The sequence below is a fragment of the Brienomyrus brachyistius genome, unplaced genomic scaffold (genome assembly GCF_023856365.1).
Source record: "Brienomyrus brachyistius isolate T26 unplaced genomic scaffold, BBRACH_0.4 scaffold35, whole genome shotgun sequence".
Lineage (NCBI taxonomy): Eukaryota > Metazoa > Chordata > Actinopteri > Osteoglossiformes > Mormyridae > Brienomyrus > Brienomyrus brachyistius.
In genome coordinates, this window is record NW_026042310.1 from 2,556,806 (window position 1) to 2,666,744 (window position 109,939).

At 47.6% G+C, this 109,939-nt stretch overlaps 1 protein-coding gene and 2 long non-coding RNA genes across 3 annotated transcripts; 2 read left to right on the top strand and 1 right to left on the bottom strand.

Moving 5' to 3' along the window:
- Window positions 1-15,090: 15,090 nt before the first annotated feature.
- LOC125721872 (uncharacterized) lies at window positions 15,091-21,116 on the bottom strand. Its single transcript, XR_007385991.1, has 3 exons — window positions 20,978-21,116; window positions 15,265-15,344; window positions 15,091-15,176 (listed from the first exon to the last, which is right to left on the bottom strand). It is a non-coding gene; the product is annotated as an uncharacterized LOC125721872 (long non-coding RNA).
- gabra3 (gamma-aminobutyric acid type A receptor subunit alpha3) lies at window positions 19,332-86,480 on the top strand. Its single transcript, XM_048998018.1, has 10 exons — window positions 19,332-19,496; window positions 29,020-29,121; window positions 40,993-41,114; window positions 45,195-45,262; window positions 64,193-64,413; window positions 75,311-75,393; window positions 77,214-77,357; window positions 78,479-78,631; window positions 80,781-80,986; window positions 83,970-86,480. The coding sequence occupies exons 2-10, from the start codon at window positions 29,039-29,041 to the stop codon at window positions 84,279-84,281; spliced, it is 1,392 nt and encodes a 463-aa protein (XP_048853975.1). The 5' UTR covers window positions 19,332-19,496; window positions 29,020-29,038; the 3' UTR covers window positions 84,282-86,480.
- A 17,577-nt stretch (window positions 86,481-104,057) lies between these two features.
- On the top strand, window positions 104,058-105,701 carry LOC125721819 (uncharacterized). The gene is made up of 3 exons (XR_007385976.1): window positions 104,058-104,155; window positions 104,580-104,654; window positions 104,739-105,701. It is a non-coding gene; the product is annotated as an uncharacterized LOC125721819 (long non-coding RNA).
- Window positions 105,702-109,939: the final 4,238 nt, after the last annotated feature.

Genomic DNA, 109,939 nt, shown 5'->3' on the forward strand with positions numbered 1-109,939 from the left:
CTCTATTTTCCCTTTAGATGGAGGACATCAGAAGGCAGTGAATCGGCGCGGGGGCACCAGGCCCGGCGCAGGTGGCAGTGTCCCACTTGACACTTCCCCTGTAATAAAAGTTCTGCGTTTCACTTGGTCTTAATACGGATAATAACAGTGGCTCGGACCTCCTGCCGGAACCGGCGATTGTGTCGTTTCGGATCCCCTGACGAGGGTCTGCGTGCAGGCAGGGAGGGGACATCATCTGTGTCTCCGAGAGGAAATTCGTTAAAGTACTTTATTAGTGGGAGATGAGGAGCTACATTGGGTTTTGTGGAGCGGGGGGGAGGGGCGGGGGTAGGCATCAGAACATGTGTGTGGGGGCGGGAGTGGGTCGGGGGGGGGGGGGGGGGTGTTCTGCTGGGGTTATTGATAGCCCAGTAAGTCACACTGCCTGTCATTGCCACTATTGATTAGGGGATGTTCCGGGATGGGGTCATGGTGACCCCAGGATGCTGTCCCAGCGGCCGGGGGAGCTGGGGACACAGTCACTTACGCGGTATCGGGAGGACGCATAAAGAGGCGCACACACTCATACACATATGTGCGCACAAACAGACACGCGCGCACACACACCCCCCACACACACACAGATACGCACAGACACACTCGTTCCAGGCTCTCCTTGACAGCAGAGCAAACCAGCCAACAGAAGCACGTCATTCCAAATCAAGGCTTTTCCTGCAGCTAGCAGAAAACGCAGGGGAAGACAGATATCAACAGAAAACGGTTCATTTGTAAAAAAAAAAAAAAAAAAAGGAAAAAAACAATAAAAAAAAAATAGACAAACAGACCTGCTGTACGGTGACAGTTATCTAGTCACTGTGAACCATGTGCATTTATGGGCTGATATTCAGTGGGGACACCATGTAAACCAGTGAATCCGGAACTGCCTATAATTACCTCCCATCTGTCTAACCCCGTGACAACAATATGACATTGATTACGAAATCGCACTTGCGCAAAGGCGAGATTCGTAGCTTATCAAAGGTGTTTGGCCATTTGCCTCAGCGGCAGCCATTTCTAATGGGTTAAATGACAGAAAACAACAGATAAAATACGTAAATTCTAAAAAATGTAGGATTGATAGAAGATATAATGTGTATGATGTAGATCAGATGTTTTTGCTGTACAGTGCCGGCCAAAAGTTTGGACGCACCTACCCATAGAACGGTCTATTTGTACTATTCTCTACATTTTAGAATAATTATAGACATAAAAACTATAAAATAATTTATATGGAATTATGTGCTGACCCAAAAAATGTATTACACAAAAATACAAGTTGTTTTTGGGAGGGGGGCACCTTTGTGGGCTGGGACTCAGAAGGTTGCTGGTTCAAATCCCATGGTCAGCAGTGATGCCACCATTGGGCCCTTAACCCCTATTGCTTAAGTTTCATGAGGTGGCCTCCTGGGATGCTTTCCCAGCTCTCCTGAAGGGGGCCCCACATATATGCTGAGCTCTCATTGGCCGCTTTTCCTTCACTGTCTTGTCAAACTCCTCCAAAACCATCTCTACTGGGTTTAGGTCAGGTGACCAGGTCATGTGATATAACACTACCGCTCTCCTTTCTAGGCAGCTTGGCGCGACCAGACTTGGTACTGTACATTTATCAATGTCTTCTAAGAGCACTCTTAAGCAAAGCAATTATACGATAAATAAGAACTATTAACTATTTCATTATATTTAGGGGATTTTCTGCAAAATCATTGCTTAGATTATAGACTAAAAATGACCTCAGAAGATGACATTGAATGTTTTAATTTTGGTGACGATAGCAGGACAAATGCTATAGGAATATCTGGCTGGCGTTTTGGATTCTCACGGGATAATTACGCCCTTGCTGACCAACCAGCCAGGCTGACTCTCCTTCAGGATCAGGATCGCTGATACTGCTTTCTGCAAAAAACCTGAGTGCACAGTAACGTACATACAGGGTCTTCATTTGTGTAATATCCTTATTGCTGCAGGTAAATCGCCAGAAATACACTGGTGGTATGTAAATATGGACTGAGAGTCTGTCTGCGCTGGTAAATCGGGCAAAATTAGTGGCTTCCCTCCTTGTCCAATTGGGCGAGGGGGGCGGGGCCAGCCCATATACCATGTGTGCTCCCTGCTGGAAGTGGCCTTCTGGATGCCTGACAGGTACAGCAGGTGCGCCCATTACCCTCCCAGCCGGCCCCGCTGGGTCCACCTGCTCCCTCCGCGGAGCCGGCGTCGACCCACCTGACCACCCCCGCAAGAGGCAGCCGTCAGGGAGCCACGGTGGGAGGCGTTTAGCATCCAACGGGCACCGAGTGTCGGGCTGGCGCGGGAAACAGCGTGGCTGATTGCCCTGGTTACGAGCCGGCTGGGAGGAGGGGGAGATGCTGATTCGCTGGGGCATGGAGGAGGAGGTGTAGGAGGAGGCAGAGTGTGGCACAGGGAAGTACGGCTTGCGGATGCTCGCACAAATTCTCTCAGGCACACGCACACGTGCACAAACACTGATGCATGGACCACAACACAGAGAACCAAACAATAGCAGTATATAGATATAACAAATATACCCAGAGTATATAAGCTCACACACACCCAGAGTATATAAGCTCACACACACACACCCAGAGTATATACGCTCACACACACACCCAGAGTATATAAGCTCACACACACACACCCAGAGTATATACGCTCACACACACACCCAGAGTATATAAGCTCACACACACACACCCAGAGTATATACGCTCACACACACACCCAGAGTATATAAGCTCACACACACACCCAGAGTACATAAGCTCACACACACACACCCAGAGTATATACGCTCATACACACACCCAGAGTATATAAGCTCACACACACACACCCCGAGTATATAAGCTCACACACACATCCAGAGTACATAAGCTCAAACACACACCCAGAGTATATAAGCTCACACACACACACACACCCAGAATATATAAGCTCACACACACACCCAGAGTATATAAGCTCACACACATACCCAGAGTATATAAGCTCTCACACACACACACACACACACACACACACACCCAGAGTATATAAGCTCACACACACACACACACACACACACCCAGAGTACATAAGCTCACACACACACCCAGAGTATATAAGCTCACACACACACCCAGAGTACATAAGCTCACACACACACACCCAGAGTATATAAGCTTACACACACACCCAGAGTACATAAGCTCACACACACACACCCAGAGTATATACGCTCACACACACACCCAGAGTATATAAGCTCATACACACACCCAGATTATATACTGTAAGCTCACACACATACCTAGAGTATATAAGCTCACACACATACCCAGAGTATATAAGCTCTCACACACACACACACACACACACACACACACCCAGAGTATATAAGCTCACACACACACACACACACACACACACCCAGAGTACATAAGCTCACACACACACCCAGAGTATATAAGCTCACACACACACCCAGAGTACATAAGCTCACACACACACACCCAGAGTATATAAGCTTACACACACACCCAGAGTACATAAGCTCACACACACACACCCAGAGTATATAAGCTCACACACACACCCAGAGTACATAAGCTCACACACACACACCCAGAGTATATAAGCTTACACACACACCCAGAGTACATAAGCTCACACACACACACCCAGAGTATATACGCTCACACACACACCCAGAGTATATAAGCTCATACACACACCCAGATTATATACTGTAAGCTCACACACATACCTAGAGTATATAAGCTCACACACACACCCAGAGTATATAAGCTCACACACACGTACCCAGAGTATATAAGCTCACACGCACACACACACACACACAAAGAGTATATAAGCTCACACACACGCACCCAGAGTATATAGAGTATATAAGCTCACACGCACACACACACAGAGTATATAAGCTCACACACACACACACAGAGTATATAAGCTCACACACACACACACAGAGTTTATAAGCTCACACACACACACACACACACACACAGTATATAAGCTCACACACACACACACACACAGAGTATATAAGCTCACACACACACACACATACCTGGATCTTGCTGAATCCACCATATTTGATTTGAACTTCTTGCCCTTCTTAAAAACACGTACAGGTTTGTCCTGTAATTTAAGCAACCTTGTATTCAAACCACATTTCAAAAATCAGTTTCAAACAGGTTTTTTGCTGGGGTCCTCAGCCGAATCGCGAGCGACGTGACCTCATCAGTTTTAAAAGCCGTTCACGGAAACATCTGCTGTTTCCCATCACGGCCCGGTCCATATCGGTTGCTGTGTGCTGAACGTGCGCGTGGGGGTGGGGGGTGGGATTACACAGCCTCACCGTGGCTCTGAACACCCTGCGAGAGCGACAGCAGGGGCTTCGCCCGGCGACGCCCCGCGAAACGGCACGCGACATCACACTCATTAGTCTACTCGCGGACGTGGGAATGCACCTCGCCGCCGCGGCTGGCTGGGCAGGGTGATCAATGGCTGTGATTAATTAGTGTGATCAGTCACATCTGTATTGGATACATCAAAGATAAAGAGCCTCAGTGTGACCCCCCCCCCCCCCCCCCAGCAGCTGTCCCCATGGTGACATCCAGCCCCCCCCCCCATGTCCCCTGCTGAACAGTTTCCAGGAAGCTTAAGTCGACCTCCAACCACTAGGGGGAACTATTTTTTCAATCACATTTCATTTTCTTGTTCTCTGGAAAAATCTCTTGGATTTCCTGAGATTTGTGTCATAATTGTCCCGGAGGTGAATGTTTCAGAGAAAGGCTTTGGGGTCGTCTTGCAAACTGTTCATTGTTGTGCAGAACTTTACACTTTACACTTTGTCCGTTTAGCAGACTTTTTTTTTTCTAAAGCGACGCACATTTCTGAGAAAGCAGGGTCAGCTGGTCTATAAAGGGCTGTGACCTCGGGATGGAAACCTTCCTGTACCTTCACATGCCTTAAATGGTCATATCTGCTCATATCCGCTCATATCTGCTCATATCCAGTCATATCCGGTCCTATTTGGTCATAAAAATGTTGGGCGTGTTGTTCTGCCTCCCCTCCCCACACACACATTGAGAACACCGTGGCCCCCCCCACCCCCACAGGACCCCAACCATGTCACCAGAGACCTTCAGAGGGGACTCATCGGACAGGCCTTAAATTCCGCCGTCAATCGAACAGCAGCCCCAAATGCATCGGCACCAAAAAAAATCATTAACTATAACTCTGATCGCCCCAGCGAATGACCCCAGAAAGCTGACTAAGACACAATGAAACGATAAAAACGTCTCGTAATGAGGGTGGAGGGAGTGTACGGGCATTTGGGAGGTGTTATTCAAAACGAAATTCGTAAAAAAAACTCCAGGCCTGTTTTTCAGCTTTTTCTGGAAAAAAAAAAATAAAAGAATAATCAGCCGTGGAGACAGACACCGCTTCCGGCGCGTTCCGGCATTTTCCTTCTCCGAGTCCTGCCGCACGCCGTCCGCTACGGAAAAAAGGCGGCGAGGGACTCCGGTCTCACGCACGCTCACGGAAACTCCACAAAAGCACCTCGGAAGCGCCGCTCGTCCTGCTTCTGTCATTCTTCCAGCTCCGTTCTTGTCTCTCCATCGGCTGAGCGCCGCAGTCCGTGTCCCGCGGAGATAAAGGGGCTTTGAGCCACACCGGGACGGCCGGGCAGGGAGCGAGGGCCCGGCAAAATGTACAGCAGCGATGTCATTTCCTGAAGTGGTGCCGGGTGTGTCGGAGTGGCCCAGCGGGACACATGACTAGGGGAGGGGAGGGGGGGGTCTCGTGTCCTTTATCACCTGGAATGGGGGTGTCGTTCATTTCAAATACAGGAAATAAATAAATAACTGGAAACAGAAATGTAAGGAGATCCTGCAGCTGACATTGAGACAGGGAAACCCCCCCCCCCAACTATACTGCTGATCCGACCGGCACACGGGGGCCCTCCTGTCACCGGGGGCGTAACGCATGGCAGCCAATCACGCCCCCCTGCCTCCACACTACTGTTATGGGGTAGATTAATTCTGAAGGGTTAGGGTTGAGAAAATTTGGGATAGTGGGGCACAGAGATAGAGGGTTGATTCCCTTAGGTGGTGAAATACTACGTCGAACTGTAGGATGGAAGACATAAAGGAACGAATGTGGGGGGGGGGGGGGGGGGGAGAGTGGAGCCCGGAAGCGGGCGGGACGGAGCGAGACCGGGGGGGCGCCGTGTGACGGGCACGTCCGCTCGACTTCGCGCTTCGGATGCAGTTGCCATGGCGACCAGCAAATCTCCCGGGCGCCGTCATCGCTCCTCCCATGAATGCCGGGGATAAAAATAGATGCAGCGGAGAACAAAGAGCTATTTAAGACGAAGAAAACAGGGAGGAAAAAGGAGAGGAAAGAGGAGATGTGGCAGCGAGGCCAGCATCTCCATGTCGGTAAGATGGAGGCAGGCCGGCACGGGTCAGTGCTGGCTGGGCCAGGAAATCCCTCGATTAGCATCGCAGGGTTCCGAGACGACATAACAGTGGTGGGAATTTAAACCGATTTAAAGTTTCACGTCCATCCCCTCGACCCTCCCTGGATCCATGGCTTGACAATGGCGGTGGAATGAAGGACCCCACGCAGTCAGCAGGTTTCGCCGGGGAGGGTCGTTAATCAGCCGCAAAGGTGAACGGGACGTCCTCTTTGACGGCTCCCCCCAGTGGATGGTGGGTGCACGTTTCGTGCTGTGTAGGGCATACTTTTTTTGAGGTTGGGGCGGTGGGGGGTGGGGGGGGGGGTGGTTGAGGTGTCTGTTCTTCCTGGGCTTCACAGTATTCCAAGAACCCCCTCCCCGGAGACCGTTACTGTCCATCATCCCGGAGACGCTACAGAATCTGAGCGTTTCCCCCAGAATGCCCCTGGGTGCACTGGGAGTGAGCGAACGTCTCTTTGGCCAGAAGAAAAAAAACATAATATGGTGTGAACCACAGGGAAACATATAAAACAGACAGGCGGCAAATAAGCGATGAACTCACACGAATGTGGAAGCGTCGTGATGCAAAAACGTGGCCACGTTTTCACAAGATACACAACATTATTCATTTCCTCCTCCACAGACCAATTTCCTCACTGACCTCTGTACAGGTAATGACTGGTAACGGGCAGGCCGGTGGTACAGAAAGTCAAGAGAGGATCTTGTACCCTGGAGGGGGGGTTTTGAAGGCAGATATTGAATGGGGGGGGGCGGTAATTTGGGATCTCCATTGTGAGGGTTCCACTTGGGCTATTCAATCTGGATCTGGTACTGCTCAGACTCAGAGGAATTGTGGGTAATTTATTGTATTTTCGCTTGTGAATGGGAGGGGGTGAAGGGGGTGGGGGGGCTTCTGTAAGTCATCCCTGAACACTTCACAGGTATCTGCAGGACAGGTGGCCATTAGAAGGTGTGAGGAATGTTGGAAGTTTCATTAATGGACCTGAACTTCATTCATATACAGCGCTTCCAAGACACCCACCTCCCGCCTCTCACAGAGCCAACGACTAGGATGTCACTATGCCGTAAACACAAAGCACAGACGTTAATTCAGTGTAATTGCCATTTTTGCTGAGTGCTCACTAGGAACTCTATGTAGGCTACTGCAACTAAACCAAAATGAGGACGTGAGCAGCAACAAATGCGAAGACATAATTTTAGAGCAAGGGTGGCCGATCTTATCTGCAGAGGGCCGGTGTGTATGCAAGTTTTCAGGAAAACCTTTAAGTCAGCTGTTCAAACCCAGGTGTGAGGACTCTTCTACCAATCAGCACTCTAATTATTAATCTAATTAGGGAGTTGCATGGAAGTTTCAGAGAATCTGTGAGAAGAAGTGGTATGAAATTAATGCAACTATAGCAACTGCTGTTTTGGAGGAGAAAGCCAATGGATCCAAAAATCAAATCCCTCGATAACTCAGTGACTGGGTGATTGACCGGCAAAATTGATTAATTGATTGATTCATTCATTCATTTAGCAGCTTTACAACGTGCGGCGTTGAATAACAGCCGGCAACACTTCTCATGCGATCGTTTTTATCGCCCGAAGGAAATGAGAAAGACATCTGGTACTAACAGTGTGATGCAGAAAGTTTCACGACAAGGTAAAAACCGTGCCTTTCGATGTGTGGCGTCGATTAGCTTCACCTTTGCAAAAGAGATAATTTTCAATGCCCATTTTCACATGATGTTCTCCCTCACAATCTCGAAAGGGCTCTCATTTAATACTAAAACTAGTACGAAAATGAAAGCTGACAGTTATCTACTATGAACCCCAAGCCCCACGTTTCTTCCTGATCTGATCTGTAAGAAAAAAAATCACACGCATTATAATGGCGAGCCTTCATTATAAGCCAAATTTAGTATATATAAGATGCAAATGGATTTAATTTCCTGGGTCATGTCATGTTGTGATTTATAAGCTACATCACATACTGTGCTTGTTAGAAGGAGATCCCGAAATCTGGCGATGATTGAGGAGCAGAGTACCGGCTCGCAGCGTGGGGTTCTTAACCGCCTGAATAGCCCCACCTGCTGGCCGATCTTTAGTTATGCAGGCTGGTCCAAAAATTACCAGCGCATATTGCACAGCGTGGGCTCCGCCAGACGTTATTCTCCCTCAGTTGTGATTTCATGAGAAGGAAACGCATTGTTTTTCCTGCCAGTTTTGTTTCTCAAAAGCACATACAAATGTTATTTTTGGCAGAACGCTACCGGATTAATAAAGAGCACTCGGGGATTGGTTTGGGAAGTGGCTGTAGAAATGCGGAACGGTCTACCTGTCCTGTACATAACGTTTGTTACAGTCCGCATAAAACTACCGACATATGAAATTTATACAGGTGGTAATTATAACCCCAGTGGTTTCCGTGTAGGAGAGATTCTCTCTGTTTACGTCACACATTGCAAACGTAGGTTGAACACGTGGACGCATGCTGAGGTGTTGTTGTGGTGTGTATGTTAAGGGTATGAGATGATTCCGTGTCGTACAACTTTTCTCTTAAATGTAGGCTATTTTTCAAAACTACAAGTAAAATATTACAAAAGATTAAAATATTACAAGCGGATTAAGTCAAATTAGGCTATATACAAAAATTAAACTAAATTTATACTGCGCCAATAATAGAGAAAACTAAATAAAAGTGTACCAAATGGGAAGTTAAAGCTCGATTGTGTTGTGCCCCCTCCAGGCCTGCAGGGGGAGCCAGGTTTGTGTGGTTATGATCACTGTAGATACCCGCAGAAACATGTGAGTCTACCTGGAAGTGCTGCTGTTTTGCTGGTTACATAAACTGCTTGTTCACAGAGCAAGAGGCTTAGTCATGATGCTCCCCAGATTCAATTCTCAAGCTTTAGTTTGATTGATGCTCAGTCGTTTTGGTTCACAATTTACGGTACTAGATTTCCTTTTCTTTCTTTGATCTGAACGTTTGCCGGTTTAATGAGTTTTCAATATGAAAACAGAGCTTTAGCCAAACTGAGCTTCGCCATCAAACACCAATGTGGTTAGTTAAAACGGGGCTTTCAGGCAAGCTTTTGACCCATGTTTTCTTGAGAGGAATGGAGAAGATCCACTAAGAATGGGTGTGAGAGTTTAAACCAACCAGTTGAGTACTCTGTGGCTATGACACTTAATACTGAACTGGTTGGTCGAATCAAAACCTCGGTCTGGATTTGTACTTTCTGGACCGGAACTTTCTCCCTCTCTCTGTAATGGGGAAGCTGCTCACAAGCGAAACCCAACACAGATATTTTAATACAGTGAGGGATACATTGGAACAATGATTCTAATGCTATCCAGTACAGACATAAGTACAGCAAATAAGTCAGTGCAGCTTTTCCAGCCGTACATGCCGTCCGCATACCGAATATACAGCATAAGTACAGTATTGGCCTTGGTTTTGCTCCAGGGAATTTTCACGCGGCTGTGCGGAAGCGAGCGTGAGGCTCTATGCACGTCGCTGCCGATGATGCCATTAAACTGGCGTGATAAACATGGCAAACGGAATAGGATGGCAAAACGGGCGCCGTGGGGCTTTTTCACGGCCCGCCGCGCTCTTTGCCGCGCGCCTTTCCGATGGTGATTCGGTTCCAGGCCCCGCTGGGGTGGAGGAGCCTGTGTGTGTGTGTGTTTGTCGGAAAACGTCACAGAGGCCCCGTGAAATAGAAACGGAATGGAATAGAAATGGAATAGAAATGTGATCCTTCATTCATCCCCATGGGGAAATTGCCTTTTCGCTTACCCCATCTTACACTCCATAAGACCCAGACACAAAAACAGGTGAGAGTGAGCTTGGGGGGGGGGGGGGGGGTCATAGCACAGGGTCAGCCAGCAAGCATTATTATCATTATTATTATTTATTATTAGTTTCAAGTTTTATTTGTTATGTGTGCAGTTATACACATACAATTTACAGTGAAATGTAAGCCTGAATCACTCCTGAGACTTTGTGTTGGTTTAAATAGGAACACAGACAACTAAAAATATAAGGGCTTAATCTAACAAATGTATAACAACTAAACAATATGTACTACAAATGAACAACATGTCCTTGTTTTTGTTATCATTGTTAAGTTTATTATTAATAATAATAATAAGTTCAATTCATTTTTATTCGTATACTGCATTTTCACAACGTTAGATTTTACGTTGTAGGTTTACATTATCCCAGCCCAAAGCCCCCAGTGAGCAAGTCAGAGGGGACAGTGGCAAGGAAATACTTCCTAGAAGGAAGAAACCTTGGGAGGAACCAGACTGAAAGGGGGAGCCCATCCTCCAGGGGGCAGCAGAGGAATCCCTAACCCTAACCAGACTGAAAGGGGGAGCCCATCCTCCTGGGGGCATCAGAGGAAGTCCTAACCCTAACCAGACTGAAAGGGGGAGCCCATCCTCCAGGGGGCAGCAGAGGAAACCCTAACCCTAACCAGACTGAAAGGGGGAGCCCATCCTCCAGGGGGCAGCAGAGGAAGCCCTAACCCTAACCAGACCCAGAGGGGGAGCCCATCCTCCAGGGAGAGGCAGAGGAAGTCAAATGAGCAAGACATCAATGTCCCAATTCACACGGACAATCAAAGTCAATAAAAACCCTGGTGGAGAGCACAGGATTTTCTGACTTGCTACTGTAAAGGAGGTTTCTCGAGAGCAGGGTGAATGTTCTTGATGTGGGTGTGGAGCTCATGGTGGAGTGTATCAGCACTCTGCGGTGGAGGCTGATGATTAGGGGTTTGATTCGGTCAGAGGCAGGTGGAGATGTGTTGCCTGTGGAATGTGGATGCTACACCATGGTGCTTCATGACTTTTAAAGGGCTTAATCCATATAAGAGGTTCCGAGTAGCAGCTTTAATCACTTTCCCTCCAGATTGTCGCCGGTCAGTTTCGATAATCAACGGAATGGAAAAGAAATGGCTCCATCTATAAGGAAAAGTCCAGATATGTTTCCCCAAGGAGGGTTTATGAGACAGTCTTCAGCTTCACACTGCTGAGTAAAGGCCTAGGGGAATGAGAGAGACTCCCATCTCTGTTCGTAATGGGACAGGATGCCGTGGCGTTCGGTGCTAACTCAGGCCGGGGAGACAGCGACATATATGAAACGGAGACGATTTAATGCTTACAGGCGGCCTCCAGTCACCGCGCTGCCTCCGAACGGAGCAGCGGGTTCAGCGGAAGATCTGGATTCAATTACCTCAAACAAGTAGAAAGACAAATTGACTCTCCGTGCAAAGACCTGCTGAGTAACACCTCGAGCCCCGGAGATTAACCTTGCGGTTATTGTAGCTGCCTGGAATACCCCTTTGTCCTTAGAAAAGTTTCAGTTTTACGCCTTAACAAATGAAACGGAATAGTGCCCAGAAACCGTTAAGCTTGTACGGTGCGATGGCAGGAGAGGCGCGGGGATTCCAACGGGCAACAGCTGTCTGTGTGCAAGGTCGCCTCTCTGTGAGCAGTTGGAGGCCATGCCTTGCAGGCCTAAGGGTCAACGTGTGATTGGTCCTTGGGTTTAGGGGTGGGCCCGTCTTTGTTCCACGAATCACACGCCAAAGAAGAGGACTGCCAGATTCAAGCCGCTTCTACCGGCAGCTCCCAGGGTTTTCACCTAATTTTAAAGCATACACAGATACATGTCCCATATCTCTGATATGTCATCTAGGGTATCCCTAACCCTTCTGGCATAGGCTCCAAGTGGGATCATGTATGGATGTATAATATCTGGTTGAATTTTTATATTGCGTTTGAAAGAGCATAATGTCCCCTTTCCTGGATTTAACACTCAGGGGAGTTTTACTTACACAGAAATGTGCCGAGAGCAGCACGAAAAATGATTGGTTCAGAAATATAACCAATGGGATCGTAGAGGAGGCCAGTCCAAGCAACTAGAGGAGGTGGAACCAAGACATCTGATTGGTTGGTCCTGCCCCCTCTAGTTGCTTGGACCCACCTCCTTTACGATCTGATTGGTTCATAGAGATTTTATTTTATTTTTTTTTGTTCTGCCCTCGGAATATTTTTGTGTGAGCGAATTTAACTCCCATAAGAAGAAGCATGAAATATTCGATATTTATGGTTTTAAAATGCTGTGCTCATATCAGAAACGACAAGTTCCTCCTGCTGAAATCGGTCGCGACCCTTTAGCCTTTTTTCGGTGTTTGCAGGGCATCGTGGGGGGAAAAAAGCGTGACGACTCCCGGCTAGCACTCATTTGCCCGGGAGCTGTTTGCAGTGCAGACCGAACATGCACACAGTGTGTGTGAGCGTGTGACTACACAATTGTGCATTGGGCTCCAGTGTGGGGGGGGGGGGCACACTTGTATGGAGGTCAAGGGACTAGCTGGTGGGGGGAGGAGTCAAGAAACAGTCAGGAAATCTATCAGCAGCCTTCAAAATGCATCATACGCCAACCTAGCAGCAACGAAAACATGGAGGTGGATGATTAAAAGAAAAAAAAATGGGAACATGGAAATAGGTGGGGTTTCCACGTCGAATTGCCGAGTGTGGGGGAGTCCCACGATAAAATCTGGGGTGAGATCCGGATGACAGACTGGGTTTAAAATCAAATATGTAATCAAAGAACCAACCCTGAACAACAATAAAGAGAAAAATTATCAAAATGTGACTGAATGCTGCAATGAAGGTGCCATTAACTTCCGCTTCCCCACCTATTTAGTGGCCTCCTCATCCATTTCTGATGCCGGCGTAACTGGCCAGCATCAGGCCCACAGGGAAGCCATTTCGATCACATCACATCAGACTCATCGTGACAAAAACTGTTGAAGACAAAGGCCGGCTTGCATTCCTGGCCTTAATGAACGACGGCCGCCCCCATCGCATCCACGGTCGGCAGCGTATCTGGCACGATATGCGGCGCTCGACTGCGCTTTCTCATCACGCACCGCCTGCCGTTACTGCCTCCGGCTCCACCCGGCCAGGGCTGAGCCGAACCGGACTCCTGTTCGGCCCCGGTTCTGTGCTGACTCATCGGCTCTCCGCAACCTCCCGTCTGCCTGAGGAACGAGCGATCTTTCTTTTTTTTATTCTGTTCACCAGCTCTGATGTTTCTGTGCGCAAGACTCACCTGCAGGGGGAGTTAGCCCCTTCGGACTCTCTTACCGACGTGCCATTTTCTAGCTGCTGCCGACAAGTCATTCCCAGTGTGTTTGTCTTCCCTCCATTCCCTCCCAAAGAATCTTTGATGGTAGACGTTCCGACCTGCTATTTCCGGGCACTGATTTGAAAGCATCCGGTGAAATCTGCAGGGTTCCATCCAACGACGACCAGGGTTGCATCCTCGGCGTTCCTGCCAGATACTGCCCACCTCCGGTCTGGGTGCTGCCACCCAAAGACTCCCCTGAGCGTGGTGGTGCTCTGCAGGTGTCCAGGAGGTGGCGTATGGTACATAGACACCCCCCACCCCCCCCCGGGCTCCTGAGCTGCCACTTTAATGATGACATGTGGGACCTGTGGAGGACTTGCGATCCAGACTGTGCGGAAGCTCGTTCTGGGCTGGCGTCAAACGAATGAGGCCGCAGAAGGATGATGTCGCTTTACACAGAATCCCAAAAAAGAGAATAAATGTTTTTGGAGAATGATGACGGGAAATGAGGTGGGGGCCGCTTTTCATGCACCCGTCCGCACAGGCCGACAGACTGCAGCCTACCCTTGAAATGGGCTTTTGATTCGATTGTGATCTATTAACATCTCTGACAGTCTTCCATTCCCCTCGGAGACACATTGATAACGTGACAGCGCTTTGTTACAGATGCATTTTGACAACTTCTTTGTCGAGTAGACTTGGTGCGTACCACCCTCCGGAAGCCTGGGACTCTGTTTGTGCGTCTTGTGAATCCATCCACATCCCGCAGATGCAAAGCGGAAGGAAACCAGCTTGGTGTCAAAAGAGACTCTTAAAAAAAGAAAAAAAAAAACTATAACAAGTCATTTAAAAGTAGATGAAGAAATACGACAAGTCGTCAAAACCCGTGAATCTTCGCCCAGATGCTGCTGACTGGGTGTTGCTTGACTAGCTCATTTGCTGAATTGGTTACGGTGTCTCCCAGCGGTCTCAACAGCATACAGCCACATTTGGTGCGCAAAAAATAATAATAATAATAATAATTTAAAAAAAATCATCAAATAACAGCTGATATCCTGACCATCCTTGGTTTTCAGGTTGTCAAAGATATTTACGAGACGGCCGGCTCCTTCGATTGTGGATTACCAGGGATGCCCTGGATGATAAACAATTGAACATAAATACCTCTCTTAATAATTCATGGACAGCTGTGAGGCACTTGCAAGGATGCATTATTAAATAAGGCACATTAGATTAAAGAGAAGCCCAGAAAGGGAGAGATTTAGAGAACACACAGATCTCACAGACTTCTTCCTAAATTATGTTGAACTTAATGCCGTTTATTTTCTGAATACACTAGAGTCACCGTGGCCAATTAAAGCTTTTGTGTTGCTCTTAAACATTTGAATAACCTCACATTTTGGGGCTCACAGGTCTTGTGCACTGTATTGCCAAAGATAAATCACTGGGAGTGAGCACCAGCGCTTCTGCATGGAACCATTCCTCCAGCCGAGCAGAACCGTCCTGAAAAAAATCACAGGTTATATGAACGTGATTCAATTGGCAGGACACATGGACACGTGGTTGCTGTTCCATGAGGAAGGAGACTCACTGGTTAGCTGGTGAAACATTCCATGTCTTTTCCTCAAGCCCCCAATATCATCCATCACCCATCTGACTCCCATCTTTGATCTGAAATACAAAAATTAAACGTTAATTATGTTTTAACTCAGAGAACCAACTAATAATTAGAGACACTTGCAGCAAGCAGCGAGAAAACTTTGGAGGACGCGTGAGAAAGGACTGGGAACGCCGGACCGCTCAGCGGCTTTTCCGGATAGTGCAGCGAGATAACAGATGCCGATCTCCAAGCCCCGGAGCGAGCGCCAAGTGTAATCAGGGCCATGGCGATTAATTTTCCAAAGGGCACTCATCACACTGTAGCAAATTGTAGTGGACCTGGGTTCGAGGACCAGAGAGGACACATGTTCCAGTGTGACTGGAAGTCATGCATGCACTGATCACGTACTAATCTTCTGTTCTTTTGTTTGTTTTTTTTGTTTTTTTTTTTTGGTGGTGGTATCCAATTTCCCATCACCACCACAGACCACACTCACTCCTTTCTCCCGGAAGGCAACTGGAGCGTGCAGATGCTGCGTTTGCAGTTTACATCCTCTTAAGTTAGAGATGGCATCTCTCCAGAAGGAGATCAGCTCCAATGTCATGGGGGCAGCGAACCTATAACCACCTGGCTTATGTTCCGGTAGGCACCTTGCTGCGTTATCCTTCAGTGAGGTGCCCGGCATGAATCCCTCCAGGAAAACGTCCAACTTCAGTCAGCTTTGATGATAAAGGGGTCTTTGCAAGAAAGTTCTACACCAACAAAACACAAAACGTCGAGGGTGGACAGGCTTAATCTTTTTTTTTTGTTTGTTTGTTAAGATGGATGCGTTTAAAAGGCTCTGGAAAAAAAACACACTCTTCCCTGTCCAAGTTCCGCCATTAGCATCCTGTAAAAAAAAATCCTTTTATGTGCGCATACTTACCACTAATAAAAAAACTGCAGCAGGTCCTCATAAACAGTAAAAATTCAAGTTAATAAAAACTATATGTCACCAGTCATCTTCCGCCAGAAAATACAAAGGTGAGTAATTAAAACCAAACGCAGATGGCTCGACGGCCCACTGCTGGTGGAAAAATTCGCCCTCCTAAGTTTGTTGGCCAGATTGCTTTGGCTGTCCCCGTGTCCCCCTCCCCCCTCCTCTCTCAACCCCCCCCCCCCCCCCCCCCCCGTTTACTCAGCCGTATTGATGGTGAATGTTCCCGTTCTCCTACAGTTAAGTAGAAGGTGATTTTTGTGGGGAACCAGCAGTAATCAGGCACTCTGCCGGTCAGCCCTACATCGTGCCATCGGAGCATGGAGGTGGAGAAGCCATGAGCTTCAGCTGCTGCTGGGAACTGGAACGTTCGCCCTCCTTCAGCTCCTAATTGCCTTATTAAACTCATTAGTAGATATTAAGTCACCTCGCCCCGGTGTTCTGAGTGCGAAGCAGGTGATAAGTCGCTCTAAGCTCGACGGAGCTCAGACTCTCGGGAGCAGGGACTGCCTGGTTCTGGTGGGGCGGGGAGAAGGAAGCAAGGAGCCAGGGGGCGGGAAGCTCTGGCTGCAGGGAGAAGGGAGTTTGACAGACGGCGACGTGTCGCCCGGAAGTGGGGCAGCGAGTGGTGGGTTCGCTTGGCACAGGCCGGCGTAGTAATTTCCCATTTTCCGTTCTGTTTCTGCTAATTCTTGGCCTGCCTTTGTGGTCATGTGACTACAGCCTCCAATCACAGTCATATAGCTCTTGGCTGGGCTGGGAGCACTGTGGATACCCCTGGGGAGGAGCTGGAGGTTGCGGTTGGGGAGGGGGAGATCTGGGAGTCTATGCCGAGACTGCTGTGACCCAGACAAGCGGTAAACCATGGATGGACGGATTTTTCAGAATTAATACAAAATAGATTGCGCGTAGTAAAAAGTCTGCTCGGCCCTCGCATACTGTATTCAACCCAAATTAGGATCATCCCGCAAAAGAATTGAACTGCTGCCCCGCATGCACAAAAAGATTAATCAGATGTCGAAAACCCCAGAGACACTCTTGATACTTTATGTCAGACCAAGCTCGATATTCCGCCAGGAATCCTGATGTATCAATCATACTTCTCATAGAAATCTATTTCTTGCTTTTTTTTCCAGCATTAAATCTCTGACCATCGACCTGAACATTGATAATTATTTTCCGAGCGAGTGAGAAGGTACGTATTTAAGGAGAGCTCCAGCAGCAACCCGCAAGTCATCAGTTACGTCGTCCTCCGAGCTCAGCGTTATCTAGACGAGTCAAGGATACCGTCACGTAGCGGCGTGTTATAGAGGCAGACTGCCTCAGAAGAGCGATGTCTATCTATCACGCACATATCTTAAACACTGGAAGAGTGGGCAATATCGAACAATTGAACACTTTTTTTAAAAAAAAACAGTAGCCTAAGTAAAGATTAAAAATAAGGAAGCCTAATTAAAATATATTGGTAGTTTGGGACAGGGCATTTGCCGGAGATTTTGGTCCCCTCAATCCAGACTCCAGACCAATCCCGTTAACTTTTATGGGGCCCCTTGGAGTCGTACTAACCACGCCCCTGGTTATGGTACTCCTGGTTAGGAACCGGAATCGATTTCAGAGACAGGATCTGAAAAGTAATTGTGATAGTTTGAGCTTAAAAAGTGACAAAGTCTTTGTAAAGAGCAGCATGGCCGGTCCTCAGGCGCAGGATAAACTGCAGACAGAGATAAACTGCAGAGATCTCAGACAGAGGAAGACACGCTGTCATTCCATCAGAGTGAGGTGACTGGCTCAGTATGTCTTCCGCAACAGATTCCCGCCCTCAGCCAGGGTCCAGCTCGGCCTCAGCTCGTCACTTACAGCGGTGCCTCTCGCGGACCCAGAGGTGCCCCGTAGCGAGTTCATTTTGAAGGTACGGGGTGCCGAGCCGCCCTAGAGGAAACGGAAGGCCATCAATCCCAATTCGAGACCTCAGCAGGCGGGACCAGGCCAGCTCATGGATCGGAAAGTCTCTGCGTAAATCCGTAAAAACTATTATAAGTCACTTGGAAACGGAGCGTCACAAAAACGTTATTACAGACCGTGGTATGCCTGCCCTACAGGAACGAGAAGTCCCCATGGAAGGGTCCAGAAAGGGGCCCAGAGCAAGACGTCTTAATCCATTACCTGCCTGACTGATGCATTTATCCATAGTGACACAGGCACGCAACCCTTCCTTACAGCGGGATGTACAGAGCAGCTCAGGTTAAATCTCGGCCAAGTTTCCTTGAAATTTTAACCACTTTCTAATCCAGTGTATTACTCTGCCCACCAATGACATTTAAGTGTAATAAGATCCGGAATGAAATATTGGTGACACTCCAGCACCTGAAATTGTTGCCGAATGACCGTTTTTGGGCTGAAATGGGAGTTCCTCTTCTTCCTAAATAAATCACTGGTAAACAGCCATAGCTGTTTATTATCATGCTTTATACTGCCTGTCAAAATACAGTGTAAACTAATCTTTCGTTTTTATAGCCTTCTGCGGGAATTGTTGTGGTTTTGTTATTTGTGGTTTCTTGTTTTATCGATTCCCCCCCCCCTTTCTTTGGCTTTCTTATTACTTTTTTGGGCCTTTGATAAGTTACTTCTAATTGCCATTTATAAATGTGGTAACTAAAGGACAAAGACGAGCACACTCTATTCTGCTTTAACGCGTTAAATATGCTAGCTGAAGCGCCAATCGAGGGTGTGATAAGTGTCCTCGCTTGTTCATTAAATAAATCCGTTGTCTAATACGTTGACACTTGCTGCGCTATTTATTCATGAAAAACACGTGTTAAACGCCCCCCCCCCCCAACTCAGCGCTCCCAGAGAACAGGGATAAACACACCAGGGACAAATGTAAGAGCGGCGGGACTCTGAGGACGCGTCTCCGCCGCTCCCCTAGCGACTGCGGTCCCGGGCGGCGGGGTTTTAAACCCTCCTCCAGTCACGGGAGGGAGGGATGGATGGAGGGAGGTTGGGAGGGGGGCGGGAGGGTTACTTCGAAGGGGGCAGGCTCTCCGCGATAACGGCGCGTTCTCCCTCCCCCCCCCTCATTTCAGCATCTTTAGCAAACACTTCAAAATCCTCCGGACAAATAAGAATTGCTGGGAAAACTAGTTGGACGCGACAGGAAAACACGCTGCGCCAGACAGGCACTGAAGCAAGAGATCCCGGGAAGAATAAAACGGCAAAATCCGGGGGGGGGTTCTGGTTTTTATACCTGGTGAGAATATATGTTTTTTATACCTTCTTGCATGATTGCTATAGATATGAGCGGCAATTTGTCGTGTCGTGCTCTGTCACAAAAACACATAGTGATAACGCTAGTTATACGGGCAGGTTTTTTCTCCCCCCCCCCCCCCCCAGGTAAAGTAATGGTGATGAAGTACATGCTTTCACTGAGCAGCAGCCTGCCGTCTGTTTCCATGCTGCTTGTGAAATGTTTGCAGGTTTAACAGGTTTCTCCGCTACAGAAGCGCAGGGGCGGATGGTCGGGGCTTGTGCTGGGTGATGCTAGTGGGACACGTAGTGCTATCCGGTGGGGATGCGTGTAAAAAGGCTCCGGATCTGTGCAATCGCGGCCGCTTTGTAGTATTTTGCAGTCGGGGATCGGGAGTCACCTGTCCGATATGACCGTTTTTAGGACGCGTCCTTTCATGCGTTTGGCAATGCGACACTAGCCGGTGGATTTTAGGAGCAAACGTGAAACGAACGTGCCTGTTTCTGTTCACTTTTCGGCAGTACAGAGCCGGGCGACACTTTACCTGTCACCGACAAGAAATGATTAAAGTGTGCTTTGAACGCTTTGAATACTGCAACAAGATTACCTTGGCAGAAACCCTGCAAACTTGCTCATCTCGTTTGTTATCAGTGCAAATTGTGTACTTTTGGGCGGTCTGAGAGATGCAGTAAATCCGCAATATGTTGAATGTCACGAAATGAACTTCGGATCCCATAGGACACCGTGCAGGAATTGGTTAATATTTATGCTATACGACTGATGCAGATGTAAAGGGATTTTATGACGACCGTATGTTCGAAAGAGACACAATACAGCGAAAATGCCCAGCTGTGATTCAGGGAGATGAGCAGCTGCGCTTACATGTGCACATACAGTATATCTATACCTTTCTCATGTGCTGCGTTGCCGTTTCATGTTATATGCTGTTTGAATGCACCCCCCCTTCTTTTACTGATGCTCAAAAACGCACAATTTCCTTCACATCGTAAGGCTTTGTCACGCTGTCTTACTGTGGGTGTTGTATACATACAGCGGCGTAAGCAGGCATGTATGTTAGTTCGCATGCAAACGCCGTTCAAATCAACAGCTTTCATCGCACGGGAATCCTTCCTCATAGTCCCTTTATTTATATACCTAAGGAAAGAAAGGGGGAAAAATACCCCCCGGCTGTATTTGCCTGCTTACTTATTAAGATGGCAATAAAAGTTTTCAATATTTAAGAAATGCATGGATATGTGGGGTTTGCAATGAAAAGGTGGGGCACGTGAATTTAATGCAGCTCTTTTAAAGCGTGTGAGGTATTTATCTGCGTGTAAACATCCCAAGTGGGTGGAAACTGGAAGACAACATGCCGAATATGATTGTAAACGTCTGTGAGTGTACTTGCGAGTGCAAGACTGTGAAGCAATTTCCCGGAAAAGCAAAACTGAAATGCAGCCTGGAGGTAATTAAGCGGGAGATACCTGTGAATAATTCACCGAAAATCAGCCCGACGAGATCTCCTCCATTCGCCCGAAGCCCAACCGAGGTATGGGAGGTCTCATTTCCCGCAGGGAGGGTGGCAAGAGCTCGCGAGTGGTCCCCTGTCACCTGTAACCCGCAGATAAGGCAAACAAGGCGTGGACTCGCTGTTAACGCCCCCGGGCTGGCTGTGCCCGCGGGATGAGATGCAGATCTCGCGTGTGAGCGTCGCAGCCGAAAAAGGGCAAACTATTGTCTTTTATTCCCAAGTACAGGAGACGTTAATGCGATTAACTTATTTATTGCTGTAGCTCTTGTCGTTGGAGATGAAGTCCAGAAGCCTGTTAGGGCTCCCAAGTCTGACACGTGTCGACGGGATGGGGCTCACGTTAGTCATACCCGATTTTAATATCTCTCTTTTTTTGACATCCCTGGGCACATCAGCTCTCTGGGCGCAGCTTTGTGATTGGGGTGTGGGTCTCTCGCTGTGGATGTACAGAGCCCCTGCCTCCCCCCCCCCCCCCCAAATGCATGTCTCTGGCCCACGCGGGTGACTCGCTGACCACATCGTCCACTCACTCTGCTGACAGGATGCCCTTTTGGTTGACGACGCCCTTTTTTTTTTCATGCTCCGCCGCCGCGGCATCAGGGATGGGGGGGGGACGGGGGGGGGGGGGGGGGGGGGACGATTCTGGCTCTGTGGAAACTGTGTCCTTTAAGGGCGTGTCTCTGAAAATCGCCTCGGTCCAGCACGGCTTTATGACTCAGCAGGTCCTGGTGACTCAGAAAGGGACACTGTGGCCCTTTGGGGCCATTCCTGTTAAATACAGCCTCTTAGGCTGGCTTATGTGGAGTGTTAACCCAGGGGGGGGGCAAATTTGCCGATTGACAATTCGAGGGAGAAACGGAGGCTTCGTTCTGTACCCTGGGCCGGCCACGCCCACTGGCGTCCGTCTGTGCCGTAAGAGCTCTGGCCGCCTCTGAGGCGGGTGAACCCGTGGGTCATGATTAGAGAGACGTCTGTTGGACATAAACTTGGGAGGGGGGGTATTTGAATGGAAGTGGGGAGGTGGCCTCAAGCTTGTCGCTCAGGAGCTGGACTCCAGGCAGAGGGGGGAGGGGTACTGTCTGCCCCTCTCAGTTTTCCTGATTGGGAATGTCACTCTGAAATACATTCCCATCCTGGGGGGCTGAGTTGAGTCCGCGTGTTTGCCGGTAGAGCCCCCTCCAGCGGAATCTGTGCCGACACGACTCTGTGGTGGGGAACGGCTGACAGATCCCATCCCCGCGACTCAAAAGCTCGTCTTTTCCGCCATTTCTGCTCCGGAAAGAAACGGCTCAATCCGTGTGCCTCTGCGTCTTCTAAGATCTGCAATTATCTTCCCCGGCGCAGACTGACGGAGCGCATCCTCGGGGACGGGGGCGCCCGCCGGGGTCGCTGATGACTCAGGGCTGGAACAGAGCTGCGGCCAGGGGTGCAGGAGCATCCGGACGATGGCCGTCGCGGACGACGGGGGGAAAGCGTCCTGCGGCGACGGCCGCGCGTCTGCAAGGCGCCTGCAGCGACGGCCGCGCGTCTGCAAGGCGCCTGCAGCGACGGCCGCGCGTCTGCAAGGCGCCTACGCTGAGCAGCACCCGCGATATTTAGTGTCGCGCCAACGCAAAGTGACACGTGTAGCAGATGACTGATTCCATCACCCCACCCCCCAAGACTGTGATTCTTGTGTCTCTCGCTCAAGCACCCTCCCCCCCCTTGTGGTGACAAGGCATTGGCGAGGTGCGTTGATGGCGCTTTTATAAAAAAAAAAAAAAAAAAAACGGGGGTGGGATGGAACCCGTGACAGACGTCGGAAGCGGCTGTACCAACATCACACAACCTGCCGCTTTGTCGCTTCCAGATTAAGCATCGCGGTCAAGGGCCCAACAGTTGGCCCCGCCGATTGTTGATCGTGGCTTCAGCCCCCTGTGGGACCCTCTTCCCGGAAGCGTATGGCACCATCATGGCCGTCATTGTCCATCAGCTTGAGCTCACCTGAGAGGCATCTAGCATTTAACCTGTCGCCTACACCTGCAGGGCCCCCCGTTCAGCAGTGACTGGCCTGGCCCCCTCATCCCACCACACAGAAGCCATATCCCATCCCATTCTAGCCTCCGCCCATCCCCCGTTAAAAACCCCCGCACACTTATTCAGAGAGACCAGGTCGCATTTGGGGGAGGGGGGGGGGCGGCAGATTCAATCTGTGGGCGTTCAGGTCGTGTTCAGAATGTAAAATGTTGCACCTGAACGCTTTTAAATGGGATTGTCGTCCCCCCCCCCCCCTCCACCTTCATCACCGACGAGTCACGCAATCCGCCCTCGTTTATCCAAAGCATTCCGGCTTCGCCATAGGAGGGCCGGAAATTCTGCATGGTGTGACATCATCGCGTTCTTCTCTGGGGGCGTTTTCTCTCTGTCTGCTGCTCCTCATGGTTCCTGCTTCTGCCGGGCCTCCCGTGTGCGGAGCGCGGATGGGTCTGAACCGCTTTAATTTATTAACATCCCCCGCGGGTGCTCTGGAATGCAGGGGGGCTGCTCCTCTCTCCACTTGCGGGAAATGACGGGAAAGACACAGGCGAGGCACTGGCGGGTGGAAGTGGATGAGAGGAAGCGGGTGGAACGAGGAGCCAGTTGGAGTCAGGACCCCAATCGGGCTGCGGCGGGCGTCCGCGTATCTGCCTGAAGAGAGGCTGATTCGGAGAGGCGATTTCGTAAAGGTGATTTCACAAATCTGATTTCACAAAGCTGATTTCGTAAGGAACTGAGCGCAGCCCGCGAGACACGACCATGGCAGCTTTGGGCTTCGACTGATGGCGTGAGGCTTAGGTGAGGCAGGCAGACATGTACAGTGAGGTGGCACGTACATGAGGTACGTGTGCGCAGACACACTCGCACAAACACACACAAACAAACACACATGCATACATACAACCAGATACACAGCAGTACACTGGAGAATGTGGTGTCTTCTCTCCAGTCAATCCATACACACATGTCCCCCCTCCCTCCCTATTACTGGAGCATCTGAATACCTGTCTCGATGACGGTCCCTATTCCGAGTATCCACAGGGGAGCCAATACCCCCCCCCCCCTCAGAAGGCCACCTCTGCGCTATCATGCCGTCGCCACAGCGACGCAAACTAAATATCCCATAAGCCGCAAGGCCGCCTGGCCCCCCAGGTCAGGCTAATGGCTGCCCCCGCTCTCAGGGCGTCAACGTGCGTGTCGTTACCCTAGCGGGGTCTGGAGCAGTCGCAGAGGCGTGGCCATGTTCTCGTCGCCAGGAAATCAGAGTGTTGGGGGGGGGGGGGGGGGCAGCTCTGTTCGCTGTCCCAAGGTCTCGCTGTCCCGGTTCTGTACGTCACAACTGCTCAAGTTTCCAAGCGTTCAGGTCAACTCGCCCCGGAGTAACATGGTTATAATTGATTGTGCTTGAGACGATGTTTTATTCACACGCCGCATGATCGGATCCTGAATGGAAAAGAAAAAAAAACATTCTAGGATGCGCAGCTCGACTGCGCAGGCTGTGTAACCACAGAGCAGTGTAAAAATACCTCGCATCCACTCAGAAATCGCCGCCCCTGGGGGAGGGGGGCAGGGCGGCTATTAATGATATTTATTAGCTTATTAATGTTTGCAGATTTCCTGAGTCACACACAGACTACTCACCGAAATTCAAACAATCGAGTGTTGCAGCAATACGGGATTTGTCTGTAATGGAGACCCTGCTTTGCCCTGGAGGTACAGGGAGGTAACGTCCACGCAACCGTTGGCGACACCAGATTCCGCACGCTCGGCTGCCTTCGGCGACAGAAGCTTGTTAGCGGAAGGCGTGTTAATTGGAAATTAATTTCTCGCCGGGACGTTGCATCGCAGGGCACGTGCTCGCTAAGCCGAACACGCCGTGCGGAGCTGCTTGGCCTCACGGCTGCGGCCGGCGGCTGGACTGGCGTGTTCTGTGAGCCGTACGCTTTTAGTCTGATCTCAAACGTGCAAATCGCCTTTCGGGGAAAGATTTTTCAGCTAGTAGGAGGCAGCCACACACGCTTACACGCCTCGGAAACATGCCCTGAGAGACATTAGAGATAATAATTGTGTGCCGTGCGTGTTGCGTGTTGCGTGTTGCGTGTGCTTACATTCATGAAGAGTCAGGGAAGTCAGTCTGTTGTTATTTCTGCTCTTACCGCAAAGATTAGCTTCACTGCTTCAACGCTCTGGAACAAACATCGTTTTTGTGAAATATACTCTTCGGTGAAATGAAAGAGAAAACAGGTAAATGGAAGGATGCAGACAGTGTTTAGGTGGGGGGGGGGGGAGTGGGGGTGGGATAAGTCACTGCAGGAAATGTATTACAAATCTGTGTGTGTGTGTGTGTGGATCCGCACCTGCCATCTGCATGTCAGAAAATAGTTCTCAGAAAAGCCTCTTTACATTTACGCTCCATTTTGTTTAAGTCCCGTCTTTTGTCCTGGAGATGGTGAGTCTCTAAACAGAGCCGAGTGCGTCTGTGAAGATTCTCAGGGCATCCAGGCATGCTGCATGCCCCGGCTTATCGGGGAAGTGTGTGTGTGTGTGTGTGTGTGTAGGGGGGGGAATCCTGACATTTGAGATGCTGATCTCCAATCGGATATTACGGCGTAGGAGAAATTGTTTCTTTTCTCTCTTTCCGCCTCCTGGCGGGGCTGGCGATTCACAGGTTTTATTGCCAGCATAAAGACTCGCCCGGTTAACGATCCAGAATTAGTCTTTATATCGGCTCATTAATAAAATGAAAGCCGTTAAAGCGAATCGTTAAAAGGTGGAAGCCAGAGCAGACCGGAAGGGGGGCTTCGTGACGGGTCACACACAACCCCCCCCCCCCCCAAACCCATTCCCAAGAGCCTGGAGACTCTGGATCTGTTCGCTAGCCATGCACCTTGGTCCCTAATTACTTCTCCGTGAGATGCACTGTGATGCAATGCTTCGCCATGGTAACCAAATGCCAATTGTGACATCAGCAGCAAGTTACCGCGGCATGCGGGGTGTGGCGTGGGCGTGTCTAACATCCCTCCTCCTGGGAGAATGTGAGATGGTCTGGTGCGAGCGCTCTCAAACTCTCCCCCGTGACCAAACAGATTTGCTGGCCCTTTATATGAGCCGTGTAACTTCCCAGGTCACATGACCATGTTTCACCCAGAATGTCATCCAGTTGACACCTGGAAGATAGGATTTGTTAAGGTGCGATTTGGTGGTACCCCTCCCTCAAATAAGTCCAAAATATTACCCCCCCAGCAGGAGAGTGAGGCCATTCCTGGTCACATGATGTGAAAGACGGTGATGTGTTACTTGCTCCTGGGTAGAAACATGTGACACGGGAATGAGAGAGGAGGACAGAGTTTTCCCCCTGTGGTGGGGTGCAGATGAACTGTTTGGGGGAGAATTAAAAACATGCCAGCAGGGGGCGCTGGTACTGTAATGGCACCAGGATTAAAACATATACAACCGAAATGGGCAGCATGGAATGCATAAAATTTAATTCCGGGTTTTATAATGACCAAGAACAAGGGTCAGGTGTGCATCCCCCCCCCCCTCCCCCACCAGCCACACACAGCCCAAAGGTAAATAAGGTATATGGCGGATAGTACATCAAGCTGCCAGAGTGAGACGTTCATCTCCCTCCCTGTCCTCGCAGAAATGGACTCGGGCCCTGCACTGTCTGCTGGCTGACAGCTTCTCCGCAGAGATGGAAAGGGCCCGGCGAGTTCTACGATCTGCACGAGCACTGGGGGGAAAAAAAAAAAACAAAAAAGATTGAAAAATAGAGAAAGTCGGGCTGCGGATTGCGCCGGGATTTGTGGCGGCCCACGGTGCCGGCCGTCAAGGGGGACAGTGTGCTGTGACGTGGGCTGAAGCGTCGCCCTCCCCTCTCTCGGTTTCTCGCTCTGTCTTGACGCTGCTCTAAGCACGTTATTTATTTACCGAGAAGATGATGCTAACAGGGGCGCTGTGGCCTGTTTCCAGTCTCGCTCGTGGCCTGTTTAAGTGTGTGTCTCACCCACGTGGACGGACAGACACAGCCTGGGAGGGAAGGGAGTCGGCTTTCCAATAGATCTCGGCTGTTGAACCATTAATCCATGGTCAAATTCCATCTCTTTCTTCGTCCGTAGTTCATCTTGTATGAGGTAGCGGTCGATTAGGAGTCTGTCCCAAGAATGATATCACAGGACACGTACAAGGGCAGTTTAAATACACCAAGCCACCCACCCGTAGCGTGACCCCACTAGAAGAAAGCCACACATGCATGGGTACAGCATACAAACTCCCCACACACAGATTCAAACCCCTGACTCTGGTATATGATCTGAATCACTGCGATAGCGTAGCTGGACTAGTAATCTGGTAAACCAGACATTTCTGCGGTTGGTCAATGGGTGTGCGGGCTGCCCCCTTCTCGCTGGCGAAATGTATCAGCAGGCGAAAGGTATCATAGGGGATTACCCCCCCCCTCAGCAAAATTTACTGTGGGGCCCTAAGGAACCCCAAAGTCCAGGACCAACGTTTAATCCAGTAGTCTAGCCATCTATCGAGCTGCATTTACAGGTAAATTTACAAGTCGTATAATAAGTCAGAAATCTTCCAATCAGACATATAGATTCTCTCGTCCATATTATGCACAACTGTGGCAGGATTATCGCGAGGCTGACGCGATGGGGTTCACAGGCGTTTCGCGGCGTGCCAGACGCGGTCTCCCCGAGCTTTTCAGGTTAGCACCAGCCAAATTATCACGCTTCTTAAGCTCACATTATGTCAGCATTCCTCCGCCTCCCACCCCTACACCAAACTCCCCAGTCCCACGGGGGAACAGCACAACTGCCCAAGAAGGATTTAATTTCGCAGTAGGAACGACTCGGCAGTGAACCGCGGCTTTTATTTTTAATCTTATGACCTTTAACGGCAAAACGGAGAGAGCTGGCAGAGATATTATCTGATTTTGTTTAGCCTTCATCAGCAGGGTTTCATCAGCAGTGTTTTACTCTCTGTACACTGCGGCATGACCGTGTATTTTTTTTGGCCCCTATGAAATTAGCCGCAACCAGTCAAAGGTGTTTTGTTTAAGAGGTTTTTGCCGGAGTAGTATTGGAAGAGTCTCTCCCGGTGTAATACCATTCTGTCTGTGGCTGAGGTTTTTTCTGTAAGCCGGAAGACAAAGGCTTGCGGTTTGGCTCTGACTCATCTGGGGCACCGCAAGCGACCGGCTTTATTTCGTATGGGTTCAAGGAGATGTAACCTGACGGAGCTCCCTCCGTGAACTGCGACCGTGCCCTGAAACTACTCCTCTGGTTTCACCCGGTCGAAGCCGCGACCTTTCCGAGCTTCCAGTCCGCCGTAAGCTTTCACCGGAAGAGGCTGTTTTTTAAATATTCCGCTATCTGCCGCTGTTTGCCTTAAACCGGTCGCAGCCTTTCAAGGCCGAAACTGAGGAGCCGGCACATTTTAAGCTTTCGGCTGGTCGATATAACTTCTAATGCACGGCTCTTCCGCGTGTCACTTCCTGTCACATGACGCTGGGTGATTCCTAATCAACAACTTCGCTCATGTTGCCCATTTGGGTTCAAAGTCACCTGGAGCAGGACAGGCTGAGCTGAGTTTCCTGATATTTGCAGCACCGGAGTGCAAAACGTTGCCCATTCAGACGTCGCATCTGCATCTGCTATTTGAAAAAGGCTGACTCTCTGTCCCTGGGGATATGCAGGGGCGGAGCCGCAGAGGCACTGGCCCCAGCTGAACACTGATTGGCCCCTGGAGTTCCCCTCCCCTGTCACTCACTGATTCAAAACATACCATTAGCTAATGATAAGGTCAATCCCTCCATCTGAATTATGATTGCCTTAAAAAAATCCTAAATTCACCCCAGCTCTGTCCTGCTACTTACAGAAAATCTACCAATAAAACACGCACTAATTAGGCATCAGAATGTTTACCTGTATATGTTTACCTCTATGCCCCCTACCCCCCACCCTATTACAGGAGCGGGAGCAGACTCGCCATGGCCGGGCCGCTTCAGAAGCTCATCTCAGTCGTCCCCGGGGTCTGGATCTTGCTGATGCTCAGTCGATGCGCCCAGACCGGGTACGATGACTCACCGGCATCCACTATGCTCTTTATCCTTGTGGACAGCAGACGGGCTCTGTGCGGCTAACGCCTTCATTAAAATCTGTGTTTTTACTGTAACGGTCTGTAGCATTTCATCCAAGGCGGAGGCCGTCGGATGAACGGCGGAGGCCGGGGCTTTGGCCCAGATGGGGCCCCAGTGCCGCCAGTCGACTCTCACTGCCCAGTTTCCTAATTGCGAAAGACCAATTCCAGCTACCGTCTGCCAGTATGTGGGAGGAAAAACATTAGCATTAGCACAAAGACCCTAACGAGAGTGATGTTGGCTAATTTGGCACCAGAGGATGGGTTCAGGTGTGGACTGACCAAGGGAGTCACTGGCCGTTTTGCCCAACCGAAGTGCTGTTGATGTTCTATTGGCGCTACAGCCTCTGTTATCCTAGCTTTTGAATGCTAAATGTTATGAAGTGTAGCTGATTTTAAACACGTTGGAAAGCTAGCAATGATAACTCTTCTGAGGTTTTGGTGAAGAGGTGGGTTTGTTGCTACTGGGGTCCCACGCAAAATCACCCCCCCCCACCACCACCACAATGTCTAAAAAACGAAATAAAGCATAGAGTTGGAAAAATTGCAACTAACTACCTGGTTAGCGGAACATGCTACTCCGGGGTCTCCTCAAATAATCGCCGAATGCTTATTATTTAGTGTTGTGACTCTTTGTGGCCCTCAAGACATCAGAGGCCCCATGCAAACACATGGTTTGAAGGGTGGTTAGGTATCAAAAGGGACGCGGGATGAGGACAGAGCACGGAGCCTCGTTTTAGGGAGGTGTGTAAGGCATCTTCTGATGCTGGTAAAAATAAAAGAGGCACGGAGTGAAAACAGTAGCTACTTTCTAACCAGGAGCACTTCTGTTTACTTTCGTAGAATGTTCTTCGAATCAAATTTGAGGTGTCTGATTGGCAGTAAGATTGCATTCTGTGCACCTTTCACTGTTTCTCTTCCCAGTCTCAGCGTGTTACTCTTCCTATATGAAAGGACACCTGCAACCCAGCAAATGCTGGACATTTATCACATGGGCTTTAGTTCTGAGGTCACTCGGGCAGCAAAGCCGCCATCCCCCCGCACCCATTTATCAAGGACCTATGTGATTACTTGAATGAGACATGTGACCACAGAATGATTTTCAGTTGATTGGAGTCTTGGGTGGAATGGGGGAATGGCGATTATGGAGATGCGACTACGGACAATGGGGTCTTATGATAGGCGTGACGCGCTTTCATGTAAGTCACCCCTCCATCCATCCATCCATCCATCCATCCATCTTTCATCTCCTTGTCCAGAAGAGGGTGGGCCCAGGGGAACTTAGTGGGTGAGATGCAGTGGTTGACTGAAGGATTTCTGGAGGGCATAAGAGGGGCCACAAATCTAAGAGGGAGGCTAACCTCATCATTAGACTTATCACTGGTTTTGAATCGGCTGAATTCAACCTGACTGACGGCTGAATCGGAACTATGGGAGCCCATCAGCTTTCAGCTTGTGGTCCCGCCCCTGTATACACCCCTAACAGGATGTCAGTCCATCGCAGGGCTCACACTTACACAGTGAATCACATGCACACAGTTATTTAGAGACAGCACCTAACTGCAGAAGTGGAGATTTCAGGTCCAGAGAGTACAAATCCAGACCAGGATTTTATTTCAACCGACCAGGTGAGTACTCCTTGACTGTGACTCTTTATACTCAACTGGTTGGTTGAAACAAAATCCTGGTCTGGATTGTTGTTCTCCACACACACAAAGAAGGCCCTTTACCTCCATTTTAAAACACTGATTTTTCAAACCACTCCCCGCGTTCACGTTCTAGCTAGGGAGCGCTACGTTATATGTTTCAGTTCGGCATTTGACTCGGTCCCCGTCTGCCGGCGTGTACTTGATTTATTCATCATCTCTCCAGCGCCGTGATGGATTTAACGGTGGCGGCGGATGAAGAAGCGACGTCCCCGCAAGGGTGACGGGCTCCGCCGTGCACCACGCTCCGAGGGACCGATACCTCACCGCAGCCAAACATCATCACAGAGAGGAGGCGCCTTTACTATGCAAATGAGGCATAACGGAAGGGAGGCGAAACGAGCAAGACGAATCCCCCACGAATGGACACATCCAGGCTGGGGTCTGTCTCTCGGCAGCGCTTACGTTTCCCGTTACTGAAGTCGGAGGCCAGGATAGTCCCATTCGCTCGTCTAACCCACTTCCCGCGTGATTTCGAAACACTTCCCGCCGCCTTCCAAATTCGCCACCCCCATTTCGCTCAAATAATACCCCCTCTTTCAACATTTCCCCCAAAACGGTTCAGCAGCACCTGCAAATAAAAGAAGAAAAAATGCAAAATGATGGCGCGCTAATTATAACCGGGTGGTAGCCCTGTGTCGTTAGCGGCAAGACTTCGTTTAAGGTCTATTATATCTCAGCGGAAATCTAATTTAACGATATTTAGGCTCCATCCGCTTTTCTCAAGAGCTGGATTAAATCTTTTAAATTAATAATTAGCAGAAGACACCTCCGCTTCCCCCCTTGTTGATAAAGCTGGCAAAGGGAAGTGATTCCAGATTTAGTTACGCCCCCCTCCCTCACCCCACCCCGGACCCACAGCTCCGCGCTCGGTTAAAGTTTTGTTTTTTTTTATGATTTTTCTTTTTTTTAAACCTGTCTTGTGTCTATAAACAGAGTCGTCTGTCAGCACCCCAGAGGTGCCACCAAGGCTGCCAAATCAGTCTTATTCTTGGGACAGGTGGTAGCAGGGCGACTCCCGGCGGAGGCGCGTGGTAAATGGGCGCCCCCTGTTGGTGGGAGGATGGTGCCGTCACCCACAGGACCTTCTGCGGCTCTCCTCCATCCTGTCTTCTCCGTTTCCCGGCTGATTATCATGCCCCCCCCAGGTAGTTCCAGCAGCATTCCCAGCCCAGCTTCACCTGCATGGCCTCGCTTGTTACCCCCGTGGCACTGGGGCCCCCCGGTGCTCGTGGCTTTGTTGATACAGTAGGGAGGGTAGTGGTTGGTTAATGGATAAAGTCACGGACAATTCTCACAAAAACAGCTCTGGGGACCCCTGCAAAACGATCCCTGTCCCACTGCTGCCAGATGCCCCCCCACTCTCTTACCACGCCCTTTGTCATGTGACTGCCGCTTAGAAATGCCCTGAATTAATTTCGAGCGTAGTGCAGCCTGACTGTCCCTCCCCCCACCTGCTGTCCCCAGCCGCCCCATCCTGCCTTCCATCTCATACGGCCCTTTTGTGATGCATTTGCTTCTTTGCTGCGACCTTCTGCAGTGCCATGCATTACCGACCGTGCAGCTGAATGTCTGAATTCGCCTTGGAATCTCACTGGGACTTGAACCAACAGCCTATTGGGGGTGCAGTCAGTTCTTTTACATAATGCCAGCAGCTGCCTGGTCTGATGAGTATGAGGAACAAATGCAATCAAAATAGTGTTTAATATGTGGCCAGCAGCGGTGTTTACCACCACTTCAACTGTGCGTTTGTGTGGGCCCCCCCTTTGGTGAAAAACAGTCGCTACACTGGGAGGTGGTGCTGGGGTCTATTCCAAGCATCACAAGACACAAATTTGGGCTACACCCTGGATGGGATTCCAGTGCATCGCAGGGGCATCTGAAGACATTAAAGAGTTTTTTCTCTGTGGTCTGTGTTTGGAAACAACAGACGGGGGGGCTGCTCACACAGGCCTGTGGCCTCGGCTTTCGTAAGAAAGCTCCCCGGTGGAGAGCTGATCCATTATTTATCCTTTGTGTTTGATTCACATTCACGCTTGGAGTTTTCCCATATTTTTCATAATTAGCTTGCCATTTAAATATTGATGACCCAGAAGGCAAGCGGCCCGTCTGAAAGACCAGAGCAGCTTTCCAGCTCCTTTCATGGCCAGTCAGGTGACCTCTCTCTCAACCTTCTCTGGGCTTTATGATATTGTCCTTCAAATCCGATGGGTCACGTGTGCTGCTGCATTCCTGTGCTTCTACATCCCCGTTCCTCAGACTCCTTCCTGTTTCTGCTCAACTCTTTTCCTGCCGTCTAGGTCCAGCCTGCTGCTGCAGGGCTTCTCTTTTTTTTGTTTGGTGCGTCACACCTACACCACACGCCATGCCTGACTTCATCACGTTTATTGGTTTTATTTATTTGCCAGATGCTTTTATCTAAAGTGAGAGCGACCGAGAAGACAAGGTCGGACAGTGCCAGAAGCAATTGGGGTTAAGGGCCTCGTTCAGGGGCCCGAGTGGTGAATCACCAATCGTGGGATTTGACCCAACAACCTACCGATCACAGGCACAGAGACATAACCTGCTGAGCCACACACCACCCTACTGCTAGTATCGGGAACCCGATGCTGACATCCCTGATTTGTTCATAACCTAGAGTAAATTCCGGGAAGAAATCCAGGCTGCCGACCCTGGCGTGAGGCTCCCTGCCACCCCCAGCCCGCCCACTCCTGTCCCCCTACACCACAGACAGGTGTCTGGGAAGCCTTCGGCTGATCAGTCATCGTAATTACTGCCCCATCTTTATTTGGGATGCTCTCGCTGGCCTTGTTTTTTGTTTTTTGTTTTTTTGCAACAGGTGATTTATTAAGTGTGAAGATGTACTGCTTTAAATTACTGCTCTCAGGCTGTTCCAACTGGGTCCTGGTATAATTTGTTCCCACGAGATGGCTGGAGCGGGCAAATTTTTAATCATTAATGTTTTCTCACATTCCTCGTTCAGGAGGCGTTCGGGTGGAAAAAGCATATTTTTCTGCTTAAAAAAAAAAAAAAACGTTATGAAAAAACAAAGCGAGGGGCTCCTTGGTTGTATCTCGCCACTCGTTGCTGGGTGAATACCACGTAAATGGAGCAGTGCAGGGGTGATTGGAGGATATCTGGGGGTGGGGGAGGGTCATAATACTTACAACCTTATCATTAGCCAATTATATGTTTCGAATCAGTGAGTGACAGGGGGGGTGCACTTCGGGGGCCAATCAGCCAATGGCCCCGCCTCCCCCCCTGTGTTTGTCCTTTGCATCGTATGAGGGTCTCTTTTACTCTGTCAGGCACCCAACACTAAAGCTAAGGTCCTAATCTTCTGCTACTTCTCTTCTAAATTGTGTCATTATTTTTCCTTTCTTTTTTGCCCCTCCGAGCCAAAGCAGCCACACTTACTGTGTCCAAGTGTCCCCCCCCCCTCTGTTTGGATCAGCGAAATGTCACCTGTGCTTTGCTTGGTCAAGCACTGGAGCCGAACGCGTCCCTGATTTATTAGCTATTAGCCGACGTCCTCGGTCCTTATCGGAAGGACGAGGACATATTGGATTGAGTTTCGAGATCTATGCTAATGGTGATAAACCACATATTGGCTAGCTAAGCACACTCTGTACTAATCACCACTGCATAATAACCATTAGTAACCTACCTGGATAAATAAACATCCATCACTATAACTGTATGTCCACAGTGCTGGGGAAGTTACTCATTTCGACCAACCAGTTGACTTATGCAGAGTCACAGTCACAGAGAACTCAACTGGTTGATTGAAACAAAATCATTGTCTCGATTTGTACTTTCTGGACCAGAACTTTTCTGGATAGCTTCCCCATCACTGCTTATCCAGTGCAAGGTCACTGCGACCCATCCCAGGAAGGGGGTTGAGAGCTGTGCCGGCTGCACAGTGAGCGTGTAAATCCCACAAACAAGGCTGAAGACTCGAACCCCCAGCCTCTTAGGTGTCAGGTGCCAGTGCTGCCCACCTACTGTAGTCATGCTGGTAAAACTTGCACTTACATGAACTTAAAACATAGCTGCTTCTATAAAATGCAACAACCGCGGATTAATAATACGCCAATTAATGTGATTTTCCTGCCAATGGCCATCCTACGCTTTTTTAACAAGCCCCAAGTCTATTTCCCAACGACCGATCTGTGTTTCTCATGTGTTTACGCCCATCACCCAAGCTTAAGAGTGTCAGCTGACGTTTTGGTATTATATACACGACGTGAAGACGCTAACGAGTGCAGTGAAGACGAAAACGATGGTGCTCCCTCCCGTCCCACCAGGGGAGGGGTGTAGAGCCCCCCCCCCCCAAAACGGTGTTTCTCACCGTTCCGGTTGACATTAGAAATGACAGCTTGAGGCTGCTCTCTTCCCCAGATTATAGCATATTAAACACAGGAGGGGAAAATGGATGAGAGGACAACTGTACTTAAGGGTCTGGAACGATGTTTCTAGGTAAATATTCTCTTATTCTCGTATTCTACGTCTGCAATCAGAAAGCAGCATTTAAAGGACTGCTTGTCTTCCCTCGAAGATGGCCGTAGCTGTTATTTAAAAAAAAATAATAAAAATCGAATAACATTTCAGGGTTCTGGTGACCCGTGAGGTACCAGCGTTAATTTTTAATGACAATTTATTGGTATATCTGTGTTTAATAAGCAGCCCCTCCCAGCCCACGGGAAGTTCGGCACTGAAGGAATGGAAAATCGCTCGAAAATTCTGCTGAGACAGACACTCTGGATATTGCAGGTAGAGCGGCGTGATCTGAGAGCGCCCCCCCCCCCACCTCCTCCACCTTCTCCACCTCCTTCTTAGTGCTTCATATCTGCTCGGGAACACTTAGGGAAAAATGGAGCCCAACAAATGTAAAAAGCTGAATGTATTCTAATGCGGACTCGTTAATGATTAATCAACAGGTATGACTAAGAACAGGCAGCCCCCTGGGGCAGGCACCTCGGGGGAGGAGGGGGGCTTCAAGGTTTTAAAGTGGTGCTTCTTAGGCATTTAGAGGGAAGAAAAAAAACTGCAGGTGGGTGGAACTGTAGCAGTATAAAGACCTTAGGCGAGTATAAGGATTTTTTTTTTACATTTTACCTATTCATACAACTGGATATTTTATTAAAATGATTCAAAAACCTTTCTCAAGGGTACAACAGGAAGCTCCAGGCCTCAGAATGGAAATGTCGGCATCATGGTGAGACGGGTGTGCCCAGACTTCCCTGTTCAGGGCCCTGGCTGTTTCACGTGGCGGATTAAGACAAGCAAGAACTGTCAACAGGAGAGGAGTCATGGCTGTAGCAGTGACTCCCGCCTGAGTCCGAGAGGGCAGTGGAGACGCGGTAGATGTGGTCTGCCTGCGGTGTAGCCACCGTGCAGATTGGGGAGAGGTCTGTGCTGTCTGGGTCTCGCGGGAAGGTCTGAGATGGAGAGACAGGCAGACAGATGACAGACAGGAGACGTAGAGATCTAGGAGAGACACAAATAGAGAGACCAACAGAGAGAGGCTGGAGATAGATAGACAGAGACAGACAGACTGGACAAAGACTGAAAGAGATTGACAGACAGACAGAGAGACAAGCAGACTGGAGATTGAGGGACAAACAGGAGACAAACACGCAGAGAAATAGACAGAAAAACAGACGGAGAGACAGACTGGAAACACGAGATAGACAGAAAAGAGACCAACAGATAGAGACAGACAGGCTAGAGACAGACAGTAGACAGACAGAGACAGAGAGACAGACCGACTGGACACAGACTGACAGACAGAGAGACAGGCAGACTAGAGATAGAGAGACAGACAGTAGACAGACAGAGACAGACCGACTGGACACAGACTGACAGACAGAGGGACAGGCAGACTAGAGATAGAGAGACAGATGGGAGACAAACACAGAGAGACAGACAGAAAGACATTTAGAGAAATAGACTGGTGTCAGGAAGAATGACAGTGAGAGAGACAGACCAAAATATAGACATACAGATCAACTAAATAATACCAACCAGAAGCCCACATGCCCTTACTGAGTGACAGGGTAGCATTACCATAATCTAACCAAAAGGTCACTATTAGCAGTTCCTGGGAGTGTCACACCAAGGCCGGTCACCCATTAGATGACTGAGGTGGCCGTCTACGCACTGTTTGAGGGGGGGTGCCCACTTAGCAAGCCAATTTCCCTTTGTCTCGGACGAGGGGTATCGATGGTGAAGCTTGCCTTGGGCGCCACTTGGACTTTGACCTCTACTGACTGTACCGTCCAATCAGGAAAAGGCATGGAAGCTGTAGGATCTGTGAATGACTATGGATAAGAGCATCTACAGACACCAGGAAGAATCACCATTCATGTTATTCGAATGACTGGCCTCCAGCACGGGACTCCACTGCCTTGTACCTGATGCCGCGTTGAACAAGCTCAGGGTCCAGGACAGTTTTTCCCGATCCCATCCTTGGGGATCCACAGGCAGTCCATGTTTTTGCCTGGCTGGGAGCTCGGAGGGAACAAAAACGTGGACCGGCTGTTGATCCCCGAGGACCGGATTGGGAGACACTGGTCCGGGGCAATCACTTTGCGAGGCGTCAACATTAGACCGGCATTAGACACAGATTTAAATATCCTCAGTAACGTGTGATCACGCATTATGCATCCATATAGTGAAATGCTCTTAATGAAGGTGATCATGACAGGTGACTGATGCGTAACGCGATTCCAACTGCATTTCGTCTTCGTGTTAAATCGACGGGCTCTTCTTGATGTGTTTCGGAGCATTAAAAATAGTGCGTTAGCGTCATTTAGGTAAATGATTACTTTGCTGATTCTGATAATGAGGCTCTTTGCCAGGCAGTCCCGTGGACACGGTTGCCAAGTCACGCCTTCTGATTCTCACGCCCATGCAAGAAATCTTACGGCAAACCCTAGAGACCATTTGCAAGGTAATAAAACTCGTACATACATCTGAATGCGTGTGTAGACTGAATTGAAAATCTCAGTCCAGCCAGCTGACCGAAGGTGGCAGGCCGGCCCGTGGATGTTTACAGCGTGTGTGTTTGTCACGCTTGCATTATCCGTCGGAGCGGACCCTTGTTAGCGAAATGAGGGATGATGGAGAGGTGGAGGGGGGAGACATCCACAGCATGAAAACAGTCGTTTTCCTCCAGTCACCCCCCCCACCTTACGGCTCCCTCTCAGCTCTGTTAACGACTTGCAAATTGTGTTTTAATACCCGTCGTCTCTGCGTCGGGAAGCCGACCTGACGGGGGATCCTGTCGTGAGCCGTGATGCGAGCTGTTCGATTCCTGCTAATAAATGTCCCATTTGGGCTGCGGGAGCATTGGGGAAAGGGGCACTGGGGTGGGAGGGGGGGTCGTGCTGGTCTGAGGTCGATCGTGACCGCTGGGGACAAGGCTGCTTGTTACGCGGCGGCCGTTGCATGTCAGAGCTGCGTTCCAGAGGCTCCTGTCGGTCCCAATCACATCTCCTGTGAAGCTGGGAAGGTATCTTTATACATAGCTGGAGGATCTTTATTGTGTGTGTGTGTGTGTGTGTGTGTGTGTGAGGCTGATTCAGAATTGGGCCACAGATTAAATCACGGCGTAATCGATATTTTAAGTAGTGGTTGTAGCAGAGCAATATCGGAGTTTCCCATGATTCTCGTTCGAATCTTTGCACATTGATCGTCTGGAAATGTAGCAAAATTAGCTGCCGCCCAGCTAAATGCTAATGCCGGGCTCGTCGGTTGCAGCCCCCCTCCCCAGCTGGCCGGTGTCACATCTCCAGAGAGCTCAGGCACCCGATCATCTCGCCAGTTTTATCACTTCAGCTCTGAGCGGAGCGGGGGGGGGGGGAAGCGAAATTCCAAAACTCAGAGCGAATAAATTAAATTTTGCCACATGAGGGCACACAATCATCAGCATCAATAAAAGCAGGAAGCTAATTAAAACTGACAGGCCTGACTGATAGCAAACAGTCATGACGGCAGCTCGGGAGGTTTTGGGAAACGCTGGCCCTCGGAAAGGCGGCGGCGGTGGGGGGGGGGGGGGGGGGGTGGGCATTGAAATTTGCTACTATTCGCTGAAATTTATTTCTCACATAGACGGCAGCGATTAGCACGGCCTTGGGGAGAAGGCTGTCTGTCTTAGCATTAGCGGTGAGACGCATTTCCTTAATAAAGTCACAATATAAAATAACTATGATATTTGAATGAATACCATTAGCAGGCATAACTAACAGAGTCACGATTGTTGCATCATGCGAGCTACGCGATGCTAATTAGCGCCTACGTTTCAGGGCTGGGTCAAACAGCCGATGCATATTTATAGGAATTAGTGCCGCTACAGGTTCGTGTGCTTCGGTCTGTCCTCCTGCCCACCAAACTGGAAAGATCGGAGTGAGCAGGTCAGACCTTTTGCAATTGGGGTCACACTGCATTTAAGATGCGACTAAGTGGAAATCCATACACATTAATGCAGATCGGAGCAGAATGCGTCCCGTATCGACGTGCCGGTCTCACCTGCGACTTCCTGACATGGGCTCCTCAGCAGGATGATGTCATCCTCAATCTCGTGAACACTATTTTTTTTTGGGAGGGGGGGTTGGCAGCATAATTTTCTTTTTTTAGACCATAGGAGAAGCTCTCTGACTAATTTTTTTGTTTACGCCTGCGCCCCCATTTGTTTACTTTCATGGTTACTGTGAGGAACACTAGGATTCAAAACAACCCCCCCGACAAACAGCAGCCCTGGGTACCTGGGGGAGGGTAACCACTTATCAGTCAGTGAGTGGCCGGTTTCTACAGGAGCCCTGAGAACGCCCAGCCCCACCCCTTTTCCAGAGAGTTCCATCTCACAGGTATGGGAAATGGGGGGGGGGCACATTCACTGGTCAAAATCCGAGAGGCTCTGCGTGCTCCACTTAGCTGCCTTTGGTTTGTTCTGGTCATGTTGACTTGCAAAGCGAATGACGCCTCCTTGCTGTGTGACTGGCGGCCGTGTGGGGTGCGTGTGAGGGTCTGGCAGGTGACGGGAGCTGCTGTCTTGGTGTGTGTGTGGTGGAGGGGGGTGGGGGGGGTCCTGAAGCCCACCGAGCTCTCGCCCCGCACCCTCCTCGTCAGACTCTCAAATTCGTCCGCCTGGGAATAAAAGCTCAAGAATAATGATTGCACTGCACATTTAAGGCAATTAAGAAAGCGGAGATTGGATGCATATTGAAGACCTCATTTACGGCTCGCTCGCGGAATATTATGCAAAGCGGAGGCGCGGGTTTCTGATTCGGGCTCCCCGGCAACCTCCTGCTAATCCTTTCCGACTTGGACCCATTGTTTTCTCCTTGTTCCGAGGCTCCGTGCGGCAGGCCGCCACGTTCCGCGTCAAATTAAACCTTGACGCGCTTAGGTCTTAATTAACATGGCTCCCCGGGGGCCAATCAGAATCCCCGGAAACCCTCCCGGCCAGTCAGAAGCCCCAGAAACCCCCCTCAACCTATCAGAAACCCTCTGGGCCAGGATCTTCTGACCGTCGGCTGTAATGGGGGCTGGTTTGGTCCCATCTCGATCTTGTGCTCACGATCATGATTTGTGCTGTGGTCTCGCACAAAGGGCCATGAGGCTCCTCCCCTTCAGTGGGGTTTGTGGTTCATGTTGGGTTTTCTGCCAAAGCTCAAAGGCATGTGGATTGGCTTCTCTAAATTGACTTACATGTTTGACTGTGCGCCCCGCCTTGGGCTGGCATCCTGTCCAGGGTTTCCCCTGCCCTGTTCTACCTAGGATAGGTACCAGACCCATCTGCAAAACCCATACGGAAGAAGCAGTACTGGGAAACGCATGAGTGCCTGCTCCTCTTCCTGCTTTAAACATTTATATGGCTAGTTATTACGATGCAGCAACTCACTCTATTGCTCAAGGGTACATCAACTGCAGGGACTCAAACCTGTCACCTTTGGGATTCTCACCAGTGTGTCACCAGCTGCTTACATTCCTGCTTTCGGATCTACTGTTGCTCCTTCCTTCAACCAGCCCGAATAAGTAAAGTTGTCAGCGGGGTATAACTCAGCCCCCCCCCTCCCCACCTCTCCCCCCACAGGTCGGTGGTTGGGCACAAGGAGCCAATTCCCGATGACAGCAAGGACAACATTACAATCTTCACCAGGATTCTGGACAGGCTGCTGGATGGCTACGATAACCGGCTGCGACCCGGTTTGGGAGGTGAGCCTCATCTCAGGCATTTAGAGACAGCCTCCCCCCCCCCTCCCCCCATGACAGCCTTGCAGGGGTTGGCTGCTGGATCCAAGGCCCTCTAACAGACTGTTAGACCCCCAGCTCAGACATTACAGCCTTGCAGCTCCATAAACGCACATTTCAAGATTCACGATTCTTTAATCGTCACATACATAGTTATACAAAGTACAACACGTAGTGAAATGCATCCCGAACCACTCTTTTGTAGACTGTGCAAATTAAAAATCCAGTTATGGTCAAATTAAAGTGCAAAAAGCTGAAATGCAAGCAGAGAAGTATGTTCAAGATGAATGGTAACACAGATATAACAAAGTGACCAGTGTAACAGTGTGGATATGGTGAGGAGTACAAGAGCCCGATGTACCGTGGTGTGAGGTGCAGTGGCATGTTCAGGTTCAGAAGATTTACAACCTGGGGGTCGAAACTCCTCCTGAGCCTCTCAGTTCTGGTCATGATGTTCCTGGGTCTCTCTCCTGATTTCAGAAGCTTAAACAGGCTGTTGTTGGGGTGGGATGTGTCCTTCATGATCCTGAAGGTCCTGCTCCTACATCTCTTGATGTAAATGTCCTGGAGAGATGGAAGGGCCGACCTGCAGCAACACTCTGCAGCACGGATCACCCTCTGGAGGGCTTTGTGATCCTGAACACAGCTATTCCTGAACCAGGAAGTAATGTTCTGAGTCAGGATGCTCTCCACGGCACCTGAGTAGAAAGTCCCTAGGATCGTTGGAGAGACCCTGAACTTCCTCAGCTGTCGCAGGTGGTACAGGCACTGCTTAGTCCTTTTGGACTGGACTTGGATGTGAACAGCCCATGTCAGATCCTCAGAAATGTGGACAGTCAGATATTTAAAACTCCTCACCCTCTCCACAGGAGATGCGTTGATGTTGAGGGGAGTGTAGGCTCTCTGCTGCCTCCTGCTGAAGTCCACCACCAGCTCCTTTGTCTTGTCGACATTCAGCTGGAGACTGTTGTCGTGGCACCACACTGCTGGGTTCTCCACCTCCGCCATGTAGGCCGACTCATCGCTGTCGGTGATGAGCCCCAGGACCACTGTGTCGGCTGCAAGTTTAACAATGGTGTTGGAGCTATGAGTGGCCTTAGAGTCATGGGTGTAGAGTGCGTACAGTAATGGACTGAGTACGCACCCTCGTGGAGATCCTGTGTTGATGCTGATGCTGTTGGAGATACAGCTCCCAACCCTCACCACCTGTGACGTACCCGTGAGAAGGTCCAACACCCATGCAAACAATCGGTTATTTACTCCTAAGCTCCTCAGTTTAGTGAACAGTTTGCTGGGCACGATTGTGTTAAATGCTGAACTGTAATCAATGAACAGCAATTGCACATAGTTGCCCAGTTTCTTGTCCACATGGCTGAGGGTCGTGTGCAGGACGTGGGAGATGGTGTCCTCCGTTGATCTGTTGGAGCGGTAGGCGAACTGCAGGGGGTCAGTGTTGCTGGGGATGGAGGAGGAGATGGTGTCCTTCAGGAGCCTCTCAGACACTTCCATGACCACTGGTGTTAATGCAACAGGCCGGCAGTCATTCAGGCGTGTGGGCTTACTGTTCTTGGGTATGGGGACCATGGAGGAGCTTTTGAAGCACATGGCGACCACAGACTGCGCCAGGGACTCGTTGTAGGGGTAAATGGATGAATGGATAAGCAAATGAATGAACAAATGAAGAAGTATAAGAACAAATGAATGAATCAGTCAGTGAGAAAACAAATCTATGAATGGGCAAATTAATTAATGAACGAAGAGATAAATAGTAAATGAATGAATGAACAAATGAATGAACGAACGGATAAATAATGAATGAATGCTTGAACAAATGGAGGAATGAATGAACAAATTCATTTAAACAAATAAATAAACAAATGAATGGAACAAATGAATCAGTATAAGAACAAATGAATGAATGAACAAACAAATGAGTGATTAGACAAATGAATGAATGAATGAATAGATAAATAATAAATGAATGAATACAAATGGATGAATGGACAACCAGACAAATGAATAAATGAATGAAGAAACAAACAAATGAATGAATGAATGAACAATGAAACGAATGAATGAATGAATGGAGTAAATGGATGAAAACAACAGCGATGCCTCTACTAACCTCACATCTCAAATTTTCTATTTTACTGCAAGGCTTGAGAAAAAAATATTTCCATGCAGCAGCAGTTTAATAGTAGTTTACTTGTTTGTTTACTTTCAGTTACCAGCTGGATTCATGTTAGATGTATTTTCACTGCAGTGAAACAGTTCAGATGATTGTTCTACGTGGTTTATAATAAAACCTAAAACCAGCAATCTCCGAGCATCTGAAAAGTGGGGGTTATGTTGCTGGAATCGTCCCTCGGCCCACCATTTAATCCCGAGTACGTTAATGCCAGTGGCAGGTTTGCTTGTGAGAATTAGCCACAGTGCAGGCTAAAGGCTAACGCAGCCATGCACCGCTGTCGACGAGCAGAAGCCGCGGGTGGTCCCACGGGGGGCGGGAAGTGAGCTTGCTCTCACGCACGGCACGCTGTTACTGTTGCGAAGAAGTGGAAAATTACAGGAGAGATCGGGAAAAACGGACTGGAGATAGTTGACAGCTCGCTGCCGAGTGTGAGAGGAGGGGGTGCTGGGTAACTCTGGGGGGGTTTGCAGGGTTTCCTGTACTGTACGTACTGACAGCAAGACGCGGTTGTTTTCTCCACTCCGTTTGACAGCCTTGGACTAACGAGGCCGCGCGGGCCTGGTTTACAGTGGCCCTGTTTATCTGTGGCCCGTCAGAACCTCAGGCTGGATCAGCTAACCTGTCACTTTATGGAAGTTGGGTTACAAAACTGCCTGTTCTGGTAAAAGGGTAACTATCTGACTCAACCGAGTGGAGGCTGGGAAGCTGAAACGAGCAAAAGCCTGACGTCATAATTGCCCCCTATTGGAATGGGGGTTGACCATGAAGCAAACATCACCAAATGAAAATATACCACAGCTAGGGACCCCCTCCTGCTAATGCGTGATTACATAGGTAACCACTGTCTTTGAAACACTTAAATAAGAGATTATTGACGTCTTGTCAATTCTACGACGTGTCTCTGTGAATCTTAGACCCCCCCCCGATGAAGATCTTTGCCTTGATGCTATGGTGATTTCAGAGCGTCACCTCATTAAGAGCAGTCACCCCCCCGCCCCGTGTCTGCGGAGTCTAGCGCTAACTAGTCAGCGCTCAGCACGACAACCGACTTCCCATTTAATCTGGATCAAATGAATTAAGGTCGATTTAACTCATCCGATCAATTAGCCATTTCTTTTTCTCTGTGCCAGTTAGACTCGGCGAAACCGCAACCTTTGTTAGCTGAACGAGGGCAAAGAGAGAGAGAGAGAGAGAGAGAGAGAGAGAGAGAGATGAAAATGTTCTGAGACTGTCGTCAATCATGTTGGGTGGGCTTTTGATTAATTAGTGATTAATTAGTGCCCGGAGGCATGGGGAAACCCCTTGTGACCCATCTGCTGGACAGAAGGTGCCAGAGATACATCCAGCGCCTTTGTTCTTACCGCCGTTTCCCGTGATCTTATCTCCTCAAAACGCCGGCATCACGGCACTGCGGAAAATCGTCCGACAGAACCCGGTCGAGAGACGCACTTTAACAAGGTGTTTTCCAATTAGTCAGACGTCAGGGTGTGCTGATTTAGCATGCGTGCATCACGCTCGACGCGGCACTGGGAGACCGTGTTTCTTTTTAAGGAAACAGTGGCAGACTGCCTGTGCTGAGCTGAATAAACTCAAAGATGTCTGTGTTTCAGCAGTTTTTCCCCTCCGAATCTTTGTCGTCGTCGTTCGTTTTTGTAAATTCGCTCTTTTCTGCAGCTGGGCTCGAGTGCCTTTGTAATGGATGATTACCCTGAATTCTGGTGCCTTTCGTCCCGACCTGAGCCCTGCCCTCTCCCACACAGGCTGAAAATCATCAGCAGACGTTAATCACATGACCAAACACACCTGAGATTTTATCGGTCGTTTTCTCCCCCCCCCCCCCATGTCTGTTCCAGAAACTGTGACTGAGGTGAAGACAAATATCTACGTCACCAGTTTCGGCCCGGTGTCGGACACGGACATGGTGAGTCGGGTCTCGTTTGTTTCGGGGGTGCGGTGGAGGAAAGGGGGGCTTGCACGTGTTCTGACGCATCAGCGAGATTAGCTCCCCGTCATCAGAGAGAGAAACCTCCCTCTGATCTCAGTAAGACGCCCCAGGAATCAAATCAAATCCATTCAGTGTTTTTGAAAATGCCTTCCGGGGCCTGGTGTCAATGAAAATCAGGGGGTCTTGTTGCGACTTTGGCCGGCACCAGCTGAAACAAGGTCTCTGTAATCGAGAAATTAGTTCTTCGCGGTGTTCTGAATCCGGCTAATGCGACCTGCTGCAGCGCTGCGTCGCATTTCTCCAAGAAGTCGTTATGTTTCGAGGCTTCATTCAAGACGCTTGGAGGCACCCGGCATTCCCAGTTGCGGCTGACATTGTTTCTTCATATCTTGACACAAGAGTAACTTTGAAGTTCAGTCAATATTTACCTCCCAGCTCTTGGAATGTGCCGTTGAGTTTCGGCTGCTGAAAAGACAGGGCCGTGTTTTCCGTCGGTATCAGAATTTTACGTTATTACACAGTCGCCGAGGTAGAGGCAGTAAAAAGAAATAATTAAATCTGTAACGAGGCAATGCGGGGGAGTGTGTGTGCGCGTCTTAATCATGCACGTAATTCGCTTTGGCGTGTAAGATTAATCGGCAAGGCAGAGCAGAGACGCTCTGTACGTGACGCCGGCCTTCTGTTATAAACGCTAAAAAGAAAACAGCTTTTTGTTGTAATATATGAGCCATAAACAACATTCAATTACGAAACAATAATTAGCTATGCAGGAATGAGCATAAGTCTTTTTAAATCTTAATGGATTCATTGGGTTGCCAGAAATGATTTATCAATTATAAAAAAAGTAAAATGGTTTCAATGCCTGATAAAATTATATGTGATATTACTTTATTTGTTTTCCTGCCAGATGCTAATTTTTGAGATGACTGGCTCATACCTTGTACCTTTTTGGCCAACAGCAAATGGCAGGATGGTGCACTAGGGTTCATCCACAACACTCATCAAGGGAAAGAGGCCTCCACTATGGAGGTTTGTAGATCTGTACTAATATAGGCCTCCAACTGTGAGGGTCATAGATCTGTAATAATATAGGCCTCCAACTGTGAGGGTCATAAATCTGTAATAATATAGGCCTCCAACTGTGAGAGTCATAGATCTATAATAATATAGGCCTCCAACTGTGAGGGTCATAGATCTATACTAATATAGGCCTCCAACTGTGAGGGTCATAGATCTATACTAATATACAGTAGGTCTCCAAATGTGAGGGTCATAGATCTGTAATAATATAGGCCTCCAACTGTGACGGTCATGAATCTGTAATAATATAGACCTCCAACTGTGAGGGTCATAGATCTATACTAATATACAGTAGGCCTCCAAATGTGAGGGTCATAGATCTGTGATAATATAGGCCTCCAACTGTGAGAGTCATAGATCTGTACTAATATAGGCCTCCAACTGTGAGGGTCATAGATCTGTACTAATATAGGGCTCCAACTGTGAGAGTCATAGATCTGTACTAATATAGTCCTCCAACTGTGAGAGTCATAGATCTGTACTGATATAGGCCTCCAACTATGAGGATCATAGATCTATTCCTTAGAGGCCCCCAACCAAGAGGATCTCAGATCTTTTCCTAAGAGGCCTCCACCCAGAAGGGCTGGAGATGCATTCCTTAAGATGCTCAATGGGAGGATCTTGGATCTGTTTCCTAGAGGCTTCCACCCAGGAAGGATGCATACCTGTTCCTTAGAGGCCTCTACCTGCTGTGCTTCCTGGGGATGTGGGTGAGGAACAAGGAGTAGGAGCTGTGGTGTTATGGATGTGAAGATGGATAAACCATGTCATTGCTTATTTATTGTCAGCTCTGTGTTTCTGCATCAACTTGACATTTATGTTTTACTTGTAATTATTTTAAAATAAAGTTGACCTAAATTATTGCAGTAGTCGCCAACAGCCCAGTGCCACGATGCCCCGGTCATCCTGAAGGAGCCTTTCTTGGCAAGGCCCTCAGAAAGTAGGTTGCAGAAGAAGCTGGGCTGGGGCAAGATACAGCCTCCTGACCCCATCCAAAGCTGGGTCTCTGGGGGGGGGGGGGTGTACAGAGGTGTCCATTTGTCAGGTCATCGAGCCTCAGCTCCACATTTGTCTCCAACCCGATCCGACAGGCCTGGGGCGGGGGGGGGGGGGCAGAATCGAGGCCAGTTGAATAGGCCAGAGGTTCTCCGGCTCACTGTCTCTGGCCGTCCTGGACTCGTTTTCAAAGCCATTGTCAAAAAGAGAGAAATCCCACAAGGCTTTAAGAGTCTGGGAGAAAATGTCGGATCACCTGAAAGCTCGGTCTACTGAGGCTTTTGTCTGGGGAAAAAATGGGGGAAATGCACCCTCCCCCTCCCCCCACTCGAGTTTTACTCAAAGTTTCACCCCTCTCCCTGGGTACTTTTGCTTTTAACTGGCTACGTTCTGTCCTGGGGTGGAGGGGAGCACGTGCGTAGCACGCTTGTAGGCAGGTTTTGGGCCTCGCTGGCCTCGTTCTTCTCCTCCGAGGTGGCGAGGATTTGCGTTGCCAAGCTCTGCATCATCGTCTGTATATTATCAGCAAAACAAAACTTCATTTCCCCTGTGGCCTGTTTGGCTACGACAGCAAGAGGCTCCGCTTTCCTCTGGTGACACACCTCTTTTCTGCAGTAATGGGTTCCTATTACGGTCCTCAAATTGCATTTTTTTTTTTCTGCAGAGGAGGAAAGGAAGAATAACACGCAGGGAAGGGAAGGAGAGCCTCGCGGAGGTCCTTCGCGGCGACAAATTAGAGCAGCGGCTGAAATCCTCCGCTCGTGTCACGGCGCGATGGTCGCCACGTTCAGTCTCTCTCCCCCGTCCTCGCTTGGGGGAACTTGCAGAGCCAAATTAGTCAGACTGTGTAGGAATAAAGTACATAACGTGAGAAGGTGAGGAGAGGTGAAATGCGAAGGGTGGGGGGCAAGCGATTAGAAAATGGGTGTTAAGTGTCAGCTGAAGAATGAAACCTCATGACCATACGCTTGCAGGATGGCAGCTGACTGATACGGCAGAGGCATATCTGACCCCCTTACTAATGTCGTTCTGCACCATTATATAAGAACCTGTTTATGATGAAAGGATTGAAACCTCAAGAGGCCTGTAGAACCAAGAATCGAAATCAAGAAGCCTGTAGAAGCAAGAATCGAGACCTCGAGAGGCTTGTAGAAAAGCCCATTCCCTGTCTTTTACCAATAGCCTTTATCGTGTTGCCATAGCTACAAGACAAGTCATTATGGCATTCTTCGGGCTCCATGGTAGCGGATTATCACCATGGTTCCTGATTGGTGTATGCACACTAGGAATAATCTGCGTCAACCTTAAAATGAGTGCCATTGTTTGTTTGTTTATTACGCAGTTTTGAAGTTTGTTTCAGTGCGTATACTTTTTTTGCTTTAATTACGATAAAGTACGTGTTGCGGGCTGTGATTAACGGCGTCGTTTGGATTAATTGATTGCTTAATGACTGGCTGGGCCGCTCTTGGGAGACATGACGGGACCTCTGGCGGTGATTAAGCATTTTCTGATCTTCAAACCCGACGAACAGAGGGTCACACGCAGCCGACCAATGGGACAGCGCCACAGGTGCCGCGGTAACGGCCGAAGCAGACAAATCGTTGCTGTCGCTGGGAAACGCCGGGGACTCCTAACCACGTCGATTAACGGCCACGGCGGGATATGGCGCGACACCAAAGGCCGCGGCACTGTGGCGAAATCAACAAATTGCCCAGCCGCCATGTCCGCAATCGCTGCCGCGCCGTCGCCCGGGAAACGGCGGATTCCACAAGGCACTCCAGAAGCCGCTGAAGTGGCCCGCAAAACAAACCGATACGTAGTTAAGTGGGAAAATGCCGTGTCGCACCCAGGGTGGCCGAAACGCCTTTGGCGGCAAATCATTCTTGTGAATTAGGACCCCCGGTGGACGAAAGCGGTAGTGCGGAATAGGCTGAGGAGGACACAGCTGCAAACAGAGTGACGAGAAGTTATAGCCTAGGGTAGGAAGTTACTACGCAGCACAGATGCTAACCAGTAAGAGGTCAGTAACCTCAGCCAGTGCTTCGGGATTGTAATTACACAGGGCGCTGGCCCAGTTATATGAGTTTTAGCATGTTCTTTGCCTTAGAGCTTAAGCTAACACTTCTCCTACGAAAGGAATTCAGGTCACACACCCCTATTGGCCTTACCGGCGCCAAGTCTGTCCATTGAGCTTAAACGGGCGACTTGCTGTTTACGTGTCTGCCGCTCTTAGCCCTAGGCAAGCCACTGTCCAATTACGGGGCGATTCCAAGAACAGCGTGGTCCATTCGCAGCCATGTTCGAGCCGCCAGGCTAATGCGGATGCGACCAATCGACCGTCCGTAACATGGGCGTGAAAAGCGTGACACGAGAACTACAAAGTAATTTATTCGGTATCGATTTTTCATACGCCTAGTGAAGCTTATTGACTTTATTCTTTTACAGTCAAATGGTAGAAGTTTCTCAGGGAATTATCTGAATATTTATTTTGAAATTCATTTCAAAGTGTTTGCAGGGAGGTTCATCAGGATCGCATGGAACCTGGAGCCTCATCCAGGCACAGCTGGGGTACACCCTGAACAGGAGCAGTTAAAGTCTGTTAAGTTAAAGTCTGTTGATCTGGTACAAACTGTTTCCAAGTGTGTAATGCCTCGAACTGGGGGGGGGGGGGTGATTGACAGAACATCAGACTATGACAGGAAAGACTGCAAGATGAATGCAATGCTAATGTTCTCCTTAATGATGTTTATTGTTAAAGTGTTTAATAGGGAGATGATGCTCGATCGTAAATGTCAGCTGGAGATGTGGCAGTTTTGACAGCGGCTATTCTTGGCACAATATGACGTTTATTCATGTTGCCAGAGCAACATACCATGTGTGGTCAGTACAGCACAGCACTGGTCTTTTGTCTATAACCATAAGTAACTTTAAGTAGCAGAATGTTACACTGTTACACGCTCTATCAAAATATCAAACAGAAGTTAAGTAACATCTTTCAGTAGTTTCATGTCACAAATCGCAACTTTTACTGCCATTTGGGAGCCGACACCATACTCTTTCATTTATTTTAAATGAGGATTTGGTGATTGTACTTGTAAATAGAAATGTGTTTATTAAATATCCACGGGGAATGAGAGCCAAAACAAACAAGAGCGAAAAGAATGATTTATGGTGCATATTCATAATTCATGTGCATATTGATAAATAAGAAAATAATCTTTCTTCCCAGGCATTCTCCATAAATTCCTTTTTATTTAGACTTTGAAAATAAACAGCGGTCTTGTAATGCCCTTCCAGAATCTTCTGTGAATTCACACCCCGCTTAGGTGGGAAACGCGATGCCGTTCTCGTATTGTACTCATGCCTCGGTACAAATGAAACCCTCTGTAATGGGAAATGGGACACATATATTGCAAAGGTGCCCTTAATTGAAGGAAAGGTGTGACCAGACAGCAAAGCCGGCGAAATTCTGCTTATGCTGTTGTCTATAAACAGTGAGTGAATTAAATAAGGGCAGAACATTTTTAAAACAGCCTCGGGGGGGGGGCTACATGTGCTCAGCTGTCCTCAGAGACACAAAATCTGGAGCAAAATTGAGCTCACCAATCGATTTCTTTTTGAATCGCATAAATGGATATATATGAGCGATTGTTCAGAATTCAGTAATTGAAAATGTGTGATTCATGAGAAGGACGTTCCCAATGGATTACTGCTCTATTTCCATGAGAATTGGTTATATATTACTGATTCCGTATAGTAATTAGTCACAGATAGTCTTCCTTCCTTTTTGCTCATGGGAGTTTTACGTGCACAAAAATGTTCTGAGGGCAGAAAGAACAATGATTGATTCCGAGAGATAACCAATCAGATTGTAGAGGAGGTGCGTCCAAGCAACTAGAGTAGGTGGGACCAACCAATCAGATGTTTTGCTGCTGGCTTCTCTAGTTGCTTGGACACACCTTCTCTACAATCTGATTGGTTCAGAGAGATAACCAATCATTGTTCTTTTTGTCCTCAAAACATTTTCGCGTAAGTTACACTCCCACAAACGTCCTTTTTGGTAGGCATCCCATGTTATTAGGTTCAACACTCAAATTAGAAAAAGTTCATAAACCGATTTCGGTAACGTAATTCAAATTCTCACTGCTAAGTTAACAAATATGCTCTGTTTTTGAACTATGTAATATTGTCTCATTTATTGATAGGTCTTTTAAAATTTTTGTTATTGCTTTTTTATTTATTGTTGAAATTGTCACTTTATCGTACGGTGTTGGACCTGAGTCATAAATTTCGTTCCGTTCATGAGTCAATATGTTAAGAATAACAGTAAATGAAACTTGGAACATGTTTGCTAACCGATAGGACTATTTTATATGAATTTATTGAATGCTGAAGCTTTACATTAAAGGTTTATAGCCTGGGCTAATGTTTAAGATAAATAATAAGTACAGTGTTGTGTGTAAGTAATACTGAAGCCAGATACGTGTTCGGTGAAGCTGATTACCCACAGACCATAAAAACTGTATAGGGTAGGCAGAGAGTTGAGTGCCTAGTTGGATAGAGGGGAAGTCTAAGCGAGAACAGAAAACCTACTGCTGTTTTCAAGAGAGAATAAGGAATGGGGAAGTGTCCACTGCAGTCACAGGTGAGTTGCAGCCTCAGTAATTGTTGGTATGGAAGAAAACAACACCGCGGGTGAACAGAATTGACCCTGATAAACATCCCGTTCCAAAACAGACAGTGCGCCCATCTCTGCTTGCAGAAAATACAACTTTAAAATTTTAAATCAGATGGGACGGTAATTCGAGTCAAAAGTTTGTGCTACGATTATGCATTCCCAAGTTTATTTTGATTTGTCCTGCTGATTATAAAAATAACATCGTGAAAGCTTGAGAAATGTTTGAGTCTACATCTTTAGACCAATAACAATTTATTTTAAAGCTGTGAATTAGGGTTATGTTAGCGGGGGTTGTTTTTAGCGATGGTTTTGTGTTGGTTAAACGTACATATTGGTATCTAGAGAGAGGGATAGAGCTAAATATATAAATATATTGACAATGACAATTTACTTGGCGTAGAGCACTCTCACCAGAGCTGATTAAGGGTTTGTGCAGAGGGGTGGAACAGCCAGCTACCTTTGCAGTGTGAATCCAGTGACCAGAATTAACTGTAACAACGGATTAGAGTGCCTCTGATGCAGCAATATTGATGACGACGACGAATTAGAGCGCCACTGATGCAGGGATGATGATGATGACGACGAATTAGAGCGCCGCTGATGCAGCGATGATGATGATGACGATGACGAATTAGAGCGCCGCTGATGCAGCGATGATGATGACGACGACGAATTAGAGCGCCGCTGATGCAGCGATGATGATGACGACGACGAATTAGAGCGCCGCTGATGCATCGATGATGATGACGACGACGAGTTAGAGCGCCGCTGATGCAGCGATGATGATGACGACGACGAATTAGAGCGCCGCCGATGCAGCCATAATGATGACGACGACGAATTAGAGCGCCGCCGATGCAGCCATGATGATGACGACGACGAATTAGAGCGCCGCCGATGCAGCCATGATGATGACGACGACGAATTAGAGCGCCGCTGATGCAGCGATGATGATGTCGACGACGAATTAGAGCGCCGCTGATGCAGCGATGATGATGACGACTGACAATAATGATGATGATGATAATGATGAAACTGATAATGAGACTGTGCGTGTGTCTCCTCCTTGTAGTGAACTTTCCCAATCACTCTCCAAAGATAGCAGTTAGATTATCGCATATGTGCATAAGTGTCACCCGTGCTGTGGACTGGCATCCCATCCAGGCTGTAGCCCTGCCTCGAACCCTGTCCTGTCTGGAATACATTCCAGCCACCCCGCCCCTTGCCTTGGCTTTAGGTCTGGATAATGGATGAATGTTTCTCCTTACCCTATGTAAGCTGGGCCAGAGAACGCCAAACGGTTTGCATGTTTGTGTTGATTTGCGCCTCCCTTTCTCTCCCATGTGGAACAGCAATTTTTCATTTTAACCATTTTTGTTTCCTTACAAAGCCTTTTGTTACCCTCTCAGACTAGGCCCTGAGAAAGCTCCTCTAATCTCTCATGTGCACGGTTCATTTTGTCTAGTTAGAGAAGCTTTCTCCGGTGACTCTTTGTAGTTCTATCCCCCTGCCCGCGTTTTAATATCCGCCAATTCAGATGAAAGTAAAAGTTCAGACCGAAATTTGTTTTCTACCAACCAGCTGAGTATTTTGTGACTGTAACTCTTTATATTCAACTGGCTGGTTGAAACAAAATCTTGGTCTGGAGTTTTACTTTCTGGACCTGAAATCTCCACGTCTGCCCAGCTGGGGGGGGGGGGGGGGGCACCGAACCCATGTCAGAAGGGATGTTATGAGCTACTCCAGGTTTTACAAAGTACTTTAAGTTTGGTTTGAAATGGGGGGGAGGTGAGTTGTCCACCTATTTAGGGGGATACATGATTATTGGGGAGTTGGGGGGGGGGGGGGGGGGGATTACAACCATCCCACCCCGTAATTTGCACCCATGGCTCCTTTGCTCGGCTAAATTGTTTGGTTCGTCTTGTGCTTCGACTGATTTGGTGCCCTGATTGAAAGATTCATCCAAATGTTTCACATTAACATTAGTGACACATCCATGATTATAGGAGACTGACCAATCAGCACACAGCAACTCAGTGCTGAAGTGAATTGAAATTCCTATTAGTTGAAATAGTTGAATGGTAGTATACGCACCCTGTTGTAGGTCATAGTGTCCCTCCTGACATTCATTAGGTGCCCCCCGTGCCTAGCTTGTATGCTGAATACTCAGGAGGAGCACTATGGAAACCAGTCAGAAACACCTCCGATCTTATTCCATGTCAGACCTTTTAGATCCTGAGTGGGATTCACGTAGCTGCAGCAGGCATACAGACGTGGTGGAATGTCGGAATACAGGCCTTTTTCCGCCTCTGCGTTGGCTCATTAGGCAAAGCCAAATGTTAGTGCCCAGAATATTACACACTCCATCAATAAACGCGGGATGATGGGTCGGCCCCCGCAAAGCTACGGCACATTAGGAGAATCCGAGGGTGTCCTGACTGTGGGAGTTCAGTGCAGCGGACCGAAATCAGTGCGTCTGCGTGCAGGACACCGGCTAGCAGAAAGCTGTGGGCTCCAAGATTTCCTCTGATGTGGACATTCTTACTTTAATGGACAATTCTGCATATGCATAATTAAAAAGTACAGGAAATACAAAGGAAATCGATGAATTATATATGCCTACATTCTGTTGTTAAATTGGCATTTAGCTCGCTGGTCCGTTCTCAGATGATTCTGAATATTTGGGCGGTAATCTATGCAAATGTGATTTTTTTTTTTTCCCCCTCACTTCCTCCCCTCTTTGATTTGTTGTCAGTTTAATGTCCTGAGAGGAATGGGCGCTAGCAGATTTAGGAAAAACTCACAGCAGGATCATGAGCCCGGGCCTTCCTGGTGCTACAACATGCAGAACATAAAACGGGGCTATTCAAGGGCCGAGGACCTTTCTTTACCTGTTAGCCGGGTGTGAAGCCTCTGGCCAATCAGAATCGGTAATTATTAAACTAAGTACCCGGGAGAACTGAAAACGAGGCCTGGATTTGGAGTCAACGGCCAGATTTGAATAGCCCTGCTACTGTATAGACTCTCTTGCTAAGTTAATATTGTCCCAGACTTCAGAAAGCATGTTCTTCTGGTCGTTGATGCCCCGTCCATGGTGTACCGCAGCCTTGTGCCCTATTCTGACTGTAATACACTCCCTCCCCACCCCCCAACACTGTCCAAGTTATGAGTATTGAGGTGAAATGCATGTTCTTCAGATGCTTTATGATGACTTAATAATTATCAAATTTTCATTCCCTCCGTATCGGGGTGACTGATAATTATGCCACGCCTCCTGACTCCGCCCCCTAGATCTCCATACCTCCTGTCTCAAAAAATTTACATTTCTGGCTCTTCCTGGCTGCCTGACAGCACTTTTGGGAGTTTTTTTTAAGCTAATCTTAAGGGACAGAACAGTAGGAGTGGATCTTAATTAACCAATTAACTTAATTAACCAATGACATCGCTGGCCACATTTTCCCAAGACCCATGGAAATCTGCACTGAAATGATTTATTCTGAAATCAATATCCCAGAATTCACTTGCTCAGTTGCATTGTTTGCTATGTTAAATATCTGTAACACATTGAATCCATTAAATATTGGAAGATACTTTTAAAAATACCCCTCGGAATAAGAATGCCTTTGGTAGATAGCTTTATGCTATTCGTTTTATATTCAATATCATAAAAACGAAACTCACAAAAAAAACATATTTGCACATTAAATACTCAGTTAAGCTACATTTGCCAAAAATTCTCGTCATATTTACGCTTATGTGCTTTTAAATGGGACACGACAGCAGATTTTTCTCCATGGTTGGGTGGTTCAAATCCCACCCCATGCTCACCACAAACCTGTCCTAAATAAGCAGCCTAACCTATAGGACTCATAGCCAGGCAGGTATTGTTTCAAGTCCCAGAAGGTTGTCGTCCTTGAATGGGGTTCCTGGATTGTCTGACAAAAATACTCAGCTGTAGGAAAAGCACCTCAAGTTTGCATAACGAAAGTGCCGATCAAACGATTTAAGGATTATGTCCAGCTTCACAGGAGGTTTAATTACCTTGATGTAAATAAGTAAATGGCCAGTCAGCTGCCCCCAGTGTTTCACGTGTCCATCAGGTCATATAACTAAAATCCCAAAAGCCCTCTTGAATCTGGCTTGTAATGCTCAGAGCTTGGGGATCCATGTCTGAAATGGGCTCCACTGCGCCCCCTTTTGACTAATCTCATCCATGCCCATAATACCCACATCACATAAAGTTTTACCCACGACTGGACACAGTCCCAGCCTTTCGCGAAAACATCTCATGTTCTGTCACGTTATACGCGATGCATGCTTCCCGCAACGCAAAGCGCCCGCGATATTTTCTGAAAGTCACGCGACAGGCCATATTTTTCAGCTGGTTTAGAGACTGCTGTTATGAGCGATAGTTTTTTTTAGTCAAATTAAGTTAGAATCCCCCCCTAGTTTAATGTAGTCCTGTGCATTCCTATATTACGGTCTAATTTTCGTATAGCTATACTTCAAAAGACAGATTTTCCACATAATGCGACTATGAATTTCAGGCTCCCTTCTGCGTATAAACAGCAGAATGAATGCACAACTCCTGCGAGTGCCGCTCTCAATAACCACATGCAGCAGGAGAATAACCACTTGGGATGCAGCCTGCATCCATGGCAGTGTCCTGTGGTCTCTTCCTTTTAATTGAATGTCCTCCATACATCCTTCAACCCACTTCTTTTTACTGTCCAGGGAGCGTGTCTGTGTGAGAGAGGCAGAGAGTGTGTGTGTGTGTCTGTAATAGAGGCTACTATAGATCACGTCTTGGTCTGTCCCTCAATACAGTCCCTGTCCTTGAAGGAGAAAATGTGTCAGGCAGCCTGGAGTGCGAGCCGACCATCCGAGAGGGTGGGGGGGGGCACTGAAACAGCCACTGTAAAGGACAGGTCCAGCAGGAGCCGAGGTGGGACCTGGCGCTCAGCCGCGGTGGGATTTTGGAGGGTCACTGGGCTCCCAGAATCCCTTGCAGCGAGCAAGAATCAGCCCATCTGCCTGTGAGGGCTGGGGTGGGAGGTGTGGTTTTGGTGGCAAATCTGGAGAGACAAACTCTCCGTTGATTTTAACCGTGAACCGTTACACGTAGGGTTTTCAGCTATATTTTTTTTTAAGTCTGAGTTCAACTCATGACCTGCGTGACCATGAGTGAAACAGGAAGTCTCAGTGCATTTTTAGGACTTGCTGTCCACTGCAGTGAAGTCAGCTGCCAAAGAGTCAGAGGGGGACTGCTGATGCAGTCTGGTTCACTCCTGGCCAATGGGCATCCTGCCATGGGTCATGTGACAGGGGAAATACAAGGGCAGTGCCTAGCAACCAAAATGGAAGGAAGTGAGGGAATTATTACACACGATGTTATATATAATACATCTTAAAATCTTTTTGATGGTACACCTTTGATCTGCCCTGCAGAATTAGTTTCTTTGTCAAAGAGGATGGATGCTCGTCTGTGTTTTTTGTAATTGCTTTAATTGCAAAGTGGGACTTCGGTTCATTAATTGAAGAGGATGTTAATTAAAACAAAGGATTCCATAGCTTAGTTTATTTGTGGCAGGGCTGATTTGACGCCCATCCTAACGTACGTGATGAAAGAAGCTGCATAATTGATTATGAATTGTGCACGAAATGAACCATTGTAAATTACTCACCTACCCTGTTCCCTTGATGAAAAGAAAAATGGTTTAGCGCATCAGCAAATAAGACAATGCTCGACACTACATCTCAAACCACCCCTTTACCTCTATTCGCATTGTTTCGTTTTGTACAACCCCACCCCGCAAATCTGACCTCTGAACACCGGGTCCCAGTATCCGTATCTGTCCCAGTAGTCATACTCATGTGGCTGAAAGTGGCACACGTGTCGATTTGCCTGTTTACCGCATGTTCTTTGAAAGTACCGTGACGGAAAGTTTGATAAATCAGTGCCCCCTCTCGTGCAGCAGCAGACAGGATGCAGGGAGCCTGTTTACGCAGGATGACACATAAATCATGTAAAAAGCGATCTGCTTATACTTCCTCTCCGGAAACAGCAATCTGTCTTTCCAGGAATTCCCCCTTTTGGTTTCTTCTGGGAGGAAACCTGTGCGTCTCTACACTGGGGGGGGGGGGGTGCTGGGGGCTGGGTGCCCACTGCTGTGCCCTTTGCTTCCTGGGATAAGCAAACCCCCCTTACGAGTATATCCACTTATTTTCAATGAATTTTCAATCAGCTTCAGAAAATTAGCACTTATCATAAATTAAATTAAATTGTTAATGTTAGGAGTGGTTTTACAGTACATGCTTAATAAGAAATTAGCAGTTTTCTAAGTTTACATTTCACTGATTAATTAAGAAAGAAACAAAAGTTGAAGTTGAAGAACTCATTCTCAATTCTTTTAGGTGGCCCAAGTTTTTAAAAGCATGTTTTAAAATCCTTTAACACCCTGCCTCCCAGTATCTGATGGTTCAATAAAATTGTTTCAGTGACATCTTTAGGTTTATCTTCAGAAGCGAGAGCAGTAATGCTGGGTTTTAGAGAAGAACAAGGGAGGTTTTTTTTTTTTTTTTTTTTTTTTTTTTAAGGCTGAGATCAAATCCAGCTACATGAAGCCTGTCTGATGCCGGCCAAGAAATTGTAGCATTGATCATGAATGAATTTTTAAAGCGCTACGAAACAACTGCTTACGTCACGCCGCGAAGGAAGGAGAGTAACACCTTTCTGCTTCGCAGATTAAAGAAGAATAATGTTGTTTTTGTTAAAATCCAATCAGCGGGTATAAATGACATATTTTGATGTTGGGCCAAAGAGTCGCCTCTAGGGGGAGCTGTAGAAGGAGCAAAAATAGCTGTAAAAAACAATCGGAGTTTCCTGGCCTGGGAGTAGGGGTTGTCTTTTGGGTTTAGTGCGCAATGTTGTGCTGAAGGTGATTCCCATTCTTCCGCCGGTCATGCCAGCTTACGGATTGAGCCGGAAGCCTTTGACAAACCTTTCTGGTTATACCAGCACCTGCTCCCCCAAACTTAAAAAGTCTTTAAATTTCATGCATGACCTGTGATAATATCTGCCGCGATGTATGATGCGTCCATCGCCTGCAGAAGAGTTCACTGCTATTTGACTCCTTCGCTCCAGCCTACCTGTTCAGCGATACACAAACTGACTTTCTTCTTCATGGAATATTACAGCCATATTGCTTTACCGCGCCGTGAGGTTAATGTTTATTCGGGGTGACGAGTCTGACACATTAGCCTGCTGTTCCTGAGTCAGTCCTTTGTTGCCTTCTGGAGTCCTTGTTTTTACAAGGATGCCGCAAAAAAAATCAATGCCGGCCCAAACTTGAGAGGAATACCTAAGATACTGGGCCCATTAATGAAGGTGGCTTCCCTCTTGGCAAAAGGTCTGACTCTTTTTTTTGGCTGGTTGACAGCACGCTCGTGTCGGTCAGAAGATCTACGCTGCGGTAAGCGATCTCTTAGTCGCTGCTCAGACCTCCCTAATTCCCCGCAGGCCACCCAGCTGCCTGTAGCTTTCACTTATGCCATTAGTCCATTCTCCCACACTGTGCTGCCGGGAGTTTCTAGTGTCGGCCGCTTAGAATCGGGTCAGAACCCCTAAAGAATGGACCACGAAAGGACTGGCGAGTTCCCTCAGCTGCCGCCATGTGCATCACTGCCCCTTTTATCCCATTCACTTGCATTTATTTTTATATTTTTACCCAGCATAGTTGCTAGGAGCATATAAAAACATTGGCACGGTAACGTACAAAGAGGGAAACAATTAATGTTGGCGGCATCATCGCAATTAGGCTTGGAAGGCAATTTAATGTTGTGGTAAACTAAGTGGGGAAACAGCCAGAGGGCAGATGTAGAGGAAATAATTCTCAAGGAGATGTTGCTGCTTTGGATTCCTGTTGATGAGGACGCAGCCCCTCGCCCCCCCCTGGGCGGGAGACGCAGTCGCCGGGTTTGCCTGTTAGAATTCCAGAGCCGACGCGGATTGGCTCGCGCGGAATTTGCGAATCGGCGGAGCGTGCTCCACGACGAATTGGGGCTCGTTTGCATACTCTCGTTAACGAGGTATGAGTCTGCGCTCCCTCACCTCGGAAAAGCTCTTTGGCAAACATCTGCATGTTGTTATTTCACTGGCTGGATACATTTCGAAGGGTGCTGGATTTTTGGTCGATAAAAAAGAGATTTTAATGAAAAAATGAGACCGCGTTACCACCGGAGACCTCGGTTTGCTTTACAGAAGCTTTGAAGTGCCTGAAACTGATGCATATTAGAAAAGTCAGAGAAAAATTCATGAAGACACAAAATACTCTGGTCTTTGTAACCAGTAATCTTCAACCCTCTCAGTTTTTAAAAGGGTGAAACTTTTCTGATATTTACTTCATAATTTTCCACTGTGCTTTCAACCTCATAATTAACACATAACGTACATGCTGTAATTAACGCAGACGAATGCCTGAAATGGATAAACAACGTCCAAGAACAGGGGAAGGCTTTTTTTTTTTCTTTTTAATGCATAATGATTGAATAATTGAAGATGAAAACATCAGACATATTAAATAATCAGAGAAGCTGCCTGTTCAGTGCACGCATAGTATTGATGGGTTTGGAATCCCAATAGTATTTGGTTACATCCACTGCTTGAATATAGCTGGGGTGGCTTGTCAGTTATGGGTTTGCCTTTATAGCTATTGATGTCGTAGCCAAATCCCAGCCATGTTATACTCATATCACATTGATAGCTCAGCCATGCTATGTTCACTTTTGAGCCACGTCCACTCATGGAGGTTTTACGTACGAAAATGTTCTGAGGGGCAGAATGAAAAATGATCCGACCGATCAAATTGGACAATGACCAACCATTGTAGAGGAGGTTGGTCCAAGCTACTAGAGGAGGCGGGACCAAGACATCTGATTGGTTGGTCCCACCTCATCTAGCTGCTTGGACCCACCTCCTCTACAATCTGATTGGCTCTACAATCTCTCTGAGAGAATCTCTCTATCTTTTTTTTTTTTGTTCTGCCCTCAGAACATTTTTGCGTACGTAAAACCATATCCCGGCCATGTCAGAACCAAGTCTTTCTGGCGCAGCATTCAATATACAGAGCCAAAGGACTTAGATATTTATGTAATCCCTATGATTATGAAGTTATAAATCAAAGGTTTAGGACACTAAAAACAAGTGGCCTAGATTTCAAAAGGCTTAACATTCGTTCTTGAATGTACCAGCATATGTCCCGAGAGGGCAAAACGCAACAGTGACATCCTCGCTGAAGCTTTTAAAGTGTCTCCCTTTATAGACAACCGGGTATTTGCTCAGCCCGGGCGTCCTGGAGGCCGCCTGGGGTAGAGCACCCGTGCATGGCGCATTCCCACCACCGATGCATTACTCAGGATTCTTTGACCTCACTGATGAATTAGCCGTGTCCTCTTATCTTACATTGTTTACCTTTTATCGGAGGCGCCATTCGGTTTTCATCCGTCCCTGACTATTCATCGGGATGCAAGGGTATCATAAATGTTGCATGAAACCTGCTGCTGGTTTAAGGCCCAAGGGCACTGGGATGGACTTCCTTATTGCGAAAATGGAGAGAAATGCAGAGTGCAGATGAGGATCACACACGAATACTGATGGCTCCGCAGTTGCCGTGCAAAAAATCTGAATAAATAAACTTCCAAAGCGACGCTTTCGCCAGTTTTCAGATTCACTCACCCGGCTTCACTCAGTTCGCTAATTATATTCTTCCAAACAAAGTAAACCTTGATTAGAAACCATGCGAAAAAAGGACTTTTCTCAGGCAGTGTATTTGGCTTTCAGATCTTTATTCTTCCTCAATGCCCTGTTACCACGAGCTTTATTTGTTTATCAGCAAGCCCGATGGCCAGTTAATTCATAACTCTTTTAATCTCTGTTTGATTAGAACGGCTCTTTAAACCAATTGGTTTGAACAACAAAATTATAGCCTGAATACACCATCCTCGCGAGGGGAATCGTCTTCAAAAACGGCGCTTAATTTGCTTTAATTTGGAAATTATGCACAGAAATCTATGTGCGTCTGGCCCGGGTCCGAATGCATGCGGGTCACGTACAAGCAGGGAGTCACAGTTATAATGTAGAATTACTTCAGATGTTTCTTATCGGTATTGGAGATAAGGAGGGAATCCAGACCCTCTGCAGCTCAGTACAGCTTGGCATCTCCACCCTGGTTCGGGCTGTGAGTCCAGGCATATAATGGACTGGCAGATCTTCTGGCTTTGAGGTTCCTGTTTTGATTACATCACCCTTCTCCTTATTACCCAAGGTGCACCTGGTCATTATAACTGTGCAGACAAGTGCGCGGGCACGCTGCCGAAAACACGATGACATCAGCCACGCGACAAATGGATCCGTGTTCCGTAAATTAGCACGTGACAAGTAACATTCGACAAGAACTTCTAAGTCATTGCATTGATCTGGACTCAAGTTTGACAAGGTGTCATGCCGCCTAATTTAAACCAAGATTCATCTCCATGAAATCGTGTCCCCTTGATTTCACGGAAGCTCGGGACTCCGGTTTACAGCTGACGCAAGTATTTTCTGAACTAGCTATTACTGATTAAAGTACAGATTCTTTTAAACCTGAAACTTCATAAATACCTTGTTAATGGATACAGCAACAGTCACCTCTGCGATTTTAATGGGCAAGCTTCAAATTACAGATCCTTGTCCTCGACACCTACAATGTCTGCTGGCCCCCAGCAAATTAAACATAAAGAGGATGGTTTTCACAGGGGGGGGGGGGAGCCTAAAATGATTAATTGAGCCCCTTGGTAGGAATGCTGGTAAAGTAAATGTCCTGGAAAATCTTCTGTAAATGTTTATAGAAAATTTAATTGTGTTTGCATACGTATGGGGTCAGCATTGTCTCCCTGACTGTGTCTGAAAAGAATCAATACAAAGCAAGGGCTAAAGTGGCTACGGACCCCTCATAATTCACAGTATCGTCACAGAATGATTATGAGAAAATGATTACTGTATGACGTGATTTTCCCCTTAATGCTGCAAAGAGGTGCCTTGAAAACCATGAATATATCCTCCGTCTTTGAATGGACCGGCAGAATTAGTTGCAGCCGGGAATAATTTCGCATTCTTTCCTCCCCCGACTTGAATTTCAGGGGAGCAGCTAATCCACAGATTCTGTTATTAATGTCTTTTTTTTTTATCATCCTGTTATGCCTCAGATTTATACATCAAATCGATTCGTTTTCTCCGGCGGCACGGAGGCACGGCTGCTGACGGCCGCCGAAGTCGCCAACAGGAACGCCTGTGACACGTTCAATCCGATGTCACGCTTTTGGGAAAAGAAAGCCAGGAGGGTGCAAAAAAGCCAGGAGGGTGCAAAAAAGCCAGGAGGGTGCAAAATAATTCTGGCAGCCATTATAAAAGTCATATTTTAACGTATCGGAACTGAGTGAAAACATACTGTGGCAAATGGCCTTGTAAAAAAACTAAAGACAAACATAATTAACTAATAACTGTAACTCTCACTATACACAGCTTGGTCTGATCAGCCCTGCAAATCTGAGTAATCCCAAGCATCATTAGCCAGGTTATATTTCAAGAAAGGTTGCTGCCATACCCAAACATACATTCATTAAGAGAATAGTAATAAAGTTTATTTGCAATATTGTACTTCTCTGCTTCCTGTTCAGTAACTGGAGCATGGGCACCGTCATCCTTAATTATAATATTTTGTTTTACCTTGGCAGTGTGCTCAATAAAAGAGGGAAGAATTAAAAATGATTGGTTCAAAGAGATACCCAATCAGATTATAGAGGAGGTGGGTCCAGCAAACTAGAGGAGGCAGGACCAAGACATCCGATGTGGGTATCTCTTTGAACCAATCCTGTTTAATTTTGCCCTCAGAACAATTTTCTGTAAGTAAAACTCCCATGAATTCAGAAATAACATGTTCTACCTCATTTACAGCTATTAAAAGTGCCACTTTGACCATAAACCATTTCTGTTGGGTATTAGCTTTCTGGTTATCCCAGAATCCTCAGCGTTGAAGTCTGAACTGCTGATTAATATCCAACATTAGGAGACTCAAAATTAAGGTACATTTCAGTCAGCCTCCCCTGCCTCCCCACAGGAATACACGATCGACGTGTTCTTCCGTCAGAGCTGGAGGGACGAGCGGCTGAAGTTTGACGGGCCCATGCAGGTGCTACCCCTTAACAACCTCCTGGCCAGCAAAATTTGGACGCCTGACACCTTCTTCCACAACGGCAAGAAGTCGGTGGCGCACAACATGACCACGCCCAACAAACTGCTGCGGCTGGTGGACAACGGAACGCTTCTCTACACCATGAGGTGAGGCTCCGCCCCCTCCCCGCTGCATGATTGGCTGCCAGCAGCATGTTAATGAGGAAATGGAATGGAGGCTTCTAAACCAGTAACACCAATAACAATGACTGGTGCAGGGAGTATGGCAAAGAGTAAAACGTTTTTACTTCCAAAGCATGAACTCATTCTTTTATTTTTCATGATGCCATAAAAAATAAATTTTTTGTTCTTTAGTTCTTAATCCTACAAGACTCAAGCTCGCGCTTACATGTTTTCTTTTGGTTTATACCAAAACATTGTCTTTTCCAAGTCTAGCTCAAGTGCAGGATAATATTTATGACATGGCTGATTGAAGCAGCATTTACCGTGGGCTGGTTCGAGCTGAAAGACCCACTGAAATGTCAACGTAATCAAGGCGGTCCAAAGAATGGAGCCCATCTTCTAACAATGGCAGCAGCTTCAGACAGGCTCAGGAAGGAGCTTCTGATTGTTTAGCTTGACGGAGGGGGGGTGAAACGAGAAAAGATGATTTTAATATAATGTGCTTGAAATCCAGAACGGAGAGAGATAAATGTGAAATAATCAGTGGGGAACGATCTTCCCGGGCAAGCTTTGAAGGAAATGGACGCGTGAAGCCGTCAGAGATATTTGCAGATAAAACATATTGCACCAGTTCGAGGGTGGGTTTCACTGGGTTAAACGGAACGGGATTTAGTCCTTCCGCTGCAGATAGACGGTGTCCTGACTTGTGGTGCGAATTGCCAGGCGTTCCATGTCCACTGGCGCCTTGTCCTGAAGCCACACTGCACTTTCAATACTGTACTGTACTGATTCCTTATCTATCATGCACATTACCAATTGCAATTGTTTACAAAGCTGAGTATTTTCATACCTTACCGTATCTACTTCTTATATTGTTAAGATATTGCGCATTTGCACTTTCATGCTTCAAGATACAGTATTTTTTCTCTCTTTTTTATATGGAGTGTACATGGTTGTACCCTTTTATTCCATTCGTTAATCTATTATTATATTATTTGTTATTATTCTATTCCAGTATTTCATTCCATTATTCTATTTTAAACTGTACACTCTATCTATCCATCTACTGTTACCGCTTATCCTATTCAGGATCGTGGGGGGGGGGGTCCAGAGTCAATCTTCGAGGTGACAGGCGCAAGGTAGAGCCGCCAACCCATCGCAGGGAACACACCTCTGTGTACTATAATGACAATTGAGCTGAATTGAATTGAACTGCATTGTAATGCAAGACCTCAAGCTGACACACAGGCCACAAACAAACAACGTCTCTAAAATAAAAAAATAAAAAGAAACACATCAAACTCGTCCAGTGCAAGCGGTGTATTTGTTTTGCACCAGGATATTCACCGATTGTTTTTAAGATTAATAATGAAAGATTACATAGAGCAGGACTGCTGCCTGGGATTGTGGTTGTTCAGGTCTGTGTCTTTATGTATTTCTGTACTGTTCTCCTCTTAGGCCTTGTCCACATGTACACGGCAATAGGTGTAGCTTTCGCTAATAATCCTGGCCTTTCGTCCCCATGCAAATGGAGCAATGGAGCTTTTATGAAACCCCATCCAGGGTGAAGATTTTCAGAAACTCCATTTTCAGTGTCGATGTGTAAACAGGGAAAACAGAGTTTTTGGCTTGCACCATCAGAGCGTGCGCCATTCGCTGTTTATATTAGCTGTTTATATTAGCTGTTTATATTAGCTGTTTATATTAGCTGTTTTTAGCCTAGCAGGACTGGTAATAAGGCTTCTGATTGGCCAACATGGCTTTGCGTTTAGAGTTATATCGCCCCCTGCTGGTTTGGCATGCTCTCGACAGCACGTTTTAGCATTGTAATGTGGACAGATTTTTTTTTTAAATAACAGAGGAGAAAATCAGCGTTTTTGTACGTGTGGATAAGGCCTTAATCTGGTATCGATTACTGGTGAACCCAGGCACATCTCACATGAGAGGACAAAGGGCAGGTTGAATTGGTGACGGACAATGTACACATTTTGTCTGTTTCCTTGATCTGGAAATTGATTAATGATGTCGGACAAGGTATGATTAGCTCTTATGCTAACCTGTGCTCAGAAATGCTTGATAAATGAATCTCTGAATAGAAACTTTTTGTTTCTTCCCTTCCTATATGTATAGGATAATGTCCCCAGCTGCCAGGAATCGATCTCATGAATCCTGTTGCCCAATTTAATACTCTAGACAGGAGTTTGGTGTAGTGGCTGCGGTGGAATGTTATTTCTACTTTCCATACCCACAGTATAGCCTTGACAGGAACTTTCCTGCTTCCTATACCTACAATGCATCTTGAAAATACAATATACAGTTTATACAGTCTTGAAAATCACAATGTGGGGTCTCTCCTGCTTCCTATGGAATACTGTATGTGTGGGCTTGAAAATCACAATGTGGGGTCTCCTGCCTCCTGTAGAATAGAGTGTGTATGGGCTTGAAAATCACAATGTGGGGTCTCTCCGGCTTCCTATGGAATACTGTGTGTGTGGGCTTGAAAATCACAATGTGGGGTCTCCTGCCTACTGTAGAATAGAGTGTGTATGGGCTTGAAAATCACAATGTGGGGTCTCTCCTGCTTCCTATGGAATACTGTGTGTGTGGGCTTGAAAATCACAATGCCGGGTCTCTCCTGCTTCCTATGGAATACTGTATGTGTGGGCTTGAAAATCACAATGTGGGGTATCTCCTGCTTCCTATGGAATACTGTGTGTGTGGGCTTGAAAATCACAATGTGGGGTCTCTCCTGCTTCTTGTGGAATAGTGTGTGTATGGGTTTGAAAATCACAATGTGGGGTCTCTCCTGTATCTTTTAGAATAGTGTGTATATGGGCTTGAAAATCACAATGTGGGGTCTCTCCTGCTTCCTGTGGAATAGTGTGTGTGGGCTTGAAAATTACAATGCGGGGTCTTTCTGAATCCATAGAACAGCCTACATATATTCTTGAAAGCTGCAGCGTGGGGCTGCTTTCCGTAGAATAGTGTATATAAAGTCTTGGAAGGCACAACACAGGTTTTTTCTTGCTCCCTGTATTTCTGAAATAGGCTACTTATGATCTTGAAAGGAGGAATGTGTGGGATCATTATTGCTTCCCGTACTCACAGAATAGCACCTATACGTCATTGAAAGGCACAACGTGGGGTCTTGAGGCCAGCAGGTGACAGTCGCGGTTGATTAGTCTAATGCGATCAGCTTTTCATTAACGTGGCAGGTTAGCAAATAATGGGGGGGGGGGGGGGGGCTAGGTAAGCATGTTAAGAACTGTTGATTAATGAAGATGGTGGGGAATTACGATACTTCGGCCTTTTTGGCCCCGCAGGACCATGGAACAGAAGAGGCATGGGAACGCGATGTATCATGGGTAAAATATTAGACACTATTAGCTCTGTTGCTTAAATAATTAATCTGATTTGCTGCTGGCCTATAAGTACCTTAAACTGTGAGGTTTAACTCCCCAGATGTGGCGAGGGGGATTGGGGATGCATTGTGGGCACTGTTAAATTACCACAGTGTTACACCATAATGGGCACATCCACCATTCTTATTGCCAAAATGTGGGCCTGCTTCTTCTATGTTATGACATTATGGTCTGAGTCTAAGCGCTAATTGTGTTTGCATGCATCCCTAAAATATTAAAGAAGCGATTCAGCCAGAAAGTCACAGTGCAGTGTCATTATGGGCCAATCAGACGAGCACCGAAGCGCTTAACTCGGTCTCGCCGAAGAGCACGTACGAGATTTTACTTTAATGAAAGCCTTTCCCTGGAATACGAAGACGGCAAGTTGGAATAAACTTTGCCTTTGTTAGTTTATTTTCTTTGCAAAGACGGTGAAGGCAGGGAAGTAGCGGAACTATCTGACTGTGTGTAAAGTGATGTTCGCAGCAGATCATGTGGGGAACGACCGCAACAACGTGGATGTTTGTGACTGGCCCAAGCACTGCACACAGCTCTATAAATAAAAGATGTATCGCACCAAGACACTCCACACGTGGCGGTGCTGATTCCCGATGATTGCTTCCTCAAAGAAGACCCTCAGCTTTGACATGCAGCGCCATCAAAGCACTTTATTGCTCACGCGGAGGTGAATTGCAGCACAGAGAGTAGGTGGGCGGATGCTGGATCCTGCCAAGGGAACAAAGATCCTTTCAGCCACAGCTGCTAGTTCAGGATCCACTTATGAGGGTTTTTTTTTTCTTTTGTAATGTCGGGCGGTTTTGATCACGGGCGCCCAACAGGTCGTGAGTCCAGAGCCCAGGCCTAGAGGTCCACGCGCCTGGTTGTCGTGGCGACAGGATCAGTGCCCACACCCTGTCATGTGTTTGCTCGGTCATCTCCGATGGATGACCTTTTGGCAGCTTGCCGTTTTTTTATTTTTATGGGGCACCTCTAATCAGAATAGTTACTGCTGATTCGCACCGAGTTTCCCTGTCTTTCTCGAGCAGCCTCGGGTCGTTTCTGCGGTAACGGAGAGGCGGGGGGGGGGGGGGGTTGCTTGTTATTTTGCTGACGTTATATATTCCTTTGTCATGTTAACAAGAGGAGACTGATGAGTGGCAGTTAATGCTCCCGAGCGGGGCTGCTATGTCCGCACGCAGACACTGTCCTCTGGGTCAGGATCCCCCTGGGCTTTAAGCAAGATCCATGCTGTCCCCCCCCCCCCCGCCACTATCAGACACACGATTAGCTATTGTTGGGAGGTAGGGGGGGGGGGGTTAACCTAGGCAGCTAATTTGCTGTCACTGCAGTCATGAAACAGAAGCGGTGTATGTATGATGCGGCGTACACGGAGAGTGAGAGCGGCCGAAGGCGATCGCAGTGAATCAGCACGCAGAAGGGGGCGAGGGGGAATGCAGAGTGCGGTTTGATCTGTCCTTGGGGTGGGGGGGGGGGTGCGTATCTGTCAGAGGAGCGTTCCAGCTGCCCTCCCCCCATCTGGCACCGGCAAGGACCTCGATGGCCTTTTCTGCAGTGGTGTGTGTTGGTTAATATGGACCATATTCTGTGTCTGTTGTTGTCAGCCATTTGTCAAGGAGCTTGTTTCGTCATCCTGTCACCCCCCCACCCACCATATGCACGGCCTGGGTCTGCCTCCCACAACCCCCCCCCCCCCCCCCCCGCCCGCCTCCGACCGCTGCCGAAAGCCGCACTTAATCAGCTGCCTGAGAATGATGTGTTTACTGCCCGTATTGTTGCTGGCATCCATCTCATGCTCTCCATTGTTGTGAAACGGCGCGGTAACCAGGAGCAGCTGTTATTGCGTTTGGCGGATTCCTGCTTCCATTTTAAGTCTCCGCGGTTATCCGTCAAGGCCACGAGCCTCCCCACCCCCCTCCAGGAGCGCCCGCCGACCAGATTGATGGTTATAATAAAGCGACAGGAAAGCTAATCGCTTAGCTCTCGGTCCACAGTTAGCACCACGCCCAAGCTACTCTCCGGAACCTTCCAGAACCGGCGCAATGATAACTTCGTATATACTACACCCTTTATCAATATAACATATTTCTGAGTGTAATGCACACACGCCGTTGACATGTGAAAACTTCGATACGATAAAATTTCATTCAAAAAAACCCTATAAACCAAAACACTAGATCCGTGACATGAAGTGTCTGAGAATGTTAACATATGAATCTAATATCATACCAGGGTATGACAGGTAACAGAGACGGGAAAAGTAAAGGCAAATTGATGCCTTGTGATTAGCCTAATAAGTGGGTATGTTCAAAAGCCTCTTAAAAATGTCACTGCCGATTTGCTAATCCGGAGCGATGTGTCCGAAAACTCGTGCCCATTAGGCGGCGTGATGCGACTCCAGAAATCCCCCATGGTGTCTCTCCCAGCCGGAAACGTCGTCAGACCTCCAGAGCTCTAGACTGGATTTCCCGGGTAAGACATGTAAACGGCTGGTACCGTTGTTTATTTTTCTGAAGCTTGGATCAGATGGGTCCTTGGCCGCCCGGCCCGCGTCCGGATCCTCATGGGGGGGTTGCACCAGCCCGGTCTGGCCGCAGCCCAGCTCTTGGCGCCAGGCCGCTCAGGGTCGGATTTAATTGCGAGCCCGTCGCTCGCAGTTGCCAGAGTCCTCTCGCCCTTATCGACGTCTCTCCGGTCATGAGGACAGGAGTCACTAGAAGGGATTACTGAAGATGGGATCGCACTGTTGGGGGGGCCGGCGGGCAGGCGTAGGTGCCGCCTGGGCTACATGTACAGTGTATGACCCCCCTAACACAGCGTCGCACACTTCAGTTAACAGCAGACTGACTGTGGTGGAGATCAGCTCCGGATGTGGCTCAGAATCGCGCCGCTTATCCGACGGAGGCTGTCTGTGCTCATCATTAAAATGAGGCCCCAGGTTCTCCTTAGGCTGCCTCTGCATCACAACGAAGATACAAGTCGCCCCCCCCCCCCCCCCCCCGCCCCGCCTTCGTTAGGCTTTAAGAACAAACCCCGTCTGTCAGTTTGAAACTCCTCCCGCCAAGCAAGCAGCCCCCATTTAGTGCAGCACTCCCCCCCCCCCCCCTCAGTCTAATTCGCAAAATAAATCACGGGCGACACTGAACGGTATTCTCCAACCCAAACCGCTCCCAACACCCTCGTTCTGGCTGATTCTAAACATTGGACGTCCGTCCTCTCAGGCTGTCACAAGCCGGCGTGGAAACTCGAGAAGCCAGACGATAGAAATGATCAGTTCCGCACACAGCGAAACTCTCAAAGTGCTGCCCGCACTTCGCCGGGCTCTGGCTCGGAGATAAAGGAGGTTCCCGAAATCCGTTGCTCGTCGACGAGTCACCTAGAGATAAAAGCCCGCTTCCCCTGTTTCGGTTCTTATGCCGTAATGAGGAATACACCGGCCAGAGACGTAAAGAGCAGAGATAAGGCTGAGTGAATGGCGGACGCTCTCTGTATAGCTGTTAAATTCGGCACACTGTGCCTTTTTGAGGGATGGCAGCGTGGCAGACAAACACTGTCGGTGTTGAATCACCCAGCCGGATGCACAGTCTGGGCTCAACCAGTTCGGCTCTCTTTTCTAAGGGTTGGGAATGAATGAGCTTATGGCGGACAGCTCTGGGGCCTGCAGGGGCATTAGGCATCTTAAAATTTGCCTGAAGGTTTCTGCTGATTAGTGGAAAACATTTTTTTTTTTTAAATGTTTTTAGGAGGAGCAGCCATTCACTGCAAGCTTAATGGAGTGCCCAAATCTGATCCACGTTTGCCTGAATGAGAGGTGACATCAGCCGGGAGCGAAGACGTTAGACGCCATGGTCTCCTCCGTGGAGCAAAGTGGCTCCCCTTCGTCACAATTTCTGAACAGACTGGCCAGGGGGGGGGTAAAGCTCATGAATATCTGACTGGATGATTGCCACCGGTTCTGTACTGTCCCGGCTTATTCCTGCACCTGCCGTTGTGCCAAGACATCCAGGGGTGACACATGATGGATAATTAGGTCTCCATAAAGGCAGCCGGGTAAACAGGCTGAACCCAGCATCCAGAGAATCTCCGAAACGTGACGACTCATTTCGGCTCTCCGGCACATGCCAGAGTGATTTACGCTTTGCCTCTTCTCGATCCGTACCGGATAACGCAGACTCCGTGTCTCTTCCATAAATGTCCTGCTTCTGATCCCATCTTGAATACCAAGTGATTCCATTGGGATTGTTGGCTGGAACTCTGATAAAACCACCAGACATTTAAGTGGACGTGGCTGTAAATGTTATATATTCTAAAAAAAAAAAATAACTTGTAACCCTCCTGTAGTTAAAAAAAAAACCCCACCTGAACCTAAAATGACGATGACATTTTCAAATCAGTCAGCAGCCAAGTACTTCCAAGAGCTCATATATTTAATTGTCTGTGGTTACTGTGAGTACTAAAATGTGATCGTATGTGTTTTACCTGTGGGGTCCTTTGAAGAATCTTTGAAAATGTTGGTTTTGAAATCCAAAGGCTTCTGACAGTTAAATATTATCCCCAGGTCGACGTGGTTCCTGGTGAAAGCCAAACTTTAATATCGAAAAACAAATTCCACGGCTGGCTGACCTTTCGCAATGTCCTTTGTGGGACGGTAACGTCTGCTGTCATGTGGTGGGGTTCGTTTACCCTTACTTGCAGCCCCTTTTTGCCGCGGCTCGTTGCTCGATTGGTTCATATTTGCCCTCGTTGGATTAATGCGCGGCGTTTTAGCAGACGCTCACGCCTTGCCGTAACATGTGACCTTTAATATGACTTCCCATGCTCTAGACGTGTCTGCGCACATTTCCGTGGAGTCATCAGGGTTGCGAGCCAGCGTGGCCGGTTGCCATGGAAACTCGACCCCCCCCCCCCCCCCCACGTTCCCTGTTGCCCCTTTCTGACCGTGTGAATTTGTTACCACCAATGGGCCCGGGTTCCACCCAGGGCAACCCCCAGCGGGGTACAATATGACCCCTGGGATCAGGTCAAACGTGATCACGTCCTTCTTCTTTCGAGAATGCCGGGTGGCTCCACAGCTACTTTACAAATAAAGGAGAACATCTCGTGGAAATCCAGCATGAGGCCAATTTCTGTTTGAGGCATTTCGTTTTGAATACGTTCGCACTCCGGAAGTAAACTAAAAATAAGGCCTTTGTCTTGGTTTCCTAAGCAACGAGACCTTGATGCCACCGAGCCTGGATGCCCACCCCACCATTGGTCCATTGGTTGTCTTGGTTCACATATGATTGTAGGATTGGTGTTGGGTTAAGAAGAGGTCATAGTTGCTTGATGCAGCTTGGCGTCTCTGACCAACCGGCCTGGGAGGAATTGTGATCAGAGATCTGCTGCTATTTCTGTCATAAACAAAGCTTTTCAACAACGGTGCTTGCTTCGAATAAACAGGACGGCGAACTGAGTTCCCTGGCCTTAAAACAGCTTTCTGTGGGTCTCCCGCATATTTTCTCTTCAGATGGAAATTTCTCCCACCCAATGGATGGGTTGGTAGGTTAATCCTGATGTCTGGACCAGATCAAATAACTGATTTGTCTGAGCCTTCCGCAGTCACCCCACTTTATAACCTTGACTTTGGCCTTGAAATTTGCAACGGCGATTCCTCACCTTCTTTGCCATTTCATTGCCATTTACAGCCTGTTGTCCATGTGGCCTGACAAATGCGACCTCAGGGGCCGTGCTTTGTATCATAGGGCCCTCGTGTCATTTGTCTGTCCTCCGGCAAAGCTTTGGGGCCACGGGGTCTATTATTCCTCGCACTCTAAAACCTGACAGCCCTCTCTTTAATCCTGTCAAATATCATTGTGCTCGGGGGCTGCTCGGGGCGTGAGAGCTGGTCGTTCGTCATGTGCGGCGGTTTCCAGGTAGGATGATAAATTTGATGAACGATCCACCTGCAATTGATGGTGGCATCTCCTATTGGTCGAGGAGGTTCTTTGGTCCCGCCCAGTGAAGAAACTATCCCAATGGCCAGATCAGAGGTCAGATAAGTATTTTTTTTCTTCAAAGTGTGATATGCACTTTTCGGGAGCACTACATGAGCTTGCTTAGGACTGTGAGAGGGTCCTCCCTTACAGGAGGAGGCACAGCGCCACCTGTATGGTCGTGTTTACTTTTGGCTGGCAATGAGAGGAGGTTATGTGGCAGATCGCGACCCCACGGTTGCTAGTTCATGTCCTAGCTTAGTTACCAGTTGGATGTCCTGCCACTTGAAGGTCAAAAATTTGTAAGTGGAGAGAAAGGGAGAGAAAAGCTACAAAATGAGTCCTCAAATTGGGTGGGGTCGGGGGTGACGTCATGCGCTCGAGTCGGGAGTCGTGATCGATGGAGTCGTTAAAGGGGAGGAGCACGTCGGCTCCTCCCACCCCCCACGAGGAGCCCACAGAGTGCTGTTAATTAACGTCGGCTGTGAAGCTCTCCTCTTTCTCCCCAGAGCAGTTCGTTCATGAAGCCAAGGACATTGTAAATATTGTGTCACGCGACAGGCTGAAAACACAAAGTGCTTTGCCTCATTAAGTGCTTCAGCCTGATATTGGAGAGGGGTGAGGGTTCGGGGGCAGAGCCAATTCGGCCCAAGGAAACGCCCAGATCGCTGGCTGATTCTCTTCCTCCTAGCATTTTGCCGTACGGTCAACCACAATACTTTACTGGTCATCACCGACAACCCAAGAGAAGACAATGATATGGGATGATGGTGAGGGACATGAGTGTCGCAGGAAGCGAGCGGAGATGGAGGACGTGCTCGGATTGCCCGCGAGACTGTCACCAGGGACTCCGGGTCTAGCCCGCCGTCAAGGCCTGACCCACAGAGATAATCCGGACAGCGGGATCACACGCTCGGGTGGGTCAGTAATGAATCAGTCGGATGAACTGGCGGAGATTGTTTTTTTTTTATAGAAATCTGTTGCAATGCGGGAGCGTCTGTCCGATCCGGCGGGTGACAGGAAGAGTGAGACTCACTGACCGTGAAACTGACGAGTTGCAGTCAACACAGCTGCGGCAGCCAAGCGCGCTCATTGAAAGGCATCCCACACTGCCCACCTCCCCCCCCCCCCCCCCACTTTCGACCAGGCCGCTCTGACACTCCAGGGTAATCTTTGTGTACAACGGCGCCTCCATTGGCTGGGGGGAAACACTGCATTTGGGTGGGTTGAGCAGGGATGCAAAAAAATGTGCTGATATCGGAGTTGGGGATTGCAGGAAATCAAGTGCAATGTAATTAAGGACACAGAACTGTGGCCTTAAGGTATCCGGCGAAGTGTAGTTAAGCTGTTGTACCTTTGAAGGACATATCTGACCTGAATTATTCAAAAAAAAAAAACAGCTCTCCAAAGGGACAGGAGCTGTAAGTATGGGGCTCCTGACTGAAGGATCCACTGTTACCTCATTCCAGTCCCCTGTCCTGTCTCCGCCAGGTTGACCATCCACGCCGAGTGTCCTATGCACCTGGAGGATTTCCCCATGGACGCCCATGCCTGCCCACTCAAGTTTGGAAGCTGTAAGCCCAAATGTTGTCCTGTTCCTGAAGTATCCCCTCCGTTTGTACAATACAGTAGGCAGGCGCCACAAGGTGACCGCAGAGCCAAAATTAATGCTGAATTAGTGTAGCGATTTGTTTTCAACCATCACCATCGCAAGTCAAGACTCTGTGTTCAGTTTTCCGGATTTCAAATGCATATTTCTTTGCCAGTAATTGAATTTTAGTTCAGCTGGCATTACGACGTGTGAATCGATTAAAGTCTTTATGAATTTTCCCAGAGGAGGTCCGCAAACCTGGCTTCAAAGCCTCTTTGGAAAAGTCGCAGGTAGAAAGTAACAAAGCAGGCGTTAGATATCTGGATTACGCAGATATATTGGGACAGGTTGACTCAAGGCAGTCAGCGTTCCGGCCTTGTTCCGGAATTCCCAGCAAGCCTTTTTCCTGCGTGCGCCAATTTTCCTCTGTGCAATTATGGCACTTTGAACGATGAGCATCACCTTCATTAGATGTGTATTTATAAGAATGAAGGCTCTTTGCCATGCTGGTGAGTAATCTGCTCTTTATAAGGCCCGTATGTGGTGTTGGGCGCGTAATTAAACCCCTTTGTTAGCTGCCGTCGGGTCTGGGCAGCCTGTCCTGGGCCTGATCCCTGTGCTTTGTTTCTCTGAAAAGATTTTATGGATGCTTTTGTTCCAGTTTTTAGCAGAATGATCAGTACGGGGGCCTGTCAGGTTTTCACTATATTAACAGTGAGCGTATGGATTAAACTTTTGCGTGTGTATGTGTGTATCTGTGTGTGTGTTGGTGTGTACAAAGATGTGTGTGTGTGTGTGTGTGTGTGTGTGTGTGCGCGTGCATGGATTATGTCTATATTACATTGTTTAGACCAAATGTTCCCCACAATGTAATAAAATAAAAACCTTTTTTTTTGACGTTGTGGGGACCATTTTTCAGGTCCCCACAAAGATCAGTGAATGCAGTCAAAAAACTCAAAATACCACAAGCCTCATATTTTGTTTGGTTACTTATGGTACGGTTAGGGCTGGGTAGGGGTTAATAAATTAATGGAGAGTCCCCACAAAGATATAACTGTAAACCTGTGCATGTGTGTGTGTGCATGTGTGTGTGTGTTTGCACGTGTGTGTGTGTGTGTGTGTGTGTGTGTGTGTGTGTGTGTGTGCCTCGGTCTGCCATATTTCTGAGGAAAACTCATGCATCAACAAAAGACCTCTATAACAAAGACACATACCGCTATAATAAAGACCCAGAATCCAATTTTGCCGCCGCCGTTCGTACCGCCAGCTGTCCGCCGTGAACCCGCAGTCCCGGCCTGCAGCTGCTCTCCACTGTCGGAAAGGCGCGTGACCCAAAATCCAGGGGCAGTCATTGCGCAGAGGAGCCGACAGTATGTAGACATGAGCAATGCCACTCCGTAACATGACCGGGTTTTAATGAACTCCGGTAAATACCTGGGGATATAGAAACAGGAATATTTACTTGATGTTTGAAAGGTTGCATTGCTGCCCGTTTTGGTCAGTTATAGATGAAGCTGCAACTCAGATCAAGCCGTGAATATTTTGCCTGGAGTTTTTTTTTTAACAGAGAGAGAGGGTAATGCTGTATTCCGGCCATTAAATTGCTTTAATGAGAGATGCTGAGCCCGTCTCCCCCAGCACGGTTGCTCCCATCCCGTATCTCCTTGCTTTCTAAAACATCCGCCGGCATGTCCCGTAGACACACTTCCCTTCCCTCGCATGCGTGTTACCGGTCGAGGCGTTCGCCCAGGACTCGCCCAGGAGTGTCACAAGACCTCACTAATCACCCCTCCCCCACCCCAGATGCATATACCAACAATGAAGTGGTTTACATCTGGACCAAAGGGGATGAGCGGTCCGTCGCCGTGGCGGAGGACGGCTCGCGGCTCAATCAGTACGATCTGCTGGGTCACGTCATCGGCAAGGAGACCATCAGCTCCAGCACAGGTGACCCCCCCCCCCGCGCGTGTCGCAGCTGTGACCCCCGCCCTCCGCAGGCTTAAAAAACACCTCCTCTTTTATTTTATTTCTGCGTCAGAGAGGGTGGAGTCGTTCGATACCAATTTCACATTTTAATCATGTGGTTTGGTGCACGGTTTGGAGCCCTCTGCTGGTGTGGGGGGGGGGGGGGGGGGGGTTGACTCTTTTCCCTGGTAGAACTGGGCATCCATCCATCCATTTTCCATCTATATGGGTTGTATGGGGTTATTCTACTTCTTACTAATTCTTAATCTTCTGATTATTGTCATTATTATTATTATTATTATTATTATTATTAATCAATCCATTTGTAGCCTATCCCAGGTACCTCAGTACTTATTATTATTATTATTAGTGCTGTCCTGGCACGCTGGCTCACGGGCGACATTCTGGCCTGGTTGTCCCTCTTCTGTCCTTCATGTCCTGCCGCATTTGACAGCAGGGGCCAAAGCTGATTAATATCCCCTTTAATTGCCGTCGCCTCGCCTCCCAGACAAAACGCTCCTCTGCCCGACGATCCCGTCGCTTTTGTCCTCCTCGGAGCTGCCAGCGGCACAGAGAGTCGCCGCTCAGCAGATTATTTTTTTTTTCCTGAGGGCGACTGCTTCCTCGTTTTTTAAATATCAGCGGCCGTCTTCAGATGACAGTGTCCTTCAGGTCGTGCCGTCTCGCGGGCACGAAGCGCTGACGGTGCGGCTCGGCCCGTGAACGCACTCACCTCGAAATCCCGGCGCAGGACGAGGCTCTGATTGTCACACAGGCGGGCGGGCGGACTGCTTCTGTAAACTCGCACTGTTGCGCTCATAGATCACTGCCGTGTGACAGCGTAGCCTAGCATGTTCCGAGTGGGATCATCTGACTTTGGTTGTGTATATGCTGGTGTCTATCTTTCTGTGTATCTGTCTATCTGTCCGTTCGTCCATCCACCCATTCATCCGCCCATCCTGGGGGAAGTGAAGTCTTTCACAGTGACACAGGGCACAAGGTGGAGGTTCAACCTTGGTTGGATATGGATCAACCCCAATCTGTTTGACTGATCCCCCCCCCCCCCCGCTTTCTTCTCTCCTCTCCTCCTTCTCCCCTTCCAGGAGAGTACATAGTGATGACAGCCTATTTCCATCTGAAAAGGAAGATTGGCTACTTTGTCATTCAGACGTACCTCCCCTGCATCATGACCGTCATCCTGTCCCAGGTCTCCTTCTGGCTGAACCGGGAGTCCGTCCCAGCACGCACCGTTTTCGGTGAGTCTCCCGAACAGATGTCTACATGTCTGGTCCCAGGGTCTATGAACATCTGGTTTTATGCCAGTGGTACGTGGTTTATAATCTGCTAGAGGTCAGATTGACGTTGACCTTTTTGAGGACCTCGAAGGCGGCCAGTGTCTCTCACAACAGTGACTCTCCTACTCGGAAGGTTGAGTTTGGGTAGAGTAAAAGTGTTTTGGGGGGTGGGGGTGAATCCTGCCGTGGTGTGGTCTTGGGCGTTTCGGAGCTCCCGGGAATTCAGATTCAATCAGATTGACCCGTAATTAGCGGGGCTGTAGAAAACCACGTAATTAATTACTGATTAGCGGAGGGTCGTTTAGAACGGGCTTGAGATGGAGCGGTGTGGCAGGCCACCCTAGGGGATGGTCACATCGTGATCTGCTCTCGTTGCATCAGCTATGGAATAGGGGACATCAGGAGTGAGGACATAGCTGTGCTTGCATGCGATCGACCATCGGGCCCCTTTCCTTTACCGCCGTGGACACGTTGAGGCGTAGAAGCCAGGACCCCCCCCCCCCCCCCCCCCACACACACACACACACACACACACATACAGGCAATAAAGGTCAATAGATCATTAAAATAACATCAGGGTCACATGATCAGATTTCAGCCTGATCTACGAGCCCTAACAGCCCATCAAGTTCACAGACAAGCAGGAGGAACGGAGATGCTTCCCTCGCCGTTCTCACATCCCATCTCCCACAAATTTCATCGTGCCCTAAACTAGAGCAGCAGACTCATCACGCTACTCAGTCGACATCCCCAGGGTGAACTAAGAGGCTGCTTAGGGCTCGGTGACCAGCAGGGGGAGCCCCCACTGATCAGCCTATCAGAACGGGAAGGAAAATGACAAATGACAACTAGGTTAGATTTTGCTTAGAGTCCCCAGAAAGGGTTTGGCCGACCCTGGGTGTCCCACTGTCTGACAGGATCTCCCTGTCTCAGAGGTACAGTAATGTAAAAATTCCACAAGGGGCAATTCAGTCGAGGGGGAGGGGCCCAGTACCACTGACACGCCGGTGAAGGACTGCGACGGGAATCTGAAATGCGCGCAAGTCCCCTGCCGCATCTGCGGCTCTCTGGGGTAGCGTTTCCTCCCACAGTGCCGGCAGTTCAGGAGATTCAGTTTACTTTCCCGTTAACCTTTTCGTCAGAGGCGCTTAAAGAAACAAGACGACCGCTGTCCCTTTAAATAGCAGGACCCCCCCAAAAGCCCACAAGGGGTACAGAGACACGGGCGCTGGCGTCGCCTCTGAAATGTCAGCCGAGAAGTTTATATTTAATTAACGAGCGGGCCGGCGACCGCGAGCCGGCGTCGGGATTCCTCCTCCTGACGTGACCTGATATTTCCCGTGGAAAATCCTGTCTGTTGCATTTTTACACGCCCATGTGCGATACATGATTTATTGCTCGAGCGGCAGCGTTGCTCAGCAAAAGAATGGACGTCCTGCGCCGGAAAGGATCATGGGAGACGAGCGGTTTCAGCGCACTGGGGTTCTGTGTCTCGCCCCAAACTTTTACAAAGTTTAATGAGGACCTTCCGGAATATTCTGCGCTTCGTACTGTAGCTGCTCATAATTGTTCTTGTTTTTTTTTTTCTCCCCTGTCCGCTTATTATAGAGGTTTTAGGGAGCTGTGTGACAGAGAGAGGCGTGAGAACGTCCCAGGGCGGGGACTGCCGCCCTTTCTGCAGCCTGACGCTCATTTTATTTGTCTGTCTCCTTTATGCTTCCTCATCTCTACCCGTCTCCACTCCCATGCCCAGATAAAACATGTCATTTGCAGGAAGACATGCAGTGATTATGGAAACAGCCCTGTACCCTGAACGCTACCTCCAGCTGAAACTGTGACTGAGATGTCACAGAAATTCCTGAAAAACGTTGATTGGTGTTATTTTTTTTTTTTTGTCTGTCCCTCCGTATGCTGTGCACTCCTTCAGAAATTAATTTGTTGGTCCAGGATTGTACAGTCAAAACTATCCAGTGAAATTCTGAAGCAGCTTGTCCGTTATGGCGTCGACCAGTAGGAGTCGCTCTACCTCCAGGAATGTAATTATGATGTCATTATGTGATGTTTTAAACGCAGTGCAAGGCTTATAATCGGTTGTGTGCCATCCCTTCAGGTGTCACCACTGTGCTCACCATGACAACCCTCAGCATCAGCGCTAGGAACTCGCTGCCCAAAGTTGCCTACGCTACAGCCATGGACTGGTTCATGGCCGTCTGCTACGCATTTGTCTTCTCGGCTCTCATCGAGTTCGCCACCGTCAACTACTTCACCAAGAGAAGCTGGGCGTGGGATGGCAAGAAGGAGGCGCAGGAAATGAGGGTGGGTGACGCAGCGTCGCGATGCAGCTCCCATCCAGCTGATGTTTTTGTTTTCTGTCCTGTACGTGGATTTCCTGGGTAATAAGTTTGACGATGAAGATGATTCTGGTGGAGACTGAACCGTTCGAGGCTAGCGAGCCCGTCTGAGCTGCAGGGGAGCCGGAACGTGTCCCCGGGCATCGCTGTCGCCCCACCAGTGCTTTGATCCCATCGCTCAGGGGCGTGATTAGGGCTGGCCCAAGCGGGAGAGCAAAACGGGAACCAGCCGGCTTCCCGCTTCCAGCATGACAGGTTTGCCTAAGTGATCAGGAGTCCCAGAGGAAAGGAAAGGGCAAAAGTCATCAGTGGTTTGCAAGGGGAGGGATGACTTTCTGATAAATGGCTAAAAAGACATTCATGCGCGTTTCTGGACGGTGGAATCGTCCGTGATCCACACGTTAGGAATATGAAATGAGGTCCTTCTTGATTCGCTGTTCTTTGGATGGGCGGGCCTTGAGGAGGTGCGAGGATAGTACAGGGAACCAGAGAAATTCTGATGGAACATGGTCACAGGGGAGGTGATCAGCGCCGAGTGCTGGCAGCTGTGTAGTGGGGTCTCCCACGTCTTCGGGGATTAAGTCACAGGCAAGTGGGGCAGAGAGACTTAGCCCCCCCCTCCCCACCAGCACCACCATTATTACAGCTATTATGGCACCAAGACGAAACAAGCAATGGCTCCCTGTGCCCCTCCTGCCACATCCCAGTGGGAAGAACAAGACTGTTAATTACAGGATTGTTGACTAGGATAAGCAGTTAGATGGTGGGTGGATGGATGGATGGATGGATGAAGGAATGGATGGATGGATGGATGGATGGAGGGATGGATGAAGGAATGGATGGATGGATGGATGGATGGATGGATGAAGGAATGGATGGATGGATGGATGGATGGAGGGATGGATGAAGGAATGGATGGATGGATGGATGGATGGATGGATGGATGGATGAAGGAATGGATGGAGGGATGGATGAAGGAATGGATGGATGGATGGATGGATGGAGGGATGGATGAAGGAATGGATGGATGGATGGATGGATGGATGGATGAAGGAATGGATGGAGGGATGGATGAAGGAATGGATGGAGGGATGGATGAAGGAATGGATGGATGGATGGATGGAGGGATGATGGATGATATGAAATTTTGCATGTATGAGGGGGGCAGTGAACCATAATAATCAGTGGTGGGGGTGGATGTTTCCCTTGTCTCATCATTTCTGGATTTTTCCATCCAATGCGTGTGGATTGTATGGTATCATGCAGGAGCACGTGCTGGCAGAAGCACGGGTCAGACGTGCCCAGGTTCCATGAGGTCACCCTCAGAACCCTCCTCATAGCCTCACTGACACGTCCTTAAGTAAAAGTTCAATCTGCATCCCGCAGACGCTGAATATTACAGTAATTACAATGAAGCGTCTCACCATATGTGCCGCTTAACAATTAATGCCGTTGTTAGTTTCACCGGGAACTTTATTCTCGCCCATGGAAGAATTTGACAGATGCCGTAAAACAGCAAACGGAGAAACCCTGAGAACGGCTTTCATACTTACCGTCGAAAAGTCTCCGGGAAGGAAACACGGCCGACCTTACGGGCCGGAACGCCGCTTAAAGGCCAAACATAAATGATGCAAGTTTTCGCAAGCGAGTTTTATCGTGAAAGCCAGTCGCGATCCTTCCTGCAAATCCGTTACCTAATCACCCCGGCGAGTGTCGGCTGAGTTTTCTGTTGAATCATGGGTCGGGGGAAGGGGGGGGGGGGGGGGAGAGAATTAAATCGCTTAAGAGGTGTCTGTGTTTAGGGCCGACGTGCTGGGGAGTCCGCTTCGCTTCGCGGCCTTCCAGCTCACAAGGGCGATTGTCCCGGCTAACGCTGTCCCTCAGCGTGAGTCTGTGAGTCTGTGAGGTTTGTTTTTATTTATTTTTTTTCTTCACTTAATCCCCAAACGGCCTCTCGCTAACCTGCGGGTGCTGCTATTAACTTGTCCCTCCCGCTTGTCTGACGGATTGAAGCAGTTACAGTGTAGCGGATGACGTTCAGACGCGTGTGCTAAAAGCCTTCTGGCGTATGTTGTTCACTGCGCTCCTCCCATGCCGACACGTCCACTCCGAAATTACCCACAATGCCACAGTGGATGCCCCGCAGAATAGAAGCTGTTGAGAGGGTTTCTTTCAGAAAATATCGTCAGATGATGGGGCAGGCACTATTATGCTTAAATGTGATACTTGTATTGACACAAGCCTTTAGGGTATTGAGGGTGAAACCTTTTTGGGTGAGATTACTCATAAGAATGAAGGTTTCTGACCAGGCTCCTGTGGGTTCCAGTTCCTAGAGAGGATCTCCTGTTGTACTTCTCAAAATTATGCTTAACAAATCATGTCTATACTCCCTATATTGTTTTGCTTAAGATATTCAGCTTGAGAAATATAACTGTAATAATAATTATTGCTGTATCTAATATTTATATGGCAATATAAATTAGTGTTGTATGTTTAATGTGGTTCTTCATAGTTTTGCAGACTACCAAATAATATATCTCAGTTCATACATTTACAAATAGTGCATCTAAATGACCCTCACAAATCATATTATTAGTATTCCAGTATATTATGAAGTTTGAATAATGGACGATTTGAGATAAGAACTGGTTAAGGCTGGGGAATGGAGAATGCAGGTTTCCATGGATACGTAAGAACTCAAGCAGCATCATCTTCTTAATGCACATTAACAGACTTATAGAACTTTTATAGAAGTTATACAAAGAGTGCTCTGCATCTCTCTGGGCTGATTTACCGTACTACTTAAACATAAAAGATGTCTGCTGTTTAATTGAAACAGGAAACTCCTCTCTACCGTCCTGCTACCCCTTGATACTAATTAGACGGAAATTAATTAGCGGCGTTTGTCTTTTCGAGCTGCTGTAATGAGTGTCTCCTTTATCATTCAGAGAAGGGAGTCGGCCTCACTCTCCAAAAAAGCCAACAACACGTTCAACATTGTGGGAACGACCTACGCCATCAACGTGGCCAAGGACCCGGGGTTGACCACCATTGCCAAGAGCGCCACCACAGTACCCGTGAAGATGCCCAAGGTGGAGGAGCACATGGTGGAGGCCAAGAAGTCCTACAACCGCGTCAGCAGAGTGGACAAGATATCACGCATCATCTTCCCCGTCCTGTTCTTCATCTTCAACTTGGCTTACTGGGCGACGTACGTCAACAGGAAGCCGATCATCATGAGGTCGAACCCGCAGAAGTAAATCCACGACAGGAAAACCCCACGAAGCAGATTTCGAGCGACCAAGTATCGCCAGCTACTTCCTAACGTATATGAGTTCCACATTCTATTCGCAAGATTACATAGGTTTAGGCATAAACGATGTAGAGTCACATAAATATATCTGGACGTTCATTTGTCGTTTCGTTTATTTGTCATACGAGAAACCTCCATTGGGTGTTTCGTTTCTGCCCTGGCTTCCTCTGACCTAGCTAGCAGCTGCAAAACATGAAGGGGAACACTGTACTTCTGTTCTGTAAACAAGGCTTTTTTATCATTTGAAGAGACGTTCAAGTGCCGCAATGTTACTCTGCCAACAGGGGGGCGCCTCATGAGGTATACCTGGGCAGAGCCCGCATGGTTCCTGGGCGCCCTCCTCTGTAGCCAGCACTTATAGCAGTCAGGCTGCCTGTAGAGAAGCTGTAGGAGCGTCCTCAGTAGCCGTCACCCTCTGGCCCGGCCCGGAGCCGTCGTGACGCCTGGAATTACTTTCGTCTCCCGTGGACCCATCTGTGTGTTTTCCGGTCCAGTGGTCCTCATTGTGTTTAAACTCTTCAGCGTGCTCAGTGCAAAGAAGAGAGGGAGGGAGGGAGAGAGAACGAGAGAAAGAAAGAAAGAAAGAAAAAGAAAGAAAGAAAGAAAGAAAGAAAGAAAAAGAGAGTGCCTTTCTGAATACCACATCTAGATCGATCTTAGGCGTGTGTCGATGTCTCTAAAGTTAGAGTAGTATGTCCCTTCCGCTGGTCCCCACAAGACGTTACACACATGTGGGGTGACCTCCATTGAAATTGCTCACTAAACACCCCTTTGACCCAAGTAAGCAAAATAATGCATCATGTATATTTTGGATTAGTGCCCCATACACAATGAATAGCATTCAACGTCAACATTAGACCTTTATATATAAATCCCTGCAGAATATGACCAAATGAATGGGTTGATCGAGCACTAGCTGGTATTTACAACGGTTATGAAATCCTTTGGTTCCTCGCAGTATTCTTTACGCGCGTCCTATGTTTTGGCATATTTATCAGCAGTTTATTAACTTTTGCATGGTGCTGTGCTTTATGTTTAATTACAGCACGAGAAAACCACGGCGTCAGTCTTTATGTGGCATGAGTTTTCTCTGCTTTTCTTCGTTTTTCTCTGCATTTTCGTTTAGGCATCTTAAAGCCGTTAGTTGACGATGTCCTTTTATCGGGCGTGCTACGCGTATATATGCAGCCAAACTGCATTGACAGAACACTGTAGCTACTCTTTAATGAACGGTTCACCTTTGTGGATGTCTAGAAGTATGTGTCGTTAGTCGGGCTTATATTTTCGGGGTAGATTAAATAACAAAGGACCTTGTTTTTTGTAGAGTGTAGCATCACCGAGTGAAACCAGGACTCCACAGGATACCGCTGCATGCATGTATCGAGTGTTTGTGTTTGTTTGTTTCTTTGCACGGTGTCCAAATCGTACTTTGCTAGGCCTGCATCCTGCTCATGCGAAGGTGACCTGTGTTTCATCCGTAGTGCGTGAAGAATACCCAGCGGCACATCCACGCCGAGTGGTGAGGGCCAGACCATCCGTAAAGGCCGTCTTCCGTGCATTAGGCGAACCTCTTCTGCCAGGTCCACACACTGCCGGCCTTTTCTGCATTTTATACCAAAAGGAATGAGATTTCTAAGTGCTACGGTTAGCGAGCCGCTTCAGATGAGAGTATAATCAAGCTCTCGCCTTTGATGCCAGAGGTAGTATTCCGTCGCAAGTAAATCTGGTTAACATTTGTTGCAAATTGTGCTCATATTGTACGTTTTATCTCAGTTAAAACATTTTTTTTCCTAAACTGAAAGGTATGCAGCTGACAGGCGATAATGTGCGCTAATCAAGAGAGTCACCAACAGAAGGGCAGCACAGATAGGGTCACAGTGGTTGCTACATGCAGAACGTGTGTTTTCTGCTTCTAAATCAGCCAAGACGGCAAGCCCACCTGCATCTGCATAAACTTCCAGAACATTCTAGGAGTTCCGGCCAGCCTCCCACACGAGTATTGCGGCTTACGTAGCGATCTCGCTCGACCTTTCCTTTTAAAATCGCAATGAGAAGTACAGCTTGTCTCGGTACCTGAGAACTGTGCGGCTTTTCTTTTATGCCAGACAAAAAAAAAAAAAAGAGACGATCATGGTCATGTTGTGAATGTGAAGGGTCGTTTAACGGTGATGTATCTTGTCGTTTATTCTTTTCAGCCATCTCGTCGTCTTTTTTTTCTTCTTTTTTTTTCCCGAACTGTTTACTTTGTTCGTAAAAATAATAATGATTGTTGGGATAAAGAAATGCTTGTGACAGGTTTTATGTGGATTCTTGTAGTAACGTGACGTTATAAAAAAAAAAATAACATTAAAAAGGAAATGATCCAATTGTAAAATCTCCCCGAACCCATCGGGCGTCTCGGCGCCGGGTTCATGAAGACGTCAGTCGTGTCGTGACGCGTCGCGTGAGCCGTGCTGTGACGCATGCCCCAGCTGTGTCTGTGTGTTTACACTGTGATTCGATGCATGTGCGGGAAAAGGTTTGGCTTACTCTCGAACCCTAACCTCTCTGCTGACCCCCATGACCCCCCCAGCAGTCGCACAGAGAGCCGCGGAAGGGCTGTCAAGTTTATGAGAAAAGCACCTTGTCCTACAGCCATTGGGCCATCTGAGGCATGGTTGTTAATAGACCCCCCCCCCCCTGCACTTTGCCTTTGCCCAATGCGTTTCTGTTAGTCCTTCGCTACAGCCAGAGAGAATCAAGATGACCGCTGATCTTTATGGTCACGAAGGCATCTCACTGGGATTTGGCACGTTCAGCGTATGTAGTCAGCAACCAAACAGGACTTGACTGCAACGTGACCAATTAATGAATTATCCTGATCAGCCGACACATGTAAGATCGCCACGCGGTACTTTATTTTTGTTAAATCTTTCCCAGTGAATTCCGCATCCTAGCGTGGGATAACATGACAGATATATAGCGTCCCGTCCAACCCAGACGCCGAGCTGAGTTCCACAAGTCCACTCCTGCTCGAGTCAGTTTGAGCTGCTTCTCACACCTTCCCTTTCGCGTCTTAGTGGGTTTATCAGGACTGGCCATCTTTAAGTGCCACCAGTTAACGTCCATTTAGACAGGAAGCAGTGGGCAGTCGCCGAACATCTTCATCCAAGATTCTTAACCCATTTGTCAAGGTTGATACTAGTTATCACAATGTATAGGGCTAGTATACGTAACAGATGCTAAACGTTATGTAGGGAACACAGCAGCACTGCCTACAACCCAATGCTGAAACCACTGCTTTGACCCCCCTGCCCTTTGACCTTCACATAATGTGGGGTCAAAGGTCACCAGGGCCTATTACCATAAACACAAAATACAATATGGCATGAAATGAAGTCACTCTTTTTTTCCTGCCTGTTCCTGCCACACTTGCTTTCTATCTCCCTGCACAAGGGATTGCAGATATAGACAATGAAAGATTTATTTATGTTCAGCATAAAGCTGGTCGTGTCTGCTGCCCTCATTAAAAAGTTTGGCTGACTGTGCGTTTTATTTTGCTGTTCCTGATATTGTGGCTCTTGTTTTTAATAGTACTCAAATATTCACATTAGACAGCCTCCGTCACCGGAGGCAAGCAGCATGCCCGCGTACCTGCGGATCATTCCGGAAGCTTCACTTTCACCATACTGTGAACTGCGTTGTACTGTCAAAAATAAAATGTGACACACAATAAATGATTTATCGCCAGCAGTTTTTTAAAAAAAAAAAGTCATTTGGTGGTTATTTTTAAATGAAATGAATCGCTGTACTGGTGCGTAAAAGTGTGATGTTACCAGGCTACAATGTCATACGGAGTAACTCTTGTGTTGTGAGCCGTTGTCTATCAGGGGGGGGGGGGGGGGGAGATAATGGTTCTATGAAATGTTCTGATCATCCATGTGTCACGGTTAAATTTGGGTTAAATAAAGATATACAGTTAAGAATGACACTTTGGGTCCCATTTCTGTGTTTTGACTAGTGTTGGTCGTGTGTGTGTGTGTGTGGATTAGGTTTATATTACTTTGTGAGGAAGAAATGTCCCCCAAAATGTAATTAAAACCTGTTTTTTGGGTTCCCACCAAGATCTGTGAGTGCAACTGAAGGAATAAAAATGCCAAAAGTCTCATATTTAGTTACTTATGGTTAAGGTTATGGCTGAGTAGGGGTTAAGGTCATCATGTTGGGATTAGAGTTTTCCCCATATAAATATCCCCAAAAAGATTAATTACAAACCTCTGTGTGTGTGTGTGTGTGAGCGCGTGTGTGTGTGTGTGTGTGTGTGTGTGTGTGTGTGTGTGTGTGTGTGTGTGCGCACACATACTTCTCCCCAGTCAGAAGGCACTTACATTACAGCATTAACTGCCTGTAAATCTGGCCTCCCCTTACATTTTAGAGCTTCAGACCATAGTCCTATTTCAACTGATTATTCCTGCTCCTGAGGTTTCTAAGCTGCAGTTAAGTGATTCAGATGCTTGCAAACGGGATGATGAATCAAATCTTTTTAGGCAATTAACTGGACCTAAATGTATCCCAGGCCCAAGAAGGCAAATGAATAGATATTCAATCCTCCCAGGCATGAACTCCTCCTGTCCTCCTCCTCCTAGCGATGAGGTCGAGGTCTATATGAGTTGGCGGTTTCCAAAAGCTCACTTCTTCTCCGTTCCCTGAAATCAAACGAAGCATCTTTGAAGGGCGGCCACTAGCTTGGACCCTTCATGTTACAGATACCGTTCCTGGACTAGAGACCGGAGTTCTCTGAGCAGGGGGGAACAAAATAGTCAAGTGACGCAGGACAACGGAGGACGCCTTGCCTTCAGTTCAGAATCTCCGACAGAGCGGGCCGTTTCATCGACGCCGCCGGCCGAGTCCCGCGACGGTGCCACCTTCCAACGTTTCCACGCTTTTGAAACCCTTCCCAGAATCCCTCTGTGAGGGCTTGAGCGGAGCTTCCTGTCTGCTTTCTGCTTTTAGATAAACTTCTGAGCAGCATTCGGCGGAGAGAAGCCCTATTTCCCGTCGTCGGGTAAGACTTTGCTGGGGGGAGGCAGAGAGTTAGTCTGAAATGAGGTCATCTCCGAAAGGCATTAATGACAATGAATGCGGCCCCCCCCCCCCCCACGCCCTCAATTCTGCCATTAGATTCTTCCCGTCATTCATTTCTATGCACCGTGAACCAAGTGCGCCGGAACTTTCTGGCGCGGAGCTAAAAGGGGCGAGAGATCTACTCCGGATTCTCTATTTAAATATCCGCCGCGTGCTCCTTTCGTGATGCCTTGACCCGGCGGTCCGTCGCATGACAGAAAAATGAAGAGTTTCCCCCGCCGAGTAGCTTAATGTAATTGAAGGACGCCGAGACCATGCGCCTCTTGGGAGTCAGGACTCTGCGCTGTCATAAGCCCCTCTTTTCAATTTCTGCCTGGCGTGCGACTCTGTAACAATGTGAACGAGCTTTTTGAAGTGTATGGGCCTCCGCCATCATTCCAGAGCCAGGAATACCCTGTCGGCAGTGCGATAGCCAGCCGCCACGTGAGAAAGCCCGAGATCGTTCCAGAATTTTCCGCCCGCCATCTTATCAGCAGGCGCCACACCCCGCGGGAAAACATCGTAATGTTAGCGAAGACTTCAGTGTGCGTGTCTTGATTCAGTCTCGCGTAGTCAGGACCTCACTTGTCGCTCGAGGATGAGTTGTGGTTCAAGTCGCTTTTAGTTTCGGCCCGATTTTTTCATTGCCTGAGAAATTAATTTTTTTTAAGGAAATGAAAGAAATGGAGCAGCACACATTTTCTGCTCTGACCTTCTTGTTTATTTCAGCTGTTCTGCTGGTGTGTGTGTGTGTGTGTGTGTGTGTGTGTGTGTGTGTGTGTGTGTGTGTGTGTGTGTGTGTGTGTGTGTGTGTGTGTGTGTGCCCGTGCGTAAGGAAGTAGAACATAAATGTCCTGCCCTCCTCCTCCGCTCTCCCCTGGGCTGCAGCCCAACAACCTCCCCCATCCACCGGGACCCCCTGTGTGTGATAGTCTTGGTGGGGGGGTTTAAACCTGTTCACATTTTATGTGCCACCAAAAAAAGGCATATTTTCACTGGTATTATGAGGTCAGAGAACGGTGCTAGACATTATTCATTAGGTAATTAATTGGGATTCGGAGACACTGGTCCGGTTCACTTTAACACTGACGTCCGCGAGTAACTCGTTAAACCCGAAATTCGAGGCGAAAAGACCAGGAGGGCAGTAGGAAACCCAGATGAGTTGTTTCTTATGAAAGCACTCAGCGTTTGCATTTGCATACATTACATCCCTGTTTACTTTCCCGTTTCCCCCTGCAAAACCCGTTTCTCAGAAGTTTAGACGGCAGCTTGACACCTTCCAACGGGTTGCAAAATTACGACGAGGGGAAATTAGCATTTTTCCGCCCTGGCAACGAGACGTTTTTTTGTTTTGCTGGGCTGGGGTCTTTTTTTTTTTTCCCAGAAGTCTGAGCAAACAGACTGCCTAATATTCCGGCCCAGTGAGAAGCACCTGTGAAGATGGGCAAGCAGCACAGGGGTCCAGGAACACTGGTGACAGTCTCGATGGACTAATCTTCAAACATCTTTATTTATTTATTTCGTCTTCGCTCTAACAGCTGCCAAAACATTCAAATCGAATCTCCTGACAAGGGCAACGTAAGGTCATCGCGGGAACGAAGCTCTAATGCCGGGGAGACATTTATAATACAAATATTTACACCAAAAAATGAATTCTATGAAATTTAAATGAACTAAACTTTAATTAATTTATGTAGCTATTGCTGGTTTGGAGCTACAGTGTAGGATAATAGCTGCTGTTGTATTTTTGAGTATTTTTTACTTCCATGATGAAATTTGTGTAATTAATACTGTGAGTGAAGATGCCTGAGTCTAAGGGCTCCCAAACTTTTAAGGTCAACAAAAAATTTCATGGACCTGTAAAAGTGGGGGGGGGGGTGTGTGGGGCACCAAATGTGTGCAGAAATATTGGAAATCTCGTATTTTTGTGGACCAAATATGGAACCCAGCATTTTGTGACAGATTGATCCGGTTACATATAGGACTCTGGGACAGTGATTTTACTGAGCAGGGACAGGTACCGATCCACAGACCGGCAGTTGGGAATCCTTACTCTTATTACTAATAAAGACAATAAAGTAGAGAGGTCCCATGTCGTCGTGGGGTTTCCTCCAGGTACTCCGGTTTCCCCCCACAGTCCAAAGACACGCTGAGGCTAATTGGACTTGCTAAATTGCCCATAGGTGTGCATGTGTGAGTGAATGGGTGTGTGAGTGTGCCCTGCGATGGGCTGGCCCCCCATCCTGGGTTGTCCCCTGCCTCGTGCCCATTGCCTCCAGGATAGGCTCCGGACCCCCCGCGACCCAGTAGGACAAGCGGTTTGGAAATGGATGGATGGATGGAAGTAGAGAGGAGTAATGGCATAAAAATGTACTACCCCCCACCCTCACAGCAAGAGACATGCATCACTAAATTTTTTATTTTTTTTTTACCATGAAGGGTAGGTGTTTCATACCGCGTGGGATGTGTCCACCACACGGGTATGCTGATGTAAAAAAAAACAAAACAATGGAAAGATCCAGGACCGATGAAGACTGGTACCAAATGTGCACCATAGGTCCGACCAGGGGGGGGGGTATTCCACAAAGCAGGATTTCCCAGTCAGCAGGATAACTTAAGCCAATCTTCAAAACTGTCCAGTAGGAAGAAAGGTAAATGACATTCCTATCGGATAATCCTTACATTTGGCTCAAGTTATCTAGCTAACGAAGAAATCCTGCTTTGTGAAATACCCTCCAAGGAAATCGTCGCCTGATGGCTAATAGACATGTTGCCACTTTCCTTCGACTTTTCAAATGAATTCGGAGAGGGAAAAACTCAGATACCGTGAAGGAGTCGACTCTTAAGTTTTCTTGTCATTTTCTTACTGACGTGGAATTTACCCTGGTGGATGGATGGTGGATTTTCGGGTTTGTTGTGCTTAAAATTACAAGAGATGTATCAGTTCTGCGAGAAAAAAAAAACTGAAGAAACTGCCAAGCCCTGTACTTCCTGGGGGAATAAGGAAGCGTTTCCTGTGAATGGAGAGTCTGTGTGTGAGTGACGCAGAGTAGAGAGGTGAGGCTTCACACTCTGGGGTTACGAGTTCGATTTGGGCCCCAGCCCTGTCTGTGTGTGTGTGTGTGTGTGTGTGTGTGTGCGTGTGTTTTTGGATGTTCTCGTAGCTCAAAGATTCAGCACCTCTAAATTGTACCTTAATGTGTGGTTCATTACCCCCCCCCCCATCCCGTTCAGGGTGTGGGAAAAAGCACCGGACCTCTGCTGAATAAACATATACAGAAAACAGAGGAATGGACTTCGACGCAATTGAGATGAATCCTCTCTGCAGACCCATCTGCGGGACACGCACTCATTAAATCCGAACCGACTTCGACGGCTCTCCGAGGCAACGGGCCTGATACCTCTAGCAGGTAAGATTCGTTGAAATAACAGACAAAAAAAGGAAAATAGAGATTAGGTTACGGGGCTCAATAGAGCCTAATGTGACAGATTGGGGTCTCAGTTGGGAAGCACAGGCTGGGCTGCGGAGGCGCACATACACATGCAATTTCCCAGCATGCACCTCTCAGATTGCAAACTCCTACACAAAGAGCCGGTCTCATCAAACATGCAGTGATCCTGACAGCTCTGGCAGGATCCTTGTGAGGCTGGACCCATATATTTATTTCATTATTCCCCCCACAATGCCACCTCTTCCTAACCCCAAGTCATCCTAAATGACAGCCAGCCGCGAGAGAGAAGGCTCTGTTAGCGAAATCTCCCAAAAAGCTAATGCCCCGTGATTCGTCCTTTAGGTACCGGTCTTTGGAGTCAACGCGAGCATGCGACTCAATCAGACATGAAAGCGCATGCAAAGGCGCAGCTGATGATGTCGCTTCTTCTGCGGTGTGTATTTTTTTCAAAAACTTTGTTTTTTTTTTGTTTAGCATGCTCCTGTTTTTAGCTAGCCTAATGGAAATCGATACGTCGACCATGCAGTCAAAAGACCAGGGACACCCCAAAGCCCGATAAAGGTCAGACTGATGCTGGGTGTTATTGAATGGATCCCTTGCAGGCTGCTCATTGATTTCAGGTTGGGGTCTTAATTAGTAAATGGCCCAGGATGAAGCCGTTTATTCGTCCGTCAGTGTCTGGGGATTTGCGTGTACGATGGCCTGAACGATAAATGAATTGGGTGCTTACTTTTAAATATAAGTGAGGTTTGAGATGGAGGAAAAACAGCCCAGTGCCAAAATGCAGTGGAAATGTTCTTGTGTGGAAAGCAGCCGGTGACAAGGGGACCTCGGCTTGATTGATCTGGTGAGAGGGGGGGGGGCGCGCATCTTTACAGTAACACTTCGCCTCCCGTCCATCACGTGAGCTGCCACGGATCCGGTAGTCGGGGGCAACCAGCATGCAAGCATGAACCATCTCACGGGGTCACCGAATCCTCCCTGGGGAAGGCGACAGAATTGAGGGGAGCGGCTCTACCCATCCCCGACATCTCATTCTGCGCAGATGCAAACTCAAATGCTACCATATGGCTAATAAGATGGGGGGGGGGGGGGGGGGTGACTGGGACGCTGCCTCCCTCCAAAATTAATATGTGTTCTGAAACTTGACACTCAGCTGAAAATTAGATTATTTTCACGGTGACTGGGAAAGATACACCCTTCATTTGTGGAAAAAAGCCTAAAATTAAAGGTGGGGGGGCAGTCTTGAGCTTCCTTTCCTTTAAAAAAATCAGAAAGTCAGAATACAAATATATACAAATGGACAAATGGCCTTGTATACTTGTTTTACATTGCCATGTTGCATGGCTGCACGTGCATCAAGGTTAAAGGCCGACTTTTTCGGGTTTAGGACTGGATATTATTGGGGAAGGGTTAGATATGCCTTGTACCCCTAGCCTCTGGGATACGGTTAGAAAGTAAAGATCCCAGAAATATAAATTTCCCAATATGCTCTTAGCCTGGTACGACGCTGCCATGCATCTTAAAAAGATCAGAAGTCAACTGCAGTTCTTTCAAAAATTGCTTAGCTGTAGGGTGAACTGAAGGAGTGTTTTTGGGGGGCAGCTAACCTAATTACTTTGAGGTGGATAAGCAACATTTAATATGGATTTATTTATAGAGAGGGCCTGACATGCTGGAAATGGCAAAATATATATATATATATATATATATATATATTTAATAATGGGAATCTGACCTTCATTTTGCAATTGTTGAAGTTTGTTAGTCCTGTCGCTGTTGTTGTTTGCACAGCGATTGTTTTTATTGTGGCGGAGGGAGGATTTTGGAATCCGGGTCATTCTTATTTGGTTAAACTGGCATGAATGGCTTCCACTGTCTGGAGTGTATTTACTGGGTTAAGAAGACAAAGCTGGTTACCCTTTAGGGGCAAAACCAGAAATCCTGTAAAACCTTTTTGATCACCGGTGTAAGAAAGTGCACAGCAGCTGGGGATTAAAATTACTTTGAAAGGGCCCCCATGACACACAGCCCTCCCCCCCCCCCCACCTGAGTCATCTCCTGGCCCATCAAATCTTCCCTAGTTCCCGAGACTGAGAAGAGCAGGCGGTCAGCAGGTGTCTCTTAGACCAACGGGGAAGCAAAGCAATGTATTTGTTATGGGTTTTCTCCCAGCCGCTACGGTTTAATTGCTTTATTTCGCCGATCGCTGCGACAACCGCCTGACAGCCCAGTTACGTGGCTGAGGCAGAAATGATTCCGGCCAGTTTGACTGGTGGCCCTCGGATTAGGGACCGAAACGATCCGTGGTTACGTTTCCGTTCACACGCACGGCGACGGTGGCAATCCGGGGACCTTTCAATCAGGCATCCTGAAAGTCTGAGATAAGTGGTACTGGTGCTGAAGGCAGCGTACTGGTTCTCTGGAGAACTGGAGAGTTCGCCGGAACATTCTTGGAAAGGTCATTGACATGACCCAACCTCTGCTAGCAGGGACCGCTAGTCTTATGTAATTGCAATTAGCTCGAACTGAACGTCTTTGGTTTTGTTTATGAATTTGGTTTTGAAGGCCTACTTGGTATTTGCTGTGTGGTTATCGATCAGAGGAGCCCTACTGCCTTCCCACGCCATGAATCCCTTCCCCTGTTGCTTGCATCATCAGATCGTCGACGAAGAGCGCAAGGAAATCCTAGCATCGGATGATGCTATCGTTTGCTTCGCAGAAGAACATCATCCTTTCCTTTTAGGAAACGCGCAGAGCAATGCCACGATTGCTAAATCTCTCGCACCGTTTTAAACACACGCACCATTTTTTATTTTTTTTTTACGCCGACCGCGTCCACGGAAACAAGGTTTCCATGGCAGCCATCACTCTGAATGGAGAGGATCTGACGATTATTGGTGACACCGGCCGGCCGGTCCGGATGAAATAATGAGAGAGGAGAGGGGAGACCAGAGCGGGGGACATAAATTCCTTGCAGAAGTCAATAGAGAGGCACTCGCCGAAACCAATATATTAATCCGAGACGAGCAGGAGGGCAGATTTTCCATGCCGTTTCTTAGCAACAACAGTGTCCGTACCTTTACAAACCAAACAAGTGTAAGATGGGGCTTTTAGGGGGCTATTTTTAGCTACGTGGCAGCATGTGCTGAGCACTTTTCTAAGCCTGTTTGATTCAGTGATTTCATCTTGCGTTGCTGCTTCCTGTTCCCTTTTATGGGATTCTCCACTATTAGTAAGCCACACGGAGCGAGTCAGCAACCGTAAACAATCTTTCTGAAATATAAATGCAGATCATACACACACCCGATTAAAGCGGATATAAAATATATATTCATGAACATTCATAAACAACACAGCAGGAAATGGTAAAAATGCCGTTTCGCCTATGTCTTCGAGAAAATATCCATCAAGCTGACAGGTTCTAAGTATGACCATGAGCATGAGTTCATTTATTTATTTATTACGTACTACATAAAAAAACGCATTACGTCAGCAGCCTCACTGATTCACCGATCCGATGCTCTTAAGAGAGCTCTGGTTTTACGCATCAAGAGCACTACGGCTTAAAAGTGGCAGAGAGTCTTTACGGCACAGAGACGTGGAACGACACCTAACGTCTGTGGGGTCAGGCGTGTCTTATATTATAAGATTATCCTCCCAGTGAGAACATGCTTACGCACTTATTTGAAATCCAGATTTCCTTCCCCTCCAACTCCCACATTGACCTCTTGCTTCTCTATTAATCGTCTTCCCCCAGCCCACCTCCCCCAATAAGAATTATTATATTTTACCCCGGTAATTATTTTACTCAGGCAGAAAGGGCAGCTACCTTGTCTGAGGTGGGGCCCGAAGCTGCGCTTCGGGAGGCGGAGCCGGGCCTATGCGTGGGGCGTGGGCCTCATGGTGCGACGGCAGCTGTCTCTTAATAGAGTCTGTCAACCCTGATTGATTTTGCTGCTCAAAATGGCAGCCGCGTTTTAATTGGACCAAATGTAAGATTTCCAAGATTCGGGATTTTATTTGCCGCATGCATAGCTACGCTGGTACAACTTGCGGCGAGATGTAAATCTGGCTCGCTTCTGAGACAATTAAAAAAAATGTAGGATAAACTCGATTAAAAAGTTAAAAATTTTAATAGTTAAGGGGGTAGACTAAAGACAGAGGCCAAATAGAAGATAAATAAAAGACTGAATAAAAACACTATTTATAACACTGTGTGCAAGTAAAAATTAAAAAGAGTTTCCCCTAATTAAAATAGAGTAAGAAAACATTGAAAACGTAGGAATAGTGCTGGCTAAAAGATCTCACCTACTATCGTATGAATATCCTCTTTTTTTTTTTTAAATGATCTTTTCATCTAGCTGTTAAAAAGATGTTCTTTGTTTGTTAGGTTTTTCATTCAGCTGCAGGAATCGAGCTCGCCGTCCTCGACAGAGAGCCATCATCAAACCCTCCTTTCATCTCCGAGAGCTGCGGAGTTTGCTGACTCTATACCTTCGTTTTATTGTTTTTTTTTTTTAATCCTTTATACTTCAGGGAGAGTCAGAAAAGGTCTTAATAATTGCGAAAACGTTTTCCTTCGGCGGATAGGCCCGGTTCCACTTCCTCGCCCAGCCCCCAGGGGCACCTGCCCGCTGACTCCTTGGCAAACCGAGCCTTGTTTGGTGAGCTCTCCTTTCCAAACACACACAGGCGTACAGGCACACGCCGCCCGCTTTACACACTCACAAAGTGTGCTTTTCTTGTCATCCATTAGTCGTGGTAGCATTAGCTCGGGGTCCATCTGTCTCTGCATCTGTGTTGTTGCTGTTGGAGGCTGGGGGGGGGGGGGGGTGTCATTCTCCGATACTGACAGGAACTCATCCATCCAAACAGCTAGCGGTGGGGTGCAGATGTCACCGCCGGCCCTCTGACATGCGGCCGTCCGTCGCATGCCTGACCGCATGCTTGAATCAATTGGAACGTGTCGCCCCCTACGTGTCACAGATGGTAAGGATTCTTTGTGGAGGTTTTCATGACTAATGGATTGCATGTCTGCGGGACTAGATCAGACATTCCGGTTTAATCTATGAACAAGAGAATAACTCAGGAATTAATGACAGGACCTCATGCAGAGTAAATGCGGCAGTCGCAGGCAGCGGCATTGCTTGCGGGTGCTTCAGCAAAAGGAATCCATGAGCAGGACAACAAACTCGGCAGATGGGTATTACGCTGCAGCCCTTTGTGGGGAATTCAAATCAGGCTGAGCCTAAGAGGGGAAACACAGACTCGCCGTGTCCAATGAACAGCCCGAAAAAAAGATGCGAGCCGATTCAGGGTCTTATTTATTGCCGTCGTTTTGTTTTTGTGTATTTCCAAAACGCACAACGGGAAGCAAGAAACTAGAGAAGGGAGCACAGACCAAAAGAAAAAATTACCTTTCCTTAGCGTGTGTTGAGGATTGAGACAGAAACCGGCACCTTATATGAAAAATCACTGGATGCACGATGGGAAAAAAAAAGTGAAATTTGGATCTAAACCTTAGCAACTTGTTTTAAAAAAAATCTTTAAATCTTTTGCATTTATATGCAAATGAGAATTTAAGAGGCAGGAATGAGCAGAAGAAAACCTGCTGCTAGTCTGTTTACTAGTTGTTACTTAGCAGAACAAGGCATACAGTTACATCAGTAGTGCTAACAGTGACAGTTTGAGGCTCAAGGCAATAAACACAGTCATAATCCGGAAAGCTGGGATGATCTCAAGAGCAGGAAAGAATAAAATAGCACAGAAACTACTTTTTAGTTCATCTTTCCCTCATACTCATAAATAACACCTACAGTACCCTCAAATGGGTATTTAATCATGAAATATAACAGACTGCTACATTTCTTAAATCATTGGCAGGGCCTGGCTACTCTAGATGGACTAAAAAAAAAAAAGACCAGTACAGCATGTTTAGTTCGTCACGGACCCATCCTCGGTCCCCCTGCACTTTCCCATAAATGTGTTGTTCCTGGTTTAATATCATCCATTTCTCAGAGTATGTAGATATCACACATATCTGTCTCGTCTCACTGCAGGCGTTGTTAGCTGTGTCATTTTTAGAAGCTGAATCATACTGAACTGGGATGTAGCACACGTTTCATTTCCCGTCCTCTGTGTTTTACACACTGTTTTGCGCTAAATGAATTTCGCTACGCCGTAAGGAGCGCCGTCTTATAAATGTCTGGTGCATGACGCCCCTAGTGCTTTACGGGTTGTTTTTGCATTTCCCCGTTTCTATTCTATAATAGAAATCTGTGCCGCACTCATTTTCCCATGCTACTTATATGATGTTCTTCTTCACAGTGTACACATATTTCATTACCCTCTGACAGTTCAACACTGTATCCCGGCAGACAACAGAATTAGAACCAAACCTTCGAATGAGTCACACAGCCATGAGTTTACCCGGCAATGCGAGCTTACGCCATGCTGGCTAATTTATCATTTCGACATAATTATTTCATCTTTCTCCTGCAGAAACGAACGAAATGGCTCAACGGTGCCAAATGTCCGTGCCTCTATCTGTTTAATCAATAGCATTTTCAAAACAGGACTTCCATTAGCTTAAATTTCCTGCTCTCTGTGGACAAGCGAAGATCTTAATAAGTCTACCAGGAATAAAGCCTGATTCCACAGCCCTGCTGGGCAAACATGTCTGGCATCTGATACATGTGTGTAATTCAGGTTCTTTCGGTATCAAAGTGTTCCGAATATGGATGGTTGGTTCCTTTCCGAGAATATCCTGCGTTCCAACTGGGACTCAAAGCATTTCTCCTTAGGAAAAAAATAATCAAACCGCATCATCCTTTCGCGACAGCAGCCTGAAATTTTTCCATTTCCTTGGTTTCATAATAAAAACTCACTGACAGAGAAACGTTGCATTATTAAAATCCCGTGTTTAAATTTATGGGATGTTAGTGGGGCAAATTCTCAGCCCCCGCTTCTCTGCGGGCCTCCCTTTGAGAATCCCCACTGAGAGGGTGAGGGGAAAAAAATCATCACACACACATTTAGGAATATATAAAAGTGCATGTGAAGTCATCATTTTCGCTTGTGCTATGAACCTCTGCCTGCTGTTTGCTGAACAGCCTGTGTCAAAATATCTCAAATATATCCATAATAAAATATGCGTTAACGTCAGACAGCAGAATAAGCAAATAAATAACGAAAGGTCTTAGCAGGATCTTCTGGCACTTATCATGCTCTAAATCAAAAAAATCGGACTTTTTTTTTGCTATCTATCTAACCATATTCATAGTGACTTATCCAGTACAGCACTGCACTCGGCCTAGAGCCTCAGGCACCAGAGTATTCCTGTTTGTTTTATTTATTTCAATGCCATGGGGAATGGCATGCATTACTTTTTTACATCGTTTATACCAGGGGTCTCCAACTCCAGTCCCGGAGAGCAACTATCCAATAGGTTTTCTATCCTACCTGGTTGCACCATCCCTGGCATCTACGTAGCTGTATCCTACCTGACTTCTTTTACATTGGCTATTCTGTGTTTGTGGCAAATAAAACACTGAAGAGCCCGGATTGAATTAGTGATACTATCATCAAAGCAAATGGCTCCACCACTGGCAAACAGCGGTGGTGGCTTGATGGTTAGAGAAGTGCGCTTGTAGTTGAAAGATTGCTGGTACGAATCCTTGACCAGCAAGGGCACCACTGATTGTACCCTGAGCAAGGTACCGCCCCCCAAGCACTGCTCCCCGGGCGCTGAATTAGCTGCCCCCTGCTATGTCACGTATGGGTTAAATGCAGAGACACATTTCGTTGCTCTGTGCTGCGGTGTGTCAACACTGATCGCTAAATTAATTTTAAGGCACCTGCCACAAACAATGCCAGCTGCAACCCCCTTAATTACACCAGAGATGCCGATTGGACGCACGCTGTGCCGTAACATAAGGGGAGATGAGCCGTCCAAATCGCGTGGACCTAAGGTTGCAAAGGGGCAGAACGGAAACTTTCCCAAAACTTTCCATTCCATGGGAAGTTAAGCTGGAGGATTTCAAGTTGGAAACTTTCCAGGGGAATTGATGGGAATTAGCGGGGAAATTAGGTAGCTGAACTAAGGGGCAACTGGACCTCCAACGTTGTAAGCAGCACATCTGTCCTCCAAGCAGCTGGCTGCACCATCCCACTCATCCCAGATGCTCGGCAGGGGGATTTGGGACAATTGGGCCAATGCTCTGGGGACAGACCTGCTGACCGCCATGTTGGAGGCCAACATAAAGCCACACGTGAGTCACCCCCTCCTGGGAAATAGGGGTACGGTGCACATCTGTGATGGCAGATGGTTCATAAAACCAGCAACAGACTTCTGTCACAGTTGGAGCAAAGTGAAGGATAGAGGTAAGAGAACCATAACATTCTACAACTAATAATAAAATTGTACACGTAACATATATGTGATTGGACTGAAATCCCACCCTGGGTATTCCCCCCTAGGCACAGTATGATCCCACCATTAATAAACAGTATGGAAAATGGAAGGATGGATGTACAGCAGGTTTAAATGATATAATTACAGCCAAAATTATCTCCTATGCAGCAACAATTCAGTATAGTTATGTAAAATGAAGAGATTAAATTGAAAAAGGATACAAATAAAGTATTATAATTTTATAAGAGCCTACATAAAAGGTGCATTGTTTATTTTAGAAAAGTGCTTCTCATCTGTTTCAGAGGAGAACTCCACATTGTTGGAGGACACGAGTGCAAAACCTACTGCCTGCTTTCAAATGTACTTGAGCAATTTGTAGAAGTCTGACCTCAAGTGATCTAAGGCTGCGTCTCTGTGGAGATCTTTACAGAAGTTCAGCTTTGTATGCAGGCTCTAGTCCAGTAAATGATTCCTAAACAATTAAATGAACTTTAAGATCAATTCTGAAACTTACAGACAGTCGAAGTAAAGATTCAAGTGCAGTTCTGACGCACGATCTGTTATAGAAAATACACAGAAAATACACAGAGCTGCGTTTTCTATAATCTGCATCTAATCGATGGCTTTTTTAGGAGAATCGAACACTACAATTGTCAAATCGACTTGTCGCTAAGGCATGCATTAACCTCTCTGTGTCTTCCAGAGAGAAAGAGAGGACTGGCCGGGAAGGTATTGTGGCTATTTTGTTATGATATGAATACAAATCTCCATCTATGACAAGCCCCAAATTTAGACACAGTTTCTCTTTCGGTGTCACTAAAGCTCTCTCTATGCCAGAGTGGTCTTTCTGCAGCAAGGAGACGTAGATATGTGTGATATCTGCATGCCGCGAAAAACAGCTACTGTGTTTACTGACCATTACACCCAGAAGAGCATGTTTATGGGAAAGTAAACGGGACCAAGTACTGACCCTTGAGAAACGCCACACACAGTATTTAGTGTGTCTAGAGCAGACAGGCCCCAAGATTTAAGTGATGCTTGAGTCTATTATGGCCTAGAAGTAATGATGATGTTTATCCTCAAAGATTGTTTGCAACCACTGGGAAACCTGAATTAATGTTGTTTTTTTTTTAATAAAATAATAAAAATTATGTTTCTCCAAAAAATAATAATAATAATGACACTCTATTGATCCGACGTGGTCTTTTTGCCTACTTGCTCTCCGAGACACACAGAACTTACGTATGTGAGAGCAGGCTTGGCAGCGAAGGGCAGCCACCTGCAGCGGTTCCCATGGAGCTGGGCGTTAAGGGTCTCGCTCAAGGGCCCATGGACAAGTGACCATTCTTCTGAAACCGGCTCAAACCGACAACCTTCTGATCGCAGGCACGGAGGTTTTGGAATATCTGTATGTATATATGTATTCAGATTTCTTTGCTTTACAAAAAACATTTTAGAGATCTTTAAAAAAAGAATTTACATACAATGAAATGATAGATAGATAGATAGATAGATAGATAGATAGATAGATAGATAGATAGATAGATAGATAGATAGATAGATAGATAGATAGATAGTGGACCATAAATATCATTTAATGAGCAAGAAGACAGGTATGGATGGATGGATGGATGGATGGATGGAAGACACAGGTATGGATGGATGGATGGATGGAAGCCATGTTCAGGTGACCTAGGGTCTTCTCCAAAAACCTGCAACGTCCTCTGATGAACTGTTAACATGTTCTGAAAGATACTGATGGCAGGGTGTTTACCAAATATTGAGAAATAAATTTTTGGGGTTTGGAGGGGAACTGAATGAGCCCATTCTCACTTTCTAACCACTCATCTGTAGACAGGAAATTGTTTTTCATACGTCAAACTGAATGAGCAGTTTTGACGGCCTCCATTTACTTTCCGCACAGGTGCAGATTCCTTTCATCAGTTTTCTGTCGAGTACAGCGTTTGGCATTTCTATCCTGGTTTGGTTTTCGATAGCTGGTCAAGTGTTTTAAATGCTGCTGAGAGAGGCGCTAAAAATCGATTTGTTCATGAGCTACTGTACGTTGTTAATAAAATTACTAGCTACAATAATGCTTAGGATTGAATGATCTGATATGCCAAGAGACGAATCCCTAACCCTAATCCTAACCCTAACCCTAATCTAAAGCTGTTAGATGGTTCTGTGCCGTTTAATAAAACCAAAAAAATGAATAAAAATCAAATTGCTGGCCTTGGAATTAAAGCGCACTATCCACACAACGACTGAAACATTTAAGTAGAGGAATATTTCCATGTTGTATCAACCACAACCTGTACAATCTCCCACCACGGAGCAGCAATCTGCTCCAGCATGCGCTTACCAGGGCACCCTGGGGACCCAGTGGGATTGGATACGATAGCAGTACGTGGGGTAATTTGTAAGAACAACTTAGGTAAGTCAGCCTCTGCTATAATAGCTGTGATAATAGATAACGATAAATATCATTCAGGTGCGCTGAGAATCGGGGGGGGGCAACCTAAATGTCGCTGGATGTTGTAATACAACAAATGTTATTACGGAGGGGGGCGAGACTCCTGCAGTAAGGAACTGGCAAATTGTGCTCAGTCGCTAAAAGCTCGAGATCCCGCTGCAGCTTTGCCGCTCCGCTTAACGCACATTCTAAATTGGCCGGAAATTAGCGCTCGATTCTTAGCCTCCTGTTTCCTTAGTAATGCCTCGGAATATGCAAGTCATTGTGTGTGTACTTAATGAGGTCTGACACGGGGGGGTGGGGGAGGTTCGTATTTGTGTGAGCGGAGAGAGAAAAACGGGCAGCTCGGATTATTTCAATTCCCAGGAAGCAGAGCAGTAAGTGGGGATCGAAAATGCTCGGCGATATCGGACAAATCCATGGTGTTCCTACTGCTATTATACACCTGGAATTCATACAGCCTTATTTATTGAAAATATTCCATGTTAATAAAGTATTAATACATTTATACAGGGAATGTTGCTGTGGTTGCGGAAATCAAGCCGTTAAAAAATGGGAGTACTTGACTTTGTATTTCCAACCCGAGGGGAACTCGGTAAATATTTTGGGAGGATATTTCCTGTCTTGTATTTTCCTGCGCAGGATAAACTTTCTGCCCAAACCACATAAGACGGGGGGGGGGCTCCAGAAAGGACTGATTAGAATCGGACGCTCTTCTTCATACCCATGCCTCCATGGAATGTACCTATCACGGCATGATTAATAACAAAACTTAAATATTCATCTTACATTTCCACACAGCGCCGGCAGATGTTTCGGGGAGGCGCAAACAACTCAGCTCCGTTTGCTGGTATTTAAAGGAGAACGCTGTTCAAAGTATGCCGCTCCCATTTTGTTGTTTTATGTCCGCCTATATATTTCTAAATGATCTGCAGGGATTTGTCTCGTGTTTCCTTCCAGGCAGGGTGACATAATGGAAATCAAGGGCCCCAATCATCTCGGATAAGACTCAGAGCGGGTTTTAGAGAGAAGTTTCTAAAGGCCTGCCCGCAACTGACCTGTGCACCACACAGACTTCCTGTAAGCTGGCCACAGATGACACGCCAGGATCAGGCTGTCTGATTGGTCCGCGTTTTCCAATCGCCTCTACAGCTACTCCAGCCCATCCATATCCACGATGGACCTGCCTTCCTGTTCTCCTCCACCTCCTCCTCCTCTTTCAAGTGCTTTTGATGTTATATGAGCCCGAATACAGCTGGCTCAGTCCTCTCAGGACCGGAAGCACAGAAACGTCCAGGAGTGTATAGGCGTTCCCCCCCGCCCGCCCCAACAGAACTTCAAACTCAAGGAACTCTAGAAACTTCTTTTGCATTTCCAACGGGGAATTTTGAGACTGTGCTTTGAGGGAATACGTCTAGGGACTTTAACGAATAAAGCAGAAGCTAAACGTCTACTATGTGCACATAAATGGTTGGAAAACTCTCTATCTCATGAGGTTTATCTGAGAACATGTCTCACTACGAGATCTCAGTGATATCGCAGAGTGGTTCGCTAACCCGGGGGAGTGAATGTAGCTCGTTTTAAGATGCCTTGTTCTTTCACAGATTCTTTTCCTCTTGATCCAGTCGTGGCGCGCTGACTAAATCCTCACTGCTTCCCCAAATCCGCATTGTGCCAATTGCATCCAGAGTTCCGTCGGTCTCGCTCGGAAATGGGCTGTGGTCATGTGACCAGCCAGACAGGTCAAGGGGCTTTCTGCGAAAGTCCATCCATCCGGCTATGTGCCATCGTAACTTACCCATAAAAAGTCTCTGTAAAAAAAAAGAAAAATGATAAAACGCCGATGACATGTGCTCTTGTTTTTTTCCCGGAGCGAAAAATACTGCCTGAAAAAAATAATAATAAAAAAATAAAGCACCGAAAGATTGACATTCCGATGTTTTAATCTGCGGTATTACCATTCTGTGTGTGTCCACAGCAAACACTGCTCACCCGGGGTGTTAATAAGAATCACTGTGTGGGACTCTTCCTTGGGGGGTGAGATTGTTAGACTGTCATCTGCAACGAAGAAGCCTGCCGTTTATTAATAGAAATCCTTGACCAATGGAGTCAATTCCAATACAGGGATATTATATTGTCTTTATGTGTTCGTTACAGGTCTGGCGGTGAGTTCCCCGTCCATCTTCATCCACCTGCCAAACGGGAACACGTGGCGGGGTCCCCCTCGACTGCTCCGAGGGAAGATCACCACCGAATATTCCAAATTGCCAGATATAGGGGTAATTGTGCTGGGGATTCATTTTAGTTTTTTTTTTAACTTTCTTTTATATACCTTGTGCTGGGAAATTAATCAGAAAGCCCGTCAGCCTCCCAACAAGCGTGACGCGAGGTCTGACAGGCTGTGTCTCTGAGCAGGCAGATGAGATTCCCATACAAATGTGTGTGTGTGTGTGTGTGGGGGGGGGGGGGGGGGGGGGAGACGTTTTAAAATCTTTTGTAAAACTGCAGTATTCTCTTCATAATTTGGCTGCTCTTTGCAGGAAATAAGTGTTTCTTAGCGGGAGCTTTCAGGGTGATTGCCGCGAGGGCCCTGAATGTGTCACGATTTAATTGGTTATTAGGTCAGCATGTGCAGATTAAATTCACACAGCGCTGGCTGCTTCAACCGTCAGACCTTAAGAATATCCGTCTGTCAATCACAGACCCTCCTCTATGTCTCTTTACATCATAGTCTAGCCAAGACCACCAGAAGAAGGCGTAAAAATCGACCTTACAAAAATCATAAATACAAACGGATCGTGACTTTTTTTTTCGTAATTACAGTTCTCTGTGTAATTATTGTTCCTTTCTCATAATACAAAATCATATCCTGCCCAAAAAACTATGGTTATTAAAACTAAGCCTCACTTCTAATGTGTGTGTTTTTTTTAACTCGGCATCTTGCGCATTCATACTTTAATAAGTAATGCGAAATGTAGAGATAACAATGAAATGCAATAATAACAGTAACACGTTTCAGATGTTAGATTGCGCGATAATGTGCGGTAAAATATATCTGTTATCTGAAAGAACCTTCCCAATAATGGCAGCGTCACGCCTTAATAAAAATCGCTAGGCGACATTTCATTTGGTTGCCAAAGCAACTATTCGCTTGATTTTTTTCTCTGTAAAAAACAAAACGCAAAACTACACAAAGAATAGTACCTTAAATTAGTTATTGATTTTAACCCATTATTTTGACGGTTGCCATAAAGTGTGGATCGAACCAGTCCCCCCCCCCCCCCCCCCCCCCCCCCTCGCATTTGGTGCAGAGTGTTTCTCTGTGTTCCGTCTGTTTCCGTGGGCGACGGCGGAGCCCGCACGCTCCGATGGTGGCCACAGGCCGAGAGGACGTGCGCGGAGCACCTCCTCTGCCGTGACCCGATAAATCGGAGGAGCGAGACCTTGGGAGATATGATTCGTAGCCCCCCAGGGAGACTTAGGGGCTGGCCCTCGCCTGCCATATTCTACACCACTAGGTCTCTGATGAGGAACCAGCCGGGCGAGGAAGTGATAAATTGTAGATGAATGGTCACTCTCTTTATGAGGGCAGGGAAAAGTGGGCCAGCTGGGCAGGACTTACAGGTAAAACGCCTGTAAATATTGTCCTCATTAGGCCTTCGAGGTCCCCGTCCTCTGTGCACTGCTTATTAAACCCATCTCATACTGGTACTGTTACAGTATTTTCGCAGCTTTGGAAAGAGCATATTTTCTGCCCCGAGGAAGTTAAAAAAAAAAATCCAGCTGTCTGTGTAAAGAGAGCCAGCCGAACCTCCTCGTTGGCAGCCGCCCTCTGCCTCCCACACCTCGCGCTCATTTCCGCGGCCATCAGAGCCACCTTGGCGTTTTCACGAGGCTCACCCTGGCTTTCAATCTGCGCCCCCCTGAACCCGCTCCAGGGACGGGGGCGACGAGGAAATGGATGGCCCCTTGACGCACTTAAGCGCTCAGCTGTCTGCCTGGAATCCCGAGCAGCTTCTGCGAGCTCTCTGACCCAAACCTGCCATCTAACGGGGGTCACGTCACTTTAAAAAATTAATGGTGTAAAATGGATAGCTGATGGGGCTGTGCCAACATTAAAATCGCAGCTGAGGTCCTGGAATAATGATGCGCCGGGACCTCTCCTGTCCCACTAAGATCCCATCATCTCTGACGTCAGAGCTCAGAAAGCTCCAGTCTTTCGGGACGTTCGGACGGGAAGCTTCCAGAATGTTCTCATATCCCTGGGACACGCGGGAGAAGGTTCTATGCTTTTCAGTCCTCCAAGTTCTTCTTTACTTTTGGAAAAACGGTGCAAAACTACGGCGCGACCGCAACGCGTACAATGGCGTTGTGACTGCTTTTCTGAATCATTGACATCGGAGGTCTCTATTCCTGAATCATCTCGACACCGTTGACCTCCAGATTTATTGTGGAGACTGACATCCTCTGTCTCCCAAACCACGCTAAGATTAGCGAGACTGAGGATCGGTCAGAGGCATCTCTGCGTTAAGCGGAAATTGAGAAAAACCATATAGCCGCTCATTTGGGCAGATTTGTCACACTCACGTCCTCATTAGCATGGTCTTTCAAACACTGTTTAACGTTTCCAAATGTCTTTGGGTAATGGGAAATAATTTGTTTGAATGACCATTAGGCCATAATATCGAAGCGTATTTCTGTAAGAGGTCAGGAATCTTGCGTAATGGTGAGGTCTAAATTTGCAGCTCGTGTCTGTCGAGAGTGTGTATTTCGGATTATTTCCGGCTCACCGAAGTGATTATTCTTGGTAGTGCTTAAACCTTAGATTTTAGATAAACTTATCCTGTGTGAAAGACGTAAAAAATGCATCGACTTTAATCAATTAGAGTGCCGGAGGAATTCTGATAGTAAGCGAGGACAAAAATCGCCATGGCGATTTTAGAAACCGACAGGAACGTGATGAAGTGGGGGTAATCAATTGGCAAGTGTATGAATGGAGTTTTGAATCTGCTAGTGTGCTCGGCAACATGACTAATAAATTAAATGCTCTTATAGTACTGGTGAAACCTGCAGACTGATGGGGACTCTGGAACGCAGAAGCGATTTGAGGTAAGTCAGCAAATTCAGGGCTCCTCACTCCTTCTAGTCTCAAGCCACATTGGCTTACAACACAGATACTCTGTCCCAGCCCAGCACATCAACAGAGAGATACCAGTTATTTAGTTACGGTCCATTCGCCTCACATTTTGAGTCATTGATCAATCAGTAGCTCTGAACTCACCTTCCAGGGAGGGGGCAGGATTGTTACTTCTTTTGGTTAGACTTCATTGCTACCCTGCCCCACCCCCCACTAGTGGAATGACCTCACTGACAAGCATCTCTCTTCATTTTCTTAAGGCTCCTGCCATCAATAAATCCTATCGATACGTCTTCGCCCACCGGAAAGTGTTTCTTAAGACCAAAGTCTGAATGTTTGAAGCCCTAGGATGAGTATAGATGCCTTACTGTTCTCAACCTTATTCTTCAGCAAAATATGCATCTGGAAAAACCAAACAAGTAGAAGTTATGCAATAAAATAATAACAGGACTGCAAGACATGGTGTTACGCTCAGAAGTCTGGGAGCAAAGCTCGGAGAACAAGAGCTCAGAAGCTCGACGAATGACTCTGGCGGAAGAACTTCTACCAGCATAAATTATCACCCTTTGAGCCGCGCGTCTGTCGGATTTCCTGTTTGTGCCCCTTCGTTGGTGTCTGAATGCCTGTTTCTTCGCCTTGTGCCAAGTGGTTGCATCCATGCGAGAACTTGCTGAAGTGCCTTTGAAGCAGGAGATTCTAAGCTTATCATTAGCCAAAGATATGCTGTGAATTGGTGGCTAACAGGGTAGCTGGCACTCTGGGGACCAATCACCTTTCAGCTGGGACCAGTTCCTCAAGGATCCCCCCCCCCGAATAGTCCTCAGCAATCCTATAGGGTCTGTGTCCGTCCTCAGCGTTCCTTGAATTGTCAACATGCCTTGTAAATGCTGAGCCTTGTAACATATGTTTTTCTAGAATCTTCTTCCATGGGCCAATTTTCAAGAGCCCACCATTAAGGCCTACATTTCAAGAACCTACGACTGATTCTATGGGATGGTCGAGCTCAGACTGCAGTGGCTCGCAG

Coding starts and splice junctions, on each gene's coding strand:
- gabra3 (XM_048998018.1), top strand. CDS start 29,039: ATGGCCGGGCCGCTTCAGAAGCTCATCTCAGTCGTCCCCGGGGTCTGG. Junction 77,358..78,478: donor GACCATCAGCTCCAGCACAG/GTGACCCCCCCC, acceptor CTCCCCTTCCAG/GAGAGTACATAGTGATGACA. Junction 80,987..83,969: donor AGGAGGCGCAGGAAATGAGG/GTGGGTGACGCA, acceptor TTTATCATTCAG/AGAAGGGAGTCGGCCTCACT.